At 45.3% G+C, this 134,234-nt stretch overlaps 18 protein-coding genes across 25 annotated transcripts in view; 10 read left to right on the forward strand and 8 right to left on the reverse strand.

The window, feature by feature from the left end:
* Window positions 1–301: 301 nt before the first annotated feature.
* On the forward strand, window positions 302–4,069 carry LOC115251400 (extracellular calcium-sensing receptor-like). Its single transcript, XM_029843453.1, has 8 exons — window positions 302–342; window positions 462–756; window positions 837–1,126; window positions 1,212–1,507; window positions 1,609–1,814; window positions 1,913–2,134; window positions 2,291–2,414; window positions 2,492–4,069. The coding sequence occupies exons 1-8, from the start codon at window positions 317–319 to the stop codon at window positions 3,388–3,390; spliced, it is 2,358 nt and encodes a 785-aa protein (XP_029699313.1). The 5' UTR covers window positions 302–316; the 3' UTR covers window positions 3,391–4,069.
* Window positions 4,070–4,589: 520 nt separating this feature from the next.
* LOC101074454 (extracellular calcium-sensing receptor) lies at window positions 4,590–7,829 on the forward strand. Its single transcript, XM_029843454.1, has 8 exons — window positions 4,590–4,633; window positions 4,829–5,123; window positions 5,204–5,493; window positions 5,577–5,872; window positions 5,974–6,179; window positions 6,278–6,499; window positions 6,656–6,779; window positions 6,857–7,829. The coding sequence occupies exons 1-8, from the start codon at window positions 4,605–4,607 to the stop codon at window positions 7,753–7,755; spliced, it is 2,361 nt and encodes a 786-aa protein (XP_029699314.1). The 5' UTR covers window positions 4,590–4,604; the 3' UTR covers window positions 7,756–7,829.
* Window positions 7,830–11,602: 3,773 nt separating this feature from the next.
* LOC115251399 (extracellular calcium-sensing receptor-like) lies at window positions 11,603–14,954 on the forward strand. Its single transcript, XM_029843452.1, has 8 exons — window positions 11,603–11,643; window positions 11,763–12,057; window positions 12,138–12,427; window positions 12,511–12,806; window positions 12,908–13,113; window positions 13,212–13,433; window positions 13,590–13,713; window positions 13,791–14,954. The coding sequence occupies exons 1-8, from the start codon at window positions 11,618–11,620 to the stop codon at window positions 14,687–14,689; spliced, it is 2,358 nt and encodes a 785-aa protein (XP_029699312.1). The 5' UTR covers window positions 11,603–11,617; the 3' UTR covers window positions 14,690–14,954.
* A 607-nt stretch (window positions 14,955–15,561) lies between these two features.
* LOC101075717 (extracellular calcium-sensing receptor-like) lies at window positions 15,562–18,859 on the reverse strand. Its single transcript, XM_029844145.1, has 8 exons — window positions 18,795–18,859; window positions 18,314–18,608; window positions 17,944–18,233; window positions 17,563–17,858; window positions 17,256–17,461; window positions 16,936–17,157; window positions 16,540–16,663; window positions 15,562–16,463 (listed from the first exon to the last, which is right to left on the reverse strand). Exons 1-8 carry the CDS (start codon window positions 18,845–18,847, stop codon window positions 15,562–15,564), a joined length of 2,388 nt encoding a protein of 795 aa, XP_029700005.1. The 5' UTR covers window positions 18,848–18,859.
* Window positions 18,860–20,774: 1,915 nt separating this feature from the next.
* LOC101074011 (extracellular calcium-sensing receptor-like) lies at window positions 20,775–24,177 on the forward strand. The gene is made up of 9 exons (XM_029843451.1): window positions 20,775–20,911; window positions 21,013–21,307; window positions 21,381–21,467; window positions 21,581–21,850; window positions 21,927–22,130; window positions 22,206–22,481; window positions 22,604–22,831; window positions 22,904–23,027; window positions 23,097–24,177. The coding sequence occupies exons 1-9, from the start codon at window positions 20,802–20,804 to the stop codon at window positions 24,005–24,007; spliced, it is 2,505 nt and encodes an 834-aa protein (XP_029699311.1). The 5' UTR covers window positions 20,775–20,801; the 3' UTR covers window positions 24,008–24,177.
* A 165-nt stretch (window positions 24,178–24,342) lies between these two features.
* On the forward strand, window positions 24,343–28,580 carry LOC101074459 (extracellular calcium-sensing receptor). Its single transcript, XM_029843460.1, has 9 exons — window positions 24,343–24,758; window positions 24,920–25,214; window positions 25,740–25,826; window positions 25,970–26,239; window positions 26,316–26,519; window positions 26,599–26,856; window positions 27,043–27,270; window positions 27,344–27,467; window positions 27,537–28,580. The coding sequence occupies exons 1-9, from the start codon at window positions 24,529–24,531 to the stop codon at window positions 28,445–28,447; spliced, it is 2,607 nt and encodes an 868-aa protein (XP_029699320.1). The 5' UTR covers window positions 24,343–24,528; the 3' UTR covers window positions 28,448–28,580.
* Window positions 28,211–37,832, forward strand: LOC115251398 (extracellular calcium-sensing receptor-like). The gene is made up of 19 exons (XM_029843450.1): window positions 28,211–28,295; window positions 29,068–29,204; window positions 29,366–29,660; window positions 30,186–30,272; window positions 30,417–30,686; window positions 30,763–30,966; window positions 31,046–31,303; window positions 31,490–31,717; window positions 31,791–31,914; window positions 31,984–32,742; window positions 33,564–33,645; window positions 33,807–34,101; window positions 34,631–34,717; window positions 34,860–35,129; window positions 35,206–35,409; window positions 35,484–35,741; window positions 35,928–36,155; window positions 36,229–36,352; window positions 36,422–37,832. The coding sequence occupies exons 2-19, from the start codon at window positions 29,095–29,097 to the stop codon at window positions 37,330–37,332; spliced, it is 4,794 nt and encodes a 1,597-aa protein (XP_029699310.1). The 5' UTR covers window positions 28,211–28,295; window positions 29,068–29,094; the 3' UTR covers window positions 37,333–37,832.
* LOC101073500 (extracellular calcium-sensing receptor) lies at window positions 37,830–41,826 on the forward strand. The gene is given in 9 exon segments (XM_029844146.1): window positions 37,830–38,083; window positions 38,245–38,539; window positions 39,086–39,172; window positions 39,317–39,586; window positions 39,663–39,866; window positions 39,945–40,202; window positions 40,389–40,616; window positions 40,690–40,813; window positions 40,883–41,826. Coding segments are annotated over 9 exon segments (2,640 nt in total). The 5' UTR covers window positions 37,830–37,853.
* An 849-nt stretch (window positions 41,827–42,675) lies between these two features.
* Window positions 42,676–46,041, forward strand: LOC101076924 (extracellular calcium-sensing receptor). The gene is made up of 9 exons (XM_011620331.2): window positions 42,676–42,815; window positions 42,896–43,190; window positions 43,277–43,363; window positions 43,493–43,762; window positions 43,852–44,055; window positions 44,144–44,404; window positions 44,623–44,850; window positions 44,937–45,060; window positions 45,128–46,041. The coding sequence occupies exons 1-9, from the start codon at window positions 42,706–42,708 to the stop codon at window positions 46,039–46,041; spliced, it is 2,493 nt and encodes an 830-aa protein (XP_011618633.1). The 5' UTR covers window positions 42,676–42,705.
* A 359-nt stretch (window positions 46,042–46,400) lies between these two features.
* Window positions 46,401–50,603, forward strand: LOC101076696 (extracellular calcium-sensing receptor). The gene is made up of 9 exons (XM_029843459.1): window positions 46,401–46,674; window positions 46,809–47,103; window positions 47,202–47,288; window positions 47,444–47,713; window positions 47,812–48,018; window positions 48,104–48,379; window positions 48,467–48,694; window positions 48,771–48,898; window positions 48,983–50,603. Exons 1-9 carry the CDS (start codon window positions 46,436–46,438, stop codon window positions 49,866–49,868), a joined length of 2,616 nt encoding a protein of 871 aa, XP_029699319.1. The 5' UTR covers window positions 46,401–46,435; the 3' UTR covers window positions 49,869–50,603.
* Window positions 50,604–51,433: 830 nt separating this feature from the next.
* On the reverse strand, window positions 51,434–55,126 carry olfcr1 (olfactory receptor C family, r1). The gene is made up of 11 exons (XM_029844147.1): window positions 54,888–55,126; window positions 54,558–54,787; window positions 54,394–54,485; window positions 54,035–54,214; window positions 53,759–53,947; window positions 53,213–53,680; window positions 52,922–53,131; window positions 52,717–52,840; window positions 52,449–52,642; window positions 52,094–52,375; window positions 51,434–51,966 (listed from the first exon to the last, which is right to left on the reverse strand). Exons 1-11 carry the CDS (start codon window positions 55,124–55,126, stop codon window positions 51,544–51,546), a joined length of 2,631 nt encoding a protein of 876 aa, XP_029700007.1. The 3' UTR covers window positions 51,434–51,543.
* A 3,090-nt stretch (window positions 55,127–58,216) lies between these two features.
* On the reverse strand, window positions 58,217–61,776 carry LOC115251593 (extracellular calcium-sensing receptor-like). Its single transcript, XM_029844452.1, has 12 exons — window positions 61,502–61,776; window positions 61,185–61,420; window positions 61,015–61,106; window positions 60,754–60,933; window positions 60,493–60,681; window positions 60,180–60,401; window positions 59,871–60,095; window positions 59,570–59,779; window positions 59,373–59,496; window positions 59,105–59,298; window positions 58,745–59,026; window positions 58,217–58,648 (listed from the first exon to the last, which is right to left on the reverse strand). Exons 1-12 carry the CDS (start codon window positions 61,753–61,755, stop codon window positions 58,217–58,219), a joined length of 2,640 nt encoding a protein of 879 aa, XP_029700312.1. The 5' UTR covers window positions 61,756–61,776.
* Window positions 61,777–65,874: 4,098 nt separating this feature from the next.
* Window positions 65,875–68,882, reverse strand: LOC101069877 (extracellular calcium-sensing receptor). The gene is made up of 8 exons (XM_029844448.1): window positions 68,719–68,882; window positions 68,406–68,627; window positions 68,097–68,321; window positions 67,796–68,005; window positions 67,599–67,722; window positions 67,331–67,524; window positions 66,972–67,253; window positions 65,875–66,875 (listed from the first exon to the last, which is right to left on the reverse strand). Exons 1-8 carry the CDS (start codon window positions 68,875–68,877, stop codon window positions 66,444–66,446), a joined length of 1,848 nt encoding a protein of 615 aa, XP_029700308.1. The 5' UTR covers window positions 68,878–68,882; the 3' UTR covers window positions 65,875–66,443.
* Window positions 68,883–73,959: 5,077 nt separating this feature from the next.
* On the reverse strand, window positions 73,960–76,968 carry LOC115251438 (extracellular calcium-sensing receptor-like). The gene is made up of 8 exons (XM_029843754.1): window positions 76,805–76,968; window positions 76,492–76,713; window positions 76,183–76,407; window positions 75,881–76,090; window positions 75,684–75,807; window positions 75,416–75,609; window positions 75,057–75,338; window positions 73,960–74,960 (listed from the first exon to the last, which is right to left on the reverse strand). Exons 1-8 carry the CDS (start codon window positions 76,961–76,963, stop codon window positions 74,529–74,531), a joined length of 1,848 nt encoding a protein of 615 aa, XP_029699614.1. The 5' UTR covers window positions 76,964–76,968; the 3' UTR covers window positions 73,960–74,528.
* A 72-nt stretch (window positions 76,969–77,040) lies between these two features.
* Window positions 77,041–78,066, reverse strand: LOC101067526 (extracellular calcium-sensing receptor-like). The gene is made up of 4 exons (XM_029844148.1): window positions 77,813–78,066; window positions 77,496–77,731; window positions 77,326–77,417; window positions 77,041–77,244 (listed from the first exon to the last, which is right to left on the reverse strand). Exons 1-4 carry the CDS (start codon window positions 78,064–78,066, stop codon window positions 77,041–77,043), a joined length of 786 nt encoding a protein of 261 aa, XP_029700008.1.
* Window positions 78,067–78,676: 610 nt separating this feature from the next.
* plch1 (phospholipase C, eta 1) lies at window positions 78,677–118,474 on the reverse strand. 5 transcript variants are annotated; one of them, XM_029844191.1, is made up of 25 exons: window positions 118,343–118,474; window positions 114,515–114,630; window positions 103,238–103,384; window positions 101,811–102,054; window positions 101,572–101,701; window positions 100,125–100,295; window positions 99,777–99,870; window positions 97,572–97,775; window positions 97,067–97,187; window positions 94,450–94,621; window positions 93,043–93,150; window positions 91,183–91,338; window positions 90,451–90,513; window positions 89,129–89,223; window positions 87,916–88,013; window positions 87,633–87,812; window positions 86,815–86,922; window positions 86,102–86,226; window positions 85,917–86,001; window positions 84,218–84,364; window positions 84,033–84,112; window positions 83,854–83,913; window positions 83,049–83,436; window positions 82,692–82,716; window positions 82,176–82,296 (listed from the first exon to the last, which is right to left on the reverse strand). In XM_029844191.1, exons 2-24 carry the CDS (start codon window positions 114,591–114,593, stop codon window positions 82,709–82,711), a joined length of 3,063 nt encoding a protein of 1,020 aa, XP_029700051.1. In that variant the 5' UTR covers window positions 114,594–114,630; window positions 118,343–118,474; the 3' UTR covers window positions 82,176–82,296; window positions 82,692–82,708. The 5 variants fall into 5 exon arrangements, with proteins under 5 accessions (XP_029700047.1, XP_029700049.1, XP_029700048.1 ...); XM_029844190.1 differs by having other exon boundaries at window positions 82,692–82,719; XM_029844187.1 differs by lacking the exon at window positions 82,692–82,716 and having other exon boundaries at window positions 78,677–82,296.
* A 189-nt stretch (window positions 118,475–118,663) lies between these two features.
* c18h3orf33 (c18h3orf33 homolog (H. sapiens)) lies at window positions 118,664–121,594 on the reverse strand. 3 transcript variants are annotated; one of them, XM_011608507.2, is made up of 6 exons: window positions 121,419–121,594; window positions 121,025–121,241; window positions 120,802–120,861; window positions 120,446–120,605; window positions 120,118–120,278; window positions 118,664–120,029 (listed from the first exon to the last, which is right to left on the reverse strand). In XM_011608507.2, exons 2-6 carry the CDS (start codon window positions 121,139–121,141, stop codon window positions 119,769–119,771), a joined length of 759 nt encoding a protein of 252 aa, XP_011606809.2. In that variant the 5' UTR covers window positions 121,142–121,241; window positions 121,419–121,594; the 3' UTR covers window positions 118,664–119,768. The 3 variants fall into 3 exon arrangements, with proteins under 3 accessions (XP_011606809.2, XP_011606810.2, XP_029700233.1); XM_011608508.2 differs by having other exon boundaries at window positions 121,320–121,594; XM_029844373.1 differs by having other exon boundaries at window positions 118,664–120,026; window positions 121,025–121,593.
* Window positions 121,595–123,114: 1,520 nt separating this feature from the next.
* Window positions 123,115–134,234, forward strand: part of LOC101071213 (mediator of RNA polymerase II transcription subunit 13-like) — a 14,436-nt gene continuing 3,316 nt past the window's right edge. The window contains exons 1-21 of one of the 2 annotated variants that reach the window (XM_011608506.2): window positions 123,115–124,284; window positions 124,980–125,214; window positions 126,102–126,270; window positions 128,008–128,153; window positions 128,236–128,433; window positions 128,519–128,713; window positions 128,789–128,945; window positions 129,027–129,134; window positions 129,217–129,924; window positions 130,006–130,222; window positions 130,339–130,369; window positions 130,481–130,602; window positions 130,729–130,819; window positions 130,905–131,101; window positions 131,187–131,386; window positions 131,512–132,401; window positions 132,513–132,677; window positions 132,750–132,973; window positions 133,051–133,246; window positions 133,332–133,698; window positions 134,014–134,230. In XM_011608506.2, the coding sequence (XP_011606808.2) occupies window positions 124,219–124,284; window positions 124,980–125,214; window positions 126,102–126,270; window positions 128,008–128,153; window positions 128,236–128,433; window positions 128,519–128,713; window positions 128,789–128,945; window positions 129,027–129,134; window positions 129,217–129,924; window positions 130,006–130,222; window positions 130,339–130,369; window positions 130,481–130,602; window positions 130,729–130,819; window positions 130,905–131,101; window positions 131,187–131,386; window positions 131,512–132,401; window positions 132,513–132,677; window positions 132,750–132,973; window positions 133,051–133,246; window positions 133,332–133,698; window positions 134,014–134,230 (4,899 nt within the window). In that variant the 5' untranslated portion in view covers window positions 123,115–124,218. Of the gene's footprint in view, window positions 124,285–124,979; window positions 125,215–126,101; window positions 126,271–128,007; window positions 128,154–128,235; window positions 128,434–128,518; window positions 128,714–128,788; window positions 128,946–129,026; window positions 129,135–129,216; window positions 129,925–130,005; window positions 130,223–130,338; window positions 130,370–130,480; window positions 130,603–130,728; window positions 130,820–130,904; window positions 131,102–131,186; window positions 131,387–131,511; window positions 132,402–132,509; window positions 132,678–132,749; window positions 132,974–133,050; window positions 133,247–133,331; window positions 133,699–134,013; window positions 134,231–134,234 lie in introns of both variants that reach the window. The other variant, XM_011608505.2, reaches the window with a different exon arrangement.

A 134,234-nucleotide genomic window follows, 5' to 3' on the forward strand; every position in this document is an offset into this window, starting at 1 on the left:
CCAACACCTCAGTCTATAAAAGCATTTGTGCAGAATGCTCCGAGACACTTTTAGGATGGAGATCTCTGTTCTCTTCCTTTGCTTCATTTCTCTGTTTGATTTAAACTCAGCTGGTGACCTGAAGGCTCCTGAGAACAGTCTGAAACAACAGCTTGGACCGAGGGAGGACACAACCGGTGCCACGGCTCCGTCTGTCAAATGTCGGCTCCAGGGTTCTGCTCGCCTACCTGCTTTCTCAAAGGATGGAGACTTTGTCATCGGGGGGGTTTTCTCCATACACCGCTACACAGTGACGGTGAACCACAACTACACCACCATGCCTGAGCCATTTCGCTGCAGAGTGTGCGGAGAAGAAAATGTTTGATTGTTTCATTTCTGGAGTATATATGATGTTCACATTATGATGCATTTTTTGTTTATACCTACACTTGTGAATGTTTGTTTTCTGTCATGATGTGCAGCATCACCCATAGTGAATTGCGACAGTCTCATGCAATGGTCTTCGCCATCGAGGAGATCAACAACAGCACGGAGCTTCTTCCTGGAATCAAACTCGGTTACCAGATCCACGACTCTTGTGCAGCCGTGCCCATCGCAGTGCATGTGGCCTTCCAACTGTTAAACACTCTGGACCCTGTGTTTGTCACAGGTGACAACTGTTCACAGTCCGGTATGGTGATGGCTGTCGTCGGCGAGTCTGGTTCCACTCCGTCCATCAGCATATCCCGCGTCATCGGCTCCTTCGACATTCCACTAGTGAATATTTTCAACTTTTACCAAAGCACATGAAAACGTAATATTAACCATCACTGTAATGACACAATGTTCAACTACAGGTGAGCCACTTTGCCACCTGTGCATGCCTGTCTGATAAACAGAAGTACCCAAGTTTCTTCAGAACGATTCCCAGTGACCAGTTCCAAGCCGACGCTTTGGCCAAACTCATCAAACACTTTGGCTGGACTTGGATAGGTGCTGTGTGCTCAGATTCAGACTATGGCAATAATGGCATGGCAGCGTTCCTGCATGCAGCTCAGAAGGAGGGCATCTGTGTGGAGTACTCGGAATCCTTTTATCGCACCCACCCGCACAGCAGGATCAAGAGAGTGGCTGATGTCATCCGCAGGTGTATAGATCTATTTTTGCTTTATGATTCATGAAGGTATTTGTGTTTGTTTGAAATGACGCATATACTTGTGAGTTTTCTGCAGGTCAACAGCTGTGGTGGTTGTAGCCTTTACAGCATCTACAGAAATGATGATCCTGCTCGAGGAACTGTCTCATGAACCCTCACCACCTCGCCAGTGGATAGGCAGTGAATCCTGGGTAACTGACTCAGACATGCTGAGGTTCAGCTTCTGTGCTGGAACTATTGGATTTGCCATTCAGAGGTCTGTCATCCCAGGCCTAAGAGACTTCCTGCTGGATCTCTCCCCCTCGAAAGTGGCTTCATCTCCTGTGCTCACTGAGTTCTGGGAGGATTCATTCAACTGCCGGTTGGGAAAAGGTGACAGAAGTTATACCTCTTCTTAATTTACTGTGGGTAGATTTTAAATTAGTGTCCAAATCTAATAACAAAGGCTTTCAACAGATCTCCTGTGTTGTCAGTTGCTGTTGCAGGTGAGCGCATGTGTGATGGATCTGAAGACATAATGACTCTCCAGAGTCCGTACACTGACACTTCTGAGCTCCGCATTACCAACATGGTGTACAAGGCTGTTTATGCAATAGCTCATGCCATTCATAATGCAGTGTGTCAGGACACAAATGCTACCACTCGGTGTAGCAAATTCACCACGATTAACCCCAAAAAGGTCAAACCTAAAGAATCGCCTCTGTAACTACTAACATGGTTTATTACAAGTGTTTCAGCTGAAGTCTTTCCTCTGACTCTCTGTTTCATTCAATTCAGGTTCTCGCTCAGCTGAAGACAGTAAATTTTTCACAAAATGGTTATGCTGTATCCTTTGATGCCAACGGGGATCCTGTGGCATCATATGAGCTGGTAAACTGGAAAAAGAGTGGGAGCGGGAGCATCGAAGTTGTGCCAGTAGGATACTATGATGCTTCACTGCCAGAAGGCCAAGAGTTCCATATCTTCAGGGACATCACATGGGTGGATGGCAGAAAGCAAGTACGACAGCCAGAATAATTAATAAGACAGTAATTCAGGCATGAAAACACAACATCTCTGAATTAAAGGCTTTTTTGTTCAATTGTGACTTTATGTAAAGGCACCAACGGCAGTTCTGTTAAAATTTCTTTCAACTGGTGGGTGTGTACGTCTCAGGTGCCAGTGTCAGTGTGCAGCGACAGCTGTCCTCAAGGAACTCGTAAGGTACTGCAGAAAGGAAAACCCATCTGCTGTTATGACTGTGTACAATGTCCAGAGGGAGAGATTAGCAATGTTACAGGTAGTTATCTAGATTTCAAAGACAGCAGGGCTAAATAAATACATTTGTTTAAACTCTACATGATTTTTGTTTCCTAGATTCTCCTGAATGCATCCCTTGTCTTGATGACTTCTGGCCTAACCCAGAGAGAAATGCCTGTTTCCCCAAACCTGTGGAGTTTCTTTCCTTTAACGAGGTTCTAGGAATCATCCTAGCTGTGTTCTCAGTCGGTGGTGCCTGTCTGGCTGTTATCACAGCAGCTGTATTTTTCCATCACAGGACCTCTCCTATTGTCAGAGCCAACAACTCTGAGTTGAGCTTCCTGTTGCTCTTCTCTTTGACTCTGTGCTTCTTATGTTCACTCACTTTCATTGGTGCTCCCTCTCAGCTGTCCTGCATGCTGCGCCACACAGCATTTGGGATCACCTTTGTCCTTTGCATCTCATGTATTTTAGGGAAAACTGTGGTGGTGTTAATGGCCTTCAGAGCGACTCTCCCCGGGAGTAATGTCATGAAGTGGTTCGGTCCACCTCAGCAAAGGATGACTGTTGTGACTTTCACGTCTATCCAGGTTTTAATATGCATTGTTTGGTTGGTTGTCAGTCCCCCGTTTCCAGTGAGAAATCTGACCACGTACAAGGAGAGAATCATCCTGGAGTGTGCGTTAGGCTCATCTGTTGGATTCTGGGCTGTACTCGGGTACATCGGCCTTCTGGCAGCTGTTTGTTTAGTTCTGGCCGTCCTCGCCCGAAAACTCCCTGATAATTTCAACGAAGCCAAAATGATCACCTTCAGCATGCTGATATTCTGTGCCGTCTGGATCACCTTCATCCCCGCTTACGTCAGCTCTCCTGGGAAATTCACCGTGGCCGTGGAGATCTTTGCCATTTTGGCCTCCAGTTTTGGACTCATCCTGTGCATTTTTGCTCCAAAATGTTTTATTATTTTATTTAAGCCAGAGAAAAATAGCAAAAAACACTTGATGAACAAGAAATAATCAGAATGTCTGTAATATATTGGTTGAGTTTAACGACTGAAAGTATGGGTCCGTACAGCAGCAATAGCCCAGTCTGTAGATGAGTGAGCTGTGGGTTTGGGGGTATCTGGTTCAAGTTCCATTTGGGAACAAAAATTAGGAAATGGACCTGTAGATGGAGATGTGCAGGGACATATTAAGAACCCCACTATGGTATCATTAAGCAAAATACCGAACCCCCAAATGATAAGATTGCCTTGATCTCTCTTCATGATTGCACGTGCATGTGTTCATTGTAGCTTCATGTGTAACTGCTTGTAACTTGTGTGTAACAAAGTGTAAACACAGTCATTTCCCCTTTGTGCTTTTAATGTATGCTTTTTTTCTTCTTCTCTTGTTTTACACTGTACTGCCATTCCTCCCAACGTTATGTGACAGGCTAGATTAGGCTGCATGATGTATGAGTTTTAGAAAATCTCACCCTTTACAACACAAGTCCGCTGATTCACAGTGTTCCATCTCTCCTCACTCATGTCCACCATAACCTCTTTTCTATTTTCTATATGATTGTTGTTAAAAAATTACACTTTTCATTGGGAATGGTATTGATAAATGCAAGTAAAACTACTGTGATATCTGTGTAGATTCTCAATCATCCAGGTCATGGTCATCCAATGCAGTTTGCTTTGTCAAATGGACTGTTTTTCTTCTCTTTGAAGACGTTTTGCCTTCTATCCAGAAGGCTTCTTCAGTTCTGGAGTGTGATGTATTCTGTGAAGTATTCAAAACATCATTAAAGTTATAAAGTGGGAACGACTGTAACAGATTTGTTCAAAAGGTTATAACCCTTAGGGAACACCCAGATAAAGACCACATAATTGTCTGACTGAATAATACTAATAAGCTGACATGAGCAGAACCAACACCTCAGTCTATAAAAGCATTTGTGCAGAATGCTCCAAGACATTTTTAGGATGGAGATCTCTGTTCTCTTCCTTTGCTTCATTTCGCTGTGTGATTTGAACTCAGCTGGTGACCTGAAGGCTCCTGGGAACAGTCTGAAACAACAGCTTGGACTGAGGGAGGACACAACCGGTGCCACGGCTCCGTCTGTCATATGTCGGCTCCAGGGTTTTGCTCGCCTACCTGCCTTCTCAAAGAATGGAGACTTTCTCATCGGGGGGGTTTTCTCCATACACCACTACAAAGTGACGGTGAACCACAATTACACCACCATGCCTGAGCCATTTCGCTGCAGAGGGAGGTTAGTATTAGTGGATATGTTAAATATTCAAAAGGTGGCAGAGAAGATTATGTTTGATTGCCTTATTCCTGAAGATATAATGTGTAATATTAAGATGTACTTTAATTTATACCTACACCTATCACTTGTGGCTCTGATTTCTGTTGTAATTTCTCAATAATTAACTGTCAGGTATTGCCATGTGTGTGTGCACAGCATCGACCATCGTGAATTGCGACTGTCTCATGCAATGGTCTTCGCCATCGAGGAGATCAACAACAGCACGGAGCTGCTTCCTGGAATCAAACTCGGTTACCAGATCCACGACTCTTGTGCAGCCGTGCCCATCGCAGTGCATGTGGCTTTCCAACTGTTAAACACTCTGGACCCTGTGTTTGTCACAGGTGACAACTGTTCACAGTCCGGTATGGTGATGGCTGTCGTCGGCGAGTCTGGTTCCACTCCGTCCATCAGCATATCCCGCGTCATCGGCTCCTTCGACATTCCACTAGTGAATATTTTCAACTTTTACCAAAGCACATGAACACGTAATATTAACCTTCACTGTAATGACACAATGTTCAACTACAGGTGAGCCACTTTGCCACCTGTGCATGCCTGTCTGATAAACAGAAGTACCCAAGTTTCTTCAGAACGATTCCCAGTGACCAGTTCCAGGCCGACGCTTTGGCCAAACTCATCAAACACTTTGGCTGGACTTGGATAGGTACTGTGTGCTCAGATTCAGACTATGGTAATAATGGCATGGCAGCGTTCCTGCATGCAGCTCAGAAGGAGGGCATCTGTGTGGAGTACTCGGAATCCTTTTATCGCACCCACCCGCACAGCAGGATCAAGAGAGTGGCTGATGTCATCCGCAGGTCTGGGTAATATTGATCATGCTTCATACAAATAGTTAATTGTCTGTATTGAGGCAAAGTGTGGTGTTGTCATGCTTCATAAGGTCAACGGCTATCATTGTCGTGGCATTTACTTCTTCTGGAGATCTGAGGATCCTGCTCGAGGAACTGTCTCGTGAACCCTCACCACCTCGCCAGTGGATAGGCAGTGAATCCTGGGTAACTGACTCAGAGATTTTGAGGTTCAGCTTCTGTGCTGGAACTATTGGATTTGCCATTCAGAGGTCTGTCATCCCAGGCCTGAGAGACTTCCTGCTGGATCTCTCCCCCTCGAAAGTGGCTTCATCTCCTGTGCTCACTGAGTTCTGGGAGGACTCATTCAACTGCCGGTTGGGAAAAGGTGACAGAAGTAATACCTCTTCTTAATTTACTGTGGATAGATTTTAAATTTGTGTCCAAATCTAATAACAAAGGCTTTCAACAGATCTCCTGTGTTGTCAGTTGCTGTTGCAGGTGAGCGCATGTGTGATGGATCTGAAGACATAATGACTCTCCAGAGTCCGTACACTGACACTTCTGAGCTCCGCATTACCAACATGGTGTACAAGGCTGTTTATGCAATAGCTCATGCCATTCATAATGCAGTGTGTCAGGACACAAATGCTACCACTCGGTGTGGCAAATTCACCACGATTAACCCCAAACAGGTCAAACCTAAAGAATCGCCTCTGTAACTACTAACATGGTTTATTACAAGTGTTTCAGCTGAAGTCTTTCCTCTGACTCTCTGTTTCATTCAATTCAGGTTCTCGCTCAGCTGAAGACAGTAAATTTTTCACAAAATGGTTATGCTGTATCCTTTGATGCCAACGGGGATCCTGTGGCATCATATGAGCTGGTAAACTGGAAAAAGAGTGGGAGCGGGAGCATCGAAGTTGTGCCAGTAGGATACTATGATGCTTCACTGCCAGAAGGCCAAGAGTTCCGTATCTTCAGGGACATCACATGGGTGGATGGCAGAAAGCAAGTACGACAGCCAGAATAATTAATAAGACAGTAATTCAGGCATGAAAACACAACATCTCTGAATTAAAGGCTCTTTTGTTCAATTGTGACTCTATGTAAAGGCACCAACGGCGGTTCTTTTAAAATCTCTTTCAACTGGTGGGTGTGTGTGTCTCAGGTGCCAGTGTCAGTGTGCAGCGACAGCTGTCCTCAAGGAACTCGTAAGGTACTGCAGAAAGGAAAACCCATCTGCTGTTATGACTGTGTACAATGTCCAGAGGGAGAGATTAGCAATGTTACAGGTAGTTATCTAGATTTCAAAGACAGCAGGGCTAAATAAATACATTTGTTTAAACTCTACATGATTTTTGTTTCCTAGATTCTCCTGAATGCATCCCTTGTCTTGATGACTTCTGGCCTAACCCAGAGAGAAATGCCTGTTTCCCCAAACCTGTGGAGTTTCTTTCCTTTAACGAGGTTCTAGGAATCATCCTAGCTGTGTTCTCAGTCGGTGGTGCCTGTCTGGCTGTTATCACAGCAGCTGTATTTTTCCATCACAGGACCTCTCCTATTGTCAGAGCCAACAACTCTGAGTTGAGCTTCCTGTTGCTCTTCTCTTTGACTCTGTGCTTCTTATGTTCACTCACTTTCATTGGTGCTCCCTCTCAGCTGTCCTGCATGCTGCGCCACACAGCGTTTGGGATCACCTTTGTCCTTTGCATCTCGTGTATTTTAGGGAAAACTGTGGTGGTGTTAATGGCCTTCAGAGCGACTCTCCCCGGGAGTAATGTCATGAAGTGGTTCGGTCCACCTCAGCAAAGGATGACTGTTGTGACTTTCACGTCTATCCAGGTTTTAATATGCATTGTTTGGTTGGTTGTCAGTCCCCCGTTTCCAGTGAGAAATCTGACCACGTACAAGGAGAGAATCATCCTGGAGTGTGCGTTAGGCTCATCTGTTGGATTCTGGGCTGTACTCGGGTACATCGGCCTTCTGGCAGCTGTTTGTTTAGTTCTGGCCGTCCTCGCCCGAAAACTCCCTGATAATTTCAACGAAGCCAAAATGATCACCTTCAGCATGCTGATATTCTGTGCCGTCTGGATCACCTTCATCCCCGCTTACGTCAGCTCTCCTGGGAAATTCACCGTGGCCGTGGAGATCTTTGCCATTTTGGCCTCCAGTTTTGGACTCATCCTGTGCATTTTTGCTCCAAAATGTTTTATTATTTTATTTAAGCCAGAGAAAAATAGCAAAAAACACTTGATGAACAAGAAATAATCAGAATGTCTGCAATATATTGGGTGAGTTTAACAACTGAAAGTATGGGTCCGTACAGCAGCAATAGCCCAGTCTGTAGATGAGTGAGCTGTGGGTTTGGGGGTATCTGGTTCAAGTTCCATTTGGGAACAACAATTAGGAAATGGACCTGTAGATGGAGATGTGCAGGGACATATTAAGAACCCCACTATGGTATCATTAAGCAAAATACCGAACCCCCAAATGATCAGATTGCCTTTATCTCTCTTCATAATTGCATGTGCATGTGTTCATTGTAGCTTCATGTGTAACCGCTTGTAACTTGTGTGTAACAAAGTGTAAACACAGTCATTTCCCCTTTGCCCTTTTAATGTATGCTTTTTTTTCTTCTTCTCTTGTTTTACATTGTACTGCCATTCCTCCCAACGTTATGTGACAGGCTAGATTAGGCTGCATGATGTATGAGTTTTAGAAAATCTCACCCTTTACAACACAAGTCCGCTGATACACAGTTTTCCATCTCTCCTTCCTCATGTCCACCATAACCTCTTTCATATTTTCTATATGATTGTTGTTAAAAAATTACACTTTTCATTGGGAATGTTATTGATAAATGCAAGTAAAACTACTGTGATATCTGTGTAGATTCTCAATCATCCAGGTCATGGTCATCCAATGCAGTTTGCTTTGTCAAATGGACTGTTTTTCTTCTCTTTGAAGACGTTTTGCCTTCTATCCAGAAGGCTTCTTCAGTTCTGGAGTGTGATGTAGTCTGTGATGTATTCAAAACATCATTAAAGTTATAAAGTGGGAACGACTGTAACGGATTTGTTCAAAAGGTTATAACCCTTGGGGAACAGCCAGATAAAGACCACATAATTGTCTGACTGAATAATACTATTAAGCTGACATGAGCAGAACCAACACCTCAGTCTATAAAAGCAGTTGTGCAGAATGCTCCAAGACATTTTTAGAGTGGAGATCTTTGTTCTCTTCCTTTGCTTCATTTCTCTGTGTCATTTGAACTCAGCTGGTGACCTGAAGGCTCCTGGGAACAGTCTGAAACAACAGCTTGGACTGAGGGAGGACACAACCGGTGCCACGGCTCTGTCTGTCATATGTCAGCTCCAGGGTTTTGCTCGCCTACCTGCCTTCTCAAAGAATGGAGACTTTCTCATCGGGGGGGTTTTCTCCATACACCACTACAAAGTGACGGTGAACCACAATTACACCACCATGCCTGAGCCATTTCGCTGCAGAGGGAGGTTAGTATTAGTGGATATGTTAAATATTCAAAAGGTGGCAGAGAAGATTATGTTTGATTGCCTTATTCCTGAAGATATAATGTGTAATATTAAGATGTACTTTAATGTATACCTACACCTATCAATTGTGGCTCTGATTTCTGTTGTAATTTCTCATTAATTAACTGTCAGGTATTGCCATGTGTGTGTGCACAGCATCGACCATCGTGAATTGCGACTGTCTCATGCAATGGTCTTCGCCATCGAGGAGATCAACAACAGCACGGAGCTGCTTCCTGGAATCAAACTCGGTTACCAGATCCACGACTCTTGTGCAGCCGTGCCCGTCGCAGTGCATGTGGCCTTCCAACTGTTAAACACTCTGGACCCTGTGTTTGTCACAGGTGACAACTGTTCACAGTCCGGTATGGTGATGGCTGTCGTCGGCGAGTCTGGTTCCACTCCGTCCATCAGCATATCCTGCGTCATCGGCTCCTTCGACATTCCACTAGTGAATATTTTCAACTTTTACCAAAGCACATGAACACGTAATATTAACCATCACTGTAATGACACAATGTTCAACTTCAGGTGAGCCACTTTGACACCTGTGCATGCCTGTCTGATAAACAGAAGTACCCAAGTTTCTTCAGAACGATTCCCAGTGACCAGTTCCAGGCCGACGCTTTGGCCAAACTCATCAAACACTTTGGCTGGACTTGGATAGGTGCTGTGTGCTCAGATTCAGACTATGGCAATAATGGCATGGCAGCGTTCCTGTATCCAAGTTTTACACCTGGCAAGAGGCTAGAATTATTGTTGATTTCCTTCACCGCGAACACCATGGTCATCATCCAGCGGAAGGCTCTGTGGTCAAAGCTGCAGGAATTTTAATAAGGTTATGAGAAGCAAAGCACATGATACATTGTGAAATAGTTAAAATGTGAACAGATCTCACCCACTACAAGTAATGAGCTCAGGTTTGTTGATGTATTTCTGTTGTGATACAGAAGCTGAGTAATGCAGAGGGAAAATGCCTCCAATCATGACATCACCTCGAGAATGCAGAGCTGGACGCTGTGTGTCCACGGTTTTCACACATCGAGGTAAACTGGGGGATGCGTCATTCCCATCACCTGCCTTCAGCCCATTTGTGTCATTCTTCTCTTTTGCAATATGCTGAAGACCAGAAAAGACTGGGACAAAAATGCTAGAAATTGCCCAGAGAAGCAGAGTGAAGCCCCAACAGCAGAGGAACGAGCGGTCCATCATGACCACATGGAAAATACGTGTGTGGAAGAAGAAGCTTCTCTGAGCTTTGAGCCGGAGAAGTTGATGATATAAAACCTTTCATTTCCTGTGTGACAACATTCATTGTTGGATCCACCAATCACGATGAAAGGAGGTGGATTTGCAGCTCAGTCCATGAAGGATAACAGAGGAAACTAGAGTTGAGTTATTTAATTGGTTGTTATCTAATTCAATACTTCTTAGGCCATCAGTTTTTGAAATAGAAATTGCAAAAAATAAAACACCGATAAACTGGAAGTGCCTATTTCACTCTCACTGTGTTGTTATTATTATTGTGCCTTGGCTTCCATGTGACAGTTTGTACATTTCTGCTGTATTAATCTTTATCTGTAGGAGTGCTATCTAGTCATGCTTTATATCAATCAGTCCAACAAAATATAGTGGCAGGATGTAGTTTGGGTTAACCCTAACATGAACCCTAACAGTAACCCTAACCCTAAAAAAATCAAATTTGCAAACCTGTCTGCTGAATTAAATATTCTTCATGATCTTGAATTCAGTCCAATGCAGAATTTTCAGCAGTTCTGTAGCCCAGTACTGCTGGAGGTTGCAACTCAAAGAGAAAAACAGACAAAAAATATGATCTTCAGGATTTCCCTGAATACCTCAGGAATTCATCTTGAGGCTGGGGTCAGTAGAAGAACCTAGACTAGTGGTACATGAACCGTATCAAAAGTGTAACGGTGTAACATTAGCACAACTGTGTGGGGGAGGAAATAGAGTCATTGCATAGTTTCTTAAACCAGTTGTGCAGTACCTGAGTGACAAACTTTGTTTTGTCCATTTGATTTTTACATAAAAAAACAGCCATTTTATTGGAAATTGCCTCGATAGATGTCAATAAATCTCACGTGATGTTATCAGCACTTCATTACAGGTATCATAAAGATATAATAGGAACAACTGTAACTTGTATTTGTTCTAAAGGTTATAACCCTTGGGGAACAGCCAGATAAGGACCACGTAATGTTTTGTCTGACTGATTAATAATAATAAGCTGACATGAGCAGAACCAACACCTCAGTCTATAAAAGCATTTGTGCAGAATGCTCCGAGACATTTTTAGGATGGAGATCTCTGTTCTCTTCCTTTGCTTCATTTCTCTGTTTGATTTGAACTCACCTGGTGACCTGAAGGCTCCTGAGAACAGTCTGAAACAACAGCTTGGACCGAGGGAGGACACAACCGGTGCCGCGGCTCCGTCTGTCAAATGTCGGCTCCAGGGTTCTGCTCGCCTACCTGCTTTCTCAAAGGATGGAGACTTTGTCATCGGGGGGGTTTTCTCCATACACCGCTACACAGTGACGGTGAACCACAACTACACCACCATGCCTGAGCCATTTCGCTGCAGAGTGTGCGGAGAAGAAAATGTTTGATTGTTTCATTTCTGGAGTATACATGATGTTCACATTATGATGCATTTTTTATTTATACCTACACTTGTGAATGTTTGTTTTCTGTCATGATGTGCAGCATCAACCATCGTGAATTGCGACTGTCTCATGCAATGGTCTTCGCCATCGAGGAGATCAACAACAGCACGGAGCTGCTTCCTGGAATCAAACTCGGTTACCAGATCCACGACTCGTGCGCAGCCGTGCCCATCGCAGTGCATGTGGCCTTCCAACTGTTAAACACTCTGGACCCTGTGTTTGTCACAGGTGACAACTGTTCACAGTCCGGTATGGTGATGGCTGTCGTCGGCGAGTCTGGTTCCACTCCGTCCATCAGCATATCCCGCGTCATCGGCTCCTTCGACTTTCCACTAGTGAATATTTTCAACTTTTACCAAAGCACATGAACACGTAATATTAACCTTCACTGTAATGACACAATGTTTAACTACAGGTGAGCCACTTTGCCACCTGTGCATGCCTGTCTGATAAACAGAAGTACCCAAGTTTCTTCAGAACGATTCCCAGTGACCAGTTCCAGGCCGACGCTTTGGCCAAACTCATCAAACACTTTGGCTGGACTTGGATAGGTACTGTGTGCTCAGATTCAGACTATGGTAATAATGGCATGGCAGCGTTCCTGCATGCAGCTCAGAAGGAGGGCATCTGTGTGGAGTACTCGGAATCCTTTTATCGCACCCACCCGCACAGCAGGATCAAGAGAGTGGCTGATGTCATCCGCAGGTCTGGGTAATATTGATCATGCTTCATACGAAAAGTTAATTGTTTGTATTGAGGTAATGTCTGGTGTTGTCATGCTTCTTTAGGTCAACGGCTATCATTGTCGTGGCATTTATTTCTTCTGGAGATATGAGGATCCTGCTCGAGGAATTGTCTCGTGAACCCTCACCACCTCGCCAGTGGATAGGCAGTGAATCCTGGGTAACTGACCTAGACTTGCTGAGGTTCAGCTTCTGTGCTGGAACTATTGGATTTGCCATTCAGAGGTCTGTCATCCCGGGCCTGAGAGACTTCCTGCTGGATCTCTCCCCCTCGAAAGTGGCTTCATCTCTTGTGCTCACTGAGTTCTGGGAGGACTCATTCAACTGCCGGTTGGGAAAAGGTGACAGAAGTTATACCTCTTCTTAATTTACTGTGGATAGATTTTAAATTAGTGTCCAAATCTAATAACAAAGGCTTTCAACAGATCTCCTGTGTTGTCAGTTGCTGTTGCAGGTGAGCGCATGTGTGATGGATCTGAAGACATAATGACTCTCCAGAGTCCGTACACTGACACTTCTGAGCTCCGCATTACCAACATGGTGTACAAGGCTGTTTATGCAATAGCTCATGCCATTCATAATGCAGTGTGTCAGGACACAAATGCTACCACTCGGTGTAGCAAATTCACCACGATTAACCCCAAACAGGTCAAACCTAAAGAATCACCTCTGTCACTACTAATATGGTTTATTACAAGTGTTTCAGCTGAAGTCTTTCCTCTGACTCTCTGTTTCATTCAATTCAGGTTCTCGCTCAGCTGAAGACAGTACATTTTTCACAAAATGGTTATGCTGTATCCTTTGATGCCAACGGGGATCCTGTGGCATCATATGAGCTGATAAACTGGAAAAAGAGTGGGAGTGGGAGCATCGAAGTTGTGCCAGTAGGATACTATGATGCTTCACTGCCAGAAGGCCAAGAGTTCCGTATCTTCAGGGACATCACATGGGTGGATGGCAGAAAGCAAGTACGACAGCCAGAATAATTAATAAGACAGTAATTCAGGCATGAAAACACAACATCTCTGAATTAAAGGCTTTTTTGTTCAATTGTGACTTTATGTAAAGGCACCAACGGCGGTTCTGTTAAAATCTCTTTCAACTGGTGGGTGTGTATGTCTCAGGTGCCAGTGTCAGTGTGCAGCGACAGCTGTCCTCAAGGAACTCGTAAGGTACTGCAGAAAAGAAAACCCATCTGCTGTTATGACTGTGTACAATGTCCAGAGGGAGAGATTAGCAATGTTACAGGTAGTTATCTAGATTTCAAAGACAGCAGGGCTAAATAAATACATTTGTTTAAACTCTACATGATTTTTGTTTCCTAGATTCTCCTGAATGCATCCCTTGTCTTTATGACTTCTGGCCTAACCCAGAGAGAAATGCCTGTGTCCTCAAACCTGTGGAGTATCTTTCCTTTAACGAGGTTCTAGGAATCATCCTAGCTGTGTTCTCAGTCGGTGGTGCCTGTCTGGCTGTTATCACAGCAGCTGTATTTTTCCATCACAGGACCTCTCCTATTGTCAGAGCCAACAACTCTGAGTTGAGCTTCCTGTTGCTCTTCTCTTTGACTCTGTGCTTCTTATGTTCACTCACTTTCATTGGTGCTCCCTCTCACCTGTCCTGCATGCTGCGCCACACAGCGTTTGGGATCACCTTTGTCCTTTGCATCTCGTGTATTTTAGGGAAAACTGTGGTGGTGTTAATGGCCTTCAGAGCGACTCTCCCGGGGAGTAATGTCATGAAGTGGTTCGGTCCACCTCAGCAAAGGATGACTGTTGTGACTTTCACGTCTATCCAGGTTTTAATATGCATTGTTTGGTTGGTTGTCAGTCCCCCGTTTCCAGTGAGAAATCTGACCACGTACAAGGAGAGAATCATCCTGGAGTGTGCGTTAGGCTCATCTGTTGGATTCTGGGCTGTACTCGGGTACATCGGCCTTCTGGCAGCTGTTTGTTTAGTTCTAGCCGTCCTCGCCCGAAAACTCCCCGATAATTTCAACGAAGCCAAAATGATCACCTTCAGCATGCTGATATTCTGTGCCGTCTGGATCACCTTCATCCCCGCTTACGTCAGCTCTCCTGGGAAATTCACCGTGGCCGTGGAGATCTTTGCCATTTTGGCCTCCAGTTTTGGACTCATCCTGTGCATTTTTGCTCCAAAATGTTTTATTATTTTATTTAAGCCAGAGAAAAATAGCAAAAAACACTTGATGAACAAGAAATAATCAGAATGTCTGCAATATATTGGGTGAGTTTAACAACTGAAAGTATGGGTCCGTACAGCAGCAATAGCCCAGTCTGTAGATGAGTGAGCTGTGGGTTTGAGGGTATCTGGTTCAAGTTCCTTTTGGGTACAAAAATTAGGAAACGGACCTGTAGAAGGAGATGTGCAGGGACATATTAAGAACCCCACTATGATATCATTAAGCAAAATACCGAACCCCCAAATGATCAGATTGCCTTGATCTCTCTTCATGATTGCATGTGCATGTGTTCATTGTAGCTTCATGTGTAAACACAGTCATGTCCCCTCTATGCTATTAAAATATGATCTTTTTTCTTAACCTTATTTTTCTTTCTTGTCTTGAACACTACAACACTAATCAAATCCATCCCTCCAATTGTTTAATTTTTTAAATGTTTCATAATATCTAATAACTTCTTAATGCTATTATAATTTTTCAAACCAAACAGGAGTCGAGTGAAACATATTAATCACTTTTGTTCCAAAATAGAGATGTTTAATGGTATTGGTGTTATTCACTTTCTTTAGATTAATACAATCATTTTAATATTGTGGATAATATTCTCAAACCTCAGTGCTTTTGGGTCCAAATTTACTTAAATCCACTCCACACATCCAGCTCAGTTTTGTTGAATTTACATTTTATTTAAAGTCTTTTTCTATCTCACATCCATCTAAAAACATTTTAGATGGATGTGTTTCAAACAAAAACTTTTATTCAAATAATAAAAAGTGATTAATAGAATCAGGACATTCAAAGGACTTTATTGATTAAATTAATTAAAAAAACACCAGGTAGTGTCATAATCGTCATGGCAGAACTACACTACTTCACTTACATTAAACCTTTTATCAGACTTTTTTGTTCATCAAGTGTTTTTTGCTATTTTTCTCTGGCTTAAATAAAATAATAAAACATTTTGGAGCAAAAATGCACAGGATGAGTCCAAAACTGGAGGCCAAAATGGCAAAGATCTCCACGGCCACGGTGAATTTCCCAGGAGAACTGACGTAAGCGGGGATGAAGGTGATCCAGACGGCACAGAATATCAGCATGCTGAAGGTGATCATTTTGGCTTCGTTGAAATTATCGGGGAGTTTTCGGGCGAGGACGGCTAGAACTAAACAAACAGCTGCCAGAAGGCCGATGTACCCGAGTACAGCCCAGAATCCAACAGATGAGCCTAACGCACACTCCAGGATGATTCTCTCCTTGTACGTGGTCAGATTTCTCACTGGAAACGGGGGACTGACAACCAACCAAACAATGCATATTAAAACCTGGATAGATGTGAAAGTCACAACAGTCATCCTTTGCTGAGGTGGACCGAACCACTTCATGACATTACTCCCGGGGAGAGTCGCTCTGAAGGCCATTAACACCACCACAGTTTTCCCTTGAATGCAGGAGATGCAAAGGACAAAGGTGATCCCAAACGCTGTGTGGCGCAGCATGCAGGACAGCTGAGAGGGAGCACCAATGAAAGTGAGTGAACATAAGAAGCACAGAGTCAAAGAGAAGAGCAACAGGAAGCTCAACTCAGAGTTGTTGGCTCTGACAATAGGAGAGGCCCTGTGATGGAAAAATACAGCTGCTGTGATAACAGCCAGACAGGCACCACCGACTGAGAACACAGCTAGGATGATTCCTAGAACCTCGTTAAAGGAAAGAAACTCCACAGGTTTGAGGAAACAGGCATTTCTCTCTGGGTTAGGCCAAAACTCTTCGCTGCAAGGTTCACAGTCTGAAGAATCTGTTGAGATCAATATAAACACAGTTTTGATTAGCCCTGTGATTGATGTTGAAGACTTTGTTTTGGGGTAAATTACCTGTAACATTGCTAATCTCTCCCTCTGGACATTGTACACAGTCATAACAGCAGATGGGTTTTCCTTTCTGCAGTACCTTACGAGTTCCTTGAGGACAGCTGTCGCTGCACACTGACACTGGCACCTGAGACACAGGTGAAAACAAAGCTACACTTGTTCAAGGTCAGAGGAATACGGGAGAGCTTTTCAATTGATTAAGCCAATGTCTTTGAAGAAAAATTGTATTTTAGAAAAATCTACCTATATTTGGTAAACTGGAGTTTCATTTTGTGAGCATGTTATTTCTGGCCAGTTCCTCAATTTTATAAATAAATTAATCTACTTCACTAGTTTCAATATGAGTAGATCAAGGAACATAACATATCTAACAGGTCACGGGCACTATTTTCCCCACACCTGTGTTCTGCCATCCACCCATGTGATGTCCCTGAAGATACGGAACTCTTGGCCTTCTGGCAGTGAAGCATCATAGTATCCTACTGGCACAACTTCGATGCTCCCGCTCCCACTCTTTTTCCAGTTTACCAGCTCATATGATGCCACAGGATCCCCGTTGGCATCAAAGGATACAGCATAACCATTTTGTGAAAAATTTACTGTCTTCAGCTGAGCGAGAACCTAAATTGAATGAAACAGAGAGTCAGAGGAAAGACTTCAGCTGAAACACTTGTAATAAACCATATTAGTAGTGACAGAGGTGATTCTTTAGGTTTGACCTGTTTGGGGTTAATCGTGGTGAATTTGCCACACCGAGTGGTAGCATTTGTGTCCTGACACACTGCATTATGAATGGCATGAGCTATTGCATAAACAGCCTTGTACACCATGTTGGTAATGCGGAGCTCAGAAGTGTCAGTGTACGGACTCTGGAGAGTCATTATGTCTTCAGATCCATCGCACATGCGCTCACCTGCAACAGCAACTGACAACACAGGAGATCTGTTGAAAGCCTTTGTTATTAGATTTGGACACTAATTTAAAATCTATCTACAGTAAATTAAGAAGAGGTATTACTTCTGTCACCTTTTCCCAACCGGCAGTTGAATGAATCCTCCCAGAAGTCAGTGAGCACAGGAGATGAAGCCACTTTCGAGGGGGAGAGATCAAGCAGGAAGTCTCTTAGGCCTGGGATGACAGACCTCTGAATGGCAAATCCAATAGTTCCAGCACAGAAGCTGAACCTCAGCATGTCTGGGTCAGTTACCCAGGATTCACTACCTATCCACTGGCGAGGTGGTGAGGGTTCATGAGACAGTTCTTCGAGCAGGATCATCATTTCTGTAGATGCTGTAAAGGCTACAACCACCACAGCTGTTGACCTGCAGAAAACTCACAAGTATGTGCATCATTTCAAACAAACACAAATACCTTCATGAATCATAAAGCAAAAATAGATCTATACACCTGCGGATGACATCAGCCACTCTCTTGATCCTGCTGTACGGGTGGGTGCGATAAAAGGATTCCGAGTACTCCACACAGATGCCCTCCTTCTGAGCTGCATGCAGGAACGCTGCCATGCCATTATTACCATAGTCTGAATCTGAGCACACAGCACCTATCCAAGTCCAGCCAAAGTGTTTGACGAGTTTGGCCAAAGCGTCGGCCTGGAACTGGTCACTGGGAATCGTTCTGAAGAAACTTGGGTACTTCTGTTTATCAGACAGGCATGCACAGGTGGCAAAGTGGCTCACCTGAAGTTGAACATTGTGTCATTACAGTGAAGGTTAATATTACGTGTTCATGTGCTTTGGTAAAAGTTGAAAATATTCACTAGTGGAATGTTGAAGGAGCCGATGACGCGGGATATGCTGATGGACGGAGTGGAACCAGACTCGCCGACGACAGCCATCACCATACCGGACTGTGAACAGTTGTCACCTGTGACAAACACAGGGTCCAGAGTGTTTAACAGTTGGAAGGCCACATGCACTGCGACGGGCACGGCTGCGCACGAGTCGTGGATCTGGTAACCGAGTTTGATTCCAGGAAGCAGCTCCGTGCTGTTGTTGATCTCCTCGATGGCGAAGACCATTGCACGTGAAAATTGCAGTTCAGCAGGATGAATCCTGAACAAACATGATGATAAAGATCATATTAACACTTAAAGTCAGGGAAGCATAAGGTGTTGCCAAATCATTAAATTTCACAAATAAAGATAATCTGAAAAGTAATAAATCTGCAACTCATATATAAATCACAACACGGAGGCTTTCATCAAAAAATTTCTGTCCCACATTTTAACATCTTCTAACCTCCCTCTGCAGCGGAATGGCTCAGGCATGGTGGTGTAGTTGTGGTTCATCATGACTTCATAGTCATGTATGGAGAAAACCCCACCGATGACAAAGTCTCCATCCTTTGAGAAGGCAGGTAGGCGAGCAGAACCCTGGAGCCGACATATGACAGACGGAGCCGCGGCACCGGTTGTGTCCTCCCTCAGTCCAACCTGTTGTTTCAGACTGTTCTCAGGAGCCTTCAGGTCACCAGCTGAGTTTAAATCAAACAGAGAAATCAAGCAAAGGAAGAGAGCAGAGATCTCCATCCTACATGTGTGTGCAGTCCGTGCCCAGATTGTCACCTTATATATCCCAGATTCAAGCTTGCCCTCCTTACATCATTTCACATCAGAGACTTTGAGGCAGTCATAAAAACTGACCTCATGATCTTTTAATTAACTTTGTTTCTACAGGGTGGGACTGTGAATGTAAAATTTACACAATAAAAACACGTTTTCGTCATCATTTTCTTCTGTCATACATGAAGAGATTTGAAAAGATTGCATTGATCTGGAAATATAACATTCCACTTTAGCAGTATTCAAACGTCACCCAGACAAAACCTGGTTTCTGCATCTATTAACTCTCAAACCCGTTACTGAAGGTAAAATTATATGACTACCACCTGGTGGATGTTATAGTCAAACACATGTGAGTCTCAACTGAATGTGATTAATAGTGATTATTAGTTTTAACTGTACATTATCAGTTGTTATAACATGATTAAAAGTACTACTAGCATTATGTTTAATGCTTACTACATTTACTAAAATATATGAGGAGTGAGGATCTTCAAGATTGTTACAGTGTATTTGCTCTTTGACTTTGTAGCCTTTGCAGACACCCACCAGAAAATAAGAATATAAATTCTTTTTTCTACCTTTGTTGGTTTGTTTCAGGGCTTTTGTGATTCTTGGTAATAAAGTATTATAAAGGATTATTTCATTGTTGAAATAGTGCACATCCAAGTTTATGCACTGAGTAATCTTGCATGGAGCTTTAACATGGATGCACTGATATAAGTGACACTGAACTGCAGAATATAGGAAGTATGTTGACTCAGTTGTTTCTTCACCAATTTCAATATATCAGCAGAATAATTGTCCTGCAGTGTCAAATGTCCCGATTTACTGTGGGAACCTGGAGATTTTTATGTAACTAGTACTCATGGATGGACTGACCTCCTGATCTATGGGTGTGTGTTCCTACCAGTTACTACTGGGGATCAATATTTCACCTCCAGTCCAAAGCTTGTCTGTTTTGGTGCTTTTAGGCTTTGTTGCAGAAAATTTGTGCTTAGATTTGACTCCTCTTTTGCTGCCCAAACATCCCTAACTTATCAAGGAATGACCTCCACCTGACCTCTGTCGGTGTGCATTGGTACCTGGCACCGACAAGGTTGCAGCAGAACCTTTAAGTCCTGTTTGTGGCGAGGTGGGACCCCAATGGATCAGACTTTTTTGTCCAGCACATCCCATAGATGCTCCACTGGAAGAGGCCACTAGGAAATCTTGTGTCCATGAAAGAGTGAACATGGTCTCCAACAGCGCTTAGGTAGGTGGCAAACTTACATCAACATGGATGGCAGAACCAAATGTAAATATTGGTAATCATGAAGGCCCTTTGACATGAAAAAAGACACTTCTAAATGCTGATAACTTTCCACTTCAGGGAACGGGGTTTGCATTATTAAACTCTGTAGATGTTTAAAAAAACGGCCTGCCCCTGAACAACTGCCAGCGCCCTGATGGGTGGTGTAGAAGGTGACAGTGCCTGCTAGATATAAAATGATGTCAGCTAACGATGTACTCGTGTCTGAAGGTAACAGGGCAAGAGTGGAGGGCAGATATGGGGACAATCCTAGATCTGCTATTACTCCTTTACTTCTGCATTCATTTGACATTTTTCCTCTCCTTTCTTTTTGCAGAGGCTTTTGCGGATTTGCCCTACTGTAGATTAAGGAGACAGTTTGATCTGAATGGGATGCACAAGCCTGGTGACATGATTCTTGGCGGGCTGTTTGAAGTCCACTACACCTCTGTCTTTCCAGATTTGACTTTCACCTCAGAACCCAATCAGCTTGTCTGCCAAGGGTAGGCCTCTTCATAATACAGCAAAGCAGGTAAATCCATTTAGATATAACATATCAGTAATTGGCAACTCCTGTTTTTGTGTGTGTACGTGTGTGTTTTAGCTTTGACCTTGCAGGGTTCCGACATGCCATGACGATGGCTTTTGCCATTGATGAGATCAATAGGAACATCAGTCTGCTACCTAACGTGACTCTGGGATACAGTCTGTATGACAACTGCGCGACACTTGTAATAGGATTCAGTGCTGCGCTGTCAATGGTCAGCGGCCAACAGGAGCAGTTTCTGCAGCAGGAGAAGTGTTTGGGAACTCCTCCAGTCCTGGGGATTGTGGGGGATTCCTTCTCCACCTTTTCCATCGCCACATCTGACGTGATTGGTTTATTTAAACTGCCAATTGTAAGTTTCAGTTCAGTGACAGTTTGACTCCTTCTCATTGTGAAACACAGCATGTGGGTCTGTTTGATTTTAGGTGAGTTATTTTGCCACGTGCTCCTGCCTAAGTGATCGTCAGCGGTTTCCATCCTTCTTTAGAACAATCCCAAGTGATGCCTTCCAGGTGAAATTCTGTCTGACACATGACCATAATGATGTTTTCAGATAGAGTGCAGTAGCAATAGAATGCAAACAGTGCAGGATGCCTGTAAATTCACTAGAAAACGCTGTGCTCAGGTGCGCGCTGTGATCCAGATCCTGAAACACTTCCGCTGGTCATGGGTGGGACTGCTGGTTAGTGACGATGATTACGGGCTCCACGTTGCCCGATCATTCCAGTCTGACCTGACTCGGTCTGGCGGAGGCTGTTTGGCTTACTTGGAGATTTTGCCCTGGGGTTACAACCCAGGAGAGCTGACGCAGGTTGTGGAAGTGATGAAGAAATCTACAGCACGCGTTGTCATCGTGTTTGCACATCAGATCCACATGATTCAACTTATGGAAGAGGTGTGTATCTCTCGGTCGGTCTGTTTGTCTGTCTCTCTGTCTCTCTGTCTGTCTGTCTGTCTCTCTGTCTGTCTAGGTGGTAAAGCAGAATCTGACTGGTCTGCAGTGGATCGCCAGTGAAGCTTGGACAGCGGCTGCCGTGCTCCAGACCACTGAACTCATGCCGTACCTTGGTGGCACTCTAGGCATCGCCATCCGTCGAGGAGAAATACCAGGGCTCAGGGACTTTCTGCTGGGATTGCACCCGAATCTGCATGAAATTAGCAACAGAAACAGCCTGGTAAACTACAGGGTTGCAAATAAAAAACAGCCAGGAATAATTTTTCGATTTGAGGAAATATGGTATGTGTTTTAGGTGAGGCAGTTCTGGGAATACACCTTCCAGTGTCGCTTCGCTCCAGCTCCAACAGGTTGGGTGGAAGGTGGAGGCTTGTTGTGTACTGGAGAGGAAGAACTGGGGAGAGTGCAAACTGAATTTCTGGATGTTTCGAACTTGAGACCAGAGTACAACATTTATAAGGCCGTGTATGCTCTGGCACATGCTCTTGATGAGATGCTGCACTGTGTGCCTGGCAGGGGGCCTTTTGATGAGCACAGATGTGCGACTTTAGAAAGTCTGAAGCCATGGCAGGTGTGATAACCATTTATAGAGCTTCTGTTTATAAAATTAATGGGAACAATCGATCAAAAGTACATGGTGTAAGGTTTTAATGTCATCATTCACAAACAGAAGTTCTCCTCTGGTCTTTCTAGCTTATGCATTATTTACAACAAGTCAATTTCACCACAGCATTTGGTGATGAAGTATCATTTGATGAAAATGGCGACGCCTTACCGATATATGACATCATGAACTGGCTGTGGCTCCCAGATGGAAGAACTAAGGTTCAGAATGTGGGTGAGGTCAAAGGGTCTTCGTTCAGAGGTGAAGAACTCACAATCCATGAAGATAAAATTTTCTGGAACTTTGAATCCAAACAGGTTGATACAATATTGTTCAGTCAAAGGCAGTTTTAAATGTTGCATATTAACTGTGGCTTGATTTTATTTCAGATGCCACGGTCAGTCTGCAGCACGAGCTGTCTTCCAGGGACCCGGAGAGTCAGAAAAAAAGGACTGCCTGTCTGCTGCTTTGACTGTCTTCCTTGTTCTGAGGGGGAAATCAGCAACACAACAGGTTGGTGTTTGATTTCAAACACTATTTTGGGCACATTAATCTCAAAGCTGCGTCCATGTTTTGCTTCAGACTCCATGGAGTGCACCAGTTGTCCTGAGGACTTCTGGTCCAGCCCCCAGCGGGACCACTGCGTTCCCAAGAAAACGGAGTTCCTCTCCTACCATGAACCTCTGGGTATCTGTCTGACAGCCGCCTCCTTGTTGGGAACAGTGATCAGCGCGGTTGTGTTGGGCATCTTCATCCATCATCGCAGTACACCTGTAGTACGGGCCAACAATTCCGAGCTCAGCTTCCTGCTCCTGGTGTCCCTTAAGCTGTGTTTCCTCTGTTCTCTGCTGTTCATCGGTCGTCCCAGGCTGTGGACGTGCCAGCTGAGACACGCAGCATTCGGGATCAGCTTTGTGCTCTGTGTCTCGTGCATCCTGGTGAAAACCATGGTGGTCCTGGCTGTCTTCAGGGCCTCCAAGCCAGGAGGGGGCACCACTCTGAAGTGGTTTGGTGCCGTGCAGCAGAGAGGAACAGTTCTGGGTCTCACATCTGTTCAAGCAGCAATTTGCACTGCATGGCTCGTTTCTTATTCACCAGAACCACATAAAAACACTCAATACTACAATTACAAGATAGTGTATGAGTGTGTTGTCGGGTCTCCGATTGGGTTTTCAGTATTAATGGGTTATATTGGATTACTAGCTGTGCTTAGCTTCCAACTAGCCTTTTTGGCAAGGAATCTCCCAGACAATTTTAACGAGGCCAAACTCATCACTTTCAGCATGTTGATCTTTTGTGCAGTGTGGGTGGCCTTTGTTCCTGCTTACATCAACTCTCCTGGTAAATATGCAGATGCTGTTGAAGTCTTTGCTATCCTAGCTTCTAGTTTTGGACTTCTGGTAGCACTCTTTGGTCCCAAATGCTATATAATACTTCTGAGACCGGAAAGGAACACAAAGAAAGCCATCATGGACCGTGATACTAGAAAATGATATATTTTAAAAGATCCTGTCGTGTTTTAGCTGTACCATCAGAAACATCATATTTGTCTTTTAAAACCAACTGAAATTGCAGTTCTTGTATTAGTCTCTCAAAACCACCTCCCTGTCATCTACTAATATAAGTACTAGTTAAATAAAGTTGGGGGAAAAGCTTTTATTTATTTATCTGTGTATTTGTTTATGCATTCATAACAAAGCAACAAACTCATATTCTACAAGTTTTGATGGATTTCCTGGCATTAATAATACTTAAAATTAGATTAGATTAAATAAAATAAAATAAGGAAGGGAAATGCAGACATTATATTTACCAATCCTATGAACTATCCAAATCTTGCATAACCTTAAACAAGGTCTAGATGACAAAAGTAAAATGTATGAAGTGAACGAATCTGACGTCATCGGTCACACCTTCATGGGTGGTGTCATCAGACATGGTGAAGACACAACTCTGCATATAAAATATGCAGTAGAGATGAAGAGAACCTGAGGTGGAGGAAGGAGGAAGAGTGATGGCTGACATCACTGGCACATTGGGCCTCTTCTTCACCCTCATCACATTGTTTGTCTCCTCTTCCACCTCCTTCAATGCTCCGATTTGCAAGCTATGGAGGAAATTTCAGTTTAATGAGATGCACGAACCGGGCGATGTGCTTCTAGGCGGGCTGTTTCAAGTTCATTACGGCTCTGTTTTTCCTGAGTGGACATTTACATCTGAACCACATCAGCCTGTCTGCACTGGGTAAGTTTCATACACACCACAAACAATGATTCAAGCTCAGATTGGTCCTGGAAGAAAAATGTCAATTAAATGTTTGTGATGGGTGAATCCATCCATAAAGGGTGTATCTGGAGCCAGTTTCACCAGGTTCTTATTAATGGTTTTGGTATTTTGCATGTCAGGTTTGACATTCTAGGCTTCCGTCACGCTATGACCATGGCCTTCGCTGTTCAGGAGATAAACAAGAACCCTGACCTGCTTCCTAATCTGACTCTGGGATACCGTCTTTATGACAACTGCGGAGCCCTTGTGGTTGGATTCAGTGGAGCGTTAGCACTGGCAAGTGGTCAGGAGGAGGCGTTTGCTCTTCAGGGAGGCTGTGCTGGGAGCCCACCGGTCCTGGGGATCGTGGGTGATTCACTCTCTACGTTCACTATTGCTTCTGCCAGTGTGTTAGGCTTGTACAAAATACCTATGGTCAGTGATTGGTGGCACTAAAGTTTGTGTTTTGTATGTGAATTATAAACTTTCATCATTTGAATAATATTGTAAAACACTGGAAGAAATGCGAATGGTTATGTAGAGAAATGGATGTCATCTGCTGAAGACATATAAATAATTATTACAATAATTTGATCAAGTTCAAAAATGACCCCTTTCTCAAATGAAAAATTCTTTTTTACCAAACAAAAACTGCAAAATGAAATTAAATCTTAGTTAAATTTAGTGTAAAAGTGATACTCACGCTTCGGATCAGAGTACAGAGACAGCTAATCTTTGGAGAAAATCTAAGTGCACTGAGATTTCAAACTTTTGTTTAAACATTCAAATGTCTTTTTTTTTCTTTTCTTTTCTGTTTTTAAAAATGTCGATCTCTCTTACACAGTTAAATCTGTTAAAATATAAGAATTTCATGTTCATGCTGAGTCCTCATGAAATCTCTAATGCTCTAAAACACATTTTAAACATTTGGGCTTGTGCTGATTAATTTCTTATTTTTAGGTGAGTTTTTTTGCTACATGTTCCTGTCTGACCAATCGTCAGCGTTTTCCGTCCTTTTTTAGAACCATCCCGAGCGATGCTTTCCAGGTAAAATAATCCTTTCAAGCTGAGAATCTATAAAGATTAAAAAAAAACTCTCCACCCTCAAATTCAAACAAATATTACTTAGTATCAGATTACAAACTGTGGGAACTAAAACACTCAATTGTCTGGACTGATCCCCCATTCAGGTACGTGCAATGATCCAGATCCTGAAACACTTTGGATGGACTTGGGTGGGACTGCTGGTCAGTGATGACGATTATGGGCTCCATGTGGCCCGTTCGTTCCAGTCTGACCTGGCCCAGTCAGGGCAAGGTTGTCTGGCCTACTTGGAGGTTTTGCCCTGGGACGGTGATCTGAGTGAAAACAGGAGGATTGTGCACGTGATAAAGGAATCAACGGCTCGCGTGCTGATGATGTTTGCACATGAGTTCCACATGATTCATCTCATGGACGAGGTTTGATGTGCACAGAAAAAACTGCAGTGAACACGCTAAAGAATGCTATTTCTGGTATTAATAATGATATGTACAGGTGGTGAGACAGAAGGTGACAGGCCTACAGTGGTTAGCAAGTGAAGCTATGACTGCAGCGGCCGTCCTTCAGACGCCGGACATCATGCCGTACCTGAATGGCATGCTGGGCATCGCCATCCGTCGAGGTGAAATAACAGGTCTCAGAGATTTCCTCCTACGAATACGGCCTGGCCAGATTAGCAACAACACTAGTTATAATATGGTAATTATTTCTTACCATTTTAACTCCCAGAGGAACTGTTAATTCCAAAAATAAATGATATAATTTATTCTTTTTTCAGGTTCAACAGTTTTGGGAATACTCATTCCAGTGTAAATTTGGTGCGTCAGGTTCAGCAGAAGCCTGCACAGGAGATGAAAATATCCAGCAGGTGGACGCTGAGTTTTTGGACGTGTCTAACCTCAGACCAGAGTATAACATTTACAAAGCTGTGTACGCTTTAGCGTACGCGCTTGATGACATGCTGCAGTGTGAGCCAGGGAGGGGGCCGTTCAGTGGAGGCAACTGCGCGGATATTCACAAACTGGAGCCCTGGCAGGTGAGACCTGACACTGGAAAATAACAAGCGCTTCCCCTTTTAGTGTGAGCCTTTGAAATTTAGATTCACCCAGTGGTCCCTCAGACCTGATTACTGTCAACCTCCATCAGCTGTTCAAATTGGAGCAACAGGGTCCAGAATTAGGATTCGACCTAATAAGCCTGATGTGGTATTGTGCATTTGCAGTTCGTGCATTATCTACAACATGTCAATTTCACCACAACGTTTGGCGATCAAGTATCATTTGATGAAAATGGGGACGTCCTACCCATCTATGACATCGTCAACTGGCAGTGGCTCCCTAATGGAAGAACTCAGGTTCAGAATGTGGGTGAGGTCAAGAGGTCACCGTCCAGAGGTGAAGAACTCCAGATCCATGAAGACAAGATCTTCTGGAACTTTGAATCTAATAAGGTTATTCTTGTGTGCTCCTGTTATCTGTTAGAAGAAATGCGTAAAAATCAAATGCTGATTTTTCCTCCTGCAGCCCCCACAGTCAGTGTGCAGTGAAAGCTGTCCTCCTGGAACCCGCATGTCCAGGAAGAAAGGACAACCTGTCTGCTGCTTTGACTGTCTTCCTTGTTCTGAGGGGGAAATCAGCAACACAACAGGTTGGTGTTTGATTTCAAACACTATTTTGGAAACATTAATCTCAAAGCTGCGTCCATGTTTTGCTTCAGACTCCATGGAGTGCACCAGTTGTCCTGAGGACTTCTGGTCCAGCCCCCAGCGGGACCACTGCGTTCCCAAGAAAACTGAGTTCCTCTCCTACCATGAACCTCTGGGTATCTGTCTGACAGCCGCCTCCTTGTTGGGAACAGTGATCAGCGCGGTTGTGTTGGGCATCTTCATCCATCATCGCAGTACACCTGTAGTACGGGCCAACAATTCCGAGCTCAGCTTCCTGCTCCTGGTGTCCCTTAAGCTGTGTTTCCTCTGTTCTCTGCTGTTCATTGGTCGTCCCAGGCTGTGGACGTGCCAGCTGAGACACGCAGCATTCGGGATCAGCTTTGTGCTCTGTGTCTCGTGCATCCTGGTGAAAACCATGGTGGTCCTGGCTGTCTTCAGGGCCTCCAAGCCAGGAGGGGGCGCCACTCTGAAGTGGTTTGGTGCCGTGCAGCAGAGAGGAACAGTTCTGGGTCTCACATCTGTTCAAGCAGCAATTTGCACTACATGGCTCGTTTCTTATTCACCAGAACCACATAAAAACACTCAATACTACAACTACAAGATAGTGTATGAGTGTGTTGTCGGATCTCCGATTGGGTTTGCAGTATTAATGGGTTATATTGGATTACTGGCTGTGCTTAGCTTCCAACTAGCCTTTTTGGCAAGGAATCTCCCAGACAATTTTAACGAGGCCAAACTCATCACTTTCAGCATGTTGATCTTTTGTGCAGTGTGGGTGGCCTTTGTTCCTGCTTACATCAACTCTCCTGGTAAATATGCAGATGCTGTTGAAGTCTTTGCTATCCTAGCTTCTAGTTTTGGACTTTTGGTAGCACTCTTTGGTCCCAAATGCTATATAATACTTCTGAGACCGGAAAGGAACACAAAGAAAGCCATCATGGACCGTGATACTAGAAAATGATATATTTTAAATGATCCTGTCGTGTTTTAGCTGTACCATCAGAAACATCATATTTGTCTTTTAAAACCAACTGAAATTGCAGTTCTTGTATTAGTCTGTCAAAACCACCTCCCTGTCATCTACTAATATAAGTACTAGTTAAATAAAGTTGGGGGAAAAGCTTTTATTTATTTATCTGTGTATTTGTTTATGCATTCATAACAAAGCAACAAACTCATATTCTACAAGTTTTGATGGATTTCCTGGCATTATTAATACTTAAAATTAGATTAGATTAAATAAAATAAAATAAGGAAGGGAAATGCAGACATTATATTTACCAATCCTATGAACTATCCAAATCTTGCATAACCTCAAATTAAACAAGGTCTAGATGACAAAAGTAACATGTATGAAGTGAAACGAATCTGACGTCATCGGTCACACCTTGATGGGTGGTGTCATCAGACATGGTGAAGACACAACTCTGCATATAAAATATGCAGTAGAGATGAAGAGAACCTGAGGTGGAGGAAGGAGGAAGAGTGATGGCTGACATCACTGGCACATTGGGCCTCTTCTTCACCCTCATCACATTGTTTGTCTCCTCTTCCACCTCCTTCAATGCTCCGACTTGCAAGCTATGGAGGAAATTTCAGCTTAATGAGATGCACGAACCGGGCGATGTGCTTCTAGGCGGGCTGTTTGAAGTTCATTACAGCTCTGTTTTTCCCAAGTGGACATTTACATCTGAACCACATCAGCCTGTCTGCACTGGGTAAGTTTCATGCACACCACAAACAATGATTCAAGCTCAAATTGGTCCTGGGAGAAAAATGTCAATTAAATGCTTGTGATGGGTGAATCCATACATAAAGGGTGTATCTGTAGCCAGTTTCACCAGGTTCTTATTAATGGTTTTGGTATTTTGCATGTCAGGTTTGACATTCTAGGCTTCCGTCAAGCTATGACCATGGCCTTCGCTGTTCAGGAGATAAACAAGAACCCTGACCTGCTTCCTAATCTGACTCTGGGATACCGTCTTTATGACAACTGCGGAGCCCTTGTGGTTGGATTCAGTGGAGCGTTAGCACTGGCAAGTGGTCAGGAGGAGGTGATTGATCTTCAGGGAGGCTGTGCTGGGAGCCCACCGGTCCTGGGGATCGTGGGTGATTCACTCTCTACGTTCACTATTGCTTCTGCCAGTGTGTTAGGCTTGTACAGAAAACCTATGGTCAGTGATTGGTGGCACTAAAGTTTGTGTTTTGTATGTGAATTATAAACTTTCATCATTTGAATAATATTGTAAAACACTGGAAGAAATGCGAATGGTTATGTAGAGAAATGGATGTCATCTGCTGAAGACATATAAATAATTATTACAAAAATTTGATCAAGTTCAAAAATGACCCCTTTCTCAAATGAAAAATATTTTTTTACCAAACAAAAACTGCAAAATGAACTTAAATCTTAGTTAAATTTAGTGTAAAAGTGATCATCACGCTTCGGATCAGAGTACAGAGACAGCTAATCTTTGGAGAAAATCTAAGTGCACTGAGATTTCAAACTTTTGTTTAAACATTCAAATGTCTTTTTTTTTCTTTTCTTTTCTGTTTTTAAAAATGTCGATCTCTCTTACACAGTTAAATCTGTTAAAATATAAGAATTTCATGTTCATGCTGAGTCCTCATGAAATCTCTAATGCTCTAAAACACATTTTAAACATTTGGGCTTGTGCTGATTAATTTCTTATTTTTAGGTGAGTTTTTTTGCTACATGTTCCTGTCTGACCAATCGTCAGCGCTTTCCGTCCTTTTTTAGAACCATCCCGAGTGATGCTTTCCAGGTAAAATATTCCTTTCAAGCTGAGAATCTATAAAGATAAAAAAAAAAACTATCCACCCTCAAATTCAAAGAAATATTACTTAGTATCAGACTACAAACTGTGGGAACTAAAACACTCAATTGTCTGGACTGATCCCACATTCAGGTACGTGCAATGATCCAGATCCTGAAACACTTTGGATGGACTTGGGTGGGACTGCTGGTCAGTGATGACGATTATGGGCTCCATGTGGCCCGTTCGTTCCAGTCTGACCTGGCCCAGTCAGGGCAAGGTTGTCTGGCCTACTTGGAGGTTTTGCCCTGGGACGGTGATCTGAGTGAAAACAGGAGGATTGTACACGTGATAAAGGAATCAACGGCTCGCGTGCTGATGATGTTTGCACATGAGTTCCACATGATTCATCTCATGGAGGAGGTTTGATGTGCACAGAAAAAACTGCAGTGAACACGCTAAAGAATGCTATTTCTGATATTAATAATGATATGTACAGGTGGTGAGACAGGAGGTGACAGGCCTACAGTGGTTAGCAAGTGAAGCTATGACTGCAGCGGCCGTCCTTCAGACGCCCGACTTCATGCCGTACCTGAATGGCACGCTGGGCATCGCCATCCGTCGAGGTGAAATAACAGGTCTCAGAGATTTCCTCCTACGAATACGGCCTGGCCAGAGTAGCAACAACACTAGTTATGATATGGTAATTATTTCTTACTATTTTAAATCCCAGAGGAACTGGTAATTCCAAAAATAAATGATATAATTTAATCTTTTTTCAGGTTCAACAGTTTTGGGAATACTCATTCCAGTGTAAATTTGGTGCGTCAGGTTCAGCAGAAGCCTGCACAGGAGATGAAAATATCCAGCAGGTGGACGCTGAGTTTTTGGACGTGTCTAACCTCAGACCAGAGTATAACATTTACAAAGCTGTGTACGCTTTAGCGTACGCGCTTGATGACATGCTGCAGTGTGAGCCAGGGAGGGGGCCGTTCAGTGGAGGCAGCTGCGCGGATATTCACAAACTGGAGCCCTGGCAGGTGAGACCTGACACTGGAAAATAACAAGCGCTTCCCCTTTTAGTGTGAGCCTTTGAAATTTAGATTCACCCAGTGGTCCCTCAGACCTGATTACTGTCAACCTCCATCAGCTGTTCAAATTGGAGCAACAGGGTCCAGAATTAGGATTCGACCTAATAAGCCTGATGTGGTATTGTGCATTTGCAGTTCGTGCATTATCTACAACATGTCAATTTCACCACAACGTTTGGCGATCAAGTATCATTTGATGAAAATGGGGACGTCCTACCCATCTATGACATCGTCAACTGGCAGTGGCTCCCTAATGGAAGAACTGAGGTTCAGAATGTGGGTGAGGTCAAGAGGTCACCGTCCAGAGGTGAAGAACTCCAGATCCATGAAGACAAGATCTTCTGGAACTTTGAATCTAATAAGGTTGTTCTTGTGTGCTCCTGTTATCTGTTAGAAAAAATGCATGAAAATCAGATGCTGATTTTTCCTCCTGCAGCCCCCACAGTCAGTGTGCAGTGAAAGCTGTCCTCCTGGAACCCGCATGTCCAGGAAGAAAGGACAACCTGTCTGCTGCTTTGACTGTCTTCCTTGTTCTGAGGGGGAAATCAGCAACACAACAGGTTGGTGTTTGATTTCAAACACTATTTTGGGCACATTAATCTCAAAGCTGCGTCCATGTTTTGCTTCAGACTCCATGGAGTGCACCAGTTGTCCTGAGGACTTCTGGTCCAGCCCCCAGCGGGACCACTGCGTTCCCAAGAAAACGGAGTTCCTCTCCTACCATGAACCTCTGGGTGTCTGTCTGACAGCCGCCTCCTTGTTGGGAACAGTGATCAGCGCGGTTGTGTTGGGCATCTTCATCCATCATCGCAGTACACCTGTAGTACGGGCCAACAATTCCGAGCTCAGCTTCCTGCTCCTGGTGTCCCTTAAGCTGTGTTTCCTCTGTTCTCTGCTGTTCATCGGTCGTCCCAGGCTGTGGACGTGCCAGCTGAGACACGCAGCATTCGGGATCAGCTTTGTGCTCTGTGTCTCGTGCATCCTGGTGAAAACCATGGTGGTCCTGGCTGTCTTCAGGGCCTCCAAGCCAGGAGGGGGCGCCACTCTGAAGTGGTTTGGTGCCATGCAGCAGAGAGGAACAGTTCTGGGTCTCACATTTGTTCAAGCAGCAATTTGCACTGCATGGCTTGTTTCTTATTCACCAGAACCACATAAAAACACTCAATACTACAACTACAAGATAGTGTATGAGTGTGTTGTCGGGTCTCCGATTGGGTTTTCAGTATTAATGGGTTACATTGGATTACTGGCTGTGCTTAGCTTCCAACTAGCCTTTTTGGCAAGGAATCTCCCAGACAATTTTAACGAGGCCAAACTCATCACTTTCAGCATGTTGATCTTTTGTGCAGTGTGGGTGGCCTTTGTTCCTGCTTACATCAACTCTCCTGGTAAATATGCAGATGCTGTTGAAGTCTTTGCTATCCTAGCTTCTAGTTTTGGACTTCTGGTAGCACTCTTTGGTCCCAAATGCTATATAATACTTCTGAGACCGGAAAGGAACACAAAGAAAGCCATCATGGACCGTGATACGAGAAAATGATATATTTTAAAAGATCCTGTCGTGTTTTAGCTGTACCATCAGAAACATCATATTTGTCTTTTAAAACCAACTGAAATTGCAGTTCTTGTATTAGTCTGTCAAAACCACCTCCCTATCATGTACTAATATAAGTACTAGTTAAATAAAGTTGGGGGAAAAGCTTTTATTTATTTATCTGTGTATTTGTTTATGCATTCATAACGAAGCAACAAACTCATAATCTACAAGTTTTGATGGATTTCCTGATATTATTAATACTTAAAATTAGATTAGATTAAATCAAATCAAATAAGGAAGGGAAATGCAGACATTATATTTACCAATCCTATGAACTATCCAAATCTTGCATAACCTCGAATTAAACAAGGTCTAGATGACAAAAGTAAAACGTATGAAGTCAACGAATCTGACGTCATCGGTCACACCTTGATGGGTGGTGTCATCAGACATGGACACAGCTCTGCATATAAAATATGCAGTAGAGATTAAGAGAACCTGAGGTGGAGGAAGGAGGAAGAGTGATGGCTGACATCACTGGCACATTGGGCCTCTTCTTCACCCTCATCACATTGTTTGTCTCCTCTTCCACCTCCTTCAATGCTCCGATTTGCAAGCTATGGAGGAAATTTCAGCTTAATGAGATGCACGAACCGGGCGATGTGCTTCTAGGCGGGCTGTTTGAAGTTCATTACGGCTCTGTTTTTCCTGAGTGGACATTTACATCTGAACCACATCAGCCTGTCTGCACTGGGTAAGTTTCATACACACCACAAACAATGATTCAAGCTCAAATTGGTCCTGGAAGAAAAATGTCAATTAAATGCTTGTGATGGGTGAATCCATCCATAAAGGGTGTATCTGGAGCCAGTTTCACCAGGTTCTTGTTAATGGTTTTGGTATTTTGCATGTCAGGTTTGACATTCTAGGCTTCCGTCAAGCTATGACCATGGCTTTCGCTGTTCAGGAGATAAACAAGAACCCTGACCTGCTTCCTAATCTGACTCTGGGATACCGTCTTTATGACAACTGCGGAGCCCTTGTGGTTGGATTCAGTGGAGCGTTAGCGCTGGCAAGTGGTCAGGAGGAGGCGTTTGCTCTTCAGGGAGGCTGTGCTGGGAGCCCACCGGTCCTGGGGATCGTGGGTGATTCACTCTCTACGTTCACTATTGCTTCTGCCAGTGTGTTAGGCTTGTACAAAATACCCATGGTCAGTGACTGGTGGCACTAAAGTTTGTGTTTTGTATGTGAATTATAAACTTTCATCTTTTGAATAATATTGTAAAACACTGGAAGAATTGTGATTGGTTATGTAGAGAAGTGGATGTCATCTGCTGAAGACATATCAATAATTATTAAATTAATTTGATCAAGTTCATAAATTACCCCTTTCTCAAATGAAAAATTCTTTTTTACCAAACAAAAACTGCAAAATGAACTTAAATCTTAGTTAAATTTAGTGTAAAAGTGATCATCACGCTTCGGTTCAGAGTATATATGCAGACAGCTAATCTTTGGAGAAAATCTAAGTGCACTGAGATTTAAAATTTTTGTTTAAACATTCAAATGTCTTTTTTTTCTTCTTTTCTGTTTTTAAAAACGTCGATCTCTCTTACACAGTTAAATCTGTTAAAATATAAGAACAATTTCATGTTCATGCTGAGTCCTCATGAAATCTCTAATGCTCTAAAACACATTTTAAACATTTGGGCTTGTGCTGATTAATTTCCTATTTTTAGGTAAGCTATTTTGCTACATGTTCCTGTCTGACCAATCGTCAGCGCTTTCCGTCCTTTTTTAGAACCATCCCGAACGATGCTTTCCAGGTAAAATATTCCTTTCAAGCTGAGAATCTATAAAGATAAAAAAAACTATCCACCCTCAAATTTAAAACAAATATTACTTAGTATCAGACTACAAACTGTGGTAACTAAAACACTCAATTGTCTGGACTGATCCCACATTCAGGTACGTGCAATGATCCAGATCCTGAAACACTTTGGATGGACTTGGGTGGGACTGCTGGTCAGTGATGACGATTATGGGCTCCATGTGGCCCGTTCGTTCCAGTCTGACCTGGCCCAGTCAGGGCACGGTTGTCTGGCCTACTTGGAGGTTTTGCCCTGGGACGGTGATCTGAGTGAAAACAGGAGGATTGTGCACGTGATAAAGGAATCAACGGCTCGCGTGCTGATGGTGTTTGCACATGAGTTCCACATGATTCATCTCATGGAGGAGGTTTGATGTGCACAGAAAAAACTGCAGTGAACACGCTAAAGAATGCTATTTCTGGTATTAATAATGATATGTACAGGTGGTGAGACAGAAGGTGACAGGCCTTCAGTGGTTAGCAAGTGAAGCTTGGACTGCAGCGGCCGTCCTTCAGACGCCGGACATCATGCCGTACCAGAATGGCACGCTGGGCATCGCCATCCGTCGAGGTGAAATAATAGGTCTCAGAGATTTTCTCCTACGAATACGGCCTGGCCAGAGTAGCAACAACACTAGTTATGATATGGTAATATTTCTTACTATTTTAACTCCCAGACTGTTAATTCCAAAATAAAATGATATAATTTAATCTTTTTTCAGGTTCAACAGTTTTGGGAATACTCATTCCAGTGTAAATTTGGTGCGTCAGGTTCAGCAGAAGCCTGCACAGGAGATGAAAATATCCAGCAGGTGGACGCTGAGTTTTTGGACGTGTCTAACCTCAGACCAGAGTATAACATTTACAAAGCTGTGTACGCTTTGGCGCACGCGCTTGATGACATGCTGCAGTGTGAGCCAGGGAGGGGGCCGTTCAGTGGAGGCAGCTGCGTGGATATTCACAAACTGGAGCCCTGGCAGGTGAGACCTGACACTGGAAAATAACAAGCGCTTCCCCTTTTAGTGTGAGCCTTTGAAATTTAGATTCACCCAGTAGTCCCTCAGACCTGATTACTGTCAACCTCCATTAGCTGTTCAAATTAGAGCAACAGGGTCCAGAATTAGGATTCGACCTAATAAGCCTGATGTGGTATTGTGCATTTGCAGTTCGTGCATTATCTACAACATGTCAATTTCACCACAACGTTCGGCGATCAAGTATCATTTGATGAAAATGGGGACGTCCTACCCATCTATGACATCGTCAACTGGCAGTGGCTCCCTAATGGAAGAACTGAGGTTCAGAATGTGGGTGAGGTCAAGAGGTCACCGTCCAGAGGTGAAGAACTCCAGATCCATGAAGACAAGATCTTCTGGAACTTTGAATCTAATAAGGTTATTCTTGTGTGCTCCTGTTATCTGTTAGAAAAAATGCATGAAAATCAGATGCTGATTTTTCCTCCTGCAGCCCCCACACTCAGTGTGCAGTGAAAGCTGTCCTCCTGGAACCCGCATGTCCAGGAAGAAAGGACAACCTGTCTGCTGCTTTGACTGTCTTCCTTGTTCTGAGGGGGAAATCAGCAACACAACAGGTTGGTGTTTGATTTCAAACACTATTTTGGGCACATTAATCTCAAAGCTGCGTCCATGTTTTGCTTCAGACTCCATGGAGTGCACCAGTTGTCCTGAGGACTTCTGGTCCAGCCCCCAGCGGGACCACTGCGTTCCCAAGAAAACTGAGTTCCTCTCCTACCATGAACCTCTGGGTATCTGTCTGACAGCCGCCTCCTTGTTGGGAACAGTGATCAGCGCGGTTGTGTTGGGCATCTTCATCCATCATCGCAGTACACCTGTAGTACGGGCCAACAATTCCGAGCTCAGCTTCCTGCTCCTGGTGTCCCTTAAGCTGTGTTTCCTCTGTTCTCTGCTGTTCATCGGTCGTCCCAGGCTGTGGACGTGCCAGCTGAGACACGCAGCATTCGGGATCAGCTTTGTGCTCTGTGTCTCGTGCATCCTGGTGAAAACCATGGTGGTCCTGGCTGTCTTCAAGGCCTCCAAGCCAGGAGGGGGCACCACTCTGAAGTGGTTTGGTGCCGTGCAGCAGAGAGGAACAGTTCTGGGTCTCACATCTGTTCAAGCAGCAATTTGCACAGCATGGCTTGTTTCTTATTCACCAGAACCACATAAAAACACTCAATACTACAACTACAAGATAGTGTATGAGTGTGTTGTCGGGTCTCCGATTGGGTTTTCAGTATTAATGGGTTATATTGGATTACTGGCTGTGCTTAGCTTCCAACTAGCCTTTTTGGCAAGGAATCTCCCAGACAATTTTAACGAGGCCAAACTCATCACTTTCAGCATGTTGATCTTTTGTGCAGTGTGGGTGGCCTTTGTTCCTGCTTACATCAACTCTCCTGGTAAATATGCAGATGCTGTTGAAGTCTTTGCTATCCTAGCTTCTAGTTTTGGACTTCTGGTAGCACTCTTTGGTCCCAAATGCTATATAATACTTCTTAGACCAGAAAGGAACACAAAGAAAGCCATCATGGACCGTGATACGAGAAAATGATATATTTTAAATGATCCTGTCGTGTTTTAACTGTACCATCAGAAACATCATATTTGTCTTTTAAAACCAACTGAAATTGCAGTTCTTATATTAGTCTCTCAAAACCACCTCCCTGTCATCTACTAATATAAGTACTAGTTAAATAAAGTTGGGGGAAAAGCTTTTATTTATTTATCTGTGTATTTGTTTATGCATTCATAACGAAGCAACAAACTCATAATCTACAAGTTTTGATGGATTTCCTGATATTATTAATACTTAAAATTAGATTAGATTAAATCAAATCAAATAAGGAAGGGAAATGCAGACATTATATTTACCAATCCTATGAACTATCCAAATCTTGCATAACCTCAAATTAAACAAGGTCTAGATGACAAAAGTAAAATGTATGAAGTCAACGAATCTGACGTCATCGGTCACACCTTGATGGGTGGTGTCATCAGACATGGACACAACTCTGCATATAAAATATGCAGTAGAGATGAAGAGAACCTGAGGTGGAGGAAGGAGGAAGAGTGATGGCTGACATCACTGGCACATTGGGCCTCTTCTTCACCCTCATCACATTGTTTGTCTCCTCTTCCACCTCCTTCAATGCTCCGACTTGCAAGCTATGGAGGAAATTTCAGTTTAATGAGATGCACGAACCGGGCGATGTGCTTCTAGGCGGGCTGTTTCAAGTTCACTACAGCTCTGTTTTCCCCGAGTGGACGTTTACATCTGAACCACATCAGCCTGTCTGCACTGGGTAAGTTTCATACACACCACAAACAATGATTCAAGCTCAGATTGGTCCTGGGAGAAAAATGTCAATTAAATGCTTGTGATGGGTGAATCCATACATAAAGGGTGTATCTGGAGCCAGTTTCACCAGGTTCTTGTTAATGGTTTTGGTATTTTGCATGTCAGGTTTGACATTCTAGGCTTCCGTCACGCTATGACCATGGCCTTCGCTGTTCAGGAGATAAACAAGAACCCTGACCTGCTTCCTAATCTGACTCTGGGATACCATCTTTATGACAACTGCGGAGCCCTTGTGGTTGGATTCAGTGGAGCGTTAGCGCTGGCAAGTGGTCAGGAGGAGGCGTTTGCTCTTCAGGGAGGCTGTGCTGGGAGCCCACCGGTCCTGGGGATCGTGGGTGATTCACTCTCTACGTTCACTATTGCTTCTGCCAGTGTGTTAGGCTTGTACAAAATACCTATGGTCAGTGATTGGTGGCACTAAAGGTTGTGTTTTGTATGTGAATTATAAACTTTTATCATTTGAATAATGTTGTAAAACACTGGAAGAAATGTGATTGGTTATGTAGAGAAATCGATGTCATCTGCTGAAGGCATATACATAATTATTACAATAATTTGATCAATTTCATAAATTAACCCTTTTTCAAATGAAAAAGTTTTTTTACCCAACAAAAACTGCAAAAAGAACTTAAATCTTACTTAAAATTTAGTGTAAAAGTGATCCTCGTGCTTCAGATCAGAGTACAGACAGAGACAGCTAATCTTTGGAGAAAATCTAAGTGCACTGAGATTTCAAACTTTTGTTTTTGTTGCAATTAAACATTCAAATGTGTTTTGTTTTCTTTTCTTCTTTTCTGTTTTTAAAAATGTCGATCTCTCTTACACAGTTACATCTGTTAAAATATAAGAACAATTTCATGTTCATGCTGAGTCCTCCGAAAATCTTTAGTGCTCTAAAACACATTTTAAACATTTGGGCTTGTACTGATTAATTTCTTATTTTTAGGTAAGCTATTTTGCTACTTGTTCCTGTCTGACCAATCGTCAGCGTTTTCCGTCCTTTTTTAGAACCATCCCGAGCGATGCTTTCCAGGTAAAATATTCCTTTCAAGCTGAGAATCTATAAAGATAAAAAAAAAAACTCCCCACCCTCAAATTAAAACAAATATTACTTAGTATCAGACTCCAAACTGTGTAAACTAAAACACTCAATTGTCTGGACTGATCCCCCATTAAGGTACGTGCAATGATCCAGATCCTGAAACACTTTGGATGGACTTGGGTGGGACTGCTGGTCAGTGATGACGATTATGGGCTCCATGTGGCCCGTTCGTTCCAGTCTGACCTGGCCCAGTCAGGGCAAGGTTGTCTGGCCTACTTGGAGGTTTTGCCCTGGGACGGTGATCTGAGTGAAAACAGGAGGATTGTGCACGTGATAAAGGAATCAACGGCTCGCGTGCTGATGGTGTTTGCACACGAGTCCCACATGATTAATCTCATGGAGGAGGTTTGATGTGCACAGAAAAAACTGCAGTGAACACGCTAAAGAATGCTATTTCTGGTATTAATAATGATATGTACAGGTGGTGAGACAGAAGGTGACAGGCCTTCAGTGGTTAGCAAGTGAAGCTTGGACTGGAACGACCCTCCTCCAGACGCCGGACTTCATGCCGTACCTGAATGGCACGCTGGGCATCGCCATCCGTCGAGGTGAAATAACAGGTCTCAGAGATTTCCTCCTACGAATACGGCCTGGCCAGAGTAGCAACAACACTAGTTATAATATGGTAATATTTCTTACTATTTTAACTCCCAGAGGAACTGTTAATTCCAAAAATAAATGATATAATTTATTCTTTTTTCAGGTTCAACAGTTTTGGGAATACTCATTCCAGTGTAAATTTGGTGCGTCAGGTTCAGCAGAAGCCTGCACAGGAGATGAAAATATCCAGCAGGTGGACGCTGAGTTTTTGGACATGTCTAACCTCAGACCAGAGTATAACATTTACAAAGCTGTGTACGCTTTGGCGTACGCGCTTGATGACATGCTGCAGTGTGAGCCAGGGAGGGGGCCGTTCAGTGGAGGCAGCTGCGCGGATATTCACAAACTGGAGCCCTGGCAGGTGAGACCTGACACTGGAAAATAACAAGCGCTTCCCCTTTTAGTGTGAGCCTTTGAAATTTAGATTCACCCAGTGGTCCCTCAGACCTGATTACTGTCAACCTCCATCAGCTGTTCAAATTAGAGCAACAGGGTCCAGAATTAGGATTCGACCTAATAAGCCTGATGTGGTATTGTGCATTTGCAGTTCGTGCATTATCTACAACATGTCAATTTCACCACAACGTTTGGCGATCAAGTATCATTTGATGAAAATGGGGACGTCCTACCCATCTATGACATCCTCAACTGGCAGTGGCTCCCTGATGGAAGAACTCAGGTTCAGAATGTGGGTGAGGTCAAGAGGTCACCGTCCAGAGGTGAAGAACTCCAGATCCATGAAGACAAGATCTTCTGGAACTTTGAATCTAATAAGGTTATTCTTGTGTGCTCCTGTTATCTGTTAAAAGAAATGCATGAAAATCAGATGTTGATTTTTCCTCCTGCAGCCCCCACACTCAGTGTGCAGTGAAAGCTGTCCTCCTGGAACCCGCATGTCCAGGAAGAAAGGACAACCTGTCTGCTGCTTTGACTGTCTTCTTTGTTCTGAGGGGAAAATCAGCAACACAACAGGTTGGTATTTGATTTCAAACACTATTTTGGGCACATTAATCTCAAAGCTGCGTCCATGTTTTGCTTCAGACTCCATGGAGTGCACCAGTTGTCCTGAGGACTTCTGGTCCAGCCCCCAGCGGGACCACTGCGTTCCCAAGAAAACTGAGTTCCTCTCCTACCATGAACCTCTGGGTATCTGTCTGACAGCCGCCTCCTTGTTGGGAACAGTGATCAGCGTGGTTGTGTTGGGCATCTTCATCCATCATCGCAGTACACCTGTAGTACGGGCCAACAATTCCGAGCTCAGCTTCCTGCTCCTGGTGTCCCTTAAGCTGTGTTTCCTCTGTTCTCTGCTGTTCATTGGTCGTCCCAGGCTGTGGACGTGCCAGCTGAGACACGCAGCATTCGGGATCAGCTTTGTGCTCTGTGTCTCGTGCATCCTGGTGAAAACCATGGTGGTCCTGGCTGTCTTCAGGGCCTCCAAGCCAGGAGGGGGCGCCACTCTGAAGTGGTTTGGTGCCGTGCAGCAGAGAGGAACAGTTCTGGGCCTTACTTCAATCCAGGCAGCAATCTGCTTTGCCTGGCTATTGTCGTCTTCACCAAAGCCACATAAAAACATTCAGTACCACAAAGACAAGATCGTTTTTGAGTGTGTCGTTGGGTCCACAGTGGGTTTCGCTGTATTGCTCAGTTACATCGGTTTACTGGCCATCCTCAGTTTCCTGTTAGCATTTCTTGCACGGAATCTTCCCGACAACTTCAATGAGGCCAAACTCATCACTTTCAGCATGCTGATCTTTTGTGCTGTGTGGGTGGCCTTTGTCCCAGCTTACATCAACTCACCGGGCAAATATGCAGATGCCGTCGAGGTCTTTGCTATCCTCACCTCCAGTTTTGGCCTCTTGGTGGCGCTGTTTGGACCAAAATGTTATATAATCCTGTTTCGTCCTGAGAGGAACACAAAAAGAGCAATAATGGCCCGTTGAAATCAGAACCAGCACTTCCAAATCACAATAACAAACACTCATTGAAGCATCAACAGCAAAAGTACAAATGCAAAAAAAATACAATTAAAATTAAAGCAATTCACCCCCTAGTGGTTAAAGATTGCACTGCATTACACGTTTTCCCCATTTCCCCACCTTTCCATGTCACATTAACAATGTGCACTGCTGCATGTATTCCAACATCCACGGGGTAAGATAAGACCATATAAGACAGAATCTCAGTCTTCATTTTTGAATGTCATCAATAACTGATTCTTCTATTTCTCCACACTTTCTGTTTTGCTTCTCTTCCCTTCTCACTGTATTTCTTGTGCTGTTATGTTAAACTTTATTATGATGATCAATGAGGGCAGTTGAGCTGTATAATATGCTCACTCTTGTTTTATTGTGGTAAATAAATTTATATTTAAATCTGCCACATGCTTTTGGTCAGTAAAGGTTTGTGAACGTTTTTTTTGTCCTGCAATATAGAAAAAATAATATGTAATAAAGATTTCAAGGGTCAAACAGAAAGGTATGACTCCATCTATCTGTGTGGAATAGAAAAATAAGTAACATTTAAGCAGCAATTAAATACATTTTTATCACACTTCACATACGCATACAATTTAAAAAAACAAAACAAAATTCCAGCCCACGTGGCTGAAGCCCTCACGAGGGATGAGGAAGCCTGAGTGACTGAAATTGTGCAATGTGATGACTTAACCCTGCATATAAAACTGAAGATCCGCATCAGAATAGCCGACAATCGGCAGCTGTCACAGGAAAAGGGCAGCTATGACAGAACTACTTGAGTCGTGTTTTCCATCCTGTGCCGTCCTCATCCTCCTCTTTTCTTCGTCATCTTCTCTCTATTCCACGTCCCCGTCTTGCAAATTATGGCGACGTTTCAGCCTCAATGAAATGCACAAGCCCGGCGATGTGGTCCTGGGTGGGCTGTTTGAGGTCCACTACACCTCCGTCTTCCCTGAGTTGACCTTTACCACCGAGCCACAGCAGCCTGTCTGCCGAGGGTGAGTTCAAGACGTGCACATGCATCTGAAATGATTATTTATTTATTTTTAAACAATTTAATCTCTTTTGTGTGGAACAGCTTTGACATTCTGGGCTTCAGACACGCCATGACCATGGCCTTTGCTGTGGAGGAGATCAACAGAAACTCCAATTTGCTTCCTAATTTGACTCTTGGATACAGTCTTTTTGACAACTGTGGTGCACTTGTGGTTGGGTTCAGCGGTGCGCTGTCGCTGGCGAGTAGCCCCGAAATGCAGTTTCTGCTTGAGGAAGACTGTGAGGGGCCTCCCCCTGTGGTGGGCATTGTTGGGGATCACTATTCAACATTTTCTATTGCCATTTCCAGTGTGTTGGGTTTATATAAAATGCCTATTGTAAGTGATTTGCTATTTTAAACTTACTGTTTGAATTAAATTTACAAGAAGAAATACACTCGGGATTTCTGCACATCTCTCTACAGGTGAGTTATTTTTCCACGTGCTCCTGCCTAAGTGATCATCAGCGGTTTCCATCTTTCTTCAGAACCATTCCCAGTGATGCCTTCCAGGTGAAAGTGATGCGTTAATATTGGTTTGGGAAAGCCACAATCCGCTGATTCAGCACTGTTATTTTAAAAGCTGCATCGTTTAAAGCTGGACACCAGTAAATCAGACAATCGCTGCCTTCCTGTCCTCAGGTACGTGCAATGATCCAGATCCTGAAACACTTTGGTTGGACTTGGGTGGGACTGCTGGTCAGTGATGACGATTATGGGCTCCATGTGGCCCGTTCATTTCAGTCTGACCTGGTCCAGTCAGGGCAAGGTTGTCTGGCCTACTTGGAGGTTTTGCCCTGGGACGGTGATCCGAGTGAAATCAGGAGGATCGTGCACGTGATAAAGGAATCAACGGCTCGTGTGCTGATGGTGTTTGCACATGAAATACACATGATTCAGCTGATGGATGAGGTTGGAATTAAATTTTATTCATGAGTAAAATGGAAAATTTGCTGTCAAGGGCACTTTTGATTTCTCATACTGTGTGATGTTGCACACAGGTGGTGGGACAGAACGTGACGGGCCGACAGTGGGTCGCAAGCGAAGCCTTGACCACCGCTGCTGTGCTCCAGGTGCCTCATTTCATGCCGTACCTGAGGGGCATGCTGGGAATCGCCATCCGCCGTGGAGAAATACCGGGACTCAGGGAATTCCTCCGACAGGTCCGCCCTGACCGGCACAGTCGAGACACCGAGACCAGCATGGTATTAGTTCAACCACAGAACAACACACAAAAGCTGAGTCATTTGAATGAATATTAATGATTTATTGCATCGATTTGAGGTTCGACAGTTCTGGGAGTACATTTTCCAGTGTAAGTTCGATCCACCGGGACTGGTGGAAGCTGGAGAGGTACTCTGTACAGGACAGGAAGCCATTGAGGATGCAGACACAGAGTTTTTGGATCTGTCTAACCTCAGGCCAGAGTATAACGTGTACAAAGCTGTGTATGCTCTGGCGTATGCACTTGACGACGCGCTGCGGTGTGAGCCAGGGAGGGGGCCGTTCAGTGCACACAGCTGTGCAGAGAATCAGAGGCTGCAGCCATGGCAGGTGATTATCTCCCCTCTGCTCGTGTTATAAATACATCTGCTTCATTCTCACAAAAATCCTGTAGAAATCTGTGATTCGTGGTCTTTGTCCTTCACTCTCCTCATGAAAACATTGTTCTCTCTATTGTATTCATTGTTGGTCAATTCATGTGAATTCCACTCAGTAGAAGTCAGTATTATCAATCAACAGGTTATCTTTGAATGTATTTCTCTTTCCAGCTTGTTTACTCCTTGGAAAAAGTCAATTTCACCACATCGTTCGGTGATCAAGTATCATTTGATGAAAATGGGGACGTCCTACCCATCTATGACATCATGAACTGGCTGTGGCTCCCTGATGGAAGAACTAAGGTTCAGAATGTGGGTGAGGTCAAAGGGTCACCGTTCAGAGGTGAAGAACTCACGTTATATGAAGACAAGATCTTCTGGAACTTTGAATCTAATAAGGTTATTCTTGTGTCCTGTAAATAAATTCTCCTGTTATCTGTTAAAAGAAACGCATGAAAATCAGATGTTGATTTTTCCTCCTGCAGCCACCACAGTCAGTGTGCAGTGAAAGCTGTCCTCCTGGAACCCGCATGTCCAGGAAGAAAGGACAACCTGTCTGCTGCTTTGACTGTCTTCCTTGTTCTGAGGGGGAAATCAGCAACACAACAGGTTGGTGTTTGATTTCAAACTATTTTGGGCACATTAATCTCAAAGCTGCATCTATGTTTTGCTTCAGACTCCATGGAGTGCACCAGTTGTCCTGAGGACTTCTGGTCCAGCCCCCAGCGGGACCACTGCGTTCCCAAGAAAACTGAGTTCCTCTCCTACCATGAACCTCTGGGTATCTGTCTGACAGCCGCCTCCTTGTTGGGAACAGTGATCAGCGCGGTTGTGTTGGGCATCTTCATCCATCATCGCAGTACACCTGTAGTACGGGCCAACAATTCCGAGCTCAGCTTCCTGCTCCTGGTGTCCCTTAAGCTGTGTTTCCTCTGTTCTCTGCTGTTCATCGGTCGTCCCAGGCTGTGGACGTGCCAGCTGAGACACGCAGCATTCGGGATCAGCTTTGTGCTCTGTGTCTCGTGCATCCTGGTGAAAACCATGGTGGTCCTGGCTGTCTTCAGGGCCTCCAAGCCAGGAGGTGGCGCCATTCTGAAGTGGTTTGGTGCCGTGCAGCAGAGAGGAACAGTTCTAGTTCTTACGTGTGTTCAGGCAGCAATTTGTGTTGCCTGGATTGTTTCAGCCACACCAGAACCTCAGAAAAACACTCAGTATCACAATGACAGGATTGTGTATGAGTGTGCCATGGGGTCAACAATTGGTTTCTCAGCCTTGCTGGGTTACATTGGTTTGCTCGCAATCCTCAGTTTCCTGTTAGCATTTCTAGCCAGAAACCTCCCCGACAACTTCAACGAAGCCAAACTCATTACTTTCAGCATGCTGATCTTCTCAGCTGTTTGGGTGGCCTTTGTCCCAGCTTACATCAACTCACCGGGCAAATATGCAGATGCAGTCGAGGTCTTTGCTATCTTAGCTTCCAGCTTTGGGCTTTTAGTTGCACTGTTTGGGCCCAAGTGTTATATTATCCTGTTCAAACCCAATAAAAACACAAAGAAAGCGATCATCTCTCGAGATGCCACAAAAATATAAAACAAAGGTACTAAACATAGAGACATGTCAGTGATCAATAGATTTACTTTGTACTGTTTCTGTCTTTTAAAATATTATATTGGGGAAGAGTAAAGGACAAAATAAAGTGGGGGATGTTTCATGGTTCATGGTGTCTGTAATACGACGTTAGGAACAAAACAATACGCATACAAAACAATATCAATTTTTATTAAATATTTTGAATAGTCTAATAAAATTCAGAGAGGAAGTACAAAAAATAAAACATTAAAGCAACTTCAATAGGAAAGTACTGCCCTGCCCCTGCTAATGCCTTTGCCCTGATGGGTGGTCCACAGGAAGTAACGAAAGCACGCGAGCAAGCAAGTCAATAAAAAAGAAGCCAAACCAGCAGCACGAGAACAGCAGCAAAGTCATGTGGACGGCGTCACAAGTCAGCCTGTGCTCATTTCTCTGTTTACTTTCTCTTGATTCCCACTTTTATTTCCTGGAGTGCTCCCCTCTTCACTCCTGTCGGATGCAGGAACAGTTTAATCTTAGCGGCATGCACAGGGCCGGGGACGTGGTTCTGGGCGGGCTTTTCGAAATCCACTTCTTCTCCGTCTTTCCTGATCTGTCTTTCAGCTCAAAGCCGCAGCAACCCACCTGCCACGGGTGAGTCCCACCAGGAATTACTCTCTAGGTCTCCTAACATGTGGGTTTATTGATTTTGAGTCTTATTTGTTTCAGAATTGTGAAAGCTGATGCAGATGTGCGATCTTTCATTTCAAGCTGTTTTGTCATTCCAGTTTTGATGTTTTAGGCTTCAGACAGGCTCAGACCATGGCCTTCGCCATCGATGAGGTCAACAGAAACCCCCACCTGCTGCCTAACGTGACCCTGGGCTACAGCATATACGACAACTGCGTCAAACTAGCCATCGGATTTCGTGCGGCGTTGTCCTTGATCAGTGGGGAAGAGGAGAGGTTTGAATTAACAGACACTTGTAAAGGGAGCCCGCCTGTCATCGGAATCGTGGGTGATTCCTCCTCCACCCGTTCCATTGCCATCTCCACAGTCTTAGGTTTGTACAGAGTGCCCATGGTAAGTTTTCTCGGTCCAAACTTCAGCTTTTGAAATGATGTCATTTTGTTATAGGGTGGCAAAATAAAGCGTAACACAATGGTTTTGAATGTTTATAGGTGAGCTATTTCGCCACGTGTTCCTGCTTGAGCGACCGGCAGATGTTTCCATCTTTCTTTAGGACAATTCCAAGTGATGCTTTTCAGGTGCCGACTGCTCAACAAAAGTGTTTCTTTCCCCTCAAAAATGTACCTGTTGGTCACAATCAGCATTTCATTGGTGCATTTTATGCCTTAAAAAAGCAAAAAAGCAATTAAATCATTTAATGCAGAACATAAACTATTGTGCTAAATTCCCTCAGGTGAGTGCTATGATCCAGATCCTGAAACACTTCAGCTGGACGTGGGCGGGTCTGTTGGTCAGCGACGATGATTACGGGCTTCACGCCGCCCGGTCCTTTCAGTCAGACCTGGCTGAGTCAGGCGGAGGTTGCCTGGCCTACGTGGAGGTGCTGCCCTGGGGCGAGGACCGGCCAGAGTTGAGGAGGATTGTGGATGTAATGAAGGCGTCCACAGCTCTCGTGGTCATTGTCTTCGCGCACGAGACTCACATGATTAACCTCATGGAAGAGGTCAGAAGTGACGAGAAAAACTGTTCACTGATAGGGATGCTCATTTATCAGTAATTGCAGATGTAAGATGGCAGGAATTGATGGTTTCTGATCCGCAGGTGAGGAGGCAGAATGTTACTGGCCTGCAGTGGATCGCCAGCGAGGCTTGGACGGCAGCGTCTGTGCTCCAGACCCCCGAGCTCATGCCGTTCCTGGCGGGCACGCTAGGCATCGCCATCCGCCGAGGTGAAATTTCAGGGCTCAGGGAATTCCTCCAGGGGATCCACCCTGAGGAACGCTCCAACAACCATTATGGAAATAGCCTGGTGGGAGCTAACAGCGCTACTCCGATCAGATACCTGAAGGAGCAATAATGGTTCTGAAACGTTGCCCTATTTGAATGTGTAACAGGTAAAGCAGTTTTGGGAGCACACGTTTCAGTGCAAATTCGCACCACCTCCAGCAGGTCAGGTAGACACTGGAGGGCGTCCGTGCACAGGACGGGAACATCTGGAGGATGCAGAGACTGAGTTCATGGATCTGTCGAACCTCAGACCAGAGTATAATGTGTACAAAGCCGTGTACGCTCTGGCGTACGCCATCGATGATATGTTGAAGTGCGAGCCAGGGAGGGGGCCGTTTGGAGGGAAGCGCTGTGGCAGTTTGAAGCAGCTGGAGCCGTGGCAGGTGTGACGACTGCGCCACATTCTCTAATCTAAGAATTTAAAAACTGATAAAAAATAATAATCAATCTGTCTTTTATTAAATTTCCAGATTGTTTACTACTTGGAAAAAGTCAATTTCACAACACCGTTTGGCGATCAAGTATCATTTGATGAAAACGGCGACGCCTTACCCATCTATGACATCATGAACTGGCTGTGGCTCCCTGATGGAAGAGCGAAAGTCCAGAACATAGGCGAGGTCAAGAGGTCACCGTCCAGAGATGAAGAACTCACGATCCATGAAGACAAGATCTTCTGGAACTTTGAATCCAAAAAGGTGAAATATTGAATGATTTTTTTACATGATGTAACTTACTTTAATAACATTCAAGTTTGTTTTTTTCCTCCTGCAGCCCCCACACTCAGTGTGCAGTGAAAGCTGTCCTCCTGGAACCCGCATGTCCAGGAAGAAAGGACAACCTGTCTGCTGCTTTGACTGTCTTCCTTGTTCTGAGGGGAAAATCAGCAACACAACAGGTTGGTGTTTGATTAAAAACTCTATTTTGGGCACATTAATCTCAAAGCTGTGTCCATGTTTTGCTTCAGACTCCATGGAGTGCACCAGTTGTCCTGAGGACTTCTGGTCCAGCCCCCAGCGGGGCCACTGCGTTCCCAAGAAAACTGAGTTCCTCTCCTACCATGAACCTCTGGGTATCTGTCTGACAGCCGCCTCCTTGTTGGGAACAGTGATCAGCGCGGTTGTGTTGGGCATCTTCATCCATCATCGCAGTACACCTGTAGTACGGGCCAACAATTCAGAGCTCAGTTATCAGATCTTGGTGTCCCTTAAGCTGTGTTTCCTCTGTTCTCTGCTGTTCATTGGTCGTCCCAGGCTGTGGACGTGCCAGCTGAGACACGCAGCATTCGGGATCAGCTTTGTGCTCTGTGTCTCATGCATCCTGGTGAAAACCATGGTGGTCCTGGCTGTCTTCAGGGCCTCCAAGCCAGGAGGGGGCGCCACTCTGAAGTGGTTTGGTGCCGTGCAGCAGAGAATGACAGTGATCATTCTTACTTCTATTCAGGCAGCAATCTGCTTATCATGGATTCTTTTAGCCTCCCCGTTTCCTCACAAGAACACTCAATACAGCAATGAAAGGATCATTTATGAGTGTGCCGTCGGCTCCACAGTAGGCTTTATTCTGCTACTGAGCTATATTGGTTTATTGGCTACGCTCAGTTTTCTGATTGCATTCTATTCAAGGAAGCTTCCAGATAGTTTCAATGAGGCCAAGCTCATCACTTTCAGCATGCTGATCTTTTGTGCCGTGTGGGTGGCCTTTGTCCCAGCTTATATTAGCTCACCGGGAAAATATGCAGATGCCGTCGAGGTCTTTGCCATCCTGGCCTCCAGTTTTGGCCTCTTGGCTGCACTTTTTGGACCCAAATGTTACATAGTGTTGCTGAGACCAGAGAAGAACACAAAGAATGCCATCATGGGTCGAGTCAAGTAAAAACATATATATATATACAGCCGATTTAATGTTCCTAAATTAATACATTCATCATAATTTTAATTTGGATCATGTTTTTTTGCAATTTTATTTTATAAATGGGATTATTCAGGATCATTAATTGTGGTTTCTTGCTCCATCAGGTCCTTTTAATTGGAGAGCCAAATTTAAGTTTGTGCTATGCAGACGTTGCGGTGAGCAGGAAAAACCCTCATTGTCAAAACCAGATAGGAGTGTGTGAAGTTCTGCTTCCATCTAGTGGAAGGTTGAGGTAACACCAAATAAGACACACTGGCTTCAAAATGAATCAATAATAAAGGCTGATAATTTGTCATTGTCAATACATCCCGATGGAAATACAGTGTATGTCTATATGTTTGTGCATTTATATCTATATAATCTTATATTGCTGCATGACTGAGCACAATAAACAATATAAAAGATTATAATCATTGGAGTTCTGCCACTGAACTTAGCGGTGCCCTGAATGTCCAAGCATTTCATCACTTTTGCTAAAACCATGGCTTCAGACGGAAGTGAAAGCAACATGTCAGTGTTGGCAACAGCTGTTTTACTTGCGTGTTTTTCCCGTCACAGATATGGAAACCTGTTAACCAGAATGTTGTGGTCTAATCTTACTCACTACTTATTGCCTCTGTTAGACATTTTAGTCTCGCGTGTGCCGTTATATATTCTGACCACAAGATGGCGGTGTTCCCCTAAAACGGTGTAAAAAGATCTAACCTCGAATACTGTTAAAAAGACCGCTGAGAAATAAGATGGAACAACGTCCCTCTTCTTATTAAAGTGTAATAAACAGCTCTGAATGCCGACTTCTTTCTTTACAAGAAGGTCTTGTGGGTTTTGCTTTCCAAATACACTTAGTCATCTACTCCAGCAGCACGGCGGCTGTAAATGTCACCCTGCTTCATGACAGAAGCTCATACAATATTAAAGAGACCACTGAAGTTAGGGGATGAAGGGAGGAAAACAAATTGTTTCCTCGGGGGAGCGGGGGGGAACAAGAAAACACAGGCTGTTGGTGGTAAAATCACTTCTTGATTATTTAATGAAGAACAAACTAATGATATATCAACGTATAACACTGGCCAACACTATATTCTATGGATCAGGTTAGGTAACCTAACACAGCCTAACAAACAAAATAAGCCACAAGAACACTCAACACACTGAAAATGCCGCCACACCAATGGGGAAAAACAACAACAATTAGTAAGGCCAGTTGTCTTCTCCACCGAAAAGAGCAACCAACAGCCACAGTCCACAATCCACAAAACCAGCCTCACACTTTCACCACTGTGGTCCACCACCGCTCACTCCCCCCACCGCTGGGTGGGAAGGAGGGTTTGTGAACAGATCTGTTGAGGTGGCATGATAAGGAATCCATAATGAATAAATAATCAAACTGCATTAGAATATACACACAACAGACACATGATATAGTATATTTTTTATTAACCCTGTGCTTTAAATGTCCCATAATGCATTACCTTTTTCTAAATAGCCAATGAAAGCAAATAAGAATCAGAATGTTTTTACTTGTTTTACAATTTCTTTCAGCGTTTTATTGATGCAGATGCATAAATAACACACAGCAGCAGATATTAAGACTGCATATTTCTAAAAAAGGAATATAAATCTCATATTTTGTTTGCTATCGCATCATCAGGTGTTTCTTTGTGTTTTTCTCGGGTCTCAACAGGATGATGAAACACTTTGGAGCAAAGATACAGAAGAGCAGGCCATAACTGGAAGCCAGGATGGCAAATATTTCCACGGCAACTGAGTATTTTCCGGGAGAGCTGATGTAAGCGGGGACGAAGGCCACCCAGACGGCGCAGAAGATCAGCATGCTGAAGGTGATCAGCTTGGCCTCGTTGAAGTTGTCGGGGAGTTTCCGAGCCAGGAACGCCAACAGGAGGCAGGTGCAGGCCAGCAGACCGATGTAGCCCAGGACCAGAGAGAAGCCCACCACGGAGGCCATGGCGCACTCCAGGGTGACCTGTAAGCCCGGCACATCCAAGTCAGCTTGGGGCACTGGGGGGCTCAGTGACAGCCAAACAATACAGATGATAACCTTGATGAAAGAAAGCATTGTGCAACATCAGCTCAACACTGTGAAAACAAACACTCATATAACATCACATAAATCATACTGACATTAAAAAAACAATGTTTTCTCTTAATCCATCTGTAACTCTTGCCTGTACACAAGTAAAGATGCAAACGCTTCCTCTCTGTTGGGACGGGCCGAACCACTTCATTAGGGCCCCCGCGCCCGGCCGGGCCGAGCGGAAGGCTGCCAGAACCACTATAGTCTTGACTTGGAGGCAGGAAACACAAAGCACGAAGCTGATCCCAAAAGCCGCCTGCTGGAACCGACAGGACCAGACGGACGGACGACCGATGAACACCAGCGAGCACAGGAAACACAGCTTGAGTGACAGCAGCAGCAGGAAGCTCAATTCAGAGTTGTTGGCTCGAACCTTCCAATGGAAATTGGAACTGATTAAACAGATTCAGTGGTTTCTTTTCCAGGACGTGACTCTGAGTTCTCACCATGGGCGTGTGACGATAGTGAAGGAACACCACAAACACGGCTGTTGTCACCACAGCGCCGGACACGGCCACGGCGGTCAGAGCAACGCCCAAGGTTTCATTAAAGGACAGAAAATCCAGCTGTCGAGGAACACAAGCAGTCCGTCCATCGTTGGACCAGAACTCAGGAGGGCAACGGTCACACTGAAGAGAACCTAAACAGTGACAGTCAGACGTTCAAACCCCCAAAGTTCAGAACAGAAAGAAGCTGCTGTGATATTTCCCTCACCGCTTGTGTTGCTAATCTCGCCGTCAGCACAAGGGATACAGTCGAAGCAGCAGAGAGGTTCTCCCTTCCTGTTGGCCTTTCTGGTGCCGGGGGGGCAGCTCTCACTGCACACTGACACAGGCACCTAGACATGCACACCCCCAGCATATTAAATACGTTTCCATGTATCCAGATTTTTGTGATTGAGATGCTTCCTCTGAATCACCTGATTATATTTGGCGCTCCACTCAATTTCTGACTCATTGAGCTGCAGGTCAAATCCAGCCACGGCACCGATGAGGACGAGCTGGAGGGTCCCGTCTGTGCCACTCTGCCAGTTAATGAGGTCGTACATTGCCGGAATATCTGCACCTCGGAAGTACAAGTGTTTGCCCTGCGGCGTGGTGAAATTCACTTTGCTCAAGTGTTGCAGCAGCTGTAAACACGACGGTGTTGCCACTTATTATTATTTTGTGATTTTACTGCGTTTATTTGATCTGTGTATTATTTTCTTTACCTCTGTTGTTTTAATGCCCTTCGGGGAGGTGCAGTGAGAAGTTCCAGAAGGGCTGTTATGAATGGGGCAAGAGAGAAGGCTGTGAAGGGCGTTGGCCGCAGCATATACAGCCAGGTAGACGTTATACGTCACCCTCAGGTGTGAGGTATCGGTGAAGGGATGCTGCACTCCCTCCAGAGACTCTGCACCACTGCAGGGAGGCAGCGAAGCGTTCAAATCACCAGAGGTCTCTGAAGAAGGAGGCGAGGGGCTGCAGCCAAATTCCTCCTCCCAGAATTCTTGTAAAAACTTGTCGCTGGGCCGAAGAGACGGGTTCAGGCCTCTGAGGAAACGGTCAAACCCAGGGATGTGTTGGCTTGCGATGGCCACGCCGACGACTCCACTCGCCACTGTAGAAGTGTCAGGATCTTTGAGAAGAACCTCACTGGTGCTCCAGGCCTCGCTGGCCAGAAACTGTCTGTCGGTCACCTGCAGCGGAGGCAGCGTTCAAAGATCAGAACTCCTCTGACTGATTAGACACTCAGATCCCTGCACAGAACTTCTCACGTTTATTTTCTGCAGCTGACGGAAGAGATGCCCTACGTCAGTGTACCAGCTAAAAACCAGAATCACCCTCGCAGTCGAGGCCTGAATTGTGCGCGCCGCACGCACGGCGTCTGCCACGATCGTCTCCCTCTGGAGAGTCTCGACAAACGCCAGACACACACCTTTCCCCTGAGTCTGCTCTTGAAACACCTGACGTACACAGATAAACACACCGCAGCTGTGCATGTAGGATTATCCACAGGAGAATGTCTTGCATGCTTAGCCAGAATATTTCACCTTAACTGCCACATGACCGTAATCATTGTTTGCCACCACTGCCCCGATCCACGTCCAGTTGAAGCGTAACACAAGCTGGGCGAGAGCCTGAGCCTGGTAAATATCACTGGCCATGGTCCTGAAGAAGGTGGGATATCGGTGCCTGTCACTCAGGCAAGGGCAGCTAGCTGTGTAGCTTATCTGGAAGAACAACCACAAAGATCCTTAAAGCTTGTGCAGTCTCTACATAGGCATATTTTTAAAAGCTTTATTATTATTATTATATTATAAATAGAATCCAATTACATCATCCGCAGGCTCATGTGTGCTTTAAAAACATGTCATATGATTTATATAAACTGAAAGGACGGAAAACTCACTAAAGGTACAGATAGTGGACTCAGGGTTCCCAGGAGTATTTTTGCTGCATTGGAAGAAGCGCCACCAATAATCAAAGGAACGGAGGCAGCACCTAAATTGTTTTAAAAATTACAATTTTAAATCAAGTTTGAGTTCATCAGGTATTGCAAGGCTTAATCAGTACCTTTTTTTTCACTCGTCTCTGCAGAGTAGTCCGCTGGGGTTGCCAATTCACAGCTGGCACTGTCTCCTGCGACCAGTGCCAGCGCCGCCTGAGTGGTCCAGGGGTGGAGGGCGCAGCTATCGCGAATGTGGTACCCGAGCTTCACGCCTGGCAGCAGCGCTGCGCTGTGATTGATCTCCTCCACTGCAAACACCATGGCGTAAATGTACTGCAAAGGGAGGTTTTCCAGCCTGAAGCCAAGAATGAGGAGAATCCAAGTGTAAACATTGGATTTGGAGGGAAAAAGGTCACAACAGTTCACACAAATGACGTGAAAGATTGCAGCTGTACCCGGTGCAAGCTTTGTAATGCGATTGCTGAGTGAAGTTGTTGGCTGTGTCTGGAGGCGTGTAATGAAGGTTAAAGAGCCCACCGACAACCACGTGCCCATCCTGGAAGAGGCCCTGTTCAGTCGGTGTGGACCACTGAGAACAAGTCAGAGCCTGAACTACCTGTAAGACACCCCCGAGTCCCAGCTCCCTGCCACCGAAGCCCACAATCAAGGTGAAGATCCGTGATAACTGAGACATGGATGATGCTGTTCAGCCCACCTCGCGCCGACGGAATGACCAGACAACAGCCTGGAAATGGAAAGTTACATTTGCTCAAACAAACCAATACAGCAGATCACGACAGAGGCAAAGTATGGAGCGCAGGCATGTCCTGACGGCGCTGCAACGCATCACTCCTTACACATGACACGGAGCGAACATATGACTGCCCAGCAGGCCTGCGCTGATATTTATAACTGCTGTAAAGCCCAGGGAGGGGTGGCAGTAAACAGAACTGCACAGCATCAAATTACCGCTCTCAAAGGCAAAAGAAAAACAATAATGAAATGACTGAGTGATTTGTGTGCATGTGTTCATGTGTGTGCATGTGTGAGAGAGAGAGAGAGGAAAGAGGGACTGCAGCGTTCACCTGGAGGGCAGTGACCAGGCGTATCCCAGCAGGCCTGTCAGGCTCCGGCCCCTCCAGGCCCCCCTCAGCACATTGTTGTTTCATCATGGGATCGTTATGAAGATGCCTCATTAAATTGTTTTTCAAACCACATTGTAAATTCACACTGATCTCATGTGATACAGTTTTTTATGATCATGGTGGAAGATCAAACTTTAATAATAAATAAAAGTAATACAGCCTTTAAATTTATTATTTAGTGCAAAAATAGAGCCCACCAGTCACAGTGATCAGGGTCCAGTTCCAGAAACATGGGGCCCCTCCCCTGGAGTACAGGGATCTGTTCACCACTACACCAGCTAAACTGGGCTAAGAAGGAACATCAGACATCAACAATCAGACTTCATCTTCTGAGCCGTCAGCTGCTTTACAGCTGGATCGTAATAATCAACATGATGCCAGATTTCAGTGTAATGGGGACCAGTTACAGACCAGTCAGGGTGCCCATGTTGACCCCTGTCCACCTCTGAAAGCACCAACAATGTGCAGATGAGCCTCAGAACTGGACCACTGAGTCTTGGAGGAAGGTGCTGTGGTATTGTTTTACATCACACAAAGGGCTGTGTGTGTGTGTGTGTGTGTGTGTGTGTGTGTGTGTGTGTGTGTGTGTGTGTGTGTGTGTGTGTGTGTGTGTGTGTGTGTGTGTGTGTGCGTGCATGGGTGAACACACAGCACCAGGATGCATTATGGGAAGAATGCAAACCAGGAGAGGTAGTGGGCATATTTGGGTGATCTGATGGGGTTCCTGCCCTCATGGTGCTGTTAGTCTGACATCTACCCAGACACACAGTAGTTGCAATATTCCCTGATGGCCGTGGCCTCTTTGGCTCAGGAGTCAATTGAAGAGCACGAGTTCATCCTTCAAATTTTTCAGCTCTTCCTCACAACTTACTGGACTTAAAGGTTTTGCCCACATCTTGGGGCCTGAAACCAGAGCACACCTTCAGGGGTCTAGTGGAGTCCATGTCTCCATGGGTCAGGCCTGTTTTGGCAGCAGAGGTGGGACTGGCACAGTTTTTGGCAGGTGGTTATATTGTTGTTCCTGATCAGCGTGATCTCATCACTCCTCAGAGGACTGTGACCGATATGAGAAGAACCCAGGTCAGAGGTTGAAAACCAGATTAAATCTCTTGGTAATTAAACAGATAGATGCAGCTGCTGGTGGTTCCCACAGCCTTTGAATTTCACAAAATCAAGAAGAACCTTGAACCTGGGCATCAGTCTCTTCCATGGAACCATTTTCCAAATATACCCCAGGTTGGAGTCACCCTTTCTATAGTTTCCTTTTTGATTATAGAGCTGCTCACACTCGCAAGTTCTCACCAGAGTTATCAATTCTCGGGAGGCAAACAAGCAGCCGCAGCTTCAAAAACAAGTCCAATATTTACAGACTAATGACAGAATTATGAGTATTCCATCAACATGACGTCACTTCCAAAATGACAGTGACATTATCACAAAGTAGAGCATCAAAGATCAAAGATGAATCATTTTTATTGAAGCGTGTCTAACCATCAAAATTGTCTCCAGGCGTTGAGAGAAACCCAGGGCCTGACCTCCAGCAAGTAATGGCAGCAATTGAAACCTCCCTTTTAACAGGAAGAACCCTTGAGCAGGACCAGGATCATACAAATTCATTTTATGACATGGGCCTGACAAAGATGGACAGACAAACCTTCATAAGGATTTTAAGATCATTTTTAAAATCTAAAGAACCTGTCAAGGGATGAAGGACCTGGAGAGCACTAGAGATTAAATGAGGACTGAAGGTGAGAGTGGGTTCTCGGGAGGCAAACAAGCAGCCGCAGCTTCAAAAACAAGCCCAATATTTACAGACTAATGACAGAATTATGAGTATCCCATCAACATGACGTCACTTCCAAAATGACACTGACATTATCACAAAGTAGAGCATCAAAGATCAAAGATGAATCATTTTTATTGAAGCGCGTCTAACCATCAAATGATAAAAGTAGAGAAAATATTAGAACTGGAGTCTGAAGGGAAAATTGATAATCAAGATAAGATAATCTAGGATTTCCTAACATTTGTTTTTATTGCTCTTGTGGAAAGCAGAACAGCTGTGGAAAAGGCAGTTTTATTTCATGCAGAAACACGATTATATCTTCTGTACAAGACAAAAGAATTACATTTTTGTAAAACACACAAAAGCATCAAACGGTTGGATTAGACGACATCTAGTGGTCAATTGTAGCAATTATATTTGTGCGTGCATTGATCTCCTGTGCATATAGATAAATAGATAAATGCATATGTGTACATCTACAAGTACAATGCTGAGGTGGGACATCATTTGAGAGGTTAAGAGAAACATCAGCACATCTGTAAATGGTAGGATGCATCCATCTAGTGGTTGTAAGTCAATACAAACTATATTACTGAAGTAAGCAGATCAACAGGAAACTGGTCAAAGGTCATGCAAGCAAAGAATTGAATCCACTCAAGATAACTAAAAACAGTGTAATGCTTTCATTTCTCAGCATATGTTACTTTAAAAGTAGAGAACTGCTTTTCAATTACATAATTTGGTTGTGCATCTTTTTCTTTAAAGCTACAAGACATTTGGTGATTGCGTGCTTTCAAGTAAGAGAAAGAGAAATTAACTGATAGAAATCACATAAATATATCTGAGATGAGTTTCATGCTTTATTCCTGGACATCAGGTGTTTCTTTGTGTTTTTTTCGGGTCTCAACAGGATGATGAAACACTTTGGAGCAAAGATACAGAAGAGCAGGCCATAACTGGAAGCCAGGATGGCAAAGATTTCCACGGCAACAACATACTTTCCGGGAGAGCTGACGTAAGCGGGGACGAAGGCCACCCAGACGGCGCAGAAGATCAGCATGCTGAAGGTGATCAGCTTGGCCTCGTTGAAGTTGTCGGGGAGTTTCCGAGCCAGGAACGCCAACAGGAGGCAGGTGCAGGCCAGCAGACCGATGTAGCCCAGGACCAGAGAGAAGCCCACCACGGAGGCCATGGTGCACTCCAGGGTGACCTTTGACCCTTGGAAACCCAAATCTCGTTCAGGCTTTGGGGGGCTGACAGAGAGCCATGTACCACAGATGACGATCTGCAAGTCCACAAATCACACAGCACCACATGCAGATTTTATATTGTGATATCAAATTTTTTTTTTACACAAATGAACATGCTAACATGTCTATACCTGTATGCTGGTAAAGAGGCCGACACTTCCTCTCTGCTGAGACGGGCCGAACCACTTCATTGTGGCTTTACAATCGGGCTGAGCTGAGCGGAAAACAGCAAGAACCACAAGGGTCTTTACCAGGATACAGGAAACACAAAGCACGAAGCTGATCCCAAAAGCCGCCTGCTGGAACCGACAGGACCAGACGGACGGACGACCGATGAACACCAGCGAGCACAGGAAACACAGCTTGAGTGACAGCAGCAGCAGGAAGCTCAATTCAGAGTTGTTGGCTCGAACCTTCCAATGGAAATTAGGATGAACTGATTAAACAGATTCAGTGGATTTCTTTTCCAGGACGTGACTCTGAGTTCTCACCATGGGCGTGTGACGATAGTGAAGGAACACCACAAACACGGCTGTTGTCACCACAGCGCCGGACACGGCCACGGCGGTCAGAGCAACGCCCAAGGTTTCATTAAAGGACAGAAAATCCAGCTGTCGAGGAACACAAGCAGTCCGTCCATCGTTGGACCAGAACTCAGGAGGGCAACGGTCACACTGAAGAGAACCTAAACAGTGACAGTCAGACGTTCAAACCCCCAAAGTTCAGAACAGAAAGAAGCTGCTGTAATATTTCCCTCACCGCTTGTGTTGCTAATCTCGCCGTCAGCACAGGGGATACAGTCGAAGCAGCAGAGAGGTTCTCCCTTCCTGTTGGCCTTTCTGGTGCCGGGGGGGCAGCTCTCACTGCACACTGACACAGGCACCTAGACAATAAACCGCTCTCTCATAATTACATTTAAAAAATATTTCGTCGCTAAAGTCATTTGATCCAACTACCTGGTTCAGGCCTGTGCTCCACTGAATGGCTGACTCATTCAGGATCAGGTCAAATCCATCCACACGACCAACCAGGACGAGCTTAAGTGGCCCATTGGGGGTTTTCTGCCAGTTGACAAGGTCGTACCTTGCTGTCATGTCGCTGCCTTGAAAATAAAAGGTTTCCCCACGTGGTGTGCTGAAATTCACTCTGTTCAAGTGCTGCAGTACCTGAAAAATGACATGAGAAGAGGGGAGTAACAGTAGCGTTATTAGCATGTTAGCAAAACCCACCTTAAAGATGTGCGGAAAATCTATTTACATCTATGGGTCGAATGTGATTTGGAGAGGAGCAATTGGACTTTCCGGGAGGGCTGTCTTGTCCGGGGCAGGAGAGAAGGCTGTGGAGGGCGTGGGCTGCAGCGTAAACTGCAAGGTAGACATTGTGTGCCACTCTTAGCTTTGAGGTATCGGTGAAAGGATGCTCCATCTCAACCAGGGACTCTGCACCACTGCAAGGGGGCAGGGAAGCCTTCCTCGTGGACCCCTTTGAAGGAAATAAAACACCTTTCATGGTCAGACCTTTGTAAAAGAGAAATACAAACAGACATGAATGTAAAAGTTGAATTACTGGACTGCATTTAAACTCCATTTCCCAGAAGTCTTTTAGGAATTCGTCATCGGGGCGCTGAACTGGGTTCAAACTCCTGAGAAAATGTTCAAATCCAGGTATGGTGGAACTCTGAATGGCCACTCCAAGAACACCGTTCGCCACTTCGGCGATGGCGAGTTCTTGGAGAAGTTCCTCACTGGTGCTCAAGGCCTCACTGGCCAGAAACTGTCTACCAGTAATCTGCAGTGAAAGCACAATGACATTAATCTGGATGGCACAAAAAGCACTTTAACGTTAGGAGAAAAAATGTTTTTCTATGTGATTCACTTACGTTTCTCTTGGCCAGTTCAAGAAGTATTTCTTTTGCATCTATATACCAGCAAAATATCAGAATGACCCTCGCAGTAGCAGCTTGAATTGTGAGCGCAATTCGTCTGGCATCCGTGGTCAGAGTTTCTCTGTTGACAGTTTCTATGAATTCCATACACATCTCCTTTCCCCGGATTTCTTCCTGGAAGATCTAAAATGGCAAACGGGTTTCTGCCTGTGCAAGTGTTCAGCTTATTTTTTAATAAATTAGCACCATCCATACCTGGATTGCCAGTTGACCATAGTCATTATTTACCACCACTGCTCCAAGCCACGTCCAGCGAAAGCGAATGGCCAGTTGTGCCATGGCCCGGGCTTGGTAAATATCACTGGGAATAGTTCTGAAAAAGGTAGGAAACTTTGCCCGGTCACTAAGACAAGGGCAGCTAGCCAAGTAGCTAATCTGAGGAGGAGGAGACAAAGAAAAATATTGTTGCCTTCCACACAAGTATCTCTATTTGCTTTTTAAACATGAAATACTCACAATTGGCACTGAGAGGGACTGGAGGATGCTGGACAGCATGATGCCTGTTGTTGAGGAAGCAGCGCCGATGATTAGAGGAACAACTTTCTCGCCTGCTGATTGCATGAGAAAATCTTTAACATCTCCTCCATTAATCTCATTCTATTCCTTAGTTTCCAGCCAGCTCTTACCTTCTACTGCTCCAGTGTTTCCACCGGCAGAGCGGGTTGACGAGGCTGCCACGTTGCAACTGTTGGAGTCTCCTGTCACCAGTGACAGCGCGCCATCCAGTGCCCAGGGGTACCTGGAACAGCTATCACGTATACCATATCCCAGTCTCACCCCGGGCAACAAGCTGTCATCACGATTGATTTCCTCCACAGCAAATACCATGGTGTACATATATTTCAAAGATTCTATGTCCAGACTGAAACCAAAAAAGGAAAAAGGAAAAACACACTGTAGTATTGTGACACACAATTCTAAAAGAACATTGGTATTAAACTACCTGGAGCATCGTTCATAATGTGGCAGCTGAGTGTATTCCTGCTGTACAGCTGAAGGAATATAGTACAGACTGAAAAGTCCACCGATCATCACATCCCCATCTGCAGAGAGGTTCCTGTCGCTCCTCTGACCCCAGTGCGAGCACAGCATCGCGCCCGCCACATCCAGCCCTGCCCGCGCTCCCATGACACACAGAAGCAGCAGCGAGGCGGGTGAGCGGGGCCGCTGCACCAGGAGCGCCAGAAGCCAGGACATAGGTGCACCTGCACAGAAACTGAAAAGGGGGGGGAATCTAAGTTTGTGTCACAAGTTCACAAGATCACAAATAAGAAGCAAGACGAGAAACTGGGTTTCATTTGGCTTGCAAAGCTTTGGCTGTTTTTTTGACTGAAACAAACCCCCCCTCCCTGTTTGCATAGGTGGGTGGGTGCCAGTATTTATAACAGTGTAAGATGATGACACAAGCAGCACGCTCTCTCAAATTATCCCCCTCTAGGTGATGTGGGAAAAACAACCAATCAGGTCATCGGTGCTGACTGGTGTGAGTATGTGTGTGGTTATTTGACTGACCTCAGAATGCTGGTAAAAATATTGCCCTTCATAGATCTCCTTAAAATATAACAGGTCTTTGTTGACCTATTAAACCGGTTAAAATATGGGACAGACAAGGCTGAAACCAGTACGGGAATTATATTCCCTGTGCAACAGGTGCACCATTTGGCGCTTCTGTTTAAATGTAATTTCGTAAGCAATTATGTCCCATTATCTTCAAGATGTGGAAAGAACGGGAAAAGGCTGCTTCTCTGTAAAATGAACTGACTTTTAGCTTAAGCTGAAAAGAAAGCAGAAAATAAACGTTTTCAGAATCAAAGATTTTATTGCATTGGTAGGAAAATGCTCTCGGTCCTCCAGTGAGGACCAAAGAAAAAAGGATGTTGCAACACTGAAATGATAGAAAAAAAACGGCTTTCCTGGTGCCCTTCCTGTTGTTTCTCATTTTTCACTCCAGTTATAAAAAACAAAATAACCATAACAGACAAGATATCATTTTTGCGGTCTGTATCAAAGCAATTATAAAAATAAAAACCTATTAACGCCCTCTCTTTAAAAGCTGCAATTGTGTTTCCAAGATTACAAATCATAGAGATCGAAACGAGTCCAACCGTTCCAAAAACGAGCCTCCGTAACTCTGTTCTTCCCAATGCAACACTGTATTTGGTGCAATTTGGGGTGATTCAACATCTAGTGTATAAATTGGTGCATAGTCATGCCTGACATGTTCAAAGATAACATGCACAAACAGTTAGGATTTTGCTCTCAACTAGAACCTCAGATGGCCATGACATTGATATTCACGCACGACACAACAGATGAGGAAATACCACCGAAAAGATTAGGAAGACTTACATTTGATCTCTGAAAACACGTACTACAATTCGAAACATTCGAATGGTAGCAAGGACATTCCCTCTTTTTTTCAGAAGAAAAAAAAACGTCCTTTTTGCTTCAAAGGTACAAATTTTAACAGTACATCACATGGACAAAGGTGACACGTATCTGTACAATCAGTCTACGGATCAAACTTCCCAAGAACATTAACACATCGAGCGGGATATAGACATTACACTGCCAGACTAGACCATTCACTACTGAACAGTGGACGCTTCACAGGAAATTCATGCTGTCAGATCCAACAATGGATTATATGTAATGTTACACTTATATTGTAGGATTGTATGTTCCTCTAAAATTATTAGAAATAGCCCAGAGTAATGACCAGTGGATGGTGCCAGACGATGGTAAGCATCTACTGTGGGTCCTTCATCTTCATCCGAATGTCAGCAATCAGAGCTACAGTCTGAGTAGGAAGTAGACCTCTGGCTCGGATGCAGAGTGGATGGAGTCAGCAGGTGGAAGTGAGTCGCCTGTATAACACAGATCTCCGTAACTGTCCCCATTTCTATGATGCAATGATGTGCAAGCACCCTCAGGAAGTCCCCTGTCTTCAAGTTGACCGAAGTAGCCGGCTATGTAAGAGCCGGTCGAGTGTCTGTTAGCGAGTGAGTATTGTGAGGTTGGTTTATTCCTCAGTACCACCCCACCAATACCAGAGCTAACATTAATGACCGCGCCAGTTCGAGACTTCAGAGCCTCTTGCTGTCTCTCGCGGGCACGGCTGGGATCATTATGAAGATGCCTCATTAAATCTTTCAAACCACATTGTAAATTCACACTGACCTAATGTGATACAGTTTTTTATGATCATGGTGGAAGATCAAAGTTTAATGATAAATAAAAGTAATACAGCATTTAAATTCATTATTTAGTGCAAAGATAGAGCCCACCAGGGGTCCAGTTCCAGAAACATGGGGCCCCTCCCCTGGAGTACAGGGATCTGTTCACCACTACACCAGCTAAACTGGGCTAAGAAGGAACATCAGACATCAACAATCAGACTTCATCTTCTGAGCCGTCAGCTGCTTTACAGCTGGATCGTAATAATCAACATGATGCCAGATTTCAGTGTAATGGGGACCAGTTACAGACCAGTCAGGGTGCCCATGTTGACCCCTGTCCACCTCTGTAAGCACCAACAATGTGCAGATGAGCCTCAGAACTGGACCACTGAGTCTTGGAGGAAGGTGCTGTGGTATTGTTTTACATCACACAAAGGGCTGTGTGTGTGTGTGTGTGTGTGTGTGTGTGTGTGTGTGTGTGTGTGTGTGTGTGTGTGTGTGTGTGTGTGTGTGTGTGTGCGCGCGCATGGGTGAACACACAGCACCAGGATGCATTATGGGAAGAATGCAAACCAGGAGAGGTAGTGGGCATATTTGGGCGATCTGATGGGGTTCCTGCCCTCATGGTGCTGTTAGTCTGACATCTACCCAGACACACAGTAGTTGCAATATTCCCTGATGGCCGTGGCCTCTTTGGCTCAGGAGTCAATTGAAGAGCACGAGTTCATCCTTCAAATTTTTCAGCTCTTCCTCACAACTTACTGGACTTAAAGGTTTTGCCCACATCTTGGGGCCTGAAACCAGAGCACACCTTCAGGGGTCTAGTGGAGTCCATGTCTCCATGGGTCAGGCCTGTTTTGGCAGCAGAGGTGGGACTGGCACAGTTTTTGGCAGGTGGTTATATTGTTGTTCCTGATCAGCGTGATCTCATCACTCCTCAGAGGACTGTGACCGATATGAGAAGAACCCAGGTCAGAGGTTGAAAACCAGATTAAATCTCTTGGTAATTAAACAGATAGATGCAGCTGCTGGTGGTTCCCACAGCCTTTGAATTTCACAAAATCAAGAAGAACCTTGAACCTGGGCATCAGTCTCTTCCATGGAACCATTTTCCAAATATACCCCAGGTTGGAGTCACCCTTTCTATAGTTTCCTTTTTGATTATAGAGCTGCTCACACTGGTCTCCAGTAATGGTACTGAAGGTTGGGACTACTGGGAGACAATCAGTGATGCCCTGTTCACTCTCATCAGGTCATATTCTTACCTCACTCATCGTTCTAACCGAGAACGTCCCAGGAGACATTGGGGTTACTGGTCTCGCAAGTTCTCACCAGAGTTATCAATTCTCGGGAGGCAAACAAGCAGCCGCAGCTTCAAAAACAAGTCCAATATTTACAGACTAATGACAGAATTATGAGTATTCCATCAACATGACGTCACTTCCAAAATGACAGTGACATTATCACAAAGTAGAGCATCAAAGATCAAAGATGAATCATTTTTATTGAAGCGTGTCTAACCATCAAAATTGTCTCCAGGCGTTGAGAGAAACCCAGGGCCTGACCTCCAGCAAGTAATGGCAGCAATTGAAAACTCCCTTTTAACAGGAAGAACCCTTGAGCAGGACCAGGATCATACAAATTCATTTTATGACATGGGCCTGACAAAGATGGACAGACAAACCTTCATAAGGATTTTAAGATCATTTTTAAAATCTAAAGAACCTGTCAAGGGATGAAGGACCTGGAGAGCACTAGAGATTAAATGAGGACTGAAGGTGAGAGTGGGTTGAAATATTTCCTGTGTTGTTGGTCCTATCTGTTGTTTTGTCTTCTCTGTTCTTGTAATAAATCCTTGGGTGTCTTGAACTTTGCAAATCTAATTTATAATTATTTATTAATTAGGGTGCAAAAGCTATAAGTGAGACACTTGCTTCATTAAAGGATATATTTAATGTGTGAGAGCTCAGAGCTATCTGACTCATGTGAGCATCTAAACAAATAACTGTGATAAAAGTAGAGAAAATATTAGAACTGGAGTCTGAAGGGAAAATTGATAATCAATAAGATAAGATAATAAAATAATCTAGGATTTCTTAACATTTGTTTTTATTGCTCTTGTGGAAAGCAGAACAGCTGTGGAAAAGGCAGTTTTATTTCATGCAGAAACACGATTATATCTTCTGTACAAGACAAAAGAATTACATTTTTATAAAACACACAAAAGCATCAAACGGTTGGATTAGACGCCATCTACTGGTCAATTGTAGCAATTATATTTGTGCGTGCATTGATCTCCTGTGAAAGATAAATGCATATGTGTACATCTACAAGTACAATGCTGAGGTGGGACATCATTTGAGAGGTTAAGAGAAACATCAGCACATCTGTAAATGGTAGGATGCGTCCATCTAGTGGTTGTAAGTCAATACAAACTATATTACGGAAGTAAGCAGATCAACAGGAATGTGGTCAAAGGTCATGCAAGCAAAGAATTGAATCCACTCAAGATAACTAAAAACAGTGTAATGCTTTCATTTCTCAGCATATGTTACTTTAAATGTAGAGAACTGCTTTTCAATTACATAATTTGGTTGTGCATCTCTTTTAATTTAAAGCTACAAGACATTTGGTGATTGCGTGCTTTCAAGTAAGAGAAAGAGAAATTCACTGATAGAAATCACATAAATATATCTGAGATGAGTTTCATGCTTTATTCCTGGACATCAGGTGTTTCTTTGTGTTTTTTTCGGGTCTCAACAGGATGATGAAACACTTTGGAGCAAAGATACAGAAGAGCAGGCCATAACTGGAAGCCAGGATGGCAAAGATTTCCACGGCAACAACATACTTTCCGGGAGAGCTGACGTAAGCGGGGACGAAGGCCACCCAGACGGCGCAGAAGATCAGCATGCTGAAGGTGATCAGCTTGGCCTCGTTGAAGTTGTCGGGGAGTTTCCGAGCCAGGAACGCCAACAGGAGGCAGGTGCAGGCCAGCAGACCGATGTAGCCCAGGACCAGAGAGAAGCCCACCACGGAGGCCATGGCGCACTCCAGGGTGACCTTTGACCCTTGGAAACCCAAATCTCGTTCAGGCTTTGGGGGGCTGACAGAGAGCCATATACCACAGATGACGATCTGCAAGTCCACAGATCACACAGCACCACATGCAGATTTTATATTGTGATATCAAATTGTTTTTTTACACATATGAACATGCTAACATGTCTATACCTGTATGCTGGTAAAGAGGCCGACACTTCCTCTCTGCTGAGACGGGCCGAACCACTTCATTGTGGCTTTACAATCGGGCTGAGCTGAGCGGAAAACAGCAAGAACCACAAGGGTCTTTACCAGGATACAGGAAACACAAAGCACGAAGCTGATCCCAAAAGCCGCCTGCTGGAACCGACAGGACCAGACGGACGGACGACCGATGAACACCAGCGAGCACAGGAAACACAGCTTGAGTGACAGCAGCAGCAGGAAGCTCAATTCAGAGTTGTTGGCTCGAACCTTCCAATGGAAATTAGGATGAACTGATTAAACAGATTCAGTGGTTTCTTTTCCAGGACGTGACTCTGAGTTCTCACCATGGGCGTGTGACGATAGTGAAGGAACACCACAAACACGGCTGTTGTCACCACAGCGCCGGACACGGCCACGGCGGTCAGAGCAACGCCCAAGGTTTCATTAAAGGACAGAAAATCCAGCTGTCGAGGAACACAAGCAGTCCGTCCATCGTTGGACCAGAACTCAGGAGGGCAACGGTCACACTGAAGAGAACCTAAACAGTGACAGTCAGACGTTCAAACCCCCAAAGTTCAGAACAGAAAGAAGCTGCTGTAATATTTCCCTCACCGCTTGTGTTGCTAATCTCGCCGTCAGCACAGGGGATACAGTCGAAGCAGCAGAGAGGTTCTCCCTTCCTGTTGGCCTTTCTGGTGCCGGGGGGGCAGCTCTCACTGCACACTGACACAGGCACCTAGACAATAAACCGCTCTCTCATAATTACATTTAAAAAATATTTCGTAGCTAAAGTCATTTGATCCAACTACCTGGTTCAGGCCTGTGCTCCACTGAATGGCTGACTCATTCAGGATCAGGTCAAATCCATCCACACGACCAACCAGGACGAGCTTAAGTGGCCCATTGGGGGTTTTCTGCCAGTTGACAAGGTCGTACCTTGCTGTCATGTCGCTGCCTTGAAAATAAAAGGTTTCCCCACGTGGTGTGCTGAAATTCACTCTGTTCAAGTGCTGCAGTACCTGAAAAATGACATGAGAAGAGGGGAGTAACAGTAGCGTTATTAGCATGTTAGTAAAACCCACCTTAAAGATGTGCGGAAAATCTATTTACATCTATGGGTCGAATGTGATTTGGAGAGGAGCAATTGGACTTTCCGGGAGGGCTGTCTTGTCCGGGGCAGGAGAGAAGGCTGTGGAGGGCGTGGGCTGCAGCGTAAACTGCAAGGTAGACATTGTGTGCCACTCTTAGCTTTGAGGTATCGGTGAAAGGATGCTCCATCTCAACCAGGGACTCTGCACCACTGCAAGGGGGCAGGGAAGCCTTCCTCGTGGACCCCTTTGAAGGAAATAAAACACCTTTCATGGTCAGACCTTTGTAAAATAGAAATACAAACAGACATGAATGTAAAAGTTGAAGTACTGGACTGCATTTAAACTCCATTTCCCAGAAGTCTTTTAGGAATTCGTCATCGGGGCGCTGAACTGGGTTCAAACTCCTGAGAAAATGTTCAAATCCAGGTATGGTGGAACTCTGAATGGCCACTCCAAGAACACCGTTCGCCACTTCGGCGATGGCGAGTTCTTGGAGAAGTTCCTCACTGGTGCTCAAGGCCTCACTGGCCAGAAACTGTCTACCAGTAATCTGCAGTGAAAGCACAATGACATTAATCTGGATGGCACAAAAAGCACTTTAACGTTAGGAGAAAAAATGTTTTTCTATGTGATTCACTTACGTTTCTCTTGGCCAGTTCAAGAAGTATTTCTTTTGCATCTATATACCAGCAAAATATCAGAATGACCCTCGCAGTAGCAGCTTGAATTGTGAGCGCAATTCGTCTGGCATCCGTGGTCACAGATTCTCTGTTGACAGTTTCTATGAATTCCATACACATCTCCTTTCCCCGGATTTCTTCCTGGAAGATCTAAAATAGCAAATGGTTTCCTGCCTGTGCAAGTGTTCAGCTTATTTTTAATAAATTAGCACCATCCATACCTGGATTGCCAGTTGACCATAGTCATTATTTACCACCACTGCTCCAAGCCACGTCCAGCGAAAGCGAATGGCCAGTTGTGCCATGGCCCGGGCTTGGTAAATATCACTGGGAATAGTTCTGAAAAAGGTAGGAAACTTTGCCCGGTCACTAAGACAAGGGCAGCTAGCCAAGTAGCTAATCTAAGGAGGAGGAGACAAAGAAAAATATTGTTGACTTCCACACAAGTATCTCTATTTGCTTTTTAAACATGAAATACTCACAATTGGCACTGAGAGGGACTGGAGGATGCTGGACAGCATGATGCCTGCTGTTGAGGAAGCAGCGCCGATGATTAGAGGAACAACTTTCTCGCCTGCTGATTGCATGAGAAAATCTTTAACATCTCCTCCATTAATCTCATTCTATTCCTTAGTTTCCAGCCAGCTCTTACCTTCTACTCCTCCAGTGTTTCCACCGGCAGAGCGGGTTGACGAGGCTGCCACGTTGCAACTGTTGGAGTCTCCTGTCACCAGTGACAGCGCGCCATCCAGTGCCCAGGGGCACCTGAAACAGTGATCACGTATACCATATCCCAGTCTCACCCCGGGCAACAAGCTGTCATCACGATTGATTTCCTCCACAGCAAATACCATGGTGTACATATATTTCAAAGATTCTATGTCCAGACTGAAACCAAAAAAGGAAAAAGGAAAAACACACAGTAGTATTGTGACACACAATTCTAAAAGAACATTGGAATTAAACTACCTGGAGCATCGTTCATAATGTGGCAGCTGAGTGTATTCCTGCTGTACAGCTGAAGGAATATAGTACAGACTGAAAAGTCCACCGATCATCACATCCCCATCTGCAGAGAGGTTCCTGTCGCTCCTCTGACCCCAGTGCGAGCACAGCATCGCGCCCGCCACATCCAGCCCTGCCCGCGCTCCCATGACACACAGAAGCAGCAGCGAGGCGGGTGAGCGGGGCCGCTGCACCAGGAGCGCCAGAAGCCAGGACATAGGTGCACCTGCACAGAAACTGAAAAGGGGGGGGAATCTAAGTTTGTGTCACAAGTTCACAAGATCACAAATAAGAAGCAAGATGAGAAACTGGGTTTCATTTGGCTTGAAAAGCTTTCACTGTTTTTTTGACTGAAACCAACCCCCCCTCCCTGTTTGCATAGGTGGGTGGGTGCCAGTATTTATAACAGTGTAAGATGATGACACAAGCAGCACGCTCTCTCAAATTATCCCCCTCTAGGTGATGTGGGAAAAACAACCAATCAGGTCATCGGTGCTGACTGGTGTGAGTATGTGTGTGGTTATTTGACTGACCTCAGAATGCTGGTAAAAATATTGCCCTTCATAGATCTCCTTAAAATATAACAGGTCTTTGTTGACCTATTAAACCGGTTAAAATATGGGACAGACAAGGCTGAAACCAGTACGGGAATTATATTCCCTGTGCAACAGGTGCACCATTTGGCGCTTCTGTTTAAATGTAATTTCGTAAGCAATTATGTCCCATTATCTTCAAGATGGCCTATGTGGAAAGAACGGGAAAAGGCTGCTTCTCTGTAAAATGAACTGACTTTTAGCTTAAGCTGAAAAGAAAGCAGAAAATAAACGTTTTCAGAATCAAAGATTTTATTGCATTGGTAGGAAAATGCTCTTGGTCCTCCAATGAGCAACGGTATAAAGAAAAAAGGATGTTGCAACACTGAAATGATAGAAAAAAACGGCTTTCCTGGTGCCCTTCCTGTTGTTTCTCATTTATAAAAAACAAAATAACCATAACAGACAAGATATCATTTTTGCGGTCTGTATCAAAGCAATTATAAAAATAAAAACCTATTAACGCCCTCTCTTTAAAAGCTGCAATTGTGTTTCCAAGATTCCAAATCATAGAGATTGAAACGAGTCCAACCGTTCCAAAAACGAGCTTCCGTAACTCTGTTCTTCCCAATGCAACACTGTGTTTGGTGCAATTTGGGGTGATTCAACATCTAGTGTATAAATTGGTGCATAGTCATGCCTGACATGTTCAAAGATAACATGCACAAACAGTTAGGATTTTGCTCTCAACTAGAACCTCAGATGGCCATGACATTGATATTCACGCACGACACAACAGATGAGGAAATACCACCGAAAAGATTAGGAAGACTTACATTTGATCTCTGAAAACACGTACTAAAATTCGAAACATTCGAATGGTAGCAAGGACATTCCCTCTTTTTTTCAGAAGAAAAAAAAACGTCCTTTTTGCTTCAAAGGTACAAATTTTAACAGTACATCACATGGACAAAGGTGACACGTATCTGTACAATGAGTCTACGGATCAAACTTCCCAAGAACATTAACACATCGAGCGGGATATAGACATTACACTGCCAGACTAGACCATTCACTACTGAACAGTGGACGCTTCACAGGAAATTCATGCTGTCAGATCCAACAATGGATTATATGTAATGTTACACTTATATTGTAGGATTGTATGTTCCTCTAAAATTATTAGAAATAGCCCAGAGTAATGACCAGTGGATGGTGCCAGACGATGGTAAGCATCTACTGTGGGTCCTTCATCTTCATCCGAGCGTCAGCAATCAGAGCTACAGTCTGAGTAGGAAGTAGACCTCTGGCTCGGATGCAGAGTGGATGGAGTCAGCAGGTGGAAGTGAGTCGCCTGTATAACACAGATCTCCGTAACTGTCCCCATTTCTATGATGCAATGATGTGCAAGCACCCTCAGGAAGTCCCCTGTCTTCAAGTTGACCAAAGTAGCCGGCTATGTAAGAGCCGGTCGAGTGTCTGTTGGCGAGTGAGTATTGTGAGGTCGGTTTATTCCTCAGTACCACCCCACCAATACCAGAGCTACCATTAATGGCCGCGCCAGTTCAAGGCTTCAGAGCCTCTTGCTGTCTCTCGCGGGCACGGCTGGGATCATTATGAGGATGCCTCATTAAATTTTTCAAACCACATTGTAAATTCACACTGACCTAATGTGATCCCGTTTTTTATGATCATGGTGGAAGATCAAAGTTTAATGATAAATAAAAGTAATACAGCATTTAAATTCATTATTTAGTGCAAAAATAAAGCCCACCAGGGGTCCAGTTCCAGAAACATGGGGCCCCTCCCCTGGAGTACAGGGATCTGTTCACCACTACACCAGCTAAACTGGGCTAAGAAGGAACATCAGACATCAACAATCAGACTTCATCTTCTGAGCCGTCAGCTGCTTTACAGCTGGATCGTAATAATCAACATGATGCCAGATTTCAGTGTAATGGGGACCAGTTACAGACCAGTCAGGGTGCCCATGTTGACCCCTGTCCACCTCTGTAAGCACCAACAATGTGCAGATGAGCCTCAGAACTGGACCACTGAGTCTTGGAGGAAGGTGCTGTGGTATTGTTTTACATCACACAAAGGGCTGTGTGTGTGTGTGTGTGTGTGTGTGTGTGTGTGTGTGTGTGTGTGTGTGTGTGTGTGTGTGTGTGTGCGCGCATGGGTGAACACACAGCACCAGGATGCATTATGGGAAGAATGCAAACCAGGAGAGGTAGTGGGCATATTTGGGCGATCTGATGGGGTTCCTGCCCTCATGGTGCTGTTAGTCTGACATCTACCCAGACACACAGTAGTTGCAATATTCCCTGATGGCCGTGGCCTCTTTGGCTCAGGAGTCAATTGAAGAGCACGAGTTCATCCTTCAAATTTTTCAGCTCTTCCTCACAACTTACTGGACTTGATGTTTTGCCCACATCTTGGGGCCTGAAACCAGAGCACACCTTCAGGGGTCTAGTGGAGTCCATGTCTCCATGGGTCAGGCCTGTTTTGGAAGCAGAGGTGGGACTGGCACAGTTTTTGGAAGGTGGTTATATTGTTGTTCCTGATCAGCGTGATCTCACAAAATCAAGAAGATCCTTGAACCTGGTCATCAGTCTCTTCCATGGAACCATTTTCCAAATATACCCCAGGTTGGAGTCACCCTTTCTATAGTTTCCTTTTTGATTATAGAGCTGCTCACACTGGTCTCCAGTAATGGTACTGAGGGTTGGGACTACTGGGAGACAATCAGTGATGCCCTGTTCACTCTCATCAGGTCATATTCTTACCTCACTCATCGTTCTAACCGAGAACGTCCCAGGAGACGTTGGGGTTACTGGTCTCGCAAGTTCTCACCAGAGTTATCAATTCTCGGGAGGCAAACAAGCAGCCGCAGCTTCAAAAACAAGTCCAATATTTACAGACTAATGACAGAATTATGAGTATTCCATCAACATGACGTCACTTCCAAAATGACAGTGACATTATCACAAAGTAGAGCATCAAAGATCAAAGATGAATCATTTTTATTGAAGCGCGTCTAACCATCAAAATTGTCTCCAGGCGTTGAGAGAAACCCAGGGCCTGACCTCCAGCAAGTAATGGCAGCAATTGAAACCTCCCTTTTAACAGGAAGAACCCTTGAGCAGGACCAGGATCATACAAATTCATTTTATGACATGGGCCTGACAAAGATGGACAGACAAACCTTCATAAGGATTTTAAGATCATTTTTAAAATCTAAAGAACCTGTCAAGGGATGAAGGACCTGGAGAGCACTAGAGATTAAATGAGGACTGAAGGTGAGAGTGGGTTGAAATATTTCCTGTGTTGTTGGTCCTATCTGTTGTTTTGTCTTCTCTGTTCTTGTAATAAATCCTTGGGTGTCTTGAACTTTGCAAATCTAATTTATAATTATTTATTAATTAGGATGCAAAAGCTATAAGTGAGACACTTGCTTCATTAAAGGCAATATTTAATGTGTGAGAGCTCAGAGCTATCTGACTCATGTGAGCATCTAAACAAATAACTGTGATAAAAGTAGAGAAAATATTAGAACTGGAGTCTGAAGGGAAAATTGATAATCAATAAGATAAGATAATAAGATAATCTAGGATTTCTTAACATTTGTTTTTATTGCTCTTGTGGAAAGAAGCAAAACAGCTGTGGAAAAGGCAGTTTTATTTCATGCAGAAACACGATTATATCTTCTGTACAAGACAAAAGAATTACATTTTTATAAAACACACAAAAGCATCAAACGGTTGGATTAGACGCCATCTACTGGTCAATTGTAGCAATTATATTTGTGCGTGCATTGATCTCCTGTGAAAGATAAATGCATATGTGTACATCTACAAGTACAATGCTGAGGTGGGACATCATTTGAGAGGTTAAGAGAAACATCAGCACATCTGTAAATGGTAGGATGCGTCCATCTAGTGGTTGTAAGTCAATACAAACTATATTACGGAAGTAAGCAGATCAACAGGAATGTGGTCAAAGGTCATGCAAGCAAAGAATTGAATCCACTCAAGATAACTAAAAACAGTGTAATGCTTTCATTTCTCAGCATATGTTACTTTAAATGTAGAGAACTGCTTTTCAATTACATAATTTGGTTGTGCATCTCTTTTAATTTAAAGCTACAAGACATTTGGTGATTGCGTGCTTTCAAGTAAGAGAAAGAGAAATTCACTGATAGAAATCACATAAATATATCTGAGATGAGTTTCATGCTTTATTCCTGGACATCAGGTGTTTCTTTGTGTTTTTTTCGGGTCTCAACAGGATGATGAAACACTTTGGAGCAAAGATACAGAAGAGCAGGCCATAACTGGAAGCCAGGATGGCAAAGATTTCCACGGCAACAACATACTTTCCGGGAGAGCTGACGTAAGCGGGGACGAAGGCCACCCAGACGGCGCAGAAGATCAGCATGCTGAAGGTGATCAGCTTGGCCTCGTTGAAGTTGTCGGGGAGTTTCCGAGCCAGGAACGCCAACAGGAGGCAGGTGCAGGCCAGCAGACCGATGTAGCCCAGGACCAGAGAGAAGCCCACCACGGAGGCCATGGCGCACTCCAGGGTGACCTTTGACCCTTGGAAACCCAAATCTCGTTCAGGCTTTGGGGGGCTGACAGAGAGCCATATACCACAGATGACGATCTGCAAGTCCACAGATCACACAGCACCACATGCAGATTTTATATTGTGATATCAAATTGTTTTTTTACACATATGAACATGCTAACATGTCTATACCTGTATGCTGGTAAAGAGGCCGACACTTCCTCTCTGCTGAGACGGGCCGAACCACTTCATTGTGGCTTTACAATCGGGCTGAGCTGAGCGGAAAACAGCAAGAACCACAAGGGTCTTTACCAGGATACAGGAAACACAAAGCACGAAGCTGATCCCAAAAGCCGCCTGCTGGAACCGACAGGACCAGACGGACGGACGACCGATGAACACCAGCGAGCACAGGAAACACAGCTTGAGTGACAGCAGCAGCAGGAAGCTCAATTCAGAGTTGTTGGCTCGAACCTTCCAATGGAAATTAGGATGAATTGATTAAACAGATTCAGTGGTTTCTTTTCCAGGACGTGACTCTGAGTTCTCACCATGGGCGTGTGACGATAGTGAAGGAACACCACAAACACGGCTGTTGTCACCACAGCGCCGGACACGGCCACGGCGGTCAGAGCAACGCCCAAGGTTTCATTAAAGGACAGAAAATCCAGCTGTCGAGGAACACAAGCAGTCCGTCCATCGTTGGACCAGAACTCAGGAGGGCAACGGTCACACTGAAGAGAACCTAAACAGTGACAGTCAGACGTTCAAACCCCCAAAGTTCAGAACAGAAAGAAGCTGCTGTGATATTTCCCTCACCGCTTGTGTTGCTAATCTCGCCGTCAGCACAGGGGATACAGTCGAAGCAGCAGAGAGGTTCTCCCTTCCTGTTGGCCTTTCTGGTGCCGGGGGGGCAGCTCTCACTGCACACTGACACAGGCACCTAGACAATAAACCGCTCTCTCATAATTACATTTAAAAAATATTTCGTCGCTAAAGTTATTTGATCCAACTACCTGGTTCAGGCCTGTGCTCCACTGAATGGCTGACTCATTCAGGATCAGGTCAAATCCATCCACACGACCAACCAGGACGAGCTTAAGTGGCCCATTGGGGGTTTTCTGCCAGTTGACAAGGTCGTACCTTGCTGTCATGTCGCTGCCTTGAAAATAAAAGGTTTCCCCACGTGGTGTGCTGAAATTCACTCTGTTCAAGTGCTGCAGTACCTGAAAACATGACATGAGAAGAGGAGAGTAACAGTAGCATTTTTAGCATGTCAGTAAAACCCATCTTAAAGATGTGCGGAAAATCTATTTACATCTATGGGTCGAATGTGATTTGGAGAGGAGCAATTGGACTTTCCAGGAGGGCTGTTTTGTCCGGGGCAGGAGAGAAGGCTGTGGAGGGCGTGGGCTGCAGCGTAAACTGCAAGGTAGACATTGTGTGCCACTCTTAGCTTTGAGGTATCGGTGAAAGGATGCTCCATCTCAACCAGGGACTCTGCACCACTGCAAGGGGGCAGGGAAGCCTTCCTCGTGGACCCCTTTGAAGGAAATAAAACACCTTTCATGGTCAGACCTTTGTAAAAGAGAAATACAAACAGACATGAATGTAAAAGTTGAAGTACTGGACTGCATTTAAACTCCATTTCCCAGAAGTCTTTTAGGAATTCGTCATCGGGGCGCTGAACTGGGTTCAAACTCCTGAGAAAATGTTCAAATCCAGGTATGGTGGAACTCTGAACGGCCACTCCAAGAACACCGTTCGCCACTTCGGCGATGGCGAGTTCTTGGAGAAGTTCCTCACTGGTGCTCAAGGCCTCACTGGCCAGAAACTGTCTACCAGTAATCTGCAGTGAAAGCACAATGACATTAATCTGGATGGCACAAAAAGCACTTTAACGTTAGGAGAAAAAATGTTTTTCTATGTGATTCACTTACGTTTCTCTTGGCCAGTTCAAGAAGTATTTCTTTTGCATCTATATACCAGCAAAATATCAGAATGACCCTCGCAGTAGCAGCTTGAATTGTGAGCGCAATTCGTCTGGCATCCGTGGTCAGAGTTTCTCTGTTGACAGTTTCTATGAATTCCATACACATCTCCTTTCCCCGGATTTCTTCTTGGAAGATCTAAAATAGCAAATGGTTTCCTGCCTGAGCAAGTGTTCATCTTATTTTTAATAAATTAGCACCATCCATACCTGGATTGCCAGTTGACCATAGTCATTATTTACCACCACTGCTCCAAGCCACGTCCAGCGAAAGCGAATGGCCAGTTGTGCCATGGCCCGGGCTTGGTAAATATCACTGGGAATAGTTCTGAAAAAGGTAGGAAACTTTGCCCGGTCACTAAGACAAGGGCAGCTAGCCGAGTAGCTAATCTGAGGAGGAGGAGACAAAGAAAAATATTGTTGACTTCCACACAAGTATCTCTATTTGCTTTTTAAACATGAAATATTCACAATTGGCACTGAGAGGGACTGGAGGATGCTGGACAGCATGATGCCTGTTGTTGAGGAAGCAGCGCCGATGATTAGAGGAACAACTTTCTCGCCTGCTGATTGCATGAGAAAATCTTTAACATCTCCTCCATTAATCTCATTCTATTCCTTAGTTTCCAGCCAGCTCTTACCTTCTACTGCTCCAGTGTTTCCACCGGCAGAGCGGGTTGACGAGGCTGCCACGTTGCAACTGTTGGAGTCTCCTGTCACCAGTGACAGCGCGCCATCCAGTGCCCAGGGGTACCTGAAACAGCTATCACGTATACCATATCCCAGTCTCACCCCGGGCAACAAGCTGTCATCACGATTGATTTCCTCCACAGCAAATACCATGGTGTACATATATTTCAAAGATTCTATGTCCAGACTGAAACCAATAAAGGAAAAAGGAAAAACACACTGTAGTATTGTGACACACAATTCTAAAAGAACATTGGAATTAAACTACCTGGAGCATCGTTCATAATGTGGCAGCTGAGTGTATTCCTGCTGTACAGCTGAAGGAATATAGTACAGGTTGAAAAGTCCACCGATCATCACATCCCCATCTGCAGAGAGGTTCCTGTCGCTCCTCTGACCCCAGTGCGAGCACAGCATCGCGCCCGCCACATCCAGCCCTGCCCGCGCTCCCATGACACACAGAAGCAGCAGCGAGGCGGGTGAGCGGGGCCGCTGCACCAGGAGCGCCAGAAGCCAGGACATAGGTGCACCTGCACAGAAACTGAAAAGGGGGGGGAATCTAAGTTTGTGTCACAAGTTCACAAGATCACAAATAAGAAGCAAGATGAGAAACTGGGTTTCATTTGGCTTGCAAAGCTTTGGCTGTTTTTTTGACTGAAACAAACCCCCCCTCCCTGTTTGCATAGGTGGGTGGGTGCCAGTATTTATAACAGTGTAAGATGATGACACAAGCAGCACGCTCTCTCAAATTATCCCCCTCTAGGTGATGTGGGAAAAACAACCAATCAGGTCATCGGTGCTGACTGGTGTGAGTATGTGTGTGGTTATTTGACTGACCTCAGAATGCTGGTAAAAATATTGCCCTTCATAGATCTCCTTAAAATATAACAGGTCTTTGTTGACCTATTAAACCGGTTAAAATATGGGACAGACAAGGCTAAAACCAGTACGGGGAATTATATTCCCTGTGCAACAGGTGCACCATTGGGCGCCTTTGTTTAAATGTAATTTCATAAGCAATTATGTCCCATTATCTTCAAGATGGCCTATGTGGAAAGAACGGGAAAAGGCTGCTTGTCTGTAAAATGAACTGACTTTTAGCTTAAGCTGAAAAGAAAGCAGAAAATAAACGTTTTCAGAATCAAACATTTTATTGCATTGGTAGGAAAATGCTCTCGGTCCTCCAATGAGCAACGGTATAAAGAAAAAAGGATGTTGCAACACTGAAATGATAGAAAAAAAAACGGCTTTCCTGGTGCCCTTCCTGTTGTTTCTCATTTTTCACTCCAGTTATAAAAAACAAAATAACCATAACAGACAAGATATCATTTTTGCGGTCTGTATCAAAGCAATTATAAAAATAAAAACCTATTAACGCCCTCTCTTTAAAAGCTGCAATTGTGTTTCCAAGATTACAAATCATAGAGATCGAAACGAGTCCAACCGTTCCAAAAACGAGCCTCCGTAACTCTGTTCTTCCCAATGCAACACTGTATTTGGTGCAATTTGGGGTGATTCAACATCTAGTGTATAAATTGGTGCATAGTCATGCCTGACATGTTCAAAGATAACATGCACAAACAGTTAGGATTTTGCTCTCAACTAGAACCTCAGATGGCCATGACATTGATATTTACACACGACACAACAGATGAGGAAATACCACCGAAAAGATTAGGAAGACTTACATTTGATCTCACATACTAAAATTCGAAACATTCGAATGGTAGCAAGGACATTCCCTCTTTTTTTTAGAAGAAAAAAAAACGTCCTTTTTGCTTCAAAGGTACAAATTTTAACAGTACATCACATGGACAAAGGTGACACGTATCTGTACAATCAGTCTACGGATCAAACTTCCCAAGAACATTAACACATCGAGCGGGATATAGACATTACACTGCCAGACTAGACCATTCACTACTGAACAGTGGACGCTTCACAGGAAATTCATGCTGTCAGATCCAACAATGGATTATATGTAATGTTACACTTATATTGTAGGATTGTATGTTCCTCTAAAATTATTAGAAATAGCCCAGAGTAATGACCAGTGGATGGTGCCAGACGATGGTAAGCATCTACTGTGGGTCCTTCATCTTCATCCGAGCGTCAGCAATCAGAGCTACAGTCTGAGTAGGAAGTAGACCTCTGGCTCGGATGCAGAGTGGATGGAGTCAGCAGGTGGAAGTGAGTCGCCTGTATAACACAGATCTCCGTAACTGTCCCCATTTCTATGATGCAATGATGTGCAAGCACCCTCAGGAAGTCCCCTGTCTTCAAGTTGACCGAAGTAGCCGGCTATGTAAGAGCCGGTCGAGTGTCTGTTGGCGAGTGAGTATTGTGAGGTTGGTTTATTCCTCAGTACCACCCCACCAATACCAGAGCTACCATTAATGGCCGCGCCAGTTCGAGGCTTCAGAGCCTCTTGCTGTCTCTCGCGGGCACGGCTGTTGATGTGCCGGACGCGGCTTTGACTCCGAGAGGATAGCCGCCGCGTGAGGGGTGGAGGGGAATCATCTGGATCCCTGGGAACAGCAGGGGGTTCGCCTGTTGACTGTGGATGAGACCATGATGGGTTTGCAGCCTGGTGCAAAGGCTGCTCCTGGGGTATATCGCTGTCTCTGTCTTCGCCCTCCAGACTGACCAGTTTCCGTAGCTGTTCCGTAAGTGGATCGCAAGACTGTGACTGGTAAGTTCCTTCACCCAAGGCAGTCCTAGCTCGTTGCTTTCGCATTTGGTGGGTGATAAAACTGCGACTGATGATGCGGTATTTGCTCTGAAAGTTGCATGATATGTCTTCTGATGTGAGGTCTCCCAGAGACTTGGACTTGCACGTGTTGGGGCCTGCAGAGTCTGTGATACAAGACCCGGAGTTCGCGCCTACATTTGATTGTAAGGAAACAGTGGAATCAGGCTGTGCTTGATTGTTGATGGAAACCTTTTGGTCCCATGATTGTTTTGGGGTGGGTAATTGAGTCCAACTTTGGCAGTGTGGTTGGGGGTTTGGGGGAAACTCCATTTTAGGGGTGAAGCAGTCATAGTCCACATGACTATAAACAGCATCCAGTGGAGGAGAATAGGGCCCACTGTCTCTGGCATTGTTCTGTGCAAGGCTTTCAGAGGAGGAGAGGCCATTTTTGAAGTACCTTAGTTGTTCCTGTTCTTTCTGTTTATACCCTGACCAATCTTGATAAGGCCTGGCCTCATAGCTCCTTTGCTGTGTGCATGAAGTGTTAAAGTCTCTACCGTTGCGGGGGCTCTCAGAATCTCTCTGAAGAGCTGGGTAGTTCTTGGAATGGAACAAACTAGGGTTGGGAGATCTAACGTTTGCTGTCCTATGGAAGGGCGAAGGATGGAAGTTATTGTGGTATTGGTGATTGTTGGACAGCTGATGAGTCTTTGGGGAGGGAATTGGTGAAAGTGCTACATTAGATGCATGTGACAGGCACCTTTGCTGATAATCACAGTACGAAGAAGGCTGTTTTTGTTTGGCGTGGTTGGGGGTGGACTCTTGGTTTTGGTAAACAACCAGTCGTTTGGTTGGGCTGAGGAGCTCCTGCCAGCGGCTCTCATGACTGAGCGATGTAATTCCATATGGGTCCTCATCTACATTTAACTCCACTTCTGAAAAACTGTTAACAGCTGAGTCTTGGAGAAACTGGAAGGAGTCTCTGTTTGCAGAGGTGTTGGTGTATTTTTTAGAAGAATACCATTCTATGTTGCGAACTGGTGCTGGGGGATCAAATACTTCCTCATACACGCGTTCCTCCATCTCCTCAATTTTTTCACTCCCACCCCTCTTATGTTGCATATCATTCCATCCTAATGTGTGGTCTTTGTCTATGCTATGAACTGCTTTTGCTGGAGAGAGGCCCAGGATTTTAGAGGGTGTACTGTCCACGGTATGAGCCTGAACCTGGATCGGGCTTTTACTCTGACTGTATGCTGAAATAGGCAACAGAACCTCCTCGTCAAGAATGGTATAGACCTCCTCGAGTTCAGCAGTTTCTGGGCTAGAGAAGAGAGCACAAGTGGGTCCATCTGCCTGGGAAATGAGTCCAGGTTTCATATTGTTTGCTTGGTGGGGACTATTTAGGGCTATCTCATTTGTTGGTGCAGCATTAGTCCTGAGAGGAGAACTTAAGTCCTGGACAGACTTCAGACAGAGAGGAGTTTTGTGGGACATGGTTGTAAGGTTGCTTTGGTTAACAGGGCTTTCAAACTGACCAATCAAAGCAGAAATAGAACCATTTGACTCTAGTTCATTGCTTAAGGACACTGCATCAATAAGTCTGGAGATGTTGCTGTCATGTAAGGAGCTGGGACACTTCAGATCGTGATCCATGCTGAGAGGGGAACGAGGAGACACAGGGGGAGGGCCAGAGGAGGAAGATGAGGCGACAGAGAGTGCAACTGTGAATGTTGTGCTGCTTGCTAATGTCTCTGGTTTATCTGATCGCATGGGGGAGTTTATAACAGGTGAAACAAAACAGCTCTTTTCCGTTCCAGTGGAGAGGATCTTTGATTTGTCCAGATCTTTATCCTCACCCTGGTAATTGACATAATCGTGTTCCTTGCTCGTCTCTCTGCCACCAATAACCAGATAAGAGGTTTCCGCTGACTGGCCAGTGTCTTTCTTTTCCTGGACCAAAACTTTACAGGGGGAGGATGTGTTTGGCTTGACAGAGAATGATGATTCAATGAAAGGGTCCAAAGAGGAAGACCTGGGCATGTTGAAGGGACAACCTCCTGTGGACACAGATAGAATAATTATTATTATACGCCCAGTATTAGTCACAAAACATCAATCCCACTGACCAACCAAATAAATGACAACAAATAACAGTCCAGCCAATACAAGGCGATAGCAATACACAGACAAATGGATCACCGAGTGCAACTGTGAAAGGGACACTGGAACAATGAGGCTGTGGAGTTTTTTCATTTTTTTGTCTTTAAAAAGAAAAGACTCCACATATATCAGATTGGGAACGATATGGTCAAATGAGATCGGGTTAGTCACATGGAATAGAATGACACAGCAATATATTTCCAGACCACTTTGGAACAAAATACACTGGGTGGACGCAATGCTGGCATGTTTTTGACTGATGCAACTGCCAGACAGAGGGATTTTAGATTACCTGCAGGAATATCCTAGTCAGTTCTCTACTACAGAGAAGCACAGTAAATGAAGATGGGACAGAAAAGGCATGTTAAGGCATCATGGAGGGAAAGCTGTAGTCAGTTCACAAGGTTATTTGTGTTTTGAATAGAGCAGAATGTATGGCAGAGAAAATTACGTCATACATGCCTCCAAATGACATGCCGTTTCAAGAATAATAATTACAAAAAGAAGTTTAAAGAGTTACAACAATTGAGTATTAATCGCACAGATTTTAATGGCTTGTTGTGTTTATATTAGCAAACGAATAAAGAATATTGCATCTTTCAGTCTGAAATTCAGGGAAATCTTATAGGATTCTAGGTAAAACGCTCACCAATAACAGCGTCAGCACCCAGGTCACGGGGCTCCTTTTCTGGAGAGCAGATGGATAACTGCCCTTGCAAAAGCCTATCTAAGGGCATGGAGATGGGTCTGTGAGTGAGAGGAGCCCGTGGCTGGAGTGGCTTCTCCACCCTTCCTACCCTCACTGACGTGCCCTCATCTCCCATTAAAGTATCTGTGCCGTTCTTTTGCTCTGAAATGGAAGCCACCGACTCCGAGAGGGCCATCTTTGTTTTCTTCCTTCCCTTTGCCGGGGCGCTGGCCGTACGCCGCAGGAGGTGGTCGCTGATGGAACGCTTCCGAAGGCCACCAGAATTAGTTTCTATGGAGGACTTGGAAGAACGGTTGAACAGTCCGCGGATACCTCGTAGCTGATGACCCTGGTAGTTGAAACAGGACAGCAGAGAAATACAAATGTCATCAAGGAGAAAACAGGAGGTTACAGTTTTCCACACAGATGCTCATTTTTATCACATCAATACAAAAATACGCCACAGTAAGGGTACAGAGCCATGCTGTAACTTGCCTGCAGGGGGCACCCTTGTCCCTGATTTGCATTAGACTACGCACGAAACCATGCGGGATCAATCATGCACACTTATGCCGCATAGTATAACACCTTTACAGCACACGACATCTTTCCATCACACGACCCAACAATATTTACATAAAAACAAATGTAACAACAGATGTTATTCAGCACTTAATGTCACAAACACCCAATTCACCGAATATGCTCATTTGTGCCGCATACATTTCACATGCAGCTCCACACAGAATCTAGGACACCTGGATACCTTGTTAGATCCAAGAAAGTGCATTATGGTATAGCTGGGATTCAGGACTAGAGGGCTCCACTAGAAGGACAAAGGATTTAAGGAGTATAGCGTGTGTTACTATGTATGCCTGATGTATAAATGTATAAACATGAAAAGAAATGAATAAGAAAACAGAAAGAGGACCGTACGGCTCTTACCTTCCCATATACGTCATGCACCGACACATGCACAAAAATGGAAGCTTCAGTCAGTCCTTCCAAGTATACGTGTCTGTAACCTGTCATTGCAAAAACCAAGTAAATCATGGATCAATAAACAAATGAAACACCATGAAACAGGAAGAAATAATAAAACATACAGAATATATGGAAATAGAACTGACCTGGCATCAGGCTACTGAAGGCAACAGTTCGCTGACCAATAAAGTCCCTTCCAATTGGGTCGTGATCCCAGACAAGGAACCTCACCAGAACCACCTCAGCCATGTGAAGGGTGAAGGACAGCGTCTCCTCCCAAACGGGATTAAAGCCTGGAGGAAACAAATGTGTGCATACGAAAATCATTACAGCAACACTTTAACAAAGTGAAAACCATATATGTTGCGCAATTTATAGAGTACATCTATACAGGTAGTGATGTGTTAAAGTAAGTTTTTCATGGATCAATGCCCTGTTGACTAATCTTATTACACTGTTGAACTGTCAGGGTTCCATAACCTTTCCGACAGGATGCTTTTGTCCCTCCCCCCTTCCGGGTGCCATCAAATGTGGGGACAATTCGAGGGTGCCAGCAGCAGACCTGCTTCATTATGTTTATCCTGCTGATTAATTCATCAGACTTTCAATACTGGAAGTATATCATAGCTTCACGTCCAGCATCTGTGACTATGGCATCATTTCATTACTGCTCTAAAAATAACCGTCAATATTTAGCCAATAATGTCCGTGTTTAAGAAGGATAATGATTCCAAATACCTCTGCGGACACGGCTTACAAGCTAATACACATGCGGCGTGTTGAGTTTTTACGAGTCATTGGTCAATCAATGTGTTTACTTCCAATACAGTGGCATCAAGTCATGCTGCGTGCTGGGTAAAAGGTCAATAAAATAGTTGGTTCATCTCCCACAATGACAACGCGTTCCACAAATGGGTACTTCTTCGCTTGACTTGCCAGTTGTCTGGAAAGACTGAATGAAAAGGGGCACTGACACTGATGACACATGGCGGCAGAGCGGGTTGATGTCTGTGGAGCATGTGCTTCACTTGAGGTTGCAACTACCATTCCATCAGTGTTTCTTGAAGAACCTGTGACATCTAAAGGCACGTTTCCACTGTAGGAACTTTAGGGGAATTTTACAGGGCCGGGGCCATTGGTGCGTGTCTCCACTGCAGGAACTGCCGAACCCAGTCCTTCATCCAGGCTATTTACTTAGATGGGCCCCAAAAAACTCCTGCATGGGGCTTGAGATTTACTCTGCGCCGATTGGCTAAGCTTAGAGCAGGACGTTACCGATGTGCACACAGATCCAGTTTATAGTGACAGATCGGAAGGAAATCAAAATGTCACATGGACTTCACAGAGCTGTAGGAATTCATATTCTCTTAGACTATTACACCATGTCAGCTCCATCCATGTTTACCTACTTCTTCTTTCTTGTTTTCATTGTGATTATTTTTGCTTCTGGCGGCCCACCCGGCTGACGACAAGAACAAAACTGTTGCACACCGATTAGGCAGCAATGGACACTCGTGACGTCTGTGAAAGGTCCTAACCCACAGTGGAGACTCGACCATCGAGAGGGCCAAGTGAGAGGAACGGTTCCTGTAAAGTTCCATCCCTCAGTATTTACTAGGAACTCCTGGAGTGGAAACGTGCCTTAAGAATTGAAAAGTTTTAATAACTTAAAAGTCTCTTTGCACTTTAGCAGACTGCTGAATTGTAGGTGTGGAACAGATCGGTCATGCAAATAAAATTGCAGATGAGGATTTTGTCAAATTAGAGTCAAACCCGAGTACAGGAACAGGCTGCCACCACCGACAGCAGGGCAGGCAGCAAATTCTGACACTTTTCTCCTCTTACCATTGTCGTCAACGACTCTTGTCTGTTCCTTACAGCAATCCACTGGCAGGCCGATGATCTCCACTTCGACAAATGGATCGATAATCTGAGAGAAAGAACGGAAAAGATTTCGATGTGTGTGAAAGTGTGAGAGGGAGAGAGAGAGAGAGAGAGAGAACATGGGTATATTTGTGGTGTCTTTGTACCTCTCCACGGTCCCCCAGCATGGAGTCTGGTGGTTTGGGCAACTGCTGCCCGCTAATGATCTTGAGAATGAGCTGCTTCTTGGGGCAGGCTGGAAGAGGGTCATCGCTGAATGGATTAAATGAGCCTGGAGGGAATGAACAACAGCGGAGACAAACTTTGATTTATGTCGTCACTCAACCCTGAAATCCAGTCATAATTGCTTTGCTTCTCCGATTGTGTTGAGCACCAAATGAGCCACCATTTCTGGAACTGGCATAATAATCATGCCATGTTTCTCCCTCAATAAGGCCCACATCATAAAGCAAAGCAAATTATTCCAAAGTACCAAGTAAAAGTAAATTGACACACTTGGATGATCGTAACATTCTAAAATAAAAATAACAGATGAATAGCAGTTATGGCTGGTTTTTATATCTCATGTGTGACATTTTAATAATTTGTGGATGGAAAATGTTATGCTGGCCTACAGAAGTGAGCCAAAGGAAAATCTACTACATAAGGCACAAAGATCCTATTTTATTTAAATAGGAACATTGCAAGTGAATTTAGATTTTGCATGAACAATATTGCGGTGTCAAGAGTTTTTACTACTTTAGATAGAATAAAACCCGCTCAGAGACAAAACAGGAATGATTTAGGAGAATTTACAGGTGAATAAACTGAATGGATCTGTGTTTGGGATTTCGTGCATGCCGTCTGTCTGCAGCATTACCTTTACACATGGGTGGCGGCTTGAGGACATAGCCGATTCCCCCATTCACCATGAACTTGGCTCTGTTGAGTTGCATCATCCTGCCCTCTGTCTGGTAATTCAGAGCAACTGAAAGAGAAAATCAACACCCACAGGCACTTTTTAATAACATGATGCTGATATCTGTGGCCTATCTGTAGTGGGCAAGTCAATACTTTTGCTTCATTCATTTAATACACCAATTATTTGTGACTCCTGTGACTCTCAAGATGACTAATTTAAAAAAAAAAATTAATTGCTACTAAATAATGCCAGTGCTTCTGAAGCCCGTTAGATAAAGCCCTAATTAGTCCCGCCACTGGGTTCCTGGCTCTCCGGTTGAGAAGAGTCAGTTTTAAGCCATATGCTGCCATATTCTTTTAGCAGGAGGAGAATCTATCTTGAGTCACACTGACAGACTGCCAACTCATGTGACATCCTCTGCAAAAGAAAAAAAAAACAGCAAAGAAAAACAATGGATCGGTGTCTCTGCTTCCCACTGAAGTGCAGTTTGTTTCACCGCCTAGTGTAACTGCAGTATAACCAGACTTTTTAAAAATAAATGTGAGAATTGTAACGTGTAAAGTGGACAAACACATCACAGAATATAGTTCTGTGAAAGATCCCAGTTTTCCCTCAAGGCTGTTAACGTCGACTTATGTGAGCTGAAATCAGGAGGAACCTTCCGCTCTGAACGGGGTCTAAAATTTTTGGACGTGTGTAAACTAAAGCTGCATTTTTATTTGTGCAGGTAAACAGGTAACCTTCCTGCCTGCATGTGAGAGTGACGTCTGTCTTACCCAGCTGGCATCCTACGTTCCAGTAAAACTGGGGGTTGAAATTGGACGAGTCGATGCGATACGCCGAGGGGTAAATCCTTGACAGCTGCCTCTGGTTGAAAGCTAGGAACTGTTCGGCTCTGTGATTGACCAGAGACTGGGCCCTGGTCTCGCTGAATGACAGAACATCGGCTGGACTACCTATGCAGCAACGAGGGGTTAGGTGTGAGGAAATGATGACAGGGGGAAGCATTCAACATACCAGTTTGTGTTTGTGGAAGTGTCAGAGCCGAGGCGTCTTTACCTTCATTCAGACACTCTTGAGAGGCAACAGAGTTGGTGAAGACCACCAGGTTTGACAGATCCCTGCTCAGTTTCATTGTCTTCCTTTTCCTCCCACCTCTTGAACAATTGCCAGAGGACAGGGGATGAGATGAGGGAAGAGAGCGCGCAAGATCACATGAAGATAAATGAGACAGGTGTGGCAAGTATATGAAGACCAGAACACTATTTAAAGGGTCACTGAGTAAGCAGAGCACCCACGCAGGACAAAAAGGCTCTATGTAAGGTAAGGAAAACACAATGGCTCGTGGAGTCTAGGAATGCATGGATAATTATGAATATTATATCTATTTTCTGTCCTATTCACTGGACCTTAGAGCAAACCAGCTAAAGCAGCATGCAAGAGAGGATTGCGCATCAGTCAGGCAGCTTGGAAACCACAGGAAAGAGCATCAAAGGAAAAATGCTTAATAGGGACCAGAGTGCATGCGGTGCAGCAAGATTCACACACAACAACCCCTCGATGCACACACACAAGCTATGCACCCCGGTCTGGCTCAGAGAGAGTCACATCTCCACTAAGACACATGCTGCATCTACACGCTGACAGTTCCCATGGAAGTGCATATATGAATATTCAACAGGGAAGAGGGGCAGGAAGCGCAAAGGCAAACGTCTGACACGCAGAGTGACAGAGAGAACAAAACACAAACGCGTCTCCACTCTTCGTGCTCAGCCACAGAGAGGGATGTGAGACAGGGAACATGTGTGAAGTTGGGATATAATCAGGCTGCTAAGTTGTAATGTTGCTTTTCACTGGATGTCAAGTCTGTGTACTCCACTTAAACTTTGAGATAATTTGTTTTGCTTAACTGCTTTAAGATGCATGATGACACTGCACGTTCCATCGCTAAACCTGGCGGCAAATTCAGAGCCACCTGTTTTTGGTGGTTTAATGTTATTCCTCATGCTATGTTAAAAATGTCATGTAAGCAGCATTAGCATTCCTCCTGCCCTTCATTTTCTCTGGCTTGGAGGTGTGGACATAATAACATATTCAAATCATTGCTCCTCCTCTTTTAATGCTTAAAATCCGTCATCCTTTTTCTTCCCACAAGCATAAATCACCACTGAAGAGGCCTGAGCCGCGTCACCCCCCACTTCCTCCCGGTAATTACCGAACCTCTCGGTGTTCAGGGATCACCGGGGCTGTGTTGAAGCAGGTCAAAGGTTACCTGTTAAACTGTCCTCCAGCCTCCCTTCCTGATCTCTCCTGAGCGTCATCCTCCTTCTCCACATTCTGACATGTGAGCCGGGACTTGGAGTGCCTCTGCAGCACACAACACACACATCGACAAGGGAATATATTAGAAAAGGGAGAATTCAGCTTTAACTGGAGCCTAAAAAGGAGTGCCTCTGTCCATGTGGTATCATGAGACCTACATCCCACCTACACCACATTTCTTAACCAAGGGGGAGAATCTGAGAATCTGCACAGACATCTTAACCAAGAGGGCTGTTTTTCTGCGGCAATCGCACCAGCATTATCGTGGAAGCCGTTTCTACATGTTAGTGGGTGTTCTAGGTGTAGCCTATGTAATTACAGTGAGGGTGTATATTTGATGAAGTGTGCATTTCTTTTTAAAGAGAAGTACGGTAACGTCCCTCTTAGGGCTAAACTGGAGTTCAGAAGAGGATGAGGGTCGCCATAATTACAGGGTTTAGGGTGCTTGCCAACATGTTAAATGTGCGCATAAGCTGTGTACACATACGTGGGAGGATGCATAGAGGGAGGCATAAAAGGATGAAGAGACACGAGTGGGTAAATGCAGGAAGAGCAGAGAGGAGAAGAGGCAAATGGAGAGAGGAAGGGTTTCACCGTGGGATATATCTGGGTGAGAAAACGAGGGAACGTGGGGGAAAAAACGCAACAAATATATCGGCCGCATCGGAAACTGGCAGTCAGTGCAAATCTTATATTTGCTACATCTGTGACAGCAGATCTCAAAACAAATCCACCATGATCCAAGTGTGTGTGTGTGTGTGTGTATGTGTATGTATGTGTGTGTGTGTGATTGTCTGGATCTCTACAATTAATATTGAGCTACATAATTATCATCGTTACACTTAATTAGTCCCAAAAGAGGAGACAAGGTCACATCTGTCAGATCAACTTGAACAGATAAATCAGTAACAGCCGGAGCAACAGCACCACGGTCCATCTGCTGGATTATTCACAATGTCCGGCTGGTTGTAAGAGGAGAGGTCAAACAACACCCAGACGGGTCACAACTGGAAACAATGACTCGGAATTAATAAAGGGCTGCGTGAGCTTTATGTTGTTATATGCAAGCGTAGGAATAATATTCAGTGACAATACCAAGGTAATAAAAATCAATCAGCGCACTGGCTCCGATCAGCAAATTCTCCCCATTTAGGGCCACAATAAAAAAAACAATTTATTCAGATATGCATCAGTTCTTGTTTGTGAAGGGCACTTTATTAGAACTTGGTCATTACATAACTAATACAGGAACTGTATCATCTTCCTCCTCACCTTCTCTTTGAGGGTTGTGATGAAGGATCTGCTCTGGGATTTCTTCAAGACCCCTTTGGAACTCTAGAAAGAAGAGACATTTTAGCAACTCACCACTCTTTATCTGAACACACGCGTGTTTACAGGCTGTGCATATAAGTCAAATGATGCGAGTCTGCACACAACAGTGAGTCGTTTAGATCCGACTGCAGAAAAGCCAGAAAAATAGGGCACAGCACACACACACACACACACACACACACACACACACTCACACACAGAGAGAGTAGGTGCAATATTTCCTTTTGTCTTTAACAAAGAGAGGGAATTCATTTTGAGGTGAAGGAGATCACCCAGAAAGCAGAGGCGGAAAAAAGAGAATAGGAAACCCTTGTGCACATTGCACGCCATAAAATGGCTGTCAGGAAGTGATGCTATATATAGTGCCAGAAACAAGCTGGGAAATTAAAAATTAAGTAACACTGCAGATATGTGGTTCCCCCGTCACTTGGGAGGAAACATATGCTATCTCTCCCTCCTCTGAAGTGCTGGTTAACTGTCTGTCTTCATTTATTTTTATCCGTTCAATGGATGGGCTTCATCTGAAAGTAACCACGGTACTCCTCTTTTTTCTCACTTTCCTTCCGTGACTAATGCCATGGCCTAGTTTTCTAGTTTTTATCACACCGCAGTTGTTTCTCCTCCCTGACTGTCGGCGAGGATCACGCCGCGCTCTCCGCCTGGGGGCCATACCTGCCGCAGATTCTTCTGGAGGCCCTGGTGCGTCGCCCTGAGCAACGCTCGGATGCTGAAGCTGTCGGTGTCTTCCTTGTCACCGATCCGAGACTCCTTCAGCAGAGAGTCCAGTTTATTTCGGATGTGGGACTCCACCTGATGGTGGCCATTGCCCTGTAGGAAAACAAGAGTTATTGAGGCGGAGAAAGAATAAACAACAAAGCGTAGAGATACGAGGTCCTTTTGAAGACACATGAGAAGTTTGGGAGGTTTTTGGAACCCCGAGACATCTCAGTGGACACACAAGCCAATGCTTGTTTATTAAGATTCTGTTCTTCTCCCGTCCTCAAAACCATTTCCCAAAATACAACATCTCTTCCCACCACCTCATTTGTGAGTAGACAGAACCAGACAGAACCACTGTTGTGGTAGCGGTAGAATTAATAACTGTGATAAACCCTTTATTAAATTTTAAATAATAAATGAATAAAATAACACTTAATAAACTTGGAAAAATGTAAGATGTTGGCAATAACAGTTATTACCATCACTTTTTAAACTCTGATGGAATTTCTTCTTCCCTTCTGTGAATAAAAATCCCTTTACTAATGTTATGACCCACGACAACGACGTGTACGTAATGCACACATTCTTCAAATTTTTTTTTTAAGTGAACTTAAAATGGAAGCTTAAGGATAAAATATCCCATTTGCACTTTTAGTCCTACTTCTGTACAGACGTTGCGTTTGATTGCATATGATGTGAGGAAGCAGGAGTCCATTTTTATTTCACGTTAGCCGTATCACATCTCTAGTTGCTACATCTGCACAACTGTCTGCTCTAATATAATCTCTTCCTCGGGCTTACGTTGCTCTGTGGGTGTATTTATGGCAGCGCAGATGCTTCAAAGTGATCAAAGATTTATTGTAACCAGACTATAGCCTGAGCAGCATTCCTTGGACATTCTCTTTCTTCCCAAACTCCACATACTTTCATCCTGGACTGGACGTGGCTGACTGAGGCTGCCACATTGGTACTGGGTATTTAAAGACCAGCTTGAATGTGACTTTGTTCCAGGATCCTGGTGGTGTTTTCCCTCTAATCCATGTGGCACAAGTTGAAAAGTGTAAAACAAGTCTCAACAGCTCCTCGACTCCCTGCTAAATATGAATGAGGTGGAAGGTAAGTGTAAGCATTAATCCAGTGTGACAACCACAGTAGGTGTAAACAACACCTACAAACCACCAGAAGACCCCAGCAAGTGGATCGTGGCTTCAAGAGGCCGTTAACGCGACATGATGGCCACAGAAAAAGTCACTTTAATGAGCTTAAAACGGAAACTCTTGTCCACGCGAAAACCTCTGAAAATGGCAGCGATCATTACATGTGGCATGTGCAGCTTCATGCCTGCAGCTAAACGTAGAAGGCTGATGTCATATTCCATTACACAAGTGAGCCATCTGGAGTGTGTTTTTATGCTTTAAATGTCGTTGGGGGAACCTGGCTCGACAGTATCACAGGATAAGTGACGAGAATTAAGAAGGTGTTTTCTCTCTTAACGCATCAGGGAATAAAAACAAATGCATTCATTGGAATGTAACATCTGCACTGTGCTTTGATATTTCTGCAATAAAACTGCTGTAATGGCCTTTGAATAATTTAATTACTGGTTCGAGGAATGAAACAGAGCAATGATCTTTAAGATGTAAGCACCATTTGTGGAAGCAGGAGATTTTTTCCCCCTCCCTTTTGTACAACTTTTTTTTTTAAAAAACCATTATGGCTGTTTTCAACCGCCCTTGGTTGTGCACAGCAGCATTATCGTCGTTGAACCAATGGATCTGACGTCGCTATAACATCGATGTGCACAATTCTTACGTTGCTGCTCTTCAGCTTGAAGTCATCCTCAATTTCATCTGCGCTGTCGTCGTCAGACACCTCCCCTTCCTCAGCGTCTGCGGACAGATACGCAGGCAGACGCTTTCCCTGCAGGGAGACGAGGGGAAGAGAAGGAGATGAGAGGGCAGCGCTGACATGATGTTTGACCCATATATGCTTTTTAAAGCTCTCCTGCACTGGGAGGCTCACGCAGCCTGCACCTCAGAAATGCTCCAATAAAAAACACAGGACGCTCGACCCAAAAGCGTAATTAACTGTGGAAAAGTGGCCATTTTCGAGTCTTTTGAATTCTAAAGCAGTCACCACAGGAAACACACACACTCTTGATGTGCGCAACAACACACGCGCAGCTGCAGATTCTCAGAGAAGCTCCCGGAGCAGCCCTTTCAGCGGTGGAAGCCCATTAGTGAGTTGTTGTGAAGGTGTGAGTGGGAGTGAAGATTTTCTAAGCTTCTTCCAAAATCAATGGCCGACTCCTTGCAGGACGCGGACCCGCTCACCGACACAGCTGCGAGACGTCACCAGATTTGTTTGCAGATGTTGCCACAAGTTCCCACCCCACCTCTTTTGTCTATTTCTGTCACCGTCAACAGTTTCCCCCCCCCCATTTTGTCCTGTACGGTCACGTGACTCTCCCGGTACGTTCGGTGGAGAGAAGTGAAAGGGTCTCACACGAGGGAGAGAAGGGGAGAAAAGAGGGGGTGAGGATTGCTAGGATGGGAGAAAGGGCTTTATAGAAAATCAATATCCCTCTTTCGCTTTCCACACGTCGGGCAGGGACTCCTCCAACAACATCAGGCTTTCTTTACACTACAAGTGTTTTCCAGGAGATTCTCTGATTCTGTGATTGATATGCTTTATTCTGGCTCTACACGTGTCAAAGTGTATTTTTTATACATAAAAAAATGATTAATGCTCGTGTAACTGTTCCAAATCACCCATTTTGCTGAGGCATGAGTAGTTTTGGCACATGAACTGAACACACTTAGACATAAAATATTACATGTGGTGATTAAAAACGTCTAATGGCCTCATGAGTGGCAGATGAAACGATTTAGCTAATTATTTTGAAGGAGTCATCATAAAATTGAAGGATTGTTGAAGGATTGTTGCATGCAAACAAGATAGCAAGCAATAAAAATGTAACCGGATTTACTTTTAAAAGCTTTTCAACGTTCCCATAGCCATTTAGCGGTTGGACAAGTGCAAACTCAAAAGACAATATGATGATTTCCTTTCACTTTCTCCATCTTCTCATCTTTTTATGGTTATTCATTGGCTGCAGCCATTCTAGGGAAATCTTTAGAATGAAGTGCTCTGCTTGTCTTGCTAGAGTAGAAAGTTAAGGGTAGAGTCCAACGGTCAGATCTACAAGTTTGTTCTTACTTTGATGAGTATCTTGCCCTTCAGGCTGTTTGGACTGGGCAGTGTTTTGGAGTCTCCATTCAGGACGTCTCCCACATCTAACTTGTCCCCGAAGATCTCTCTGAGGTACTGAGCAATCTTCTTCTGCTGCTGGATGGTGCAGTGGTTCTCAATGGACAGAATTACCGGATACCTGCAGAGATGAAGAGTCCACGTCAGCACCAGAGCCACCAGACCAGCTGGATTAATGCTCTCGTGAGGCTAACTGGGTTGTAATTAGGAATCTGATGTAGAATAAGCTTTACGTTGAAATGGAGACAAAGTCCATGAACACACATTCGTCCGTTTGTGCTGCGGTAGCCAGATGGTTGAGGACAGTTCAGATTTTTTTGTTTGGATGTTGCTACAATTGGAGGGAGCTGAGATGTTTCTCAGTAACCTTTTTTAATAAAAGTGTGTTAAAGACACATAGCACTGCAGCATCTGTGTGTGTATTTGTGTGTGAGTGTGAGTGTGTGTGTCCAGCCACAAAGTGAAATGACTCGTAAACGCTGAAATGTCAGCCTTGGCAGACTGACACCTCTCCCTCAGGGACCCCACCACTGATCCCCCATAACACACACAAGCTCGCGCACACACACACACACACACTTGTATATCTTTGTGAGGACTTTTATAGGCATAACGCATGCCCCAGGCTCTCACTCTAACCCTAACATTCCAACTAACCCCTAACCTTGACCCAAATCTGAACACAGATTTAACCTCAACCTTAAAATCATGACTTGAAATCATGACCCTCAAACAGTATTTTGAATTTGTAAGGATCAACAAAATTGTCCTCGCTTTGCTAGTAGAATGTGGCTTTTGGTACTCAGTAAGTTACAAGAACACACTGTCTCCCTCTCTCTTACATTTTGTTGTTTGTTCCAGCTCAGTAACTAAATCTAATGACTTTTATGGTTTATTTACACCAAATGACACTGACATTTTTTTTACTAGTGTGAAAAAACAAACATTTTAAATTTGCTTGTCAGACAAAATTCAGTATGGATTCATGTCTCCATCAGAACGTGATGAACTGGAAAATGTCTGGGAGCTTTCCTAGATCATGTTTTGATGGGCCAACGTTGACAAAACAGTGTTTCCTGAGGGGGATCAATAATGAAACCCTGACAGTCAATCTTGACTTGGTTTACCCTCCAATGGAAAGCTACGCGTTCTTCATTTGGATGTATGGAAGCATATATATTTTCAGCAACAAAAGGTGAAAAAAAAATCAGTAAATAAGATATTTCTGTCAAATTTAAAGAACCTAAACCAATCGGCACATAAACAGCAACCATCAGAGTCGACACAGAGACAGGAACATCTTTCAGATTAAATAGCGTTTTCACTTACATATGAGCTCTGTGGGGTGTGTGTGTGTGTGTGTGTGTGTGTGTGTGTGTGTGTGTGTGTGTGTGTGTGTGTGTGTGTGTGTGTGTGTGTGTGTGTCTGCGCCCCAGGGAGCATTAATCACATTAACAGGTGGTGCTGATGATAAAACATTAGTTGAGTGTGACGTGAAGAGCGAGTGACAGACAGATGCTCTATTTATTTACTCATTAAATACTGTATATTGTGAGATTGTAATGCTATAAAACATACACTCAACCCTTTTTGGGTGTAAAGAATTCCTGCTTGAAAACAAAGATCACAATAGTAGAGCTCTGTTTAATAAAATTGTTTCAGCATAGTTTTGAATAACTTATCCCATTATTACCATTAGCAGTTGTTTTCACCCCCCTGTTAATTTGCACATTATCATCTAAGTTAAGAAACTGATTGACAGTGTGGAAATTGTTGAATTGGGAGGAATCCTTAATTAGGGTCATCATTTTTTTATGAACATTTAATGGGGCACTTAATAATCCATCAAATTATTCTCCTAAATTTATAAAAACATATTCACACTTCTAAACAAAAACACATTTATTCTGTAAATTCAGTTAAAATTAAAATCTACACCTTAAAAACCAAAACAAAGTGGAAGACTCACTGACCAACATGAGTTAGTTATAAGCCAGATGTCTCCAGTTTAATTCCATTCATTTCAACTCCAACTCGTCATCTCGTGTTGGAACTGAGCAAATGGCTGTAAAACAGCGTCAGTGTTGAGTCAAAGTGAGCCAACATGGTGACGGGAAGCTGCATCGTTCACCTACTTGTTTGGCTACTGTTGGACTGAGCAGAGACAAACAGGGGCTCCTCTGGGAGTCCGGGGAAACACTGCTCAGCAGATGGCTTAGTAATAGGCGCTAATTACTGCCAACAATCAGGATATTCCCTAAAAAGCACGTGCACAAACCTGGTAGTCTAAATGTTGCCGATGTGCTTTAATCTTGTGAGAGAAAAAAAAAACAGGAAAAACAAAGAATTCTGTCATGTGTCACCTTAAACACGACACGTTTAGAATAATGTTAACATTACACAAATGTTATTTGGATTAGTGGTCCAAAAAAATAAACCGAAAAAAAGTGCCTCTCCTGCTTGGCATTCTGGGATATTTTTTTTCCAGTACAATAAGCGCCTGTTTCAGGAAAATGGCACAAAAAAACTCTGTTGTGCACAAACGTATCAGGGTGCTGAGACTCACTGGTTGTTGACGAAGGCGTATTTATTGATGGTTTCTATGACGAATTTAAACGGTATCTTGGAGGTCAGGGTGTAGCCGTGTTGGACCATTGGTTCCCCGTCGGGACCGTCCCAACAGTCCACTGTGGGGAAAAAAAGAAGAAACAGGAGAAATGATGCACCAGTCACATTTATTTTGAGTGACAGCTCTCGTTTACTCGATCTATTATGATTTTGATGATTTGATATTGCTGTTAAATGATTCCACCAGGTGGTTCGGCAAAGGTTTTACTGCAGGAAGCTCTAAAAGGCAGCTCTAAAGCTTGAGATGCCAATACGGGAAAAGCAAAAGTGTTGCTAATATTAACCTTAAGCCATGCCAGTCAGACGGTCTCCCCGCATCGCTTCGTGCATTTCAAACATTTATCTCCTTACTTGCACCTGTGCTTTTCCAATTGCTATGTGTCAAAATGTCACCCGTGCGCATTCTAGATAGTCCTCATATATCATCCTTTCCTAAAGCCCACCTTCGACACAGCGGCAGCCGGACTGCAGCACCCAGGCGTACATGTCGGTCTTGGAGTGGGAGAGGAGCTGGTCTCCAGTCAGGTAAGTGTTGTGGGACGAGGCGATGAAGTAACTACACAGGGGCTGCTCCATGTCCTGGTTCACCTCATTGTGCAGGGGGTTGAAGATGTCGCACGCTGGGCTGCGCATGAAATTTGTGAATCCTGTTGAAAGCGTGCAGAGATAATCATTCACCTGGATGGATGGATAGATGGATGGATGGATGGATGGATGGATGGAAGGATGGGTGGGTGGAAGGAAGGAAGGAAGGAAGGAAGGAAGGAAGGAAGGAAGGAAGGAAGGAAGGAAGGAAGGAAGGAAGGAAAGAAGGAAGGAAGGAAGGAAGGAAGAAGGAAGGAAGGAAGGATGGATGGATGGATGGATGGATGGATGGATGGATGGATGGAAGGAAGGAAGGAAGGAAGGAAGGAAGGAAGGAAGGAAGGAAGGAAGGAAGGAAGGAAGGACGGACGGACGGACGGATGGAGAGAGGGAGAGAGGGAGGGATGGATGGATGGATGAATGGATGGATGGATGGATGGATGGATGAAGCCTGCCTGTATTTTCCTGTGGTTTCTCTGCTCTATCAAAAAACCAATTAGCCTGATTGGAAGCTCTCCACTGCCCCTGGATGTGAGTGGGTTTGGCGTGTGAGCCCTCTGGGCATGAATGGTGCTTAACAGAAAATAAACGGGTGGATAATCCCGACATTGAATAGAATCAGGCTTCCACCAGTGTGTGCATATAGCAGCTGGACACTGGTAAAGAGTTCTTCTCTTTCATTTGAACACAGTAAAATGGCCGCCGTCTCCCCTCGATTTACGCCGCGTGTTCAGGTCATGAATAAAAACTGCATGTTTTTAATGACTTTTGCTGCCACCAATGGTCCTAATTACCTCCAGGGTAAATAAGGAATACAGGTGGAGATGCAAAGGGTTGACGTGGGGCCTTAAAGAGAACTAGTGCGTGACAGCTACATCAGACCTCTGCGCTGTGATGCCGGTTCGCTGCACTGTGGATGAAGCCACAGTGGCCTTCCAGTGACACCTCAATCCCTCCTGTGCGCGTGGATTTCAATAATATTGTGTGGTTTTTTTAATCGTTTTTGTTCAAGGAAAACCCAAGAGGTGGGACTCAAAACCCGAGACACGCCTCATGAGGCCAACATCTTTTATGTGTCGCAGCATGATGGGGAGAGAGAGGGCAGAAGGCATCCTTTCATCCAGAGAAAACACATGAAAGAGAAAGGAAAGTGCAAAAAAAAGGAGAGGGGTCTGAGCCGTGAAAAGATAATATTAAAAAGATTTCAGTGCTGAGGTGAACAGACTGGATCCAATGTTTCAGTCAGCTGCAGTTATGGTTACAGTAAATGCATGTTTGCAAACTCTTTGTAGCGTGCACGTGGATACAGTGACCCAGGGGGTGTAGGTAACAGCCAATCAAAAGGAGGTCGGCGTGGATCTGTCTCATCTGCACACGACACATGATTAAACACACATATTTCGGGCCCGCAGGCGAGACATCAGGCCTGCTGGTGTGATCAGTCAGACATCCACAGTCTTAACCTTCATGCTTCCAACAAACAAGATTAGCCTCAGCTCTCCTCCTCCTCTCCCTGCACACACTCCTCTCGTTTCTGTCAAATTTTCCTCTTTCCCGCCACCCACATCCTGACTCAATCCTCTCTACTTCTCCCTAAAGCTCGCCCTTCTATTAAACGCGCCGCTTACTTGAGAAAGAAACATTTTGAATATTAGCATGTGCTGAAGACGATGGCCCAAAACTGTCACGGTGATTATTTAATCTACACATTTATTTGGTTTGTTTTGGAGGTGGAAGTGAAAATAAAATTGGGGTTCGTACTGATTCCATTTGTATCTGGAAATCAAATATAGGAAATTCCTCATCTTCTTGCTAGAATATTGTTGGTAGGCTTTATCTGATGTCACCACAATGCACAACACAGCTTTTCAATCTGCTTTGACAGGATGGAGCAGGTTTATGCCTATTTCCCAAGACCAGGTTTGGTACATTAGAATAATAGGCTAGGCTGACTTATACGGATGCTCTCAAAAGAGGAAAGGCAGAGACAGAGAGAGAGAGAGTGTGTGTGCGTGTGTGCGCGCGCGTGTGTGTGTGTGTGTGTGTGAGAGAGACGTTGTTACCTTCAATCCCCATCACTCCTTTTTGTTTGTTCTCATCGGCCACCTCAAACTTTTGGATGATCTCCGTAACATACTCTGGAGTAACATTGGTCATCTACATGGGAGAAAGAGGAAACTTGCCGAAGAGACTGACGACTTCACACTTTTACTCACACATCTCGGCGAACACAAAGGACAGTATTGCTTGCTGAGCAGCCCCACTTGCAGACCGTGTGCAAAGCGCTTCAATGTGTGTTAAACTCAATAAATAGCTACCGAAGAAAGAGAGATGAAGAAAAGGGCACCGCTGAGTCGGCAATTTCATGAACAAGGATGGTTAGAGATGGTATCATAAACACGACCTCTGACCTTCTGCTCGTTGCGCAGGAAGTTGGCCAGCTCCTCCACCGTCAGGTGATCCTTCCTGTCGCTGTACGCCATCATCAGCAGGAAGAGGTCGCGTCTCAGGGACATCATCTTGTAGAAGACGGAGAACTCCTCGTATGTCAGCGTGCCCTGCTGGTCGTCCGTGTCAGCTTCCTGTGAGCACGAGGAGGTGTCATCGCAGGCTCAACCTAAGTGCTTTTTAATTATGCTGCATAAAAGGATTTGGAGTGATCCAGACTTTACTTTGACAACCCATAAAAACATTTCGATAAGGAACCAAAAACACGATCCTGGAGTCTTTTCCTATGTGGAGAATGTAGAGAAATACTGGTGTGCATTTCATATCGTCCAAAAAGGACTTCAGGGACACTGTCAGCCTAGATAATTACTCAACTTGTCAAACTTGTGTCTAATCTAGTCTAAAGCTGAATGTTCCAGTCTCAGAATACTCAAGAGAACCCACGTTTCAAATTCTCACCAAAGCACAACTCCATTACCTGAACAGCCATCTTTTTTCTCCATGACCTCATATCCCTGCAACATTTTGCCTGAGGACACGCACGGCGACGTGGCCCGCTGCTCATTCCATCCTGCCACCTCGCTCTGTCTGCTCGCCGGGATCGCGCGTTTCATTTTACCTGAATCTCACAGGGGGCCCATTCGTCTCTGCACCAAATCTAATAATACCAACTAATGCTTCCATCACAGGCCCGTAATGAGCTCAGTGTGTGCACCGGGGACTCCATCACAGGGAGAACCGACACACCAGCTGGGTAAATCACGGCAATGGACTTCATGTGAAACACAAAAATGGAAAACAAAGGCAGGTTGCGGTGTTTTAAGCAGCTGCACAAGCTGTTCAGGTGGCGAGCAGTCGTCAGCAAGCCACTACATGGAAAAAGATAAATTAATGAGATTTCATCTTTGATCGAAATGCGACGCTATCGCCGCCTGCGATGCTCTCATTTTGATTTTGGCATTTCTGGCAAAAAAAAGTTTGAAAAGAAAGTGCTGGAAACCCGGCATTACAGAAACAGAACATTACAGAAAGCGACTGCTCTTTAAAATATTGAAGCTGTCCTCACCTCACGAGCTCATATTTCATCCTCTTTCCCATTAAAGTGCATTATAATATCTAATATTACTTTCATATTTATTTGATATACACAAATTCACATTAAACTTAAAAAATGCATCAGGAATATGACATCAGGGAGATCAAATATTCATTCAAAAGGAATTTAAAATGCTGCTAAGCTATTTTTGATATGTTGTGATGGTCTGACTTGTAAAGCTTTGGTAGGAAGCGATACGTTTTGATGCTACATCCGATTAAAAAATATCTCTTCCGCTTTCTTTGGCAACATATCGAAGCGTCTGGGACAGTTTGGTGCTGACAGTAAATCAAAAATAGCTACTTTCTCGTTACCTGGAACATCTGTTTGACCTTCCTCCGAGGCAGATTCACGTTCAGCTTGTGAAGGAGCTGGTAAATCTCCTCGATGTTCAGGAACCCGTCGCCGTTCTTATCGGCCTCCTCGAACGTCTGTTTCAGCCACGTTCCACAGCGGACATTGAGGAAAAGTGCGGATTCAGCTATTTAGGTTTGCTTTTCCTTTTTCCAAAAAGTCAAATGGCACACTCAAACCAGCAGGGGTTAAAGGATATTGGTCATGCGTGCGCTGCCGCTTGGCCAGCGAGTCTTCATCACTGATCCCGGCCATCAGGTAGCGGAGGCCGGTCACCCAGGTTCTAGCTTCTTCGGCATTTGATGCCACCAGGTCCAGAGATTCCATGTGATTTCCATGGTACACCGTGAAACAGCAGGCCGGGTCAAAGCTGCTGTCTCCGTGGCGATGGAAGACGTCTGACTGACTGCCCTCAGTCACTTTGTAGAGCGAGTCGATGGTGACTGACAGAAAGAGGAAAGACAAGACTGCACAATTAAATTGATAATATGCAGCTCATAAAGCCTCAAATGGCACCATGGGGAGATAACGAGGCCATTTAGACATCTTATCTTTTTGGCTTTTTATATTTCGCTCCTTTGTCTGAATTTGGCTGTTTAACACTCTTAATTCCTCCAAGAGGAAACTGGAACCCCTGACAACAGACACAAGCACGAATCCAGCAAGTCTTGGAGAGCGGTTGATGAAACAGTTTTATACATAAATTGAATGTTTGTTTACGAGCTGAAAAGAACATTTAAAAATGTTGTTTACGGGACATGATTTCATTTCCTTTAGTCTACAAATGTTTTACAAATGCCAACACAGTGGGATTTTTAGAAAGAAAGACCTTCAGGTCCTCTCCTCTCCTCTCCTCTCCTCTCCTCTCCTCTCCTCTCCTCTCCTCTCCTCTCCTCTCCTCTCCTCTCCTCTCCTCTCCTCTCCTCTCCTCTCCTCTCCTCCCCTCTCCTCTTCTTTTCTCTCCTCCCCCTCTCCTCTCCTCTCCCCACGTCTCCTCTCCTCCCCTCTCCTCCTCTCCTCTCCACTCCTCTCCCCACCTCCCCTGCCCTCCCCCTCTCCCCTCCTCTCCGATAGAAGCTCTACAAATATTAAACTAAACTGAATTAATACAATTATAATGTGTATAATGTGCCTGTAGCCTTATTTCTTCCTCCTGGATCGTCTCTTAATTGAGAACCATTGGCATGGAGCTAATGTTGTTAATGAAAACGATGCAATAATTATACATATCAATGTACGGATGCTTTATCTCCCAACCAGCCATTATGCTTGGGAAACACCTATATTAACAAAAATGATTAAAGAATATCGGCCTTGACATTAACCAGTCCAAGACTGCCTTTTCCATAAGCATCTCCCTCCATTCCTCTTCATTATATATAGCAATCTCATCCTGTTACATAAGCTCGAGACTAAAATTGTGCTCCAATATATGACAACTAAAACATATATGAACACACGCATTTATATGCATGGAAATGCTTTACGTGCACTTTGAAAATGAGATCCAAAAATACCATTTGTCTTTCAACACTCACGGTTTGAAGGTGTGCAGCAGTGAGCATCAGCCCATGTACAGTAAGACAGTGTCTGCCTATGCCGCTGCATGAGTGTGCGCATACTCACTCTTGGCCTTCTCGCTCTTGCGTGAGGGCTTCCAGCGGATGCAGGAGCGGTGCTCATCCAGGTAGAACAGTCTCACCAGCCCTTTGGACCCAGCTTTCAGCTTTACCATCTGTGTGCCGGACTGCATCACACACATGCATCGCTCCACTGCAGAGAAGAAGAAGAGGGGCAAAAAAAAAACACTGGGATCAGTGGAGCACTTTATTAAAATGGAGGGAACAGGTGCCTGGCTTTATTCGTATCAGGAGGAAGCGCGGTGAAGTGTCACACAATTAACCCAGCAGCTGATGTGGGTCTGAGTCCAAAAGTGCAACAGAGATGGTACTGTGTGAACACACAGGGTGGCTGTTCTATCAGACGCTAACATCTGCCCGGAGCACCCAAGAGAGCATGAAAACAAGGAGAGAGCTTATAGTGGAGGGAGAACTGATCGGTGGCTATACGTAAACACCATAAATGTATCATTAATGAAATCAAACTAATGCGCTTGTGTGCACACCAACACCACAGACAGTGGAGGGTGTGCCCGCCGAAGATTGGCCCAAGCACCGCATTTAATTTAGCAGCTGCCCTGGACCAAAACACCACAGCCTAATTTCAACTCTGAGGCTAATTAGGAATTAATTATCTGGGGCCAATAAAACAAACACAAAAGCGCATCAGCAGGTCAGGAAAAGTGTATCGGCTCGTTACAGGTCCCAAAAATATGGCTCTGCGTCAAGGTATGAAACTGTGGATGGAGGTAAAACGTGCATAAGACCAGCTTATAGTTTGCAGCGGCCAAGGTTTCTAAACTGGCACAAGCAGAAGAAATAATTTGGCAGCTGCGCGCTGGAGAGCCTGGTGCTGTCCAATCCAGAGATAGGATAAAAGACAAAACTTCAAACTTCTCCCGGCAGCTGTTGGCAGCCACACAGACACATGACAGCAGAGAGACTGTGAGATTTCTATCCTCATTAGAGAAGCGTACGCCCGCGCCTTTTTGTGTGTACGGATGTATGCAATTAGCTAAATGCACAGCACGTCCTCAAAAGGACACAAATAATATGTGTAATAAAATGCATGAAAATTTGTATTTTTAAAGCCCAATAATGACCCAACAGCTGATTTATCACATAGTTACTGATCACTAAATATGGACAATTCACCAGACATGAAACTGGGTCTCTCCAGGTAATTTCTTAAGGTCTCTCCAGGGACTACTAAGTTCTCCAAACAATTTAAAAAGATTACCTCTATATTCCTGCAGTTGCTGAAGAATAATAATATCTATATCTGTATGATAATATCTATATTAAAAGCTAGGTTTGAATCTATCTGAAATGCTACAGCATTGCAGTGAGGTTGAAAACAAAATGGTCAGGAAAAAAACACGATTCCAGATAATAAAGTGATAAAAAACCAGTATGAGCAGCCTTCAAATGCCTGTGAGCAATTACTCGTTTTCAGCAGAAACGACATATTATTATAGCAAAGGAGTATTTCCAGTGATTTAATGTTGTGCTTACATAACGTCTGAGAAAACACAAGAGACGCTGGGAGATTAAAAGCAGCGCTGCTCAAATTCAAAGTGGCTGAGATCAGGATGTATAACGTCCCTGATGGACAGCGTCCTCCCCTGATATATCCAAATACCAATTTATTACACAAAACAGTTTTCAAACATCAACATCGGCTGCAAATACACAACGCGTGTATTGTCAAGACCTGATCTGCAGGACTGATGGAGCTAAAGCACCTATTTAAGTGTGATGGCAGAATGCAGAATTCCTCTGTCCTAAGGACAGGCTCAGCAAACACACATATTTTGCTCTCAATATTTTGTCAGTTCCTGGAGTGGATGCTCACATCCGAGACAGTGTGTCATACACACACACACAAATAGTCTCAGACACACTGCCTGTGGTTCATCGAGGGGCACAAGGAATTACGAACGCACAACATCTGTCCCCAGAGAAGAAATGTTCAGCCATTAACTGCAGTAAAAAATGAATTCAGGATCTGCAGGACCAAGAGAACGTCAGACCCAAAGAGCAGCTACGGCTCGTTGTTTCCAGCTCGTTCCTTCCAGTCTAAACAGGGCTGCTGCGGGATGACTGATTGATCGATCCCTCAGGTTTCAGCCAAGATTAATGGGTCACCTTTCAAAACGGTCGCCTTTCAAAGCTCGGTGTCCTCGCTGCTGTTGTTTTGATGTGGATAGTAAGTAAAGCTGCTCTGTCAAATGAAATCATTCACATTTTGCTGCTGTGTTATTTTTTTTGCTGCTGCTAGGTGCAAATCACTGGAAACTCAAAAGCGATGCTTTCTGACCTTCTTTTCCTCTCCATCCATTTCCTCTTATTGGTTGACTGTTCCTAATTAGGGCTTCAGGGGTCGCTGGAGTTAATCGCAGTGGTCACAGGCTGAGAGGTCACCAGCTCATTGCACTACACACACTTACACACTCACACCAAGGGGCAGTTTACAGTCTCCAACCCGCCTAATGTGTATGTTTTTAGACTGTCTATTTGCTCAATAATTGGCCAAAGAATGGAAAACGAGATGCTGACAAACCCGGAACCTTGCTGAAAGATGAATGCACCAACGGCAGCACCACTGAAACACTCCACCTTCTGTGTCTCCACATGTCACAGAACAGCTAGTGGTTCAACCTCACGATTGAGCAAGGCACCGATGGCCAGATGCTGCACATTAATCTGTTGAGAGCAGCAAACATAATTGGCTACTGACAAAACAAGGTTGACGGCACAAGAAAAACAATTAAACAGAAACAAGAGAACCAACTGCGCCGCATCCTTTATCGCACAAAGCTCCTGATGAATCGCGTCATTATACAGCATCGCCATTACGGCGGGAGAGTCTGATGTGTCCAGTTGATCATCTTCAGCCTGAGCAGGAAAGAAACCCATGATTCAGACTAGACCGTCTCCCTGACAGTCCTTTCAAATGCTTAATTTGTTATAAATCGCACCCGAAATTCCACAGTTCACGATTAATTGAGTGCAGGAGGCTTCTCTCGGTAACCCTAACCCTCCCAGCGAAGCGGCATTAAAGTCTATTTCGGAGAGGGCGTCAGACAGATTTCATAAAAGTGATCTCAAAGTTGTCCATTATTTCCTGCAGCTTCTGTGGAAGCAGGACTAATATTTTCAAGTATGAAGTCTGCATTCATCTTCTATCTCTCAAATTTCTTGGTTCTTGTTTTTCTTCACCGCACTAGTCTCTCCCTGCTGCCTTCCATCCCTGCAGGCGCTGTAGGTGTCAGGCCTGCGCTGCCCCACGAGGAGTCAAACCTCCAGCCCCGTTAAGCTGAAGGTGAAAAGGTATCTGGGTTCATCTCTGCCTGCAAGAGGGGAGCTCTGTCTCGTCATCAGAGATGAGAAGTCATGCGAGTGGCCCTCAGACGAGCAGAAGACGGGTTGGAATTCTATCTCAAAGCTGCATTTGTTCCATTTTGAATGAAGATTTAAACGTTCCCTTTAACGTCAACATCTTTTTCCAGGATCTTTCCTAGAGGATGCTTACAGACGTTGTCTGAATCCCACGTGGCATTTCAATTTCATTTCCAGAAGACAGTTCTACCTACAGTGGTGTGAGCAAAACATCTCCACCGAAGATTCAAAAAAAAAAACAACACACATTTTCTGCGCTGTATGAAAGTGCAGCACTCTGTACTTTTTGCCTCCAAGATGCTTTTAAACCAGAACGAGTCTTTGTGGCGGCGTCCGCTGTTGTGTGTTTGTGTCTCTGTGCGCGTGCGCACATGCACGCGTAAAAAGCTCATCATCTCCGTCGGAGCAGAGCAGGGAGGGCAGATCAAAGCTTTGTCTCGCATCAGACGCCCAATTCAAACACATTTAAATGGGGCGGGCGAGAGTGCCGCCTCTGTGATAGCCTGATGAACAAAGCTCATCCGCACTTAGAACCTTCCGATAATGGCCGCCGCGACCGACACAATCGCCAGATTTATTCATTTATCGTTTTCAATCTCAAACTGTCCTTTTCCATCTCATTGGGAGGGGGAGCTCCTCCAGCGCTGTCTCATTTTAATAATTTTGTTATCACTTAGGGCTAATAATTACAGTCTTGGAGAAGGTGCACATGGAATGCACGTCAGGACTTGGTCTAAAGGTTATGAGTGGATAATAATTTATTCATAACTACATATATTCATATTCAGCAGCATCTGCCTGATCCTTCATGCACTATTCATGGGACATAAGGCACTAGCCGAGTTAGTTAGCCTCCTAACTGAAGAAGCCTTCTGGATAGAAGGCGAAACGTCTTCAAGAGAAGAAACCCAGTCCAGTTGACAGAGAAAACTACCTTGGTTAGCCTCCTAATAAAACGCAACCAGCAAAACAATCAATCTCAAATAGAAGTTGAAGGGGTGGAAAGAATTTTTTTTTTCTTTTTATGGTCTGTTTGCTCCTCTTCTGACCCGAGGGTTGGTTTTCCACTCTCATGTTTAATCGAGGTGTGGTCGAGATGAGACTAACTGAATTACATTTACACGCCATTGATTGCTAAAATGGTCCTGAATCTGTGCACAAACCAGCCAGGTCTTCTCTAGTGTGTAATGAGCAACAGCTCATTAAGAGAAGAGTCCCGCAGGTTCAAAGTTGTGGTAGAAACGGAGACGTTCGATCGCCCAGGGGATATGCTGATACATAAACATGAGCTCCTGCTCCATTCCCGGGATAAAAATAGCCGCAGCGAGCGATGTTTTTGACAGGCAATGTCTTTGTCCATGCGAAAAGGCACAAATTTACTTACCGATCTGCGTTAGCCTGCATTTGTGTGGTACAGCCACTGTGCCACCAACGTCAAAGACAGTACGCGCCAGGAGCGTCGCTACGGTCAACACAGCTGACTTTTCCCTGGGGCTGTACATAAAGTTACCCCGTACTTTATGAGAAGACAGCGGAACGGGACCAAAAAGAGAACAGGTTTCCTCCATCCCCCCCCTTCCAAGACCATCAATGAGAATGTATCGGTTGTCTTCCCGAGATGTGTGCATCCACCTGTGGCCCAAAAATCAGTCGCTTTCGGTTTCCCCTGATTCCGTTTTCTGTCTGTGCCCCAAAAGACAAACGAGATCCTCAGAACCCGTCGCTGGGGATTCCGTGGATCTTGGTCCAGTCTGGCAGCACATCCATTCCCACCTGTCTCTGGGTCACCACCCCTCTGCTGCCTCCTCCTCAGGATTAATCCACCTCCCTCGCAAGGCTGCTCGGATTGTGCTGCGGTGTCAAAACGGCACCTGCAAATTCAGATGGAGCATCCCTGTGTTTTGTTGATTGTTCATGAGGCGGTGAGGAGGACGAGCAGATGGGCGCCCAGCCCCCCCGAAGTCGTGCAGTTCATTAAGGTCAACCAGTGAAATGCAAGGATCAGAGGATGACATAACAGTCATCATAATGCACTACTAAAAGGTTTAATGGGCTGATCTACATGCGCACTTGCAGATGGCACGGGCAACAAAACATCTGTCCTTCTCTTAATGAACAGTCCTTCTGGTTTACACAGCCTAGGCAACCTCCAGGAACCATGGTGCCATGTGGAAAAGACACAGGGCGAATTAATATCGAGATCATTAGTTGAGAATGCTTATTCGACAATGAATCACCCTCTTCTATACCGGTAAATTTTCTGTGAGAACTTCTAAAAGAACCTAGCATCTCTGGGCTTTTGGTGGATGAAAATATATGAGCGTTTTATTGGATTTCTGTCCTGAATCATGCCTAAATCAAAGGCGATTAAGATAAAAAATCATGTAATCCCATCACAGCATCTTTGTGGTTACATCATCCCTTGTTTTGCTCTTTGGGAAATTCACCCCTGCTTATTCAGCGTTGTGCAAACTCAAACTCCCCAAAGCCAACGAAGCTGAAGAACATGTTTATGCCTGGTTTGTTTCCTGCTCTTTTACACAGCTTAGCAAGCGCTGTAGAACTAATGCCGACTGTTCCTCCTCCGACACGTGCGATGATTTGGACTCCCGTGAGGTGCAGATGGTGTTGTATTATTGCTTCAGGCATTTTAGTCAGTGCTTTGCAGATTACAGTCAAACTACGCTGGCTCCGTGCAACAGCGCAAGGCATTAGGATTTTACCATTTTTACGCATCAGTATGGATACCTGTGTGAAAATAGCAACCGTCGCAACATGTTATGGCATGACAGGATGTCTTTTCCTGGCTTCAGATAGTCTGGTGCCTTCTTGAGTGTCTGTGATGAGGTTAAACACCTAGGACGCTCTATCACTGATGATCTTTCTGATGATAGGGACATTTAGAGACACAAGCACACATGTTACTCAGGAAATTTGCCATGTCCTGAGTGCCCATAAAAATAGCATTGTTTAAAGCATAGTGCGCCCCGTTAGCCAGTGGCCATTACCACTACAGGAGAGGACGGAGAGACTTGGTGTGGCATATAGCACAAGCCAGATGTTTGCATGTGTTGGCGTGCCAAGCCACCGCTGTGCTGCGTAACCATATGTACAGATGTAAATCAGCAAAAAGCTTCGTCTCCACACTGACGAGCCCCATGTAGAGCTCAGCCAGGTTTTCCTCTCATTTGTGGCACCAGTGGCCACACTGCCTGTATGTAAATTAGAGATTTGTCGAGTGTTTTGTGCTTTACTTCTGTCTGTTTCCTTTTCTTTTTCTCTGACTTTGGACCGAAGGCGTGTCATGAATAAAATTTGAATTGAATTTTGAAGTTTGCAGGGAGTAAACAGGTTCTATTTAAGATCGACGGCAGAAAAACAGACTGAATCAGTTGTCAGTCAGAGCTAACAGAGATAGACAGGGACACTCGTTTGCACCTTGGGGACAAGCTGGAGGTGCTCTGCCCTGTTTTGCGTATTAGCGATGTTACAGAAAGAGGGAACTGCACATGTGCAAGAGGGATAAACAGACTGCATAGAGGGATAAACAGACTGCATAGAGACAGGAGGAGTCACCCAGTAATTCAATGAAGAAGCAACATTTTCATAAATTTAGAGAAAATAAAGGTGTCAAAGTCTTTGTAACCAAACCTACAAAGGAGGAAATCTCTTATGCTGTTGTGCCTTTTGTTGGAACCCCTGAACCTGAAACTCATTTCCAGGAGTGAGGTCAGAGTCAAAACGGATCAGCTTTTGTCCTTTGCAGCCCACTCTAGCATCGCCAAAACATTATGCAGCAGCACTGTAATTAAGCTTTGACCACATTAAAAAAAAAAAATTTAAAAGCACTTGACTGAGAAAAAAAAGCAACAAATGTGACTATGACCTGAAGCAGAATTTCCGCATTAGTGGATGTCCTCTGTGAGACCCTGTTGCTCACATGTCTACAACAAGACATGTTTAAAATATAAGCCGACTGTCTTTCAATCCACTCAGACGGGCGGACGCTAATTGTGACTGTGTGCATCAGAATGCCTTTGCAGCTCATTACAACTTAATTACAACTTAATTCAATTTAATGGTGTTAAGCTCTGGAATTGCATGACAATACACATGGAAGCATATTTGGCTTTTTGGTCTTACAAACAAACAAAGGCAAAAAAGGGGGTTATGAAGGAAAAACGTCAGGAAATTCAGGGGAAATACACACCCTCATTTGGCACTCGCTTGCTTCACCTAATTAAGAGGACCTTGGGCAACCCTCAGGCTGACAACGCTACAAATGGGTTCCAGGGTTCCCCCGGAGTGCTGAGCCAAGAGCGGCAGAGAATTAAAAATAAACACATGACAACTGCAGCATGATAATGCATTCACCATCGGCAGAGCTGCTGCAGGGGGGCTCCCCGAGTGGAGGGGTTCAGTCCCAACATCAAAGAACCTGCGAGCGTGTGTGAGTGCGCCCTGCTACATCTTTCAAGCCTCTTCTCCTCCATAGACTGGATGGGGAGATTGAGATATAGTATCTTGGGCGGCAGAGCCAGTCTGACATGCAGGCTGTCTGATCTCAAATGCTTTAAAATGACATGTAAGTGAAATGTAAATAAGTAGAGAAGGATGGGGGGGGGGGGGGGGGGGGGGGGGCTGTTCTGAGCCAAGAAGAGCGGAGCTTCTATGTGAGAGTACTTGACTCTTGACTGTAAATTTGATTTTGTGTAAAATCCAGATTTCTGATCAGCACAAATGATAAAGAGCAACAGGAAATGGAATCAGACCGAAAAGGAATTCATAATGATCCATTTTATAAATAGTGAACATAAAGAGATAACATAGATCTCCTGCTCCTGTCGCCCGCTTGTTGTTCCTCTGCCCTGGAGGGACAGAGAGGAAGAAGCAGTGACAAAAGGACAGCGCACACGCTCAGATTTATCATCATTGCATGGGGATCCCACAAGAGGAACCACGCATTTTGGATGGGAAAATTGTTTCTTCCATGTGAGGGAGATTAACAGTCTTCTCCTAACCCCCCCACCCCTGCCGCTGCCTCGCTCTCCTCAAAGGGTTGTGATGGCTGTGCAACTCTGTTTGTTGCCAAAACGAATAAAGAGGAAGGAACCCTGGGCCAGGAAGGCCGGCGGGGGCATTCCGCTCTCACCTCAACACTCACATCGATAAAAGAAAGCAGGCGCCCAGGGGGGTGATGCCTGACAGCTCCACACATTGTGTTTTCTATGTGCCACGGGTGAGCCATATTTCGGGGAGTGGCGGTAATGGCCCTGAGACGTCTGGAGCCATTATTCTGCCATCAAGGCTCAACCTAAAGCTGTTTGACACTGTGTGGTACAAACATGCCCGTCTGGCTGCCTATTTCCCCCAACAATTCAACCTCAGGATGCACCCGTAGAAGCTCGCACTATCACACCAAATGTCTCGGCTTTGCTTTGATTTTCCACGCGGGGGTTTAAGGGATTTTCACATCCACACCTGGGCTGTACGCAAAGAGAAGAGTGAAAAATCAAGAAGCTTTTCTGCCCCCTGGTGAAGGGTGTAAAGGGGGTATTTTCCAATTGAATCAGTTTACAGGAGAATAATTCCCCTCCCACGCATTCAAACCCAAAGGTTCTGTGCACGCTATAGGACACGGACTGAATGTAAATTGAAATGATGTTCAATTACATCTTTCTTCCGCGGCAGCAAGGGGCAGCGTGGGTAAGTGTGGTGGAGCGATGCTAAAATTACGCATCGCTTTCAGCTGCATAAAGATCAGCAGGCACCCAAAGGAATGTGTGCACGACTTCGTGTATTTATGTCCACGTGGGAGAGAAACAGGAAATAACAAGCCAAAATGACCTAAACAAAACGGTAAAAAACAGACCACTTACCCTTCTCTAAACTGAGATTTCTGCAAACTTCAAGTTCTGCCATTTGGGACTGCGCTCACAAGATCCCTCCATGCGTCTTGGACATCATTTTTACCTCCTGATTTTGGGTGAAACGCCTTCAAAGCGTGTCTGACTGCTCCTTTTCTTCATGGTCAACTGAAGCGCGCCATAAAGAACAAACTTACACTTCGAACGATGGGAGGAAAAAACGCACGCGCTCACACAGACGCCCCGCTCCTCAGCGTCTAGCACCTTGCCTAATCTGCTGCGTGGATTCAGCCGTCGAGCAGCTCACATCCAGAGCCCCCTGCGCGCACATCCTCTCCTCTCCTCTCCGCGCAGCGCACGGGTGAGGCGATAAACCGATTTTTCCGCCGACACTGAAACTGGCCGTTAAGAGGCGAGAGCTTTAGACTGGCACTGAGGGAACGAGACTGAGTGAGAGGGCGCCGACCAGGTGGCCACTCTAGGTGAACATTTCATCAGTTTGTTTGTTTTTAATTTCCCGACAGCCTGCTTGGACTCCCCACCGAGACAAACTGGTCTCGCACCAGTTTGGTCTCTGTCAGTTATTCATCGGGAGTCACCATTGCGCTGGCCCATTTTACACTTTTACCCCCCCCCCCCCCCCCCCCCCTCCCCGGGTGTGTGTGTGTGTGTGTGTGCGTGTGCGTGTGCGTGCGTGCACATTCAAACACTGTTTATCTGTGGTAGCGGTTACTTGATTAGTGCGGCTGAAAAAGGATGTTGAAACCCAAACTTACAACAACATATGAGCTCTGTGGTGTGTCTGTGTGTGTGTCTGTGTGTGTGCGTGTGTGTGTGCGTGCGTGCGTGTGTGTGTGTGTGTGTGCGGGCCTGCCTCAATGTGGGGACAAGATTAACCAGTTTGAGAGCAAAGGGAGGAAATTTTGGGACGTGAGGACAGCTTCAAAGGGCTGTTTAAGGGTTGGGACTTGGGTATAGGTTATAGGTATTGGTTCGGGCCAGGTTAGGTGACTGGAGCATGCGTTAAATCAATGAGAGTGTGGAGGGGGGCATGCAGAGGGGACTGACGTAAACTCTTGTGAGATTTGCAAGTACTTGATATTTTGACATGATGGCTTATTTTGAATGACTGCACAGACTGATTAGTGTCCAAACAAATCCAACAGCCAACCTGCTAGTGACTAAAAGACTGGAAATAAGGAGAAGTAAAGCCAAGAGGGAAAAGAGACCCGTTGTTTTCACACTGGTTCCAAGTACGAAGACAGAACACTGTAGGAAATCTGAGATCAGATCAGCCTGATCAGACAGTTTGCTCTCAGATGGATCTGTTCTGTTCCTCATGAAGCCTCGGAAACAAAAGCATGAGGATTTGCCGCCTTTATGAATACATGCACTCATTTCATGCTCAATGAGCCATTCATTTGAGGCTTCACGGTGTTAATCAAAAGAGCACCAAGCAGAAGCCACAGCCGGCCCCGGCACAAACGAAAGAGACCAAACAACGGGTGAAATTTGTATCATCTTTTCTCGGCGCGACAGAGGGAACGTATTGACCAGCGAGTTAATCCATCATTCATAGCAGAGCCGTCAGATCGGCAGGGAAACACTCTCTCACACACGCGTGCGTGCAGTAACTGTCTGGATACTCGAGCTGATGCATCCAAACATTTAACTGCCTGACAGAAACGTCAAAAAGATTTTTGCTTCATCTATTTGGCCCCTGTGATTTATGGGATTCTTTTTTTTTTCAGAGTAACTGCTGTAGTCTGCCGTAAGGCAACAATAAAAATGTAATTTACGGATCTCTTATGTCATAAGACTGAACGTTGCTGGTGTCTCCACATTAAAGATTAGAAATGGGAGGCTTGGTAGTGGAGATGAGTCTCCCCCTACTGTTCTTTCATGTGATTTACAGTAATAGAACGAACGTTTTTCTTCGTGTGTGTGTGTGTGTGTGTGTGTGTGTGTGTGTGTGTGTGTGTGTGTGTGTGTGTGTGTGTGTGTGTGTTATTTACCGTGAAAGCTGCTGTTGTTTGATAGGAAGTGCCTGCGATACTGAGGCTCTCCTTTCCTGCTCACCACCCTGGAGCTCATGGTGGGAGGACGATGGACACGCCGGAAAAAAAACAATCTGGAAATAAAAAGAGCATTAAATTGAGTGATTTCTACTACAATCAAAAAATATCCAGATGTTTACATTCTACTACATGCATAGAGAAAGCTAAATTACAGAGGGTGTAGGTGAAATTCTGGCAAGAGTCATAAATTCCTTCTGGCCTTTGGGCTGGATTTAACCAAGTAAACCCTGACTTTAAAGGTTTAAGTTGCTTGTTATTAGTCCAACAGCATTCTTCTGAAAATCCAATGATCATAATGATAGAAATAAAACTATTTTTAGGCAGAGAAAAGCGGAAACAAGAATACTTTCCCCACTTTACTCTACACATTTGATGCCCTTTGACCTTTGCTTCCCCATTAATCTTCTTTCCCTTTCTCCTTGCTATAATATCCGGATTCCCAATTTCCCCCCACGTCCTCCTCTTCCTCCTCTTCAGTTATCCACACCCCCCCACAGAAACCCACTCCTGAACATCCCCACACCTGTTGTTCTCCTGCCTGTGATTTATGACCTCCCGCTGAGAATCTCTCCCTTGATTTCTCAGAGGATGAAGGCCCAGTAAACAGCGAGGAGCCTCTGTGACAGCTACAGGCGCCACGGCGCCAAAAGCTGACCTGGGGAGTCCAAACACGGGTCAAGTATCTCGGAGGTGAAAGTGCTTTCCTCTGACCCTGCCCAAACCCCATTTTAAGAGACAGTGAGTGATGACGCTTATGTTTATTGCTGAGCATATGTTCCCCCACATGTCACACTTGGGGGGGGGGGGGGGGTCCGTTGGGGTCCGTTGGGGTCTGCCTGCTCTCCTGTTCTGTCCTTGATCTCTTCTCTCGGTGGGAGGAAGGTGGGAGACGTGGGAGGCGCTGTTCATTGCTGATCCAGCAGCTCCTTGTTGCATAATCGCAGTATAATGCTTCTAATTTAGAGTTTGTTTTCACAACAGAGTCCAAATCAGAGCAGAGGAGCATAAACGGACCGCTTACAAGACAGTCCAGCCAGACTGGATGATCCGCTGATGTCTCCCCCAGCTTCAGTGTTGCTGTATCATAGCGAGCACAAAACACTTGGATTCACATTTGTCTCAGGTCAGCGGTTTATAAGCAACACAAGGATGCTGTTATTTTGGCTCCAAGCGTTGACTGACAGGAGCGGTGCTGTTTTTGGGAAGCTGTATGGACAAACAGCAAACAATAAAATGCTACAAGGCCCCCGCTTTCCTCATACTTCCATGCGCGACAGCAGTAATGCAATAAGGCAGATGCTGCCCAAAGCTGAAAGTCTAAAGTGTGGGCCTTAGAATAAAGTCCAGTATAGGCTCACATCCAAACAAAAACCAATACAGGTAAATAATACTGTGATCGTGTGATAACGGGGCTGTTATAACTGTATCTATGTATTTAACAATGGCCGTCTCAGGACAGGCAGACAATGAGAGCAGCATCTGTCACCCTGTACTGACATACGCCAGACAGCTTTCTGTTCAGACGTGCTTTAAGAGATCAAGGTCAGTTGCTCTATTTCACGTCGCCAGCTGCCGTAAAAGCTAAGTGATCATTACACATTCATCGATATCCGCGTCAGCTGGCGGCGCCGCGTATTTTCCCCCACGTTCCATCGCTACGCAGGTCAAATCTGCAGTTAGTGTGTAGGCTGATGAGTAGCTTAATGCTGCTGTTTCCAGACCTGATTTTGAACACTCCCATCACCAAACAGATACCTTCAAAACCTCAGCAATAAAGTCAAAAGGAAAACAAGCCTTTAGCGTCTGAATTACATGTGTTTGCATTCTGGGCGTGTGAGTATTTACACATTAACAGAGCTGTTCTCATCAGAGGGGGCGTTTAGAACGTCTGCAGCATTAGCGATGCAACAGTCGAGATTATATATATGTATATGACATGTAGAGATTTAGGAAGACCTCTGAAAGGTTCTCTGTGTGAGCAAAGTCACAAGATGCTGTTTAATGTGGTTGTAACAGAAGCTCTGTCCAATTAAAGGACACCATCAGGGAGAAAGCTGCTAGTATAGGATGTCCTTTTCCTTGAAATGTTGTTTTCTTTTTATTTTACCCCACCAGAGGTGTGTGAGCAGCAAGAAAACATCGTATATTTGGAGGTTTTACTGTTTGGCAGAAGTTGTTTTGTGAGAGGACGGAGAGAGAAAACCCGACCAACCTTTGTTGCATTCAACAAACTGAGAAAGCTGCAACTGAGAATAAAGAATTGCTTTTTGTATTGCAGGGGTTTGATTAACTGACCCGTTTGTTAAGGCGACATCCATTTCTGCTGGATTTGAACATGAATGAACACGTTATCCTTTAGAAATGTTTAACTATAAACCAAACTAAAATCTGACAATTATAAAATACTCTGCACTCTAAATGAGCATGTTCCAGAATGAAAGATGAAAGAGAGGCTGTAAAATCTAAACCGCCTGGCCAGACGAGTCTCTGCGAGCTGATAAGGAGACAGAGGGACCCTCGGGGTCGCGGGAGGTCACAGTTGCGTCACTGGCCGAGTTTGTCTGGAGACCCACGCGACGGAGCTGCGAAAGCAAAACCACAAAAACAAAAGAGGATCTGTCGGTCTTCGATCGGGGAGGGTTTCCATGTAACGATCAGACGCGAGTCAGGACAACACACCAGTGTTCCTGAAATGCCCTGATTTACTTTTGATTTGTGTTGCCGCATGTATGTGTGCGAGTGGTGGGGTGAAACTGAGTCACATGGTCACATGTCAGCTCCCCCTTTTCCAGCGGAGACCCCCACTCCTCGGATTCAAAGTCATTTGGAGCATTTTGTTCTGTCCTTTAGAAATATATAAGCTGAGTTCCGGAGGTTCTGACCCTCATACATACAGTAGGTGCACAATAAGTCATTCAATCCCAACCAACCCCCCCCCCCCCCCGTTTCTTGTCTCATTACTTCCCACTGAGAAACTTCAATTATTCACGTAGGATCACAGCGCCCATAGAGAGTCGGGTTACCACTCCTACAACTCGACACCAGCAAGCCGATACGCTGCTCACAATGCTGCGAGTCACAGAGTAACAAGGGAGTCGCTTTTCGGGCGATAAATTCCATTACACACCCACCCACACGCGGAATATCTGGCTTACGCTGGAGATAAACCCGTGATTATGGGAAAAGTGGATGAAATGTGTGCCCAGGTGAGTCTGGGAAATGAGGAATTTAAAGATTCCCACAGAATCAACCCAAAACTGCTCACACCAGAGGGTGACAAGGCCAAAACATGAAAGCCCACCTTTCCAGGGGTGTCCTGACAGCTGTCTGCCTCTTTAAATCCTTCTGTCCTTCACACCCAATCTCTCTCTACCACTCAAATCAAATCAAGAAGTCCCAGGGGACCCGGCTCTGAGATGGGGGGGGGGGGGGCATCTCTTTCTCACTGGGATGGCTACTGGCTGAGAGCAATAAAGGCCTTTGTTAAACTGCTCTGCTGCAAGTCTCAGTTGTTACAGTACAAAAGGAAGGAGTTGAGGAACAGTGAAAATGTCTCGGCAGTCACACAGCCATACAGGGAAAAATCAGGTTGGAATGTCGAGTTTTCCATCTACACTTGATTGACAGGTGCACATCTGCACCGTTTACAGCATCCCGGCAACCGAAACCCAAAGTGGCAACTTTAGAATAATCTGTACATCATGTGGTCGACCTGTCACACTCCGTTTCTGTAAATAAGTGTCAGACCTTCACATGCTCACTTACTTCTGTCACTTCAGTTTCAGGTTGTAAAACCAGTTTCCTCGCTGCACTCTCTCACTGCAGCAGCAGCGGCGGTCCTCGGGGTGTCAGGCGTCCACGCCGCATGGCGCAAATGCGATGTTGTCTACAAATCCCGGAGGTTAAAGGGAAGGAGAGGATCCCAAGAGTTTCAGTGGTGTGGGCAACTACCCACCACTCCAGCAGGCACAGCGCCTTTTCAAATGACTGCTACTGGTGCAAGACCAGTGGGGTGGGGGAAAAGCTGGACTGGAGCTGGAGCGGAGTTCAATTAAAAACAATCTGAACAAATGACTGACTCGCTCATTTAATGTCTTTTGAAGAGAAATTTATTATGTTGGCTGATGAAAAATCTTTTCTGAATCATTTCCATCAGGTTGAATTTAAGATTGACTCTATTTTACCAACAATAGCTAATTAAATTCTGGGAGTGAGGATATTTCAGATAGCTCCCTCTCCTTTGACAAATCGCTATCATACTTTTTCCCTCTTCTCTATCTTGATCGCTCCATCTGGTGGGATGCAGAAAGCCAATGCCACTCATCTCCCGGGACGCCACTCTGCCGTGGTTTACCTCCCACCCCTCCCCTGGGTGACAGTCCAAAGTCTGGCAGTGGCCACCAGCCAGAAATGCACCTTACAATTTAAACCAGCCCACCAATCAGGAGCCTCTCCCTGCCCCAACAGTTGCTGCTAACATTTGCACAACAAAAGAAAGGCGAGTCGATTCATCGGCCCACCCCTTTCCTGCGGTCCCCTTCCACCCCGACTCCTCCTCAGCTGCCTTTGTGCTTCGGCCCCCCCCGCTGAGATCTCCCCCTCCAGCCCTGGTGACCCTCCTCTCCTTCGTGCACCGAACCCCTGAGAGGACGCGTGCTCCTTCCTACCGCGGTTGTGTGATGAATGATCACAATCACATGAGCGTAACCCAGCAAACACGGCTCCTCTGTAGGTTATCAGCAGGTGACACACACTTCCTGGACAAAGAATAAACAGCTTGACAGCTTTTTATGGGGGTATTATTAGACACACTTTTCTGTCCAGTTTCTTCGCTTCAGTGGGCTGATGTTGTCATGTTGGAGCCTAAATTCCCCCGACACAGAGGTGCTTAAACCCCCCACTCCTGGCTCCCAAGGGTCTTCACACTGGCCAATATAGAGTTTAGCCTTTGCCTCGCTTTGTGTTTCACAGTGGACGTTTCTATGGCAACGGCAATCTATAGAGGGACAATTGCCCATCTCCATTTTAAGTACCATTAACATACCCTGCCCCCGTCTGGTGCGAGTGAGGCGTCCGTGCACACTCATAAACACACACATCAACAGGGAACTTTGTGTGTAGCTTTAAAAAGATCCGAACAAAGTCAAAGTAAAGAAAATCAGTATTCAAGTGGGGGGAAAAAGTCTGCGTCTCATCCTGTCTTCTGAAAGATTCTCCTCATCATTCTGATGACGCTGCTGTCCAGGATTGCTCTGGAGACTCTCTCCCATGTGCTGTCCCGCTGCCACAGGCCCCGCCCCTTCCTCTCGGCTTTGACCTCTGCCCTGTGCAGCCGCTTGTGGAGATGCCAGTAGATGCGAGAGTCTGTCCGGACCCCGACGACGGGCGTGGTGCGGGCTAGGCCGAGCCAGAGAAGCTCTTCATTCACACAGCGGCCCCACACTGACCCCTGCTGGACATGAAAGGGAAGGCAAGTGATGCAAACTTTAAAAACACAGTAGGAACGTCGGCTGCAGCATCTCAGTCGACCACCGCCTCACCTGGCTGCGACGGACCAGGCAGTGCAGCATGTCGTCCTCCCGGCTGATGAGCTTCAGCCAGACGGTCTGAGCAGGAGCCAGGTTCTCCTGGAGCCACACTCTGCCCTCTGGGGTCAACTCCACGCCTGCAAGGTGCACCAGTATGGAGGACGAGTCCACCCCTAGGGAGGATGACATCTTTGACAACAGAACTTTTCAAACTGGTTTGGTGTTATTTTCAAACATGCTTCACTGTGAAGTTGCTGGTGGAGCAACCTGTTAAAGTTAAATGCTAACAAACCAACGCTGCAGATTAGCTAGCCCGTCACTTGTGTTTGGAAGTCTATACCTTTGACCTTTGACAGTAATGGCGAGAGGACAGGCAGGTATACGGGGACGTGTTCCACCTCCACCCCTCTGTCTGAGACAGAGCGGACTCTCCCTCTGAGGCTGACGTTCCTCTCGATAAAACGGGCGGGAATCTCAGAGGCGGCTCGAAACCTGGTTGTCTAAATAGGCGAAGACACGCGAGGGCAATATTTAATAAAACAACATGATTCAACTTAAAACAACATGATTTACAGCATATGGGGGTAAAGTTTTGTCCTATTGAATCCATTTGAGTCCACATTAACTTTGAACAATAATATTTTTATGTTGCTATAAGTGGTATTGAACACCGATCTGGCAGTTTTTGTCTCTCACCAGTTTGAGGCTTCTCACTATCACAACAATCCCTGTGGCTGCCAGCACGGTGCTGATGTTCTGTCAGAGAGACACACAGAGACAGAGATGATGTCCAGGTGGACAATTCTGACAGGTGTCAATCAGTAAGATGCCATAATGCAGACTGGGGACAACTGGGGATGTCTCGGTCAACACTGGCTCACATCAGCAGATGGAAACTGGGAGACAAAACACTTCCTACCCTCACAAATGTTAAGTTATCATCCACAAAGTGGGAGATCGTGGACACGATGTTTCCCTGGTCTCTCCGATCCTGCTGGTCGTCTCTTCCTCTGCGGGGCTCCGGCATGTTGTTCATATAATAGATGTATTTTCATAGATTTAGCGTTGACTGGGGAGAAAGGTGCCTATAGCGCCGCCATCTTGGTACAGGGTTAGACGCTGCTGTTTACGGACATCTACGAATATCAAAGTAGAATTATTCGCTGAATTTGGGAACAACGTCCAAACTGTTTGTTTTGTTGAAAGCTTCACACCTGTAGATGTTACAGGGTGTTTGAGTATTTTTTTTTAAAGCTGATTTTACGACCCAAATACAAATTCTACTTAATCTTATCAGCAGACGAGCTTCTTACAAAACTGTTCAAAGACTCAGGACTTCTGCGACGCAAATGGATGCTCTAATATCGGACCACACGGATCAAATTTTGTGGGATCACTTTTGACAGGTAAAATGTAAGTAACTGACAATACTGCTGCGTCCGATCAGAACCCGGAAACCGATCTGAACCTGGTCGGTTCTGCGCATGCGTTATTCTGTGCGCATGCGCGGACATTTTTACGTCACGATTTCTCCCGTATTTCATTTAAATACTTTTTTCTATGCACGAAAAAGTTGCGATATACTGTTTAAACTGGTTGAAACGTCACCTGATTTGTTTTTTGCTTTAAAATTTACATTTGTAATTGTGAGATTCGGCTGGAGATCAAACAAGATCAAATGTGAATATATATAGCTAAAATAATACCATAGTAGTTATTATTATAGTATTATTGTAGTAATAAACGCCAAAAAAAATCATAAACGATCTTTTCTTGTAAAAAGATAATTTATAGAAAACATCATTTGTCCGTTTTTATCCTTATGAAGTGAAGATCAAGAATATTTTAGAAAACACTCACATAAAAAGATGTTGTATAAACTGACCTTTAACCTTAGAGAAGACCCCCCCCCCCCCCCCCCAGTGAGAGGTCCCTCATCAGCCACATATTGACCTTTTTGCTTAATTATCCAATAATGACTATTAAGATTACGATTGTTTCCATTCTCATCAATCAGACCTGAATTTTCCGGAGGAATGTTGTCAAGTTCTGTCACGTTTCTCCAAATTCAATAATCCTGCTCGTTAATTGGTGGCCAACAGGGACAAAGGCTTTATAAAACAAACAAACAAATATAGAACTGGTGACATTATTGGTTCTGTTTCAGGCACAAAGAACGCCCATCAATAATTTCACTTGACCCAGGCTTTGATCTTTTGGCAAAGATTAAAGAAAATATATTTCTGGGATTAATCAATAGACTCAATAGATTCACAATTTTATTTAAAAAATGAATAAAAACGGGGCGGAGGGGGGTAAATATAGAAAAGGGAAACAAAATTAACAAATTTGAAAATGGGAGTAGGAAGAAAGAAGCACCTTTTATGCCCCTTATACACTCACACGCTGCAAAATAATTATAATAAAATAAATAAGAAATATAAACTATATGTCAATATAGTCCTCCTATACATATTCTACGTGAACATCCTTATAAATATACGTCCCTCTCCACACATCCATGCTGCAAATATCATCTAAATCTGCAACATATAGCGGATGCTGATCAAATCCATCGATTTAACGGCACCAGATCACTTCTAGATCATTATTGCTGGACAGTCACCAGGCCAGGCTGACTTTTAATGCCATCAACCTTTAACTTTGCCTCTTTTTGTTGAGGATCTTGTTTCTGTCCGTCTGTGGATCATATTTCCTCCACGCTCCGCCGGATCCGCCTCTCTGGGGGGGGGCACATGAGGGGAAGTGGGGGCTGTTGGGTAAAGTCTCCTCCCTGTGGCCCAGTGTGGCTATGACAGGACGCGGGGGGGGGCTAAAGTGCGGCCGAAATAAATGCGCAAAATCTGCGCAGCCGCAAGTGTTTGCGCTGCGCAAGCGACAATATCTCATTGCGCGTTGCCCCCCCCCCCCCCCCCCCCCCCCCCCCCCCCCCCCCCCCCTCTTCTCATGCACGTCGCAGCTGAAGGAGACCCGAACGCGCACACGCACCTTTGTCTGCACAGCTTGACCTAGATAACTTCATACGTGCGGGATGTGTCAACGCACAAAGGATCAGCCAGACAATAGACGCGCAGCCCGTGCGCATGGATCGACACACGTCGCGCAAAACAGCAGTTTTTGAACCCCCCCACGAGTGCTGCAGCCCACGGAACATGTTTGGTAACAGACATCGGTGTGGAATGACCGCTGACTGCATGACAGATGCACCGCAGCTCTCATCTTGTAAACTGTGAAGTCACGGAGCGACTTGAAGACGGATGACGCCCCCATTAGCGCAAATTGGCCAATGGGAGCCGAGAGGCAGAGTTGTCCTCCTGGCCGCCATTAAAGAATTCAATCCATGAACTGAAATAATGGAAATCCGCAGCACCCATGGATCTGGCAGAGGAAAGTAGCCGATGAGTCGTCTGTCTGAGCTGGCATTTCGTCCCTTTCGAGAGCGCTTTTGCCATGACGGAGCGCCCTGGATGTTTTAGCGAAAAGGACGGCGAGACAGCTAATTGTTTTATTTAGCTAACAGGCTAGCGTTTGGAGCTCTGGTATGTTAGCTTTTGTGCTAGCAGGCTAGGAGAGATCAGGGGGAGGGGAGAGTTCCTTTGCTTTGAAATTGTTTCAGACCAGTTAGCTCGCATTAGCATTAGCACACCAGGGAGTAAGCTTTTGGTGGTGAAGTTGTTTTAGTCTTTGAGCTTTTTTAACGCGCATACAACTTTTCTGTTGCTGTTGCCTTTGTCTCTTGTTTGCCCGGGCCGTATTAACGCTGACCATTTGATGTTAAAGTCATGTACAAGTAAGCTCGAAGCTAACCAGTTCAGACAATACATTTCAAATAGGATTGATGAATCGAATAGCTACTAGCTTCCAGTTGACGCTATTTGGCTGCCTGTCCAACGTTAGCTTCGGTACCGGGCTAGCGGTGGCTATCCCCGGGTAAGAAGTTCTATGTTTGACTAGCGGTGGCCAGCAGGTTACCCAGTGCTTTAACAGTATAATCACAACTGAACGTCGGCCGTCAACGACTCGAAGATCAGCCCTTGCCCCAGACGGTGATTGAAACGATGGACTTTAAAGCCACCACTTCGCAGTGAAACGATGAATCCGTGCTTTGTACCAAACGGGGCCAGTTTGGAGGATTGCCACTCCAACCTCTTCTGTCTGGTAAGTCTGTCTCTCTGTGCTAGCTAGCGTTAGCTGTGTTTCTGAGAGGCCAGAAAGCCATTTTGGCTAATCAGCCAACAAGCTTTGTAACGTCAGTTGCAGACTGGCGTGACGGAATCGGGCCTACAGTTTGTAATTTGTGAGCCAGTGCTGGATAACTTTAGGAACAAACACTGTTTATTGCATATCCGCTAAATAGTTTAAATCCCCCTTCCGCGAAGCTAGATTACGCTTCTCCTGAGTGCTGCTTTAATTGTGCGAGACATCAGAGTAATAAACACTTGAATCAGGTCAGGCCAACAGAGAAATCATTAAAAATATGCCACAATCTGTTATTATGGATAGAGAACTGTTACAGTGCTGCACAAGTAAAATCGTTCAGTTATTTCCCTTTAAATTTACAGCAAACGCTTTGAGACCAGTCTGGTGAACCAGCTCATGCACTTTATTATTATTATGATTTCGAGATGCATTTATGAGCTCACATGTCCTGCACACAAGCGCTGCGAAACTTTCCAAGATGTCAGCAAGTCTCACACTTTCCCATTCAAGTTGATTTAATGTGTTTATAAGATACCGAGTCTTCGGCTTGTTGCTACTTTGCAGGCGGGAGGAAACACAACCGGTGCAGTTGTACAGGCTAACAGATGATCAGTGTTCTTAATTCACTAAATTCTCTCTCTTGTCCCCCGCAGGCCGATTTGACTGGAATAAAATGGAGGCGTTTTGTGTGGCAGGGTCCCACCTCCTCGCCCATCCTTTTCCCAGTGACAGAAGAGGACCCTATCCTGTGTAGCTTCAGCCGCTGCATGGCTGCAGACGTGCTCAGTGTGTGGAGGAGGCACCACACCCCGGGGCGCAGGGAACTCTGGCTTTTCTGGTGGGGGGACGACCCCAGTTTTGCCGAACTTATCCATAACGAGCTGTCAAGTGAGTGTCCTCGAGCGTTGCGGACGAACCCCGTCCGTGTTCGGCGGAAATTTCGCAACGTCTCGGCATCATCTGTTGAGTTGCCAAACATTTCGTGTTTTCCCTGTAAGGCGATCTTTTACTCACAAGTGACTCATGACCACATTTTTTACAGTTGGAATATGTATTGGCTAAAGAAACATGGTTTCTATAGTGTCGGACCTCTCTGACACCTCTCAGGTCTTGGGGGGGGGGGGGGGGGGGGCGCCGGTACCTGCAGGGCAGCAGTGGCCCAAAATATAAAGTTCTAGAGAGAAAGCAGAGTGATGGAGATGCACATTAATCTCAGGGGAAGATGGAACTGCTACAAGAGGAGGCGAGTTAGGTTTTAAAATATTACAGGTTTTAATTAGGTCGCTCAGAGCCGCCGTTAATCACCGCAGCGACGGGTTTCATTATGACCCGTCACACCTTGGCTAATTTTTCTCGAGGCTGTTTTTTTTTTTTTGGTTTCTAAAATCTGTTGAAGTTCTGTGATTAATCCCAGGGTGGATTCCCGCGTGATTAATGGCTTCTATAGCCGCAGGTGCCGGCCAGGTGTTGTGCGTCCTGTCGGAAGAGATCCGCAGTCATAAAGGAATGGCGCTAATGTTGCTAATGACCCGGGATCGCTACCCCTCACGCAGCTCAAAAACACAGTGTTTGGAGGAACGCGCGTCCTCCTCCACACGCCTGAAGGTTGTAGGATTCAGCCAACAGTGATGCCGTTTGTAAGAGCAGAGGCGTTTACGTTAATTAGCCTAAACTGGGCAAGGTGGGCATGTTTCAAAGCGCGCGCAGTCTGTACTTGTATTTCTGTCGTGGTAAGAGTCTCGCTGGAAGGTGCTGATTCAGATGTTTGTCTCCAGGCGAGGAGGACGGCGAGTGGGAAAGCGGCCTGTCCTACGAGTGCCGGACGCTCCTGTTCAAAGCCATCCACAACCTGCTGGAGCGCTGCCTCATGAATCGCGGCTTCGTCCGCATCGGCAAGTGGTTTGTGAAGCCATACCAGAAGGAGGAGAAGAGCATCAACAAAAGGTAACGCCTGCGTCCCCGTAGAGGCCTTCTGGGACGAGCTAAGCGGAACATTATATCACACCGTCCTGCTTCTGCTGTTTACTATGAGAGTATTTGTGATTAAGTGCTCAGCAAACAGATTTAAATGTCGTAAGCTGCTGAAATAAAGGAGCGTTGGACACTGAAAACGCTTTAAAGGAGCTGTCGGGCACGCTGGTGCTCAGTCCTGGGATGTTTGAGAGTCGCCCAAATGTTCTTTAGACAGGAAAGGTTGCATGGTCGCGTCTGGGGGAGGTCAAATCGCTGGAAACACGGAAAAATATGGAAGGAATTGCCGAGTCGGGCTTTCCTGCACACCTCCGGTGGTTTCCTTTAGCTTCGGATTTTTAGTGAGGGTCGTTCCAGACCCGAGTGCCTGGAGATGCACCAGGGCAGCCCGGAGCACGTGCACGTTGGCCAGCAACGCAGCGCCACATGCAGCACAGATCGGAACAGCTGGCTCGGCTCCTCGGAAGTTCGCTTTCATTTCCTGCCGTTGGGGGAGAAACTCGAGCGATCGATCACGGACGCGCACGCTCCAATCTCCCACGGAATCCTTCGGCGGCGACATGGCGGCGCGTGCACGGCGGGGTCGAGCGTGTTTAGATGCAGCGTGTTTTGTGGGGGGTGGGTGTAGCGTCCGGCCAGATCCGCCCCTCAGACGTGATCCGGACCGACTTCTGAGTGATGTGGATCCCTTTGATTCAGCTGTGGGTCGGACCTCAGAGGTGATCCAGCTTGTTAGGGTGCTAAAGATGTGCCCGTGTTGTTTTGGCAGCACCTACAACAGGACTTTGGCAGTCCCTCCGTCCCCCTGCCCTCTCTGGCTGGTAAACAGGACAGTTTTTGGAAAGTGCTGAGTGTGCACTGTGGTTTTGCAGCAACCGTGTCAACAAGTACTATTTTAGTCCATTTAACCAGCTGGCCTTCGGGGGTAGCGGATGTAAACTTCAGTATTCCATGTACTCAGTCGGGGTTGGAATAATTTCCCAGATTTTGTCCCGTTCCCATCGGGAAAAGGGTCACATTTAAGCAGAATGTGTGTAAATGTGGGTGCGTGTTTCAGGGGAAAAGCAGCCTCAGGCTGCTCAGATCCTCCTGTTTTATCCTCCTAACAATAGATGCATCATTGTGCCATCGTTGCATTGTTTTAGTGAACATTTTCACTAAAACACATTTTTGTACCCTCATCCTGAACATTCTAATCTAATAGTAATTAAAATAGTACTTTACCTTTAATCTCATCCATATTTTCTTTTTTTGGTCAAGTGCACTTATTGATTTTTGACATTTTACTCTCAATAAGTGGATCATATGTTGTTGTTTTTTTGTGCCTTTTAAAGTTTATTTTGTATTCACCCATTCTGGAGTAAAAAAAAGCAACAAAGGAGGTCATTTTAGAGTTTTGGAGGATTTCTGCTCCGTGTCCTTCTGGCTCCTTAAAGCAGGAACTCCTGTTTTCTCCACGTTCCTGGACGCTCGATGAGTATCGTCCACATTTTGCTTCCAGCCCCAGAAGGCTGGCGAGCAGCTGCTGACGCTCCGCCGCCAGTGCGTCCTCGGGCCCAGTGTCCTGCAGAACCTGCAGAACGGAACCGGAACCGTTCTCAGAGTTAGAAGCTCTAATCAGACGTGCGATCGAGTCCATTTCAAAAGAAGTTTAAAGTAAAACTTTCTGACCGCCTCCGTTGAAATCCGACCTCCCATTCTGTCCCGCAGCGAACATCTGTCGTGCGCTTTCACTTTCTTCGTGCACGGAGACAGCAACGTGTGCACGAGTGTGGAGATCGCTCAGCACCAACCTCTGCAGCGGCTGAGCGAGGAGCACCTCAGCCTCGCCCAGCAGAGCTCGAGTCCACTGCAAGGTAGGAAAGAACAGGAAGTGGAACGTTTGGGAAGCAGGTTTTGATCGGTGTGGCTCATTATGGGCTGTCCTCCGCCTCGCAGTCATCCTGAGCCCCTACGGCTTGAACGGGACCCTCACCGGTCAGGCGTTTAAGATGTCCGACCACCCGACTCAGAAGCTCATCGAGGAATGGAGGCAGTTTTATCCCATCAGCCCCAATCCCAAGGAGGTCCCGGAGGACAAGATGGAGGACTCGGACTGGGAGGACGACTCCCTCGCCGCTGTGGAGGTCCTCGTCGGTAAGACGGCGTGTCGCTTTTAATCTTTTAAGGGACAAGCTGGGTGAAAAGTATGTTTTAAAATAACTGTCTGTGTTGGTTACAGCGGGAGTGAGGATGGTTTACCCCTCCTGCCTGGTGCTCCTTCCCCTGACAGACCTCCCCGCTGTGGTCCCCCAGGGCTCAGCCAACACCTCAGGAAGCATGTGCGGTGCTCAGCAGGGCCAGGCCGCCCACAGAGATCCTGCCATCTCCTCTGTCACCCTGACTCCCCCAACATCGCCGGAGGAGGCTCAGACTGGTGAGATCCGCAGTGGCCGGCTTTTAATCCAGCGGTCAACTCCAGGTTCACAAGCTTCTATTTCTGTTTGCACAGACTACCAACTGGCTCAGAGATGGCCCAAGTTGTCGTCGGCGTCTGACGGCTACAGCTCCAACAACACTCTTCACGGGGGGAAAATCCCCCGCAGGATGGCCGGCCAGATGGTAGAAACTGTGTGGCAGGAATATCATCTAAACCGCACGGGACACAAGTATGTATGGGCTTGGTTTCCACGCAAACGCTCCAAAAGTGCCTCTGTGCTCAACACGTGGACCGCTTCTGTTTCTAACAGGAGGAAGTTTCCCACTCTAACCAACGGCACCTCCGAGGAAGAACCTGACCGGACTGGAATTTGGGATTTCGTTGAGTCCAATCATGGGCTGCACTGCAATTGTTTACGGTATGTTTGCGTGTATAAATCGCCAAATTGTTTATGAATATATGCATATTTCCAGTGTCACTGATTCTTCATGCTCCCACAGGCATAAGAATCCAAAACAGCGATCCAACAGTACCTCAGGACACCCGCCATCTTCTGGCCAGCTTTCACAACCGATCCCCAAACACAAGCTGGGGGAAAAGCTGGAGAAGTCCGAGAAGCAGCTGAAGAGGCCCCAGACCCCCTTTCACCATCGCAGCTCTGTGAGCGAGGAGCAGGCCCTGGAGCCGCAAACCCAGAGGCTGTGCTTGAGACCGCAGGAGGAGGGCTCGTACCCCAGCCTGCACCACGTGGACGCCGTGCCCTCCAAGGCCCCGACCTTGCACACACACGGTCCTCCTGCAGATCTGGGTGGATCCCCGCCTCCCCCTCCTCTCAGCCCACATCTCTGTGACCACGCCGACAGCGACGGCACTCCAGGCGGAATGAAGAACTCCTCCACGCCCATACACCAGTCGTTCTACCCGCCATCCGTGGAGCCGTGTATACTGCCGCAGAAAGGCTCGTCTGAGGAGCCGCAGCATGAAAACGCACCCCTGCCTCTTCCTTTCCCGCCCTCCTACAGTGAAACCCTAGAACCCACCATGTTTGTGGGCTCCGCAGTCAATCCCAACGAAGACACCACCCACAATCCCTGGAAATATTTCAACCTCCCCCGGAAGAAGGCGTTCAACTTCCCGACCCCACAGCTACCTGTTGATAAGACGCGGGACGATACTGGAGGGACGGAAAGCGTGTCTTCCATCACAGAGTAAGCCTTTTTCCCCAGCAAACATTCTCACCTCCGTAACCGTCTGACCCTCTCTGACCCTCTCTGTCGTCCTCGTCTCAGGGTGATGTCAAGCTCCACCCATCCCCTGAAGGTGTCCCAGGAGCTCATCAAGACCTACACCCAACGGAGGAACAGCCATCTCGTCTCCACCCCAGGAGACGCGGAACAGAGCGACGAGCCGGACCCCTACGCCTTCGTAGAGGGGGACGACGAGTTTCCCTTCACGGAGAAGAAGGACAAGCCAGGAACTGAGAAAGACGGCGTCAAGAAACACAAGGTGGGCTTCAGAACATCCAGACTTGAACCTGTGGCCCAGTAGAGGAACTTTCTTCTCCTGTTCCCATTGATGTAACTTAAAAATGAAAAAAAAAATGTTTGTTTTTAATTATTAAGGGGGATGACGGAAGTGGAACTTCAGCAGATGGTGAGAACTCTTGTCTGGTTTTTGTCATTTAGCTGTTATGTAACTGAATAAAATGCTATTTTTGTCCCCTTACTCTTAGTTTGCTAATATCTCACTTGTTTGCCGCTGTAGATGGCCAAGGCCCAGCTGGTAATAAACCCTCAGCATCAACCAGCCTGATCCATGTGAACGATTTAGCGGTGTCCTACAGTGACCTGGATAAAATCTTTAACTCTGACGAGGATGAGCTAGCTGTAAGTGTAAACAGTGTGGCCCAACGCTTCTGTTTCCTTTACCAAGTCTTTGGGAACTGCTGTAGAATTCTGCTGATATGTTGGATCACAGGTTTGGCCATAGTTGATTTTTGTCTCTTTACTCAGCCTGGATGTAAAAGAGCCGGTGTTGGTTCAGATGACAAGTTTGCCTGTAAAGAGACGAAAGGAGCAACATTAGACCCCCATTCCTGTATAAGTAAGCAGATGATTTTAATATTCGCTCGGCAGAACATTTGCAAACACACGCGTTGTAAGAAAAGTGAAACTTCCTGTTCCTCTAGGCTCGGCAGACCTGCATCAGATGTTTCCCACCCCGCCCTCCCTGGATCAGCCTGGATATTCTCCTATGAACTCCGGCACTAAGGACAGCCTGGAGGCAGGAGCAGGTCTCACCCTGTTGGATGGGAGTCTGCTCAACAACCATTTCAAGATGGAGGTGGAGGAGGGGTTCTGCAGCCCAAAGCCATCTGACATTAAGGTACGGTGTGCTACAATCCAACCCGGTGCCACAGCACGACTGGAAAGCGCCCTAGCGTTCTTCACCACTTTCCTTTCACCTTCAGGACTTCTCCTTCGTGTACAAGGCGGAGACAAGTCAGATGTTTGTGGGCTGTTCCATGTACGCTCCCCTGAAGACGCTACCAAGCCAGTGTCTGTTGCCTATCAAGCTGCCTGAAGAATGTGTGTATACGCCCAGCTGGTCTCTGGGCAAAATGGAACTGATCCCCCCCGTAACCAATGTCAATCTCCTCGCCAAAGACAGGTGAGCGAGCATCGGACCAGGAAGTGTAGCTTTGTTTACTTAATGTCAGATGGCTTTATCATGATTAGATCCTTTGTTAGCCTTTTCTATGCTAACCGTCGTTAATCGCCTATTTTCTGTCACAGCAACATCCCCAGTGTAGAGCCAGACTACAGCCAGACCTACACACCTCAGACCCACACACCCTTCATGTCCAGCAGTGCCCCTCCTAGCAACAGCGGCGCCGGCATCCTGCCCTCCCCAGCGACACCGCGCTTCTCCGTGCCCACTCCGCGCACACCGCGCACTCCACGGACTCCCCGCGGCCCTTCAAGCGTCCAAGGCTCGCTCAAATACGACAACTCTGACCTTTACTCTCCCGCTTCCACCCCCTCGACCTGCCGCCCGCTCAGCTCCGTGGAGCCGGCCACCGTGCCGTCCATCCCCGAGGCTCACAGCCTCTACGTCACGCTCATCCTCTCCGAGTCTGTCATGAACCTTTTCAAGGACTGCAACTTTGACAGCTGCTGCGTGTGCGTCTGCAACATGAACATCAGAGGTGCGGACGTGGGCGTGTACCTCAAGGACAACGGCGAAGCGCAGTACCCCTGCACCTGCGGCTTTAGCGCCGTCGCCAACCGACGCTTCGGCCAGTCCGCCGGGTTGTTCCTGGAGGATGAACTGGACGTTGTCGGACGAGGCTCCGACTCCAGTCGAGACACGGAAAGGTGCTTCGAAGAGCTGCGTGCCTCCTCGGTGCAAAAGGCCGGCAGTCTAGTGGAGAAACCTCCGGACAACCTGATCATGCTGCTGCAGGACCAGTGCACCAACCCCTTTGCCCCCATGGCAGGCGTGGAGCACTCCAAAACAAACTCCCCCCCGACTTCTTTTCTGAGAGTGGAAGAGCGAGACTGTTACAACGACTGCTACATGGCGCTGGAGCACGGCAGACAGTTCATGGACAATATGTCGGGGGGCAAAGTAGATGAAACACTAGTGAAAAGCACCTGCCTTCATCGGTGGCCAAAATGCAAGTGTGCGTATTTCTTCTTCCATCTTCGGGCACGTTTCAGTGCTAAATACTACAAAGGAGCACACAATAAGTTGTGTATCTGAACTGTTCTTTGTTTACTTTCTCTTGCAGCAGCAGACATGAGCAAGCTGTTCTCTCAGGACGTCCTGCGGGTGTTGTTGTCTCTCCAGCCAGTGCTGCAGGACACCATTCAGAAAAAGAGAAGCGTGCGCTCCTGGGGCGTTCAGGGACCGCTCACCTGGCAGCAGTTCCACAAGATGGCCGGGAGGGGATCGTATGGTGTGTTTAAAGTCGAAAACTGCTTGTGGTCTCAGTTGTATCATTTATAATTGTGAACCCTCTTCATTACAGGCACTGATGAGTCCCCCGAGCCTCTGCCCATCCCCACATTTTTGGTGGGTTACGAGTATGATTTTGTGGTGCTGTCTCCTTTTGTGTTGCCCTACTGGGAGAAGCTTCTTCTGGAACCTTTCGGGTCTCAGAGAGACGTGGGATACGTCGTCATCTGTCCAGAAAACGAAGCTCTCCTCAGCAGAGCAAAGACGTTTTTTAAAGATTTAAGCACTACGTATGAGGTAGGCGTCTTCCTGCATGAAACATGGTTTCCTTCTTGCAACAGGATTTTATAATCGCACTTAATTTTTCTGAACAGGCCTGTCAGCTTGGCCAACACAGGCCCATCTGCAAGAGCCACCCAGAGGGTATATTGAAGTTTGGTGCCACAGAAGGAAGGAGCATTACAGAGCAGCCTTTTAGCGACTGGTTTCTCAAGATGGCTGCCAGAGATAGATACAATGAAGCCTTTAATAAGCTCAAACTCTTCGCGCAAGTGTGTTGCTATGATCTAGGTAAAATCTTTACTATTTGCGGAGTCCCAAATCTGCGCGGTTGAATTTTTAATGCTAATTCTGTGTCATTCTTAATTGTTTTCAGCTCCATACCTGTCGGAGCAGTCTTTGGATAGCTCTCTTCTGTCCCAGCGCAGCCCAGCTCTGGCCTCCTCATCCTCCCCCTCCCAGATGTCCAGCTCTTCCAGCATCACCTCAGGAACTCAGAGCACGACCACCTCTGCCCAACCCGCCCAGATCAGCAGCACTCCTCCCTCTTCCTCCTCAGTCTCCCAGACTATGGCGGGAATGACCCCATCCAAACCAAGCTCTTACTCGCCATTCGGGAACACAGGCTTGCAGAGCAACAGCTCTCAAAACGGACCTCAGGCAACATCACAGGGTACCGCGGGCCCAGCAGAAAATGGACCCTCTACCAACCAGAACCAAGGATCTGCTGAAGTGCCAGAGAGGCAAGTTACCAACAAGTCATTCAAGTGACTTTGAGTCACCTTGGTGCAAAAGGTCACAGCTGGAAAACAGCTGTGGGTTTGCAGAAGATGGTCACAGATAATTGAATTCATCTTTCCTCCTCAATAATTTGAGTTCTTTAAGCATGCGTTGGTCCTCAGGCGCACAAACAGCTTGGTGTCTGTACTGTAACCCCCCTTGTTGGGTGCTGGAATGAAACAAATGATCAGGAGTCTGTGGGGGGTATTTACACAATCGGTGTTGATGATTGATCCCCTTTTCTGATTCCTAATCTATAGTTTTCCTTCTCTCAACAGTACGGTAGAGCGGGACAAAGTGGGGAAGCCGACAGACGGAGAGTCTCACGCAGTGTCTTATCCGCCTGCCATCATGGTGTACATCGTCGACCCCTTCAGCTATGAAGACGCAGACAAAGAGGCCCATTCCAGCACCTACACCCTGGGCCTGCTGTGCTGCTACATGGAAATGCTCAAACTGTTGCCCCCGCGGATCAGAAACGCCGTGTCCGTACAGGTAG

Source organism: Takifugu rubripes, chromosome 11 (genome assembly GCF_901000725.2).
Source record: "Takifugu rubripes chromosome 11, fTakRub1.2, whole genome shotgun sequence".
NCBI classification, from domain to species: domain Eukaryota; kingdom Metazoa; phylum Chordata; class Actinopteri; order Tetraodontiformes; family Tetraodontidae; genus Takifugu; species Takifugu rubripes.

Bases quoted from the DNA above. Each gene is read 5' to 3' on its own strand.
- LOC101074454 (XM_029843454.1), top strand. From the start codon at position 4,605: ATGCCTGAGCCATTTCGCTGCAGAGGGAG. The intron at 4,634-4,828 runs GTTAGTATTAGT...GTGTGTGCACAG, and splicing joins CCATTTCGCTGCAGAGGGAG to CATCGACCATCGTGAATTGC. The intron at 6,180-6,277 runs GTCAAACCTAAA...CATTCAATTCAG, and splicing joins CCACGATTAACCCCAAACAG to GTTCTCGCTCAGCTGAAGAC.
- LOC115251593 (XM_029844452.1), bottom strand. From the start codon at position 61,755: ATGTCCTGGCTTCTGGCGCTCCTGGTGCAGCGGCCCCGCTCACCCGCC. The intron at 59,027-59,104 runs GTGAGAACTCAG...TTCCATTGGAAG, and splicing joins ACTATCGTCACACGCCCATG to GTTCGAGCCAACAACTCTGA. The intron at 58,649-58,744 runs GTATAGACATGT...GTGGACTTGCAG, and splicing joins GCCTCTTTACCAGCATACAG to ATCGTCATCTGTGGTACATG.
- LOC101076696 (XM_029843459.1), top strand. From the start codon at position 46,436: ATGTGGACGGCGTCACAAGTCAGCCTGTGCTCATTTCTCTGTTTACTT. The intron at 47,289-47,443 runs GTGCCGACTGCT...AAATTCCCTCAG, and splicing joins TTCCAAGTGATGCTTTTCAG to GTGAGTGCTATGATCCAGAT. The intron at 48,695-48,770 runs GTGAAATATTGA...TTCCTCCTGCAG, and splicing joins GGAACTTTGAATCCAAAAAG to CCCCCACACTCAGTGTGCAG.
- LOC115251438 (XM_029843754.1), bottom strand. From the start codon at position 76,963: ATGTGTATGGAATTCATAGAAACTGTCAACAGAGAAACTCTGACCACG. The intron at 76,408-76,491 runs GTACTTCAACTT...TTTCCTTCAAAG, and splicing joins TGGAGTTTAAATGCAGTCCA to GGGTCCACGAGGAAGGCTTC. The intron at 76,091-76,182 runs GTAAATAGATTT...TCATGTTTTCAG, and splicing joins ATCACATTCGACCCATAGAT to GTACTGCAGCACTTGAACAG.
- LOC101076924 (XM_011620331.2), top strand. From the start codon at position 42,706: ATGCACAAGCCCGGCGATGTGGTCCTGGGTGGGCTGTTTGAGGTCCAC. The intron at 42,816-42,895 runs GTGAGTTCAAGA...TGTGTGGAACAG, and splicing joins CAGCAGCCTGTCTGCCGAGG to CTTTGACATTCTGGGCTTCA. The intron at 43,763-43,851 runs GTTGGAATTAAA...TGTTGCACACAG, and splicing joins TGATTCAGCTGATGGATGAG to GTGGTGGGACAGAACGTGAC.
- LOC101074459 (XM_029843460.1), top strand. From the start codon at position 24,529: ATGGCTGACATCACTGGCACATTGGGCCTCTTCTTCACCCTCATCACA. The intron at 25,215-25,739 runs GTCAGTGATTGG...TCTTATTTTTAG, and splicing joins GCTTGTACAAAATACCTATG to GTGAGTTTTTTTGCTACATG. The intron at 26,520-26,598 runs GTAATTATTTCT...TTCTTTTTTCAG, and splicing joins ACAACACTAGTTATAATATG to GTTCAACAGTTTTGGGAATA.
- LOC115251400 (XM_029843453.1), top strand. From the start codon at position 317: ATGCCTGAGCCATTTCGCTGCAGAGT. The intron at 757-836 runs GTGAATATTTTC...GTTCAACTACAG, and splicing joins GCTCCTTCGACATTCCACTA to GTGAGCCACTTTGCCACCTG. The intron at 2,135-2,290 runs GTACGACAGCCA...TGTACGTCTCAG, and splicing joins GGGTGGATGGCAGAAAGCAA to GTGCCAGTGTCAGTGTGCAG.
- LOC101074011 (XM_029843451.1), top strand. From the start codon at position 20,802: ATGCACAAGCCTGGTGACATGATTCTTGGCGGGCTGTTTGAAGTCCAC. The intron at 22,131-22,205 runs GTAAACTACAGG...TATGTGTTTTAG, and splicing joins TTAGCAACAGAAACAGCCTG to GTGAGGCAGTTCTGGGAATA. The intron at 22,482-22,603 runs GTGTGATAACCA...TGGTCTTTCTAG, and splicing joins AAAGTCTGAAGCCATGGCAG to CTTATGCATTATTTACAACA.
- LOC101067526 (XM_029844148.1), bottom strand. From the start codon at position 78,066: ATGTCCTGGCTTCTGGCGCTCCTGGTGCAGCGGCCCCGCTCACCCGCC. The intron at 77,418-77,495 runs GTAAGAGCTGGC...TGCAATCAGCAG, and splicing joins AAACACTGGAGCAGTAGAAG to GCGAGAAAGTTGTTCCTCTA. The intron at 77,245-77,325 runs GTGAATATTTCA...CCTCCTCCTCAG, and splicing joins AGTCCCTCTCAGTGCCAATT to ATTAGCTACTCGGCTAGCTG.
- olfcr1 (XM_029844147.1), bottom strand. From the start codon at position 55,126: ATGTCTCAGTTATCACGGATCTTCACCTTGATTGTGGGCTTCGGTGGC. The intron at 53,948-54,034 runs GTGAAATATTCT...TGTGTACGTCAG, and splicing joins ACGGTCATGTGGCAGTTAAG to GTGTTTCAAGAGCAGACTCA. The intron at 53,132-53,212 runs GTAAAGAAAATA...TCGTGTTTACAG, and splicing joins AGGGCATTAAAACAACAGAG to CTGCTGCAACACTTGAGCAA.
- LOC101069877 (XM_029844448.1), bottom strand. From the start codon at position 68,877: ATGTGTATGGAATTCATAGAAACTGTCAACAGAGAATCTGTGACCACG. The intron at 68,628-68,718 runs GTAAGTGAATCA...CTTTCACTGCAG, and splicing joins TTGAACTGGCCAAGAGAAAC to ATTACTGGTAGACAGTTTCT. The intron at 67,525-67,598 runs GTGAGGGAAATA...GTCACTGTTTAG, and splicing joins CGAGATTAGCAACACAAGCG to GTTCTCTTCAGTGTGACCGT.
- LOC115251399 (XM_029843452.1), top strand. From the start codon at position 11,618: ATGCCTGAGCCATTTCGCTGCAGAGT. The intron at 12,807-12,907 runs GTGACAGAAGTT...CTGTGTTGTCAG, and splicing joins CAACTGCCGGTTGGGAAAAG to TTGCTGTTGCAGGTGAGCGC. The intron at 13,114-13,211 runs GTCAAACCTAAA...CATTCAATTCAG, and splicing joins CCACGATTAACCCCAAACAG to GTTCTCGCTCAGCTGAAGAC.
- plch1 (XM_029844187.1), bottom strand. From the start codon at position 114,593: ATGAGCTCCAGGGTGGTGAGCAGGAAAGGAGAGCCTCAGTATCGCAGG. The intron at 100,296-101,571 runs GTAACGAGAAAG...TCGTGCTCACAG, and splicing joins AGGTCAAACAGATGTTCCAG to GAAGCTGACACGGACGACCA. The intron at 97,188-97,571 runs GTGGGCTTTAGG...TTTTCCCCACAG, and splicing joins CGGCTGCCGCTGTGTCGAAG to TGGACTGTTGGGACGGTCCC.
- LOC115251398 (XM_029843450.1), top strand. From the start codon at position 29,095: ATGCACGAACCGGGCGATGTGCTTCTAGGCGGGCTGTTTGAAGTTCAT. The intron at 29,205-29,365 runs GTAAGTTTCATG...TTTGCATGTCAG, and splicing joins CATCAGCCTGTCTGCACTGG to GTTTGACATTCTAGGCTTCC. The intron at 34,718-34,859 runs GTAAAATATTCC...TCCCACATTCAG, and splicing joins TCCCGAACGATGCTTTCCAG to GTACGTGCAATGATCCAGAT.
- c18h3orf33 (XM_011608507.2), bottom strand. From the start codon at position 121,141: ATGAACAACATGCCGGAGCCCCGCAGAGGAAGAGACGACCAGCAGGAT. The intron at 120,279-120,445 runs GTATAGACTTCC...CATCCTCCCTAG, and splicing joins ATTACTGTCAAAGGTCAAAG to GGGTGGACTCGTCCTCCATA. The intron at 120,030-120,117 runs GTGAGGCGGTGG...TTTCATGTCCAG, and splicing joins GCCTGGTCCGTCGCAGCCAG to CAGGGGTCAGTGTGGGGCCG.
- LOC101075717 (XM_029844145.1), bottom strand. From the start codon at position 18,847: ATGATGAACCACAACTACACCACCATGCCTGAGCCATTCCGCTGCAGA. The intron at 18,234-18,313 runs GTGAATATTTTC...GTTCAACTTCAG, and splicing joins GCTCCTTCAACATTCCACTA to GTGAGCCACTTTGCCACCTG. The intron at 16,664-16,935 runs GTGTGGGGAAAA...CCTGTGTCTCAG, and splicing joins GGGTGGATGGCAGAACACAG to GTGCCAGTGTCAGTGTGCAG.